The 123,164-nt window shown below is 42.7% G+C and overlaps 1 protein-coding gene and 1 non-coding gene across 3 annotated transcripts; both read right to left on the reverse strand.

Annotated features, from left to right (window-relative positions):
* Nucleotides 1-3,047: 3,047 nt before the first annotated feature.
* EDARADD (EDAR associated via death domain) lies at nucleotides 3,048-71,276 on the reverse strand. Of its 2 annotated transcripts, XM_070471041.1 has the most exons (6): nucleotides 71,106-71,276; nucleotides 55,699-55,757; nucleotides 51,003-51,042; nucleotides 44,220-44,278; nucleotides 17,074-17,119; nucleotides 3,048-3,529 (listed from the first exon to the last, which is right to left on the reverse strand). In XM_070471041.1, exons 1-6 carry the CDS (start codon nucleotides 71,167-71,169, stop codon nucleotides 3,147-3,149), a joined length of 651 nt encoding a protein of 216 aa, XP_070327142.1. In that variant the 5' UTR covers nucleotides 71,170-71,276; the 3' UTR covers nucleotides 3,048-3,146. The 2 variants fall into 2 exon arrangements, with proteins under 2 accessions (XP_070327142.1, XP_070327143.1); XM_070471042.1 differs by lacking the exons at nucleotides 44,220-44,278; nucleotides 51,003-51,042; nucleotides 55,699-55,757; nucleotides 71,106-71,276 and adding an exon at nucleotides 22,317-22,427.
* On the reverse strand, nucleotides 32,263-32,335 carry TRNAW-CCA (transfer RNA tryptophan (anticodon CCA)). Its single transcript has one exon. It is a non-coding gene; the product is annotated as a tRNA-Trp (tRNA).
* Nucleotides 71,277-123,164: the final 51,888 nt, after the last annotated feature.

The raw sequence follows: 123,164 nt of genomic DNA on the forward strand, positions 1-123,164 counted from the left end.
TTAAAAGAAAATTATTTGGGGTTACTACAGAATTGTGTTATAGTTCTACTTCAGTTGAGATTTACTTTTGATATTTCTGTATGTAACACAGATGAAAGTCATCCTCCATTTGGTCAAAGTCTAGAATCTAAATGAACTTTAATTAAAAACAATTTTTGGTTAAATCTCTCTGCTAATATACTGTTAATAATTAAAACTTTTCCTTAGGTAAATGCCAATGAATGTAGATGTCGATATGTGCAAATGATAGAGTGAAATGAAAACAACATACTTATATCAACTCCTATTTTTTTTTAAATCCCTTCTATCCTGGCACTTCCGCTATGCAATTATAATAGAAACTTAAGCTTTTATGGCCAGTGATGAAAATTATTAGCCATCAGGCTTTGGAACTAATGCTGCAAAATGGAGAGCTGAGTGGGTGGTGCTCTGTGGTCTCGTGGTTTCTCTGTAATTCCTGAACATAAAGATAAAGGAGCGTTCTTAGCTCTGCCCATAGCTGAACCATCTGCCTTCTTGTGTCTTAATATTTCTGATCCAACTCAAAGGTAATTTCAGCCAACATTTATGAACCATAGCCACGTTCAGGTATCTATGAGGGTAAGTTCTGTCTAAGCTTGGGGGGAATTCCCTGGTGGTCCAGTGGTTGAGACTTTGCCTTCCAATGCAGGGGGTACGGGTTCAACCCCTGATCAGGGAACTAAGATCCCACATACTTCTTGGCCAAGAAACCAAAACATAAAATAGAACAATATCATAACAAATTCAATAAAAACAAATTTTAAATTCAAAATGCTTTAAAGACGGTCCACATTTAAAAAGAAAAAAAAAACTTGAAAAAAAAGTCAGCTTTGAGCTTGAAATCTGCAGTTTGGAAATCTGGAAACATGTCCCACAGGACATTTGTCATGCTGGGACCCCCCCTCCCCGCTTCTGTCACAAGGGGGTGTTATGATCCAAGGAGCGATGACCCTCTGACTTGAGGGTCTGGAACCACAAAACACTAAATAAGCACACCCTTTTGGTTCCATTTCCCTAAATGTCCATAAGAAATGTGAAAGGCTCATCTGTACTTTCCCACAGTACATTTTGGGCTAACACATGAGCACATGTCACACGCAGCCTAACGAGAACCCCGCGTGTACGTGCCTGTGCATGCTCAGTCATGTCCGGCTCTCTGCGGCCCCGTGGACTGTAGCCCACCAGGCTCCTCTGTCCATGGGATTCTCCAAACAAGAATACTGGAGAGGGTTTTCATTTCCTACTCCAGGAGATCTTCCCGACAGGGATCGAACGCGAGTTCTCGCATCTCCTGCACTGGCAGGCAGATTCTTTACCATTGCTCCACCTGGGATCCCGAACACGGTGCAAAATCAAATGTTCTGTACAGTGCCAAGAATACAGCAGACAATCAACACCTAACAACCACCCCACTGGACATCAAGTTGCAAAAGAACCCAGTTTTTAAAACTTATATTTTATTTCTGACTGCTGCTTTGGGTACATAAACGTGGCATTTATCTGCTAAATCTGACAAAACAAGCTAGGTGTGACTAACACTAAGTCGGAAGTGATCAGTAGGTCTCTACAGTACTTTTGCAAGTTTAGAGATAACATTTGATGACTACATACCAGCAACCTCTGTAACAAACTGCTGTAAACAGTGGGAAAAAAAAATGTCAGTGGTTGAGAAAATAACTTTGAGTAAATCCTAATCTTTCTTGTACTCCTATCAATGTTAGTCATCATTTTTGCTTCTTTTGGTCAGGGATTTATACAGAATCCTCTCACACTGGATGAAGTACCTTAATTTTCTAAGCCTACGGCCAAAATCAAATAGCACTTTTATGAAATTGTCAAGTAAACCAAGGCTTCCCTTCCATCCTCCACACCTTCCACAGTAAACCATCAAACAAGACTACTGGATATTCTTTGGATCTAATCTTTTCATTTGGCTTAAAATCCTCTAAAATTTGGATTTTAAAGCACAGCTCCCCTTCCAATATCATCATTAAAGATTTCTCTTTCTTGGCTAATGTGTTGGGTAATACTGAGGCTCTGTCTTAAGCTGAGATAGTAGGTTTTAGAGGGGGTTGCCTTTCACCCATGGGCTGAATTGTGATGTACAGTACCTGAACTGTACAATATTGTGATGGTCTTTGCCATATATCAGTATGAATCAGCCACAGGCATACATGTGTCCCCTCTATCCTGAATCCCTCCTCCCTCCCCAGATTTTTATTTATTTCTCAACTGAGCTTTCTCTCTTGGGCAAAACACTTGACATGATAGAAAAGACGTAGAAATAAATACTAAATTAACTTTTGAAAAGTCAAGGATACTGGAAGGGCCAACTCTTTGTCAATACCTTTCCCGTGGTCCTTATTACCCTGCTAATTCCTGACTTTGTCTTCCCAATAACTAGTTGTTTTGATAAATATTTTCTTTTGAAAATACTCGAGCAAAGACCTCTTTGACAGCACCCAGAGTTTGAATAAGAAAGGCGGCACCTGTATCCTGGAGTGTATCACTACATAATGCCAGCAACCTGTAAGTTCACTTTGTAACAAAAAGCATAACAGGGTAAAGGGTGACTGCTCTCTGTGTGTAGGAGTGTCGTTACTCATCAGGGATCTTGTGGATGATGACTTTTGGGGGCCATCAACCATCTTAGTTCCAATCTCAATCTTCTGTATTTAAAGGAGGGGAACTTTTATTTTCATCATGGCATGACTCCATTCTGATTATAGCTTTGGCCTTGGTCCCCGTAGGAGCTTACAACACATTTCCCCCAATTCCAGATTCAAATATTAAATTAAAACAGATGTGCAAAACTAAAGGAAACTCCACCACCAAAAACATACCCGACCCCTCCACAAAACTGCCAGCTCTGGGGAAAACCAGTGTCCATGGTTCCAGGTCCTTCTCCTAAACTTGAAAAGGAACAGAGTCAGGACTTTCCCAGCGGTCCAGTGGTTAAGACTCCACGCTCCCAATGCAGGCAGCATGGGTTTGATCCCTGGTTAGGGAACTAAGATCCTACATGCAGCACAATGTGGGAAAAGAGAAAAACAGAAGAGATTCACATTGCTCCTTAACCTGCGCTTGTTTCAACGTCCGAGAGGCCAGTGAGAAGGAGCCGAGGTCTAGAAGTTCCTGGGGTGCTCTCCACGCCGCCGCTTGGGCCACTCCTCGTCCACCCACCTGCGCAGCACCTTCTCCACGTCGGCCCGGTGGTACAGCCGGCAGAGCTCCATCAGCTGGCCCACCGTCCTCTGACTGTTCCGGAGCAAGAACTCCAGGGTGGGGCTCTGGGGTCGCTGCTCCAGGAAGCAGAGCTCGTCGTAGGGCATGCCCCACTTGCTCGCAAAATTCCTCCAGTTTTTGACTGTTGGGTGACAGGGATCCAGCTTTATCCTGATCACATCTAGTAAGTCCTGGTCGTTGAGCAAGTCGCTGATGGTGGGGACTCGGAGCGCACAGGAGGGACAGGAACAGGTCTCCGCGCAGGACGCATCCTTGCTCACACCTGCAGGGTAAACCACAGGGTGCGCGTGTCAGCAAGAGGCCCCAGACACGTGCTTATCTCTCCGGTCCTCTATTTTCCTACTGAATTGCTCATAGCATCAGGGTAAGTACAGAACCTATTTCAGGATACTCGCTTCTACATATTCACCAATAACGTCTTATTCTTTGCAGTCAAGAACAGCTGCTCTGTTGGAAGCAGTGGCAAGACTTTATAAAGCCAGTGTTCCTTTCTTTCTGAGACTCTGTCCCCGAGGCTGCCCATTTGTGAGCCTGCCGGCCAGATGAGGGCTCCAAAGAGCAGAGCTCTCTCCGTGGGCAGATAGCCAGTCTAGGAGGGGTGGACTCTGCCATCCCAGGAGAAACCAGCCCATTCTCACCTCCTTAACCCTCTCGCCCCTTCCAAATTACAAGTCAGCCTTGTCAGCTTTTTAAGGTCAAGCACAGCATGTCAGGGTGTATTGCACAATTCTTCAAAAGGTCTTCATTAAAAAAAAATAATAACAACAGGCACAACCTCAAACTGGAATATCCACTCCAAACGCATATTTGAAAATGAGTGATAACTGATAATGACAGACTTTTCAGATTTATGGCCACCTTATCACGGCTTTGCCTTTATTTATTTTTAACACATAGGGCTGCCTTTGAAGTGGAGCCAATACCCTGAGGTGTGTGCAGTGGGCTGGGTGAGTGGGTGGCTTTGAGCTCAGCCTCCCCAAGAAGGGGGCTTCCTTGGTGGCTCAAATGATAAAGAATCTGCCTGCAATCCCGGAGACCCAGGTTCAATCCCTGGGTTGGGAAGATCCCCTGGAGAAGGGAATGGCTACCCACTCTAGTATTCTTGCCTAGAGAATTCCACGGACAGAGGAGCCTGGCGGGTCTCAAAGGGTCAGACATGACTGAGCAACTAACACTTTTGCTTTCACCAAGAAGAGCAGCCCCAGCAGAGAGGAAGGGCCACCTTCCCATGCATCATCTCTGGCCTCCCTGCTGTATCTGGCAGTATCTGCTAAGAGGATGAAGCTAGTAGGTAAGCAGTAAATAGGTTAGGGGTAAGAGGTTAGTAGGTAAGAGACAACTCAGAGTACGGGTGTAAGCGGGGTCTGCACAGCAACCCAAGTGAATTAAAACTGCAGCTGCACTGAATCTCCTAGCTCCTCTCACTGGGGATATTTAACCACCAAAGACGGCACTAAAGATGACTGGCTTGGAAAATCCTGGGAGGTTATGATGCCTTTTTCTACAGTGAACTGTGTGGACAGTCCAACTTAGGAAAGTAAAAAATCTGGAGAAAAAAAAAAAGGAGTCACTCTGGTTATTATAAAATTGAGAACTAGAAATTTTGAGGCGAATACAAAGTAAAAGATAACAAGAGCCATGAAAATTATGCTCATACTCTGACCTACTAATATAACTGCTGAGAATCCAGTCAAAGGAGATCATCTAAAACATGTGTGTACTTGAACATTTATTATTATAGTCTTACTCTTACTGTACATTAAAAAAAACTTCAAATCAAAGTTAGGGGACTAGTGAAATTATTGTTACTATTTTAAGGAATATTATCTAAGAAATTATGAAGACTATAGCAACCTAGAAAATGTGTGTGCTATGATGTTAAGTGGAAAATGCAAGATGTAAGGAATTTATGTACTCTGATTAAAACTATGGGAAAAGTCTCTGTTAATATTACCATGGAAGGAAATGGACAAAAATAATCGTAGCTTCTGTGGTTAATGTAGGATTATGTTTTTACTTTCCAGACTTTCTCAGTGTGTATGCGGCGTGTGCGCAGGCGTGCGCTGTGTGCTCAGTCGTGTCCGGCTCTCTGCGACCCCATGGACTGTAGCCCACCAGGCTCCTCTGTCCATGGGATTCTCCAGGGAGGAACACTGGAGTGCATTACCAGGCCCTCCTCCAGGGGATCTTCCTGATCCAGGGATTGAACTTGTGTCTCCTGCATTGGCAGGCAGAGTCTTTACCACTGCACCACCTGGGATTATGTTTCTATTCTCCAAACTTTCTCTAGTGGTGGTTATATTTCGACGATAATGAAAACCATGTATTACATTAACAAACATATTGTTCAGCACTGAGCAAATGTATCAATGCAGCATCCCTCCTTTTTGCCAAGCTTCACTTATCTCTTTGAGGTCACCTCTTCCTACCTTCCCCATGATTTATTTCATCAAATACCTCCTTTCTTTCCCCTCACCTCCAGACACCCATCTCTACTGATTCTCTTTCCTTTATCCACAGATAGGTATATGCTCCTCTATCATAAAAAATAAGAACCTCAAACTGCCACTCTCTGGTTTATAATTCACTGAAGGACTTTCTCTTACTCTTCATTTCTTTACTGTTTTAAAAATACTTATTATTATTTTGAGGGCTACACCACATGGCATGTGGGATCTTAGTTCCCCAATTAGGACGAAACCCACGCAACCTGCAGTAAAAAGCTCAGAGTCTTAACCACTGGACTGCTGGGCAAGTCCCAATTTACTGTTAAACTTCTAAAAGGAGAAATCAAAACCTGTTGCCTACAATGCCTCACCATGTTATTAATCTTCACTTTCTTTGGCTTTGAGCAGCGTCTGACCAGCCCCATTCTTGCCAACCCTGTAGAGAAGAGACCCAGTTCCCCATGCCCCGCCTGTGGACCAGAGTCCAGTTCTGATGGGGTAGATAAATCCAGGGATGCAGATCCCCACCTGGCTTGGAGGATCTGCTGCTGCTAACGCCCCCATCACATCACTCCCCTTGGGTCTGCCTGCCTCTAGAACTGAGCCCAAGATTTTGTGCCCCTTTGAACACTGTCTATTGCACTGAAGACGGTGTTTTCCCAGAACTCAGGCCCCTTATCCCCAAGCACATCCTACATTGTCCCGGCCACATCCCTTTTCCTGTCTGCCTGACTCACTGCGGTCCCAGCCTGTCTCACTGCCAAGTCCCTGGGAGTTAAAAGGAGGTGCTCTGGTCCTGTTCTTAGCCCAAGGCTTTCCTCTTCTGCATTGTGTCCCTTTGGTCTTCTCCGCCCCCAACAACCTCCACAAAGATCTCCCACTAGAATGGAAGACCCTTTCTTTTTGCATCTGCAGGATCCAATACAGCCCTTGACACACTGCAGCAAACACTTAACCAACGTGGACTGAGTGAATAAATGAATGGCCAACCCTGCCAGCTCACCTGGGCTCCAGAACTGGCTACTAGAAAGCGTCTCTTGATGTTCAGATGACATCTCCAACTCAGAGGACCCAATACAGTACTTATATTTCTCCTGCTATGCACCCAAAGCCCCTCAAGTCCCCTAATGACATCTGCAACTCCTCAGCATCCTTACAGACTTTTTTTTTCTATCTAACCAGTTACCAGGGTCCCACTCTCCCCCGGAAGCTCTCCATACCTCTCTTCAATCTCATTTCCCATGGTTTCCTTGAATATAATCTGGGCTGCAGAGAAAAGGGGCTACTCACTTCCTGAATAGACAACCTCTATTTTCTTTGCTTCAAAGTTTAATAAAATGAAAAGGAAAAAATATAAGCTCAGTGTAGAACATTAAAAATTATACTCAGTTATGAATTTTGTGTAAACTTGAACATTTAGGGTTTCCCCATAGTTGCATGACTATGAGTAACAATTTGATGCAGACCCTTACATCTAAATTTTTGACCACCTCTTTAATGATCTCACCAGTAACTATTAGGCTGAAAAATATAACCATTTTAAGGCTATCAGCACCTATATCCTAAATTGCTTTCCAGAAATAAATGCTGTATCAATTTACACTCTGTAAACTCTGAGAATAGTGATGGTGCATATCTCAGTTGACCTTTGTTAGCATCAAGTAACACTTTTATTAAAAGAGATCTTTGTCAAAAAAAAAAAAAAAAGAGATCTTTGTCAATTGCATAGGTGGAAAATAAAGATTTCCTGCAGGACTTTTCTGATGTTTTCTCTCTTATCAGTTCTTTCTCTTCTTTCTCTTTCGCTCTCACTGAACTTACTCTCATTGAACTTCCCCTCAGCTACTAAACTTATCTATCCTATGAAACCCACCTCAGAAACACCCCTTCATTAACTCCCCTGGCTCTGCCTGCAATGCCGTCTCATCCACAGTCTCTTCATTGTGTCTGCATCTCCTGACTCTGCCTTGCAGTGAGATATTCCATCTGGCCTTTGTTGTTGCACCTTCAGGGCCCTGAGAAAAGACCCACATCCTTCTGCAATGTGTTACACATCTAGAGTTCTAGATTGTTGAATTACACTTCTGTGTAATATAGTAAGAGTTGTTCTTCTGCTCCATTAATAATGGTGTATCTGGAAGTGAGACTTTAGCTCCCTGATGGGATAGAAATTTATTTATAAAGAGTTTTCTAACACTGAATGTGGTTTTTGAAGTACAAGGGGGAAACTGTGCGATTTTCTTTGCCCTTATTTAAAAGTAGAGTCAGAATCCAGGGAACTCAAACTGGGGCTCTGTAACAACCTAGAGAGGTGGGATGGGGTGGGAAGTGGGAGGGAGGTTCAATGGGAAAACATATGTACACCTATGGCTGATTCATGTTGATGCATGGCAGAAACCAACATAATATTGTAAAGCAATTATCCTTCAATTAAAAATAAGTTTTTAAAAAAGGTGGGAATACAGAAAAAAAGTAGAGTCAAAATAATACTTTGTCAACTAGAAAAGAAAGCAGTTTACCAAAGGGTATGGATAATTCAGTTTTCGTAAAAACAAAATAATACAGTAATTTTTATCCACATAAAGCTTATATTATACACACATTCATGGGCATAGGAAAAATCTAGAAGTATGGATAAAAACATTAACAATGAGTGTTCCTAATTTTCTATAGTTACTATGTTTATTTAGATACCTAAAATATATTTTTTTAAATGTCACAAAAAAATAAACGATTTATATCTCTACGTCCAGAATGAAATGTATTGCTTTCTGAAGGTCTGCTCTGTATTACCTCCGTAAGACTCGGGGTTTTAGCCATGTTTTCTCCTTTAGTGTCAAGAAGAATGAAAATCGTTAAGGTTTCTGTGAAGCTCCTCTAAGCCTTCTAGTGTATGAGAAGCTTCTATTTATTTGAACACCACCACCATCCATTTATCAGTTTGTTTTAAAATGCATGATGTGTCAAAAATCTATTGTTTCCTTTTTTATTTTCAATGACACACATGCTAAGCCACTTACCCAACTGGAATCTACATAAACTGCCAACAGTCATGAATTTAAAGTTGCCTTTCGAATCATAAACTATAATTAGTTCTCTGAGGACTTAAGCAGACAAACTTTTTTTCCCCTATGAAATATATTTTGTCCTGCCCTGCTGTAAACACCTATCATGTATTCATGTGCATGCAAGGAAAGAATGGCTGATGCTTTGGAGTAAGAAAAATCATGGGAAGAGAAACACTTAGAACCAAAGAAGTTTTCCTCAGAAATGGGGGGGGAAATGGGATTATTATTGGGTGCTACTCAGTGGCAAGCTCAGGATATCTGTACAGGAGAAACTCAAAAACTGTTTACTAAATGAATGAATGAGAATTGTTCTTTCTCCTCTGGAGACAAGGTAGGTTTCTTATTACTGTGTGATGCATTTTTGGACATGAAGAGAGAATTACTAGCAAAGGAAAGAGAATTTACTGGTGTCTGTTGGCTGTTAAAAATACAAAAGACAGATTGATTCTAGATTTGGGGGAAGGAAAGAAGAGTGTTATTGAGGAGAGAGAAGTCAGTTATGTATAATAATTCACTTAGATTCTCTAACAACTAGGGTCCTTGCTTGTCATATTTTGACACTTGACTTGCATATTTTCCACTGATGCAAAACAAGAACGGGTTGCACCATTAGTTCATAATAACTTCTTAGAGGCCAAAACCCTGGAAGGACTTTCCTTCTGTAGATTTAGTCTGAGTCCTGGCTTGAACTAAGAAAGAGTTTATCAGTGGAGGAAGGGCCAGATTTCTCAGTGGTTTTTATCATTACAGTAACTGTCATTTATTAAATGCTTAACATATAACTGGCCCTGCACTGTGCCCTTTTATATCAGGAGTCCCAAATTCTGGGATCTAATGCCTGATGATCAGAGGTGGAGCTGATGGAATAATAATAGAAATAAAGTGCACAATAAATGTAATGCACTTGAATCATCCTGGTACCATCCCCCAACTCCCACCCTCAGATGGTGGAAAAACTCTTTCACAAAACCAGTCCCTGGTGCCAAAAACATTGGGGACTGCTGCTTCACATGCATAATCCTGAATCAGCTGCATCAGATGGGGCTTATCAAACCCTGGTGCCCCAGCTTCCCAGGGCTTGACTGCTCAAGGCATTTAACACCCCTGAACTTCAGATTCCTCATCTATCAAATGGAGATGATAATATAATAATTCCTACATCTCATGAATTAAATGAGATAAATGATGTGAAAACGTTTTTGTCAAGTCTTATGTAAATGTTATTTAAGGTTGTTAGGTTTTACAATTTTTTTAAAGTAGAATGGGGGGGGAAAAGTGTGTCATTGTGCCATCTGGACTCTGCTGACACCTCCCAGCTCATTCCCTTTTCAAGTGCTCTTTGCTGCCCACACTTGTCTCTAGAACATATACTCAACCCTGCCTCAGGACCTTTGCACCAGCTGGGCCTTCCCTCTGAAGTCCTCCTTCCTCAGATCTCCACATGGCTGGCTCCTTTGCATTGTTTAGATTTTGGTGCACCTTCTTAGCTAACACAGCATCCTTTCCTTGCGGGCAAACCCCACTGTACACTCATTTATTTTCCTCAAGGCACCTACCACCATATGCAATTATTTGTGTTTATTGTCTGTCACTCCCAACTAGTATAGAAGGTTCAAGAGGAAAGGGCCTTAGATGTCTAATGTCTCCACTTCATTCCAGGCACATAGGAGACACTCAATAATGTCTGTTGAGTAAATCTATTTAATGAAGAACATGACACAGAGAAAAAATCAAATCAGAAACTTCTGAGCAGCATATGAAGTGTTATCTAGAAAGTTTCAGACAAACGGAAAGGTTTCTCGTGCTGAGTATACACAAGGCAGAAGAAGGGCGACTGGTTGCTATGGAGAAGGAGTACGCCATGCACCACAGAGACACCCACGTGAGCTTTAGAAGCATGCGGACCAACTATTAATACCAGCTGACATTGTGCAGGCATGCAGCGTGGACAGGTTACTCAGCTTGCTAAGGCCATGTCCCCCCTCTCTGAACAATTGAGAGGACTGAATTTCATAAAGTTGTGGAGAGGATTAAATGAGACCATCCCTTAAAGCCTTATCCTAGTGCATGGTAGGTGGAAAAGGAAATGGCAACCCACTCCAATACTCTTGCTTGGAAGATCCCATGGACGGAGGAGCCTGGTAGGCTGCGGTCCATGGGGTCATGAAGAGTCAGACAGAATTGAGCGACTTCACTTTCACTTTTCACTTTCCTGCATTGGAGAAGGAAATGGCAGCCCACTCCAGTGTTCTTGCCTGGAGAATCCCAGGGACAGGTGAGCCTGGTGGGCTGCCGTCTCTGGGGTCGTACAGAGTCGGACAGGACTGAAGCGACTCAGCAGCAGCAGCAGTGCATGGTAAGTATGCAACAAAGAATTAGTAGCTGTGGGTAAGGAACCATAACAGCAGTAGCTCTCAGGACTTTCCTGGTGGTTCAGTGGTTAAGATTCTGCGTTTTCAATGCAGGGGTGGGGGGGTTGATCTCTGGTTGGAGAACTAAGATCCCATGCATGAATGAATAAATAAAGCACTAGTTCTCAAACCTTGGCTAAAAATGGAACTCTCTGCCCCCTCCCAACCCCACTCTCCCCTGGGGATATTACAAAATCCTGATGTCTGGTTCCAACACCAAGATCCTTATTTAACTGGTCTGGGGTACAGGCAGGACACGGGAAGTTTTCCAAGCTCTCTTGGAAATTCTCGTGTGCAGCAGGGTTGAAAACCATTGCCTTAAACCATATCTACTGAAGAAGTTATCAATCAGATGGGCCAGCAAAAGTAGATGTTGGGGTACCAGCTACTTCTCTTTGAAGAAAACAGTGTGTTCTTGATGATTGGTAATTTGTGAATAATATTTCTGCACACTCACAAGCAGAAGAATGGATTTTCCTAGGGGGCTTTTTTTCCCTTCTTCCACCATTCTTCATCTCACACACTTTTTACATCGTACCTTAAAGAAGACTTCAGAAATCAAGCGTGCTCATTGACAAGGTATGTCCATGTCATTTCAAACAAAGTAAGAAACAGTTCACATCCAAAGATTCAGTGCCTAACTCTCAAGTTGGCGGCTGGCAGATCATAAAATGCTGGTCAATTAACAGTTAATTGTGAACTGGAACAAGATGCAGAGCTCACAAGGGCCATGATTGGCTGAGCCTGGAAAATGGCTCCAGTCAGGATGCTGGCAGTGGATCACAGATTGACTTAATGTGTCTCCCTGCAGGGGAGGTACTGTTTTATCTTGTACACCCTGGTTTTTCAAGAGCTATTACCACACAGGCATTTCCCTCCACAGTGCTCAATGCCACTGCGGGCTCTCAAATAATTTATAATAATGTTCCCCGTGATAACCAGGTCTTCAGTTGGCGCAAACAATTAAATAGTAAAATTTTATATTTGCAGCTTCACAAATAGCAAAACATGTTCTATTCTAAAATAACTAAAATAACTCCTAGGTGTCTATAAATTATGAGATTTGGAAAATACCAGCAAGTGTCAAAGTACTGTCAAATACTTCCACAGTTATGTTTGTTAACGGTGTAAATTCATGCTTTTTTCTGCGTGTGGTTTCTAACATGGCTGGAAATAAATATATTTAAAATGCCAATTTACGGCTTTGAGCGATCACTGGGGTGCGTGCATACCACATGACTCATCAGAGGTAGTTATTTGCTCTGAGCTCGAAAATGGTGAAGAATTATTTTTATCTACTAAGAAACTGACCCCAGGGCTTTTGGTGGGTGTTTGATCTCTTAACCAAAGGGAAAAACAATGTGATTTCATTTTCCCTCTCTGAAACACCCTTTTAAGAAGACATCAAGTTGGCAGCAGCTCTAGGAAATCTAACTGACAAATTGGATCTTGGCAAGTAAATCACACTGGGCCACTCTGTCATCACACAAAACTGAGGCATAGAAGGTATGTTTAAAAACAAAAACAAAACACACATGTAAGAAAGGACCCAGGTTAAAATTCAGCAGAGAATTTTATGTGAGCTTGCATTCTGAAATTACGTGACACAACGTATTTACTGTCAGTTTATAGACCTCAGTTGAAAAAAAAGAAAATCTTTTTGCATGTTCACTTCTACAGGTAAATTAGGTTTGGAAGAGGCAAGTGCTGAATTATGCAAGGTGGTCAGAAAGTCAAGTCTTGAAAAGCTGGCAACTGTGAAGAGGGAGTAAGGAAGTCATGGTCCAAGTGATAAACAGCGCCACAAGAGGGGAGAACAAGAATAGGTTACTATTTAGTTTTTTAAATTATTTATTTTTTCTGTAATTTACAAAATTGACATATCTTTTTTACATCATCCTCCCCTTGTGGCATGTGGGATCTTAGTTCTCCAACCAGGAATCGAACCTGTGCCCCCTGCATTAGGAGTGCAGAGTCTTAACCATTAGATTGCTAGGTAAGTCCCTAGAAAAGGTTTTTACCTTTCCAATTTGTGAGGAGTTTTTTGTTTGTCTGTTTTTTTTAACTGAGTCTTACTCTTTTAATGCCCAAATGTTTTCATTTTGAAAAACTGCATGAAAACATGGTATAACTTCTATGACTCCTGGGGGCTGCTTTCTGTATTCAATGGTTCCACGAGGGGGCTTTGATTTTTTGGTAGTAGCTGATTCTGAATTGTACTCTTATTCTCCCCTTGATTATAAACTGTCAGCTGTCATTTCTCACTCTGGTTGAATCCCTCCTTTTATCTTAGAGCCCTCCACCCTCTGCACATTGCTTACTTTAACTAGATATAAACTGGATGCAGATAACTAGGGTTTTCAGATTTTAAGAATTAAATAAAAGCCAGGGTCTGAGTTGAGTAAGGCTAGACCAAGGGCCTGATTAGGGGAGAGTAGCAAGCCTCTGCAGAAAGTGTTTCAGTGGCTCAAAGACTGACTCTGGGGGGAGGATGGACTTCGGCTCTGCTCCAGCCTGAGACTCTGAGCTGGAAGTCCGACCTTCACCCCCAGTGTCACACTGAAGCGCCTGACATGTGCGCTGCACAGGCGAGACGTCTGGCCAGCAGGGAGACAGCATGGTGTGGTGCTGGTGGTGGCGGTGGGGTGGGCGGTCAGGCCGGGCCTGGGGCTTGAATCCCACTCAGGACCTGTGCGAGGGAGCACCAGTCACATGACCAGTGCCAGTCACGTGACCCCGTGCTCCTTCTGTTGCGTCCACCTGGTGAATAACTGAACCCACAGAGTTGTCACTAACACTTTTCTCTAAGGGCATCTCTAAAAAGAGCAGGCTCATTGCAAAAGAGCAGACTCATTGGAAAAGACCTTGATGCTGGAAAAGACTGAAGGCAAGAGTAGGAGCGTCAACAGAGGATGAGACGGTTGGATGGCACCACCAACTCAATGGACATGAGTTTGCGCAAACTCCAGGAGATGGTGAAGGACAGGGAAGCCTGGCTGCTGAAGTCCATGGGGTCACAAAGAGTCAGACACGAATTAGCGACTGAACAACAACAAAAGTACTTGAAGGAGGCCTGGTTCATGGCAAATGCTAAATTTGTGCAAGTACAACGGTAAGTAAACCTTACTTAGGTGGCTGTTCTCATTCAAAGGGGAAATACGACAGGACTTATCTGGTAGTCCAGTGGCTAAGACTCCCAACGCTGGGGTCCTGGGTTCAATCAAGGAACTAGATTCCATATGCCACAACAAAGAGTTTGCATGCCACAACTAAGTATCCCTGTGTGCTGCAACTAAGACCCAGTGGGGCCAAATAGATATTTAGAAAAAAAAACAAAAAGAGGAAATAATGGGGATCCGCTTTTGCCTCATCTTCCAAAGTCAATGCCCTGAAGTCAATGTCTCTCATTTGCTTGTTTATGAAAAAAAAAAAAAAACAAAACAAACCACCCAACCAAACACCTGAGCATTCCTCTGGGCAAAGCATCATGCTGGGTGGCAAAGATGTTGACTTCGGCAGCACGGGTTCTGCTCCAGGTAATGCTACCTGCTATCACCGTGAAAAATTTGTTCTCTCTGAAAATCTTTCATTTCATTTTGACACGGGTAAAGATATTTAGAGACAAACTGAAATTTGATTAATCTAGTACTGACCTGATCTCATGAGTCTTGGAAAGGTTTATAGATATTACTAACCAACTTACTTGATTCATTCTCATTTTAGGTGACATTTCACATTGGTAGGCAGGATGTTAGTCTTTAAAAAGTTTAACTATAGATTTTTTTTTTAATTAGAAAAGAAATATGTGCTTGTCACAGAAAATCTAAAAACTCAGATGAGCATAGGGAAAAAAATTTCACATTCTCACCACTCAGGCTCATCACAGTTCACCCTTTAGGTTATTTTACTACTCATTATATGTATTTGCCTACACCAGATCATTGGTTATCTATATATTTGAATATACCGATTAAAGTTTTGGGGGTAGGTTTTTCTGATACCCACTCATGCTAGAAATTTTTTAAATACAGGGGAGTGAAAAGGAAATTAAAACTGCCTCTGCTTGTATGGTAAGATACTTTCCATTCCTCCACCTCATTCAGCGAGGTGCTTCTAATATGAGCCTGTGTCCACTGGAGCATTTGTGGAAGAGGATAATTATTAGCCATGCCTTAGCCTCCAGCAGGGGCGGACTGTGGTCCAAGGAAGACGAGTTCCGTGGGTTCCTGTTTGGGACCCCAGATGTCGGGCCTGTCCCATAAAAGCTGGTGGGTAGGTGCCACTGGACGTTCTCTGGCCTGATTTCTCCCTGATTTCTCTAATCACAGCAGGACAGTGGCTGAACTGGAACCAGCATCCCAACTTCTGTCTTTCAGGACTGTACCTTTGCCACTTGGCCTCCTCAGAAAGCCTGGCACACAGTGGGTCTTTAAGAAATGAAAATCAGTTGAATGAAAAAACAAACAAACAAAAAAACACCTGGAATCTCACCACCCAGAGACAAAACTGGTCCTAACATCATGTATCAAAAGTTGATTATGTATCGCAAGTTCTGATTTTCAGCATGGTTACCTGGGCACAGCCTGGGATTGATGATAGAATATCCTAAGACTTTTATGAGTACTCCCATCCTTCTTTAAAAAAGAAATGAATAAACCCCTGATGATTTGGGTCATTCAATACATGCTTTAAAAGATATTTTCAAATGTTGGTGAGGTTTTTTTCCCCCTAATTATTATTTTGGTCGCTTATTTTAATGCTCACTCCATATTTTCCCCACGATTAATTAATGAGAAATCTAAGTATTGCCTAACTTTTTTTTCATTTTTTTGGCCATGCCACATGGCACATGGGGATCTTAGTTCTCTGACCAGGGATCAAACCAGCAACCCTGCACGAGAAGTGTGAAGTGCCAACCCCTGGACCACCAGGGAAGGCCCTTAATATTGCCCAAGTTTCTTTCTTACAATGAAGAAACGAAAAAAGGCGGTGGGGGACGAGGCAGTGGAGACAAATTAAATGTTTCTTGTATATGAATACATATATGCAGAATCTAGAAAAATGGTATAGATGATCTTACTTGCAAGGCAGAAATAGAGACACAGACATAGAGAACACATGTACGGACATCAACGAGGGAAAGGGGTGAGGTGGGAGGAATTGGGAGACTGGGGTTGATTTATATACATTATTGATACCACACATAAAACAGATAACTAATGAGAACCTATTGCATAGCTCAGGGAACTCTACTGAGTACTCTGGGGTGACCTAAATGGTAAGGAAATGTAAAAATGAAGAGATATATATACATGTATAACTGGTTCACTTTGCTGTACAGTAGAAACTAATATAACATTGTAAAGCAACTACACTCCAATAAAAGTTAATTTAAAAGTGTTTTTTGGTGAAGCTCATTAGAAGTAGAAAACAGTGGGGACCAGCACATAGCCTGGCTCCCTAAGGTGTGGAGATGGAAGGGAGGCAGTGGGTGGCTGAGCGGCCCTCCCTACCCTGACTGGGTTTGCCCACGTCCCATCATTTGCTTCCTCCTGGCAAAGTTCTCTGCCAACACTGTGGCTCCTGGAACTTGGAGGGAGGGTCACTTCTGACCCTCATCTGATCCTAAAGCCATCCAGTTAAGAACCCTGCTGTGCCCTGCACAAGCAACGGAGGGTTAACACGAGAACATACTCCTTGTAGGCTTTTGTGAAATCCTGCAAGATTTCTTTGCAGTTCACCATGGCATGTGGTTGGAAAGTTTCTCTAGTCAGTAATACAGATTTTGAAAGTTAATGATAAACACCTTCTCAAATGATCTTGAATTTAGCCATGCTAGCTAGCACTGATGCCCAGATACCTTTAAAGTCAATCATTTACCTGAAAGGGGGTCTCCAGTACTGTCTCGAAAGCCATTTTCTTCTCCCTTAAAAAACAAAAATGCAATCTTCATTAAAACCATACCCATATGTGATTAGAGATGTTATCAATTTTCCAATTTAGTTAAATTTCCACCAGAACCTGGGAGGGGGGTATGGATCTTAAGAATGGTACTTTACTGAGTAATAAGTCAGACAGAGAAATACAAATATCATATGATATTGCTTGTATGTGGCATTAAAAAAATGGTACAAATGAACTTATTTACAAAACAGAAATAGAGTCAGAGACATAGAAAACAAAGTTACAGTTACTGGGGGGAAAAGAGAGAAGGGATAAATCAGGAGGTTGGAATTGACATGTTTACACCACTAAATATAAAATGGATAACTGGTAAGGACATACTGTATAGCAGAGGGAACGCTGCCCAATACCTGGTAATGATGTATATGGGAAAACAATTTTTAAAACAGTGGATATGTGTATATGTGTAACAGTTCACTTTGCTGTACATATGTTAGTAGAAACTAACATAACTATCCTCCAATTAAATCAACTATCCTCCAATTAAAAAAAACAATATGGGTAGTGAATGATGTGTCTCTCCCTAGAATACAAACGCCCAGAGAGCAGGAGCCCTCGTCTATTTCTTCTCTGTGCTGGGCCCTCAGTGGTCAGAACAATGCCCAGCACACAACAGACACTCAACAAATGTTTGTTAAATTACTGTCATTTTTTAAAAGTATAAATGCATACCAGATGCTGTTTCTTTTTTTTAAATTTTACATTATGGACTATTTCCCGTGTTTTATTCTCTATCTGCTTTTTGTCGGGCTTGCTGTCCGTCAGTCCAAGTTATAATTCTTGCCTGTATCTGTTATACTTTTTGTTGTTGTTGTTCAGTTGCTAAGTCACAGAAGCAAAGAAAAACTGTTAGAAACAGTGACTAATTCCCTAGAGAAGCAATGAGTTTCTGCCCGCCTAGCTGAGGTTCTATTTTTACCAAGGCGGTGCTGCCTGGAGGGAGTTACCTGATCTCCTCTCAGGGTGTATGTGGCTCTTTTCAGTGGAGTCAGCAGAGGAGAATGACCCCAGTATATATCTGTTCATGTTAACTCTATGTTATTTTTTAAATTTTTATTTATTTATTTTGGCTGTGCTATGCGGCATGTGGGATCTTAGTTCCCTGATCAGGGATCGAACCTGCATCCCCTGCAGGGGAAGTGCAGAGTCTTAACTACTGAACCCCCAGGGAAAGACCACATTAACTCTATCTACCTACAACTAAATCTCCCTCAGCAGCTAACGGTACCCCTTCCATCCACAGTACTGCAGAAGAAGCACTAAGAGTTGGCCCAAGGCCCCGGGTGTGGGTCCACCTGCATTCACAACCACAGGCACGTCACTCACCTGGAGTCAGAGCACTGGCCTCTGATTTCTCACTTGCATACTGAGGGGGCTGATAGATGACCTTATCCCTAAGAGGCTCTACACTCTCAGGTCTCTGAGAGTTTCACTTAAAGATGTGCTATCTCCCTAGTGTCAAACATTTTAAACAGTCTTTTTCTCTTAATCCCCTAGGAAGCCTTTCTCCTTGCTCTTGAGTTCATAAATTCCCAGGTTTCAGGGTTTCCCTAGTGGTCGAGCAGTTAAGACTCCTAGCTTCCACTGCAAGGGTCATGGGTTCAATCCCTGGTCTGGGAACTAAGATCCCAAATGCCACAGGGTGTGGCCACAAACAAACAAATTTTATCCAAAACTAAATGTCCATGTTTCTGCAGAATACAGACAGTGGTCTAATTACAAGCCTAATTTTTTTCTTTTGAACAAGAAGCATCTCTGTGTCTTATCAGCTAGATTTTGTACCCTAACTCATCTATTTCTTGCTTTTGTTTGAATCCTGTTCCTTCTCACTGTCCTCACTAGAACAAAAAGCAACCTGTTCACCAAACTGTATATACAGTTTATAAGAGTTATGGGCAGTCTCTAAAAGAACAAAAATTCCTCTCTCTACAACTTTTTATTTTTGCAAGACAAAACCCAGGAGCTCCACAACATTAAGGCCACTATTCACTGTTCACCGGGTCGTGTGGGGACCTGCCTCTTCCCATCTGTGAGCTCCAGCAGGACTGGGCAGGCTCGCCCTCCCACCAGCACAGTCACGGTTATGCTCACTGAGTTGGAAACTTTCACGGAGGGAGCAGAAACCGGACCTTCAGCTAGTGTCAAGAGACACAAACATTAGCACTGGACAGATTTTTGTGGTACTGACGAGGTCCTGCTAAAGCATGGGCTGTTCTTTAAGTAAAGATGATGTTACATGGCCTGGCTGATTTGATTTCTCATCATCTGGAGAAAACATTACCAAACTCAGTGTCTGGCTAGACTCACCCCGCTGATGTAGATGAGGGACAAGAGTCAGAATTACTTGTGACAGTCGATGGGGACACGATTTAGATTTTTGTTCTTTCACCCTGATTAGTATGTTGTGCTACTTTTAAAGTTGGGTTCCTAAGAGTGAAGTCAGAAGAGACTTATATTTTGTGGTTTCCAGGGTCTTACTGAAACCTCATTCGGCACCTCTTTTCTGAGTAGCTAGTAGGTACCAGCTCCTGTGGGGGAACCCATCTACAAAGGTAAAGGGACCTGAACCCTGACTGCAAGGCTCAGAGATGCTGGGGAAATAGAGACACACCAGACCAGCTAAAACATAAGGCAGAAGATGGTGCATTCTGATGGGGAGGAAAAGATCAAGTCAGAGGGGGGAGGTTTCTTCCAACCAAAACACATTCTGATTCTTCAAATCAGAGATGTCTGAGATGAGCCTTTTAGAAGGCCTGGAGAGTGGGGCATCAGGAGGAAAGCGTATTGAGCTAGAGGCCCATGGGAGCCCAAAAGGAAGTGAAAACACACAGGGCCCCTGCAGGGCATTTTGTCTGAAGCAAAGGCGTTGGGGGGGGGTGATGGAGGGAGATGAAATGGGAAGACGGGCTGAGGTCTGAGACCTGGTTTCAGGCAATGGGAGTCACAAAGAGGCTATCATCAGAACCTGGGAATCCTTGGAGCTGTCGAGGGTCAGAGTAGGAACACCTACCCAACTGTAGGAGGCAGGGACACGTGGGCAGCCAGGAGATCTGATGAGGGGAAGCATGACTGGCTCAGAGGCAAGGATTAGGAGGTCTCCATACCACTACTTTGGGAGAGGAAGGGATAAAGCTAGAGCCACGGCAAGGATACGGCCAGCGTGGGGGCGGGTGAGTGGAAGTGAGACATATGACGGATGAGACCACAAGAGCTTGGGGGCAACTGAAGACAGTGCTGGTCCTCGGGAGAGGCTGGGCCAGGAGACTAAGACGTGGATGCTGGGAGAAAAGTCAGGCAGTGGAGGGCACGTGGTGAAGTCTCAACTCTGAGGAACACCCAGTAGCAAGGGAGGGAATGAGAAAGGAGGGAAGTCGGGGGAGGAGAGAAGCGGTCCAGGGCCACAGGAAGACATGGTCTGGCAAGGAGAGGAGTAGGTCCTGAGAGCAGCGCTAGCAGCTTCTGCCAGGCGGGCAGTGAGGATGTGGGGAATCCTCTCCCCCACCCCTCCTTGCTGCTTCACTTCCTCTGGCCTTCAAGGCCTCAGCTTAGGCATCACCAACTCTAGGAAGCTGTCCAAGCTCACCATCAGGGTGATGTGCCCTGGGTACTCCTAGAGCCTTCTGGACCTGAATGACCTTGGTGCCACACAGGGTCAGTACCAATAATCCTCAGGGGAGAGCCTGGTGGTGGGAACCTAAGCAAAGTGCAGCTCTAGGGACAGGAGTCCAGGGCCGAGGAGCTGTGACTCGGGCACGGAGGCCAGCCCTGCAGCATCCTGGGGGCGCTGAGTCCAGGTCGGAGGGTATGAGTGCAGCTGAGCACGCGCTGGTCCGGGAACAGAGGACAGAGTCGCGGGTCAGAGCAGCAGTGGGCTTAGCTGTGAGCATCAAAGAATGGCAGGGGACAGGAAACAAGGGCTTAATCCTCTTTTTTTCATGTCTGTCCCTTACCCTCCAAGGGATCCTAGCCCTGGGTCTTTTCTGAGCCAACTCCTGAGACCAGTTCCTCCATTCTGCTCCTTCCTCCTTCTGAACTTCTCGATGGCTGACTTCGGCTGAGTGCATACTATGTCCCAGGCAGATGACACTTTTTTTTGGGGGGGCGGGCATGAGGCATGCGGGACTGTAGTTCCCTGACCAGGGATCGAACTCATGCCGCCTGCATTCAGAGTGTGGAGTCAACCACTGGACCGCCAGGGAAGTCATCCCCAGGCCGATAATCTTCATTGGGTTAGCTCATTTCCTCCTCCCGATGCTGAGGAGCTGAGAACCACCACATGCAAATGATGAAACACTGCAGATTTCTGTTTGGAGGATTTGTTTTAATTCTGAGTGAAGTTCAAGTGCAATGCATTGGTTTTGCGGAAGAGAATAGTTTCTGGATACCATAGGGTCTGTGTGGCAAAGGGAAATGGTCTAGATAAGAAAAAAGGTAGAAATGACCTAAATGTTCATAGACAGATAACTGGATTAACAAAATGTGGAATATTATTCAGCCTTAAAAAGGAAGGGAATTCTGACATGCTAGAATAAGGATGAACCTTTATTCCATGCTAAGTGAAATAAGCCAGTCACAGGTGGACAATACTATATGATTCCATTTATATGGGTCACCTAGAGGAGTTAAATTCAGAGACAGAAAGTAAAATAACGATTACCAGAGGGTGGGGCAAGGGTGAATGGAGAGTTGGTGTTTAACGGGTATAGAGTTTCAGTTTGGGAAGATGAAAAAGCTCTTCAGATGGATGGTGGTGATGGCTGCACAACAGCGTCATTGTACTTAACGCCTTTGAACTGTACACCTAAAAATGGTCAAGATGGTAAACACCGTATGTGTATTTTACCACTTAAAAATTTTAAAATATCTCCTTAGGAAATCTGAAGGTAACCACAAAACTGAACACCAGTGTTGTATAAATTCAAGCCGGCTAAAGAAAACACCCATTTTGCAAAACCTTTCCATTGTGAATATGTGGAAATTACCTTATATTTGGGCAAATGTATTAACTGCTGCCAAGAATTCTTTGAATATAAAGAAAGTTGGCTAGGTGACATCAATTTTGCACTTGGGTGAGTTTATAACCTAGTCGTTGGGTCCCATGTCTGCTTAGGGAGCTGCATGAATCAGGTGATGGACAAGAGTCCGCCCTGGGGACTTACACGTGGTGACTTCACACCAGGCTCCAAGCAGCAGCAACCGCAGGGCCAAGAAGACACTGGGGGGAAGGAGAGATGAACACACGATCGATGTGCCATCCACACATGGGGATGGACTGATGGGCTGAAGATGCTGACAGATAGATGAAGAAGATATAAACCAGCACCGAGGAGCTAGCTACCAGTTTTCAGGGAAATACGATCTGCTGGGCTCTTTCGTCCATCTTTTTTCCTTTCCTTTTCTTCCTTATTTCCTTCCAGAGCACTGCACAGCATGTGGAATCTTAGTTCCCCGACAAGGGATTGAACCCAAGCCCCCTGCACTGGAAGCACCTGACTGTCTTCCAAACTGGGAAGTCCCAGTTTGGTCTATTTTTATGTGTCTATGCTTAGCTCACTAGTAAGGAGTCCCATCTTTATGACTTGGAAAACTAAGGAGAAGATAACTGAGTGGGGAAGCACTCAACAGGTTGGTTAATCTAGTTGTAGCCTAAGTCTGAGTGGAAACCATCATAAAGACCAAAGTTGTCATTGTCCACCTATTGGCAGCAACCTGCATGACAGGCAACGAGCCAGAGAAGAAATGCCTCGTTTGAAATAACTAGCTTCTTTGGCAGAACAACCAGTGCTAAAGCTTGATGTCTCTGCTTCATGAAAATATTTTAGTAAATGGCTTTGAAAGTGTGATTTTAAATGCCTGAGTGTGCCAGGGAAACAGGGCTTATATAGCATGGGTTTCAGTTCAGTTCAGTCGCTCAATCGTGTCCAACTCTTTGCGACCCCATGAACTGCAGCACACCAGGCCTCCCTGTCATCACCAACTCCCGGAGTTTACCCAAACTCATGTCCATCGGGCCAGTGATGCCATCCAGCCATCTCATCCTCTGTTGTCCCCTTCTCCTCCTGCCCCCAATCCCTCCCAGCATCAGGGTCTTTTCCAATGAGTCAACTCTTCTCATGAGGTGGCTAAAACATTGGAGTTTCAGCTTCAGCATCAGCCCTTCCAATGAACACCTAGGACTGATCTCCTTTAGGATGGACTGGTTGGATCTCCTTGCAGTCCAAGGGACACTCAAGAGTCTTCTCCTACACCACAGTTCAAAAGCATCAATTCTTTGGTGCTCAGCTTTCTTCACAGTCCAACTCCCACATCCATACGTGACCAGACTGTTCTCAACTTTCTCCCATCGCTTGCCACTGCAAGCAAGCACCTTTTGGTGCTATGAATTCCCAAGACAGACCTGTGTTCTGTGTAACTCTTCTGAATGCATTTACTGATTATCCACTTATAAACATTAGGACTAGACTATCAGTCTCCTGTTGGGTTTTTCTAAAGCAGTTTATACTCAATTCTTTTCCTGCAAATTAGTTACAATTTAATAACTGTTTACATTTATTTTTATTTCTTACTGAAGTATAATATACATAGGGAAAACTGGACATATCTATTTGAAAGTATACAAGCACAGTCTGAAGATATTGCAGGTTTAGTTCTAGGCCACCACAATAAATTGAATAACTCAATAAAGTGGTGGTTGTTGTTTAGTCACTAAGTCCTGTCTGACTCTTTGCAACCCCATGGACTGTAGCCCACCAAGCTCCTCTGTTCATAGGATTTCCCAGGCAAGAATACTGGAGTGGGTTGCCATTTCCTTCTCCAGAGGATCTTCCCAACCCAGGGATCAAACCCACATCGCCTGCATTGGTAGGTGGACTCTTTACAACTAAAAGCCACCAAGGACACCCCCTCAATAAGGTAAGTCACATGAATTTTTTGGTTTCTCAGTGCATATAAAAGTTATGTCTATACCATTCTGTAGTCTACTAAACATGCAACTGCATTCTGTCTAAAAAACAATCTACATACCTTAATTCAAAAATACTTTATTGCTAGGGAATTCCCTGGTCCAGTGGTTAAGACTCTGCACTTCCAGTGCAGGAGGTATGGGTTTGATTGGGGAACAAGATCCCACATGCCTCATGGTGTGCCAGAATGTTAAAAAAAATTTTTGTAAATACTTTATTGCTAAAAATACTAAACATTATCGGAGCCTTCAGCAAGTCATATTCTTTTTGCACCAGTAGCATCAAAGATCACTGCTCCCAGATCATCATAATACATATAATAAAAATGAAAAAGTTTGAAATGTTGCAAGAATTACAAAACATAACACAGAACCATGAAGTGAGTAAACGCAGTAGGGAAAATGGTGGCAACAGACTTCCTGGACACAGGGTTGCCCCAATTTGTAAAAAATGCAATCTCTGCAAAGGCAAAGAACAATAAAAGGAGGTGCGCCTGTATTTCAGAACTGGCTTTTGGAAATGGGTTTCAGTCGATACGTTCTTCAAGCACCTACACAGTGCTGGAAACAAATCCCTGATGCTGCGGGCTCCGATTCAGTAAAGTGACCAAGACACACACATAAACATCCAGACCACAAGGAAAAACATGTGAAAAAGGTACATTCGGAGTGAGTGCCAAGGGAGCAGAAAGGTGTGCAGGTGCTCAAGTGAGACCTCCAAGAACAGGGCAGTTTCGCTAAGGATGAAAGAACTAAATCTGGAAGAAAGGCATTTTGAAATGAACGCTACAGTGCTTCACTAGGATGAGAGCAAATCTGCGGGTTTGTGTACCTTTAGTTCTTTCTTCTCTTCAAGGAGGTCTCTATCGAATGACAAGGAAGACCTGCTACTTGTGGAGGTGAAGTGAAGGTCAAAGACTGCAGCGGCTCTTTCCATGACTTGAAGGCGGGGACACTCAGGTGTAATTTCATACCTCGGCTACGGTTTCAGAGATGAAAGAGGGAGGGGGTTTCCCTTTGTGTATAAAGCATTAGATGATTATCGTTGAGAAATATCATCACGAAGTATTTTACAGGAGATTATGGCTTGCATGTGCAAATGCCAGCAGACAACGAAGGTATGGATATTGCTGCGAGGCAGGGAGGTTCTGCCTGTATTTCTTTCACTCACAAATCCTGGGTTGGAGGATACAAGGGATGCTAGAGCACAGACCCGTTGAAGGTTCCAGATGAGGAAGTGCATTTGAGAACTCATTTCAGTCTCCGATTTTCCTCTCCTGCATAATTAAGATGCTAGCTGAAGAAAGACTGCTTGGCTTCATATGGAGGGCCAAAATATGAAAAGGTTCCTGAGCCAAAATACCATCTAAAATGCGTATATGATTTAACCCACCACTTTTCTTTGAAGAAAATACCAAAAAACACGAATAACAAGTATTCAAAACTATACTATTTTTCAAACCAGCAACAAGTGATAGGAAAAATTTTTCCCCCCTAATCTCTCATCCCACTTCCTTCCCCAGATATCATTAGTTACCATCTGGAGTGCCTCCTTCCTCATTCCTTATTGACAGCCACACTCAAAACTACCTAGAGATGTTTAGCCCAAAACCATAATAGTCTACAATTTCGTTTATTTAACATTATATTGTGAATATCTTTTAAGGTCAGTAGTCTCTCCTCTTTTCAATGGCTTAATATTATTACACTGTGTCAAAGTATCAACATTCATCAACCACCTCCTACCCATGTGCATGTAAGCTACCAGCAACACTTCTCTGCTTCAAACACACTCTGCAAAGATGTCTCCAGTATCAAGTCCTTACAGGGGGATCGCTGGATCAATAATAACAGATGCTGTCAAATAATTTCCTGAAAGTTCTATCAGTTTACACTCTCAACTGTGTATGAGGGCAGCTTCCACACCAACCGAGAGTTTAAGTGAAATTTAGCACACTTGTGAAATTTAAAGTCATTATAGTTCACAGAGCACTGAATGATAATGAGAATAGAAGCCACTAAGTCAATTAGAACAGATAAAGTAAAGAACTAGGGACTTCCCTGGTGGTTGAGCGGTTAAGATGCCATGCTCCCAATGCAGGGGGCACAAGTTTGATCCCTGGTCAGGGAACTAAGATCCCACATGCTGCATGGCATGGCCAAAAGATAAAAATAAATAAAAAATAAATTAAGAAAAGTAAAGAGTTGTACAATTTTAATGGTTAATAAACTCTTTATGCTGCTCTCAGGATAATAACGATGAAGTGCGAGGAAGCAGGCATGTTTGCCCTTCAGTGTGTACCTGTCTTATCACAAATATTTTCTTTTGACTTGGTACCGAAGTATAAATAAATCAAAGACACAGAAATTAATAGATTCTATCAAATTAGAGTATTATGATTTTTCTTTTAAAATTTCATATCTGGAATATTCACTAGAGACAAAAGGACTCAAGGTTCTGAGATGATGACTGTGGTTGGGTGGCATGAATTTGTGGTGGGAGGAATAGTTCACATATCATCATTTTCCAGGAATCAAAGTCAGAGAGAGGAGGTGGTCCTGGTTCAGCCAACCTAGGACTGGGTCAGACAGGTTCCACCCCAAATTAGCAAGAGCATCACCAAAACGCCTGACGAGTTGAGACTGTTGCCAGCTAAGCTGATGGCTTAAGGAGCAAGGGGGAGGAAGAAAGAAAAGAGACCAGGCTGGGTCAGGGATGTGGGAGAGATTATCCTCGGGGATAACGCACCACAGACGCGATGGTTTCCATGGATGGAAGAGCGCAGTGAGGAGGCAAGCAGGTCACCATCCAGGATAAATAAATTACTGGTTCAAGAAAGTGCAATCTGTTTGGACTGGGAGGGGGTGAAGCTAAAGGGAGTCCCTCTCATGAGACTTAAAAACACCAAGTGTAGGGGTCCTCCTGGGCAGTCCAGTGGTTGCAACTCCGTGCTTCTACTGCCAGGGCCCAGGTTCAGTGCCTGGTCGGGGAAACAAGACCCTGAAAGCTGAGCAGCACAGCCAAAAATAAAACAAAGGGACTAAAAAAAAAAAAAAAAATCCAGATCAATAACGCAAAATTCACAGTGTTTGCCATCCAATAAAAATTTAGTAAACAAACAGGAGACTTCTCTGGTTAAGTCTGGTTAAGTCAGTGGTTAACTTCCCTTTCAATGCAGGGGGCTGCAGGTTTGATAGCTGGTCTGGGAGTAAGATCTCATATGCCTCCAGGCCAAAAAATCAACACATAAAACAAACAACATTGTAATAAATTCAATAAAGACTTTAAAAACGGTCTACATCAAAAAAATCTTTAAAAGAACTTAAAAATCATACAAAGAAGTAGGAAAATCTGATTAATAACCAGGAGACAATATCGGACAATTTAAAAAAAAAAAAACCTGAAAAATGCCAAATGTAGGTTCTGGGCAAAGTTCTCTAGTTTTATCTGGTTCCATATCTCTAAACTTCACATCAGGGTGAAGTAAGGAACTCCTGAATATTTTCTAAATGCAGAATGATCTGATTTTTCCCTTAGAGAACAAACAAAAGGACTCGCCAATCGATCAAACAGATCTTGTTGGAGCTTGAAAGGATTGCTGCGTATCAAGGAGGGCAGGTAGGGGCCTGCTGGGCTGACTCACAGCAGACACCATCCACGGCAAGAACTGGTGGGCCCATTCCCTGTTATTAAAACATGTAATTGCTTCAGGTTTGCAGATGGTCTGATGGGCTGCTGCCTCTGCCAAGGCAATGAGGCTGCTGGATGGGATTTTGCCAGCCACCTCTCAGCCTAATTTAAAGGAAAGAGCAACCCCTCCATTTACCAATTTTGTTCCCGAAGTTTTTACGCTAGTGGTCTGCCAGACTGACAGCATTGAGAACTGTGGAAAAGCCTAGAATCTCCCCTGGTTTTTGCCAGGAAAGAGGCCCAGCAACAACTGATAACACCAACTGCTACTGATGAGAAATGCTAGGCATAGGGGCGGGGTTGGGAGTGGGAGGAGGGACACTGAATGAGGGAGCCTCCAGGTCCCAATTCTGCCCCTCAGCCACTGGCTCAAGTCCCCTCTGTGAAACAACGTGATTTCTATGCCCCGCTTTAGCTCTAACGATGCCAAGTTGTCAATTTGGGCATCTAAGTCCAAACCCACTATCTAAATGGTCAGGATTAGCAAGGCCAAGCCTTCTCTCTGATTTAGTATTAGGTGGCAAAAGCTCAGGATATAAGGTACAACATAGACAGGACTCCAGCCTCCGTCACGATGGAGGGTGTGTGGAAGGCCTGGGAGGAAGGGGGGAGTCCAGAGGGTCTTACGAAGGGTGGAGGCTATCGGGGGGAAGGGGTCCTGCCTAAGATAACAAAGCATGTGTCCTTAGAAATAGAAGACTTCTGTTTGGTTCGTAAATTAATAAGAAACAAAATCAATCATCATCTCTAGGGGTTGCTACTCTAGCATCAATCATTAACTGAGGGGTTTTAGGCTTCAATGTCTTGGCCATCATATTATGCTTTGTGTAACACTATCAGTGGGCTAGAATGCTAGGAGTTTCTGTGCTTTAAAACTGGGTGGATGTTCCCCGTGACCCCACCCCCTCCACTGACTCTGAGTAACATAATGAGGAACATTAACTTTGAAAAGCTTGTTTAATTTTGAAGAAATCAGTTAGCTGTTGTTAGGCTTTCCATAGAGAAGACAGCATGTTTTTTAAAATTTGGTGATATTTATGACTAGAAACAGACTTTGAGTCCTTATAGCTTGCTTAGTGGAAGAACTGGCAGTGTGGTCTATTGGGTCTAACCTAATAGAGATGTAAATGGAGTCTAAGGAAATACATAGCCTTAAAGGTGGGGACTGACGCAGGGACATTCCCCATAGCAGTACTGAGAAGAGTAACACAACCTCAAAGTACCATAATCAGGAAACTCAAGTAGCTTGATGGCATAGCACATGACAGGATAGAGGATGGGATGCACACTCCCATAGAGAAGTGCCAGGTCAATCCCGAAGGGCTAGCCTTCGGCTGATAGAAGGAGGAGAGATTTCTTTGAAGGAATCAGAAGAGCTGAGAGCTGGGGCTGCTTTCCTTCCCCTGTCTATACAGCTCTCTGTCCCACCCCCAAGCCAAGTAAAGGGGGCCTCAAGATCACCACGTGTCAGGGGTGCTTGCCAAAAGGAGGAAATGGCCTCTCACTCTTAGCCTGATGCGTGTTGATCTGCAGACGCTCACAGTCCCAACCGCTCTGCCACTGGGAGACCTACCCTGCGTGTATAAGGAGATAGAAGAGCCAGTTTGGAGCTGCCCCTGATGGTGGGATGGGGTGGGAAGTTTGCCACGGCCGAGTGGACCAGAGCCATCGCCATTGGTAAGTGACCTTGCCCAAGGTAAGAGGTGCAGAACATACTCCTGAGAGAGAAGGACCTGGGGTTGGCTGTTGGAGGCAAATGTGAACATTCAGCTGGGAGTGGTTTGCCCATATCAGGTAACTGCAGTATTGACTTCCCACTGGGGAAGGGGAGGAGAACCAAGGCCACTTGCCCCTCTTTGGAGCCTCAACGTTTCAACTCAGACTCGAGTTGGAAGTGAAGAGAAAAGGTTTGAATTGGATGAGAGATTTAACTACTGTATGGAGTTCACTTCATTTAAATATACTAACCAGACATTTAAATATACTAACCAGACTACTGGATGCTAGGAGACATACTATTATACTCATTTTTCAGAGGTGGAAAGTAACAGAGAGCTGAACTGTTCAAAGTGATATAGCTAAGTGGCAAAGTTAGGGACCTGGTAGGTCTGTCTAGCTCCAAAGACCATGGTAAGGCTGGTTACAGTTCCAAATATGGATTCTAGAGTCAGACTACCTATGGCTCTACTATGCAATAGCTGTGTGGTCTTAAACAAATGATTTAACCTCTCTGTGCCTCAGTAAAATGGGCAGAATAACAGTATATCCCACATAGGGTCATTTTGAAAATGAAAGTTCACACTGCTGTATTTAACATGGATAACCAGACCCTGATGCTGCGAAGATCGAGGGCAGGAGGAGAAGGGGACGACAGAGGTTGACATGATTGGATGGCATCACTGACACAATGGACATGGGTTTGGGTGGACTCCGGGAGTTGGTGATGGACAGGGAGACCTGGTGTATTGTGGTTCATGGGGTCGCAAAGAGTCGGACACGACTGAGAGACTGAACTGAACCAACAAGGTCCTATGTATAGTGCAGAGAACTCTGCTCAACGTTATGCGGCAGCCTGGACGGGAGGAGCGTTTGGGGGAGAATGGATACATGTATAAGTATGGCTCAGTCGCTTAGTTGTGCACCTGAAACCATCAATGTTGTTAATCGGCTATACTCCAAGATAAAAAGTTAAAAAAAAAGACATTCCCCTCTCCAGCTGTTAGAATTTTTTTTAATTATTAATATAAAAAAAGAAAATTAAAAGAGTTCATGCAGGTGAGTGCTTGGAACAACACTTGACCTTAAAAATGTTAATGGTGATGCTTCTTTAAGGCAAAGAATGCTGAAGATGGCATCATCCACCAGAAACTAAGGGAGAGAGCTGGGACAGATTCTGCCTTTTGGCCTACAAGGAGCCAATCCTGATGACACACGGAGCTTGGACTTCTGCCTCCAGGCTGACAGATCACGAATTTCTGTTTAAGCCACTCAGTCTGTAGGATTTTGTTACAACAGCCCTAGGAAACTAATACACATGTGATACATTCATTGCTTCTGAAACGGAAAAAAACAACTTTTTGGACCTCTGTTTTCCTATCAGTGAAGTGAGAAATGGATCCCAGATACAGCTTCTTCCATCTCTGTTGGGAATATCTGCATAATCTCTCCACCAGAAACACATATATTTAGGTGAAGAATACATCTAAAATACCTAAACTCTTTTTCATAAATATAGCACATCAGCATTTCCAATGTGTATTTCTTGGATTATTGGGCCTAAGAGTTAGAGAATAGGCTTCAGCAGTCAAAGAACCCTCCTCTTCACGCTGTCCACATGCAGTAAGCTGTCCCCTTCCACTGCGCTGACCAACCACTGTGAGGGGACCGACTCAAGGATCGGCACCACCCCCACCCACTCAGGCTGCCCCGCTTCTACCTTAGCCAACCAGTCACACCTGCTGGCAGGAAGGGGCAGTCTGCATCTGTGCCAAATGAAGAGGTGATGCTGAAGACATGCCTGGGTTGTTTTACCCTGTGGACACACGGTCCACCCCAGCCCTTCTCACCCCAGTTACACAAAGTCCTGGAACACTGAGAATTATCAGAGGTTGGAGTCCACTCCAGACCACTTCAGCAAGACTCTGCGAGATAAGAGCCAGCCATCGATATTCTGCAAAAGTTCTCCAAGTGGTTCTGATGTGCAGTCAGGGTCCAGAACCGTTCCTTTGTCTACGCAGATCACAGGCAGGCACTAATAACTTTTGGGCTTCCCAGGTGGTGCTAGTGGTAAAAAACCCACCTGCCAATGCAGGAGACGCAGGAGATGCAGGTTTGACCCCTGGGTCAGGAAGATCGCCTGGAGGAGGCCATGGCAACCCTCTCCAGTATACTTGCCTGGAGAATCCCACACACAGAGGAGCCTGGTAGGCTATAGTCCACTGGGTCAAAAAGTGCCAGACATGACTGAAGCGACAGCATGCATGCTATAGATAGCTTTTAGTGAGAAAAGTAAATTTAAATCTGATTTTTATGGGAGCTTTCTTCTACGTTTTTTGTTTGTTTTAATTTTTTGGCCTTGCAGCATGTGGGATCTTAGTTTCCCAACAAGCAATCAAACCCATGCCCCCTGCATTGGAACCCCCTCAGTGTGAACCACTGGGCCGCCAGGGAAGTCCCTCTTCTAAGTTTTAAAATCTGTCCTCAAGGATTCTCACTGCTGCCTATGGTGCTGGATCAAATAGCAGCCAATGGATGGTACAAGACCCTGCCCCTTTCCAGAGCCAATGTTTGCAGTACTTTCTATGTGCAAAGTGATGTGCCATGTTCATGTAAAGTCGCTCAGTCATGTCCAACTCTTTCTGACCCCATGAACTGTAGCCTACCAGGTTCCTCTGTCCCTGGGATTTTCCAGGCAAGAGCACTGGAGTGGTTGCCATTTCCTTCTCCAGGGGATCTTCCTGACCCAGGGATTGAACCTGGGCCTCCCGCATTGGAGGCAGACGCTTTACCATCTCAGCCACCAGGGAAGCTCCATGCCATGTTCATAGGTTACCCACAAATGGCCAAGAAGGGTAGGGTGGTGAAAGAATACACCACATGAAGGATAAGAGGGTCATTTGAGACTACTCTCATGATAACTTCAACCACAGATTTGTGTTAACATAAATTAAAATTATTCAGACATCAACCTAGCTGTGCAGTAGGTGAACTTGACCCATGGCCAGACACTTTCTCCCTTCCATTCAATGATTTCATTTGGAGGGAGGCAGTTGGCACATCAGAATCACCTATGAGGCTTACAGAAATTACTTCTGGGTTTGGGAAGGTTCCTTGTGCTATTTTGGAAGCTCAGAGCTCCTCCAACATGGCCCAGTTCCCTTCCTTCCCTCACCTGCCTCTCTATTTCATGATGGCTGGCAGGATGGTCTTGCTAATGCCCCCTAAATAACAGGACTAACTTTATACAGAAGAGAGTCCTGGGAACCCCCAACAGCCTAGACGCCCGTGCACATGGCTAGCCCGCGCAGCCCCTATGTGGTTTCTAGATGGAGGAACCCTGCTGCAGAGTCCTCTGTGGACCACATGGATACAGCGTGGCCTCTGGGGCTGTGGAGGAGGGCAGGCCATGAACCTGGACGAGCACGTGCTCTCCGTCCCTGGGACTTCACATCTACAGCCATTCATGCTGCTTCCTGTAACACTTCTCAAAAATCCACCATGTGCTCTGGCACCCTGAACACAACATAGCTTGTTTCTGATTCCCTGGCAACTCCCACCCAATCTGGACACTCCCTTCCAGTGATTTTTTTCCCTGTGTGATTTTTCTCTGCCACACCATTACCAGTAGAAAGATTCTGTATTGTACAGATTCAGTCACAGTAAATCTTATTTATTTGTTACATACCCATAAAGCATTTATGATGTGCTTGATGGCATCTTTTAAATACTTTTTTTAAAGTCTTTATTGAATTTGTTACAACACTGTTTCTGTTTTATGTTTTGGCTTTTTGGCTGCAAAGCCAAAAGGGGGATCTTTGCTCCCCTACCAAGGATATAGAACCCATACCCCCTGCATTGGAAGGCGAAGTCTTCCCTGTCTTCCAGACAAGGAAGTCCCTTGCGGATATCTTAAGAGCTTAAAAAATATGAGTTCACTATTTTTCCGAGTTCCCAGAGAAGCCGTTTTCTTATTTTTCAACAGTGGCCCCACTAGGCACTGCTCACCTGCTGGGACTCTCGGAAGCAGATCTGTAACCCTTTCCTCCTCTGCAGTCTCAAGTCCTATCAGACACTGAACCCTTGACATCTCCAAAATGTATCACTTTGTTCTTTCTTCCCCCAAGCATTCTTAGAGGTTGAATGGTATCCCTTAAAAGATATACACTGGAGTCCAAACTCCAGCACCTCAGAGTGTGACTGTATTTGGAGACAGCTCAGTGGTAGAATTCTCGTCTGCCATGCGGGAGACCGGGGTTCGATTCCCGGCCCATGCAGTCCCAGCGTCCCATTTAGGCCTTCCCTGGTGGCTCAGAGGTTAAAGCATCTGCCTGCAATGCGGGAGACCTGGGTTCAATCCCTGAGTCGGGAAGATCCCCTGGAGAAGGAAATGGCAACCCACTCCAGTATTCTTGGGATTCTGGAGGATCCCATGGACAGAGGAGCCTGGTGGGCTACAGTCCACGGGTTCGCAAAGAGTCGGACACGACTGAGCGAGTTCACTTTATAAAGGTAATCAAGTCAAATGAGGTCATGAAAGTGAGTGCTAAATCAGTATGACTGGTGTCTTTACCAAACGGGGACATGTGAAAAGAGAGAGCCATGCAAGGGGGGAAGACGTCGTGAAAAGACAGAGGGAACAGACAACTGGCTACAAACCCAGGAGACAGACCCGGCACAGATCTTTCCCTCATGGCTCTCAGAAGGAGCCAACGCCGCCCACACCTTGATTTCAGACTCACAGGTTCCGCACAGTGGAACAATACATTTCTGCTGTTACTGCCACCCTCTCTGTGGTGCTTCATGACAGCAGCCCCAGCAAGCGAACACGAACGTCTCAGAATTACACTCCCCACTCTCCATTCTTCCTTCCACAACCACACCCAGGCCCTTGGGCAAATGATCTTCCTGGGTGACTGCAATAGCCCCCTGGTGTCTCCTGGCCTCAATCTTTCTTCCTACCTATCCCTTGGACAAGCCACTTATGAGAGTAACGTTTCTAAGACTCTATTTTCATCCCATCATTTCACAGGAAGACTCTTCCGGGACCTTCCAAGTGCCTGGGAGATCCGGGCCCTCCAGACTTCCTCTAGAGCAGCACCTCCTACGGTAGCAGTTAGAGACAGGTATGCTAACGTGGGAGAAACAAGCCTGTTTCTCTTCAACAAGAAGCCTGCTTACCTACTGAACGAGTCCAATCACTGTCTTCTCTCTTTTCTTTTCCCTCTATATTTCTGTGCTGAGAGTCTCTGAAAATCTAAGGGAGAGGCTCTTAGCTTAAACATTCTGATTCAGCTTTCCATGTGGGAGATTTAAAAATGCTCAATTTCACTGAAAGCTCTAAGTGTGCATCACTGTATGCCCCTAGCATTTAACAGTAGTGATGGTAGTGGTGATACATTCTTGGACTCAAATACTGGATGGGTGGGTGGGTGGATGGATGGCTGGGTGGATGGACGGTGGAAGTGTCATCATTTATCCTCTTGTAATCTATTTCCCACTTATCAAACACTGCCACACCACTACCAACTTCAAGAAGGCCTATGGCCTCAGTGCTGTATGGCTGGAACAAACTCTTTAGTCCCCTGATGTCTTTGCTGGATTTCCTTTCTTCCTGCTCCATCCACATGTCATCATTCAAGGCACAACTCAAATTTGACACTGATTAACTCAACTACTGCCTTTACATCTAAAAAAGAAGTTTCTATCTTTCTCCCATTTTACCCTTCTTTTGGTCCTGCCTCTGAAAAAAGAGTCAAAGTTCTTACTTTTAAAATACAACTCCTAGTCAAATAAATAACCTAACTCTACACCTAAAGCAACTAGAGAAGGAAGAAATGAAGAAGCCCAGGGTTAGTAGAAGGAAAGAAATCTTAAAAATTAGGGCAGAAATAAATGCAAAAGAAACTAAAGAGACCATGGCAAAAATCAACAAAGCTAAAAGCTGGTTTTTTGAAAAAATAAACAAAATTGACAAACCATTAGCAAGACTCATTAAGAAACAAAGGGAGAAGAACCAAATTAACAAAATTAGAAACGAAAATGGAGAGATCACAACAGACAACACTGAAATACAAAGGATCATAAGAGACTACTACCAGCAGCTCTATGCCACTAAAATGGACAACTTGGAAGAAATGGACAAGTTCTTAGAGAAGGATAACTTTCCAAAACTGAACCAGGAAGAAATAGAAGATCTTAACAAACCCATCACAAGCAAGGAAATCGAAACTGTAATCAGAAATCTTCCAGCAAACAAAAGCCCAGGACCAGATGGCTTCACAGCTGAATTCTATCAAAAATTTAGAGAAGAGCTAACACCTATCTTACACAATCTCTTCCAGAAAATTGCAGAAGAAGGTAAACTTCCAAACTCATTCTATGAGGCCACCATCACCCTAATTCCAAAACCAGACAAAGATGCCACAAAAAAAGAAAACTACAGGCCAATATCACTGATGAACATAGATGCAAAAATCCTTAACAAAATTCTAGCAAACAGAATTCAACAACATATTAAAAAAATCATACACCATGACCAAGTGGGCTTTATCCCAGGAATGCAAGGATTCTTTAATATCCGCAAATCAATCAATGTAATACACCACATTAACAAATTGAAAGATAAAAACCATATGATTATCTCAATAGATGCAGAAAAAGCCTTTGACAAAATTCAACATCCATTTATGATTAAAACTCTCCAGAAAGCAGGAATAGGAGGAACATACCTCAACATAATAAAAGCTATATATGACAAACCCACAGCAAGCATCACCCTCAATGGTGAAAAATTGAAAGCATTTCCCCTGAAATCAGGAACAAGACAAGGGTGCCCACTCTCACCACTACTATTCAACATAGTTTTGCAAGTTTTGGCCACAGCAATCAGGGCAGAAAAAGAAGTAAAAGGAATCCAGATAGGAAAAGAAGACGTGAAACTCTCTCTGTTTGCAGATGACATGATCCTCTACATAGAAAACCCTAAAGACTCTACCAGAAAATTACTAGAGCTAATCAACGAATACAGTCAAGTTGCAGGATATAAAATTAACACACAGAAATCTCTTGCATTCCTATACACTAACAATGAGAAAACAGAAAGAGAAATTAAGGAAACAATACCATTCACCATTGCAACAAAAAGAATAAAATACTTAGGAGTATATCTACCTAAAGAAACAAAGGACCTATTAACAGAAAACTATAAAACACTGATGAAAGAAATCAAAGAGGACACAAACAGATGGAGAAATATACCATGTTCATGGATTGGAAGAATCAATATTGTCAAAATGGCTACACTACCCAAAGCAATCTATAGATTCAATGCAATCCCTATCAAACTACCAACGGTATTTTTCACAGAACTAGAACAAATAATTTCACAATTTGTATGGAAATACAAAAAACCTTGAATAGCCAAAGTAACCTTGAGAAAGAAGAATGGAACTGGAGGAATCAACCTGCCTGACTTCAGACTATACTACAAAGCCACAGTCATCAAGACAGTATGGTACTGGCACAAAGACAGAAATATAGATCAATGGAACAGAATAGAAAGCCCAGAGATAAATCCACGAACCTATGGTCACCTTATCTTCGACAAAGGAGGCAAGGATATACAATGGAGAAAAGACAACCTCTTTAACAAGTGGTGCTGGGAAAACTGGTCAACCACCTGTAAAATAATGAAACTAGAACACTTTCTAACACCATACACAAAAATAAACTCAAAATGGATTAAAGATCTAAATGTAAGACCAGAAACTATAAAACTCCTAGAGGAGAACATAGGCAAAACACTCTCCGACATAAATCACAGCAGGATCCTCTATGACCCACATCCCAGAATATTAGAAACAAAAGCAAAAGTAAACAAATGGGACCTAATGAAACTTAAAAGCTTTTGCACAACAAAGGAAACTATAAGCAAGGTGAAAAGACAGCCTTCAGATTGGGAGAAAATAATAGCAAACGAAGCAACAGACAAAGGATTAATCTCAAAAATATACAAGCAACTCCTCCAACTCAACTCCAGAAAAATAAATGACCCAATCAAAAAATGGGCCAAAGAACTAAACAGACATTTCTCCGAGGAAGACATACAGATGGCAAAAAAACACATGAAAAGATGCTCAACATCACTCATTATCAGAGAAATGCAAATCAAAACCACAATGAGGTACCATTATACGCCAGTCAGGACGGCTGCTATCCAAAAGTCTACAAGCAATAAATGCTGGAGAGGGTGTGGAGAAAAGGGAACCCTCTTACACTGTTGGTGGGAATGCAAATTAGTACTATGGAAAACAGTGTGGAGATTTCTTAAAAAGCTGGAAATAGAACTGCCATATGACCCAGCAATCCCACTTCTGGGCATACACACCGAGGAAACCAGATCTGAAAGAGACACGTGCACCCCAGTGTTCATTGCAGCACTGTTTATAATAGCCAGGACATGGAAGCAACCTAGATGCCCATCAGCAGATGAATGGATGAGGAAGCTGTGGTACATATACACCATGGAATATTACTCAGCCATTAAAAAGAATTCATTTGAATCAGTTCTAATGAGATGGATGAAACTGGAGCCCATTATACAGAGCGAAGTAAGCCAGAAAGATAAAGACCATTACAGTATACTAACACATATATATGGAATTTAGAAAGATGGTAACGATAACCCTATATGCAAAACAGAAAAAGAGACTCAGATGTATAGAACAGACTTGTGGACTCTGGGAGAAGGCGAGGGTGGGATGTTTCAAGAGAACAGCATTGAAACATGTATATTATCTAGGGTGAAACAGATCACCAGCCCAGGTTGGGTGCATGAGACAAGTGCTCGGGCCTGGTGCACTGGGAAGACCCAGAGGGATCGGGTGGAGAGGGAGGTGGGAGGGGGGACCGGGATGGGGAATACATGTAAATCCATGGCTAATTCATTTCAATGTATGACAAAAACCACTGCAATGATGTAAAGTAATTAGCCTCCAACTAATAAAAATAAATGGAAAAAAAAAAAAAAAAGAGGGAGGTGGGAGGGGGGACCGGGATGGGGAATACATGTAAATCCATGGCTGATTCATGTCAATGTATGACAAAACCCACTACAATACTGTAAAGTAATTAGCCTCCAACTAATAAAAATAAATCAAAAATAAAATAAAATAAAATACAACTCCTCTCTGTGTGTTTTTGGTGTCTTTATTTATCTAACATAGGTGTGCATATATCTCATTTGCCAGATTACAAATTCCTTGAGGGAAATCAATGTGCTGTGTCTTCTCCAATAGAAATTGCTAAGGACTTACTGGTAAATAGTTGCTAAGAAAATTAATCCTCTCTGCCTTCCCAGGGAAAACAAATCCCATTAATTATTCCACTTCTCTCTCTTTTCCCTCTTAATCTTTAATCTCTATCCCCCTGGTGACACCATATCCTTTAAAATCTGTTGTTTCCCATCCTTAGAAAAAGAACCTTTTGCCATGTTTTCCAACATCTTCAAATAAAAGCTTACTACTTTTCCTTGCTACCTTAGTAAATCTGACAAAACTACATAAACTTTATCACCCACTCCTCAAGCCTTTTGTAATTATCTTTTTGTCCCTATAACTGAGTTCCTTCCTGAAAGGTCCTTCCTGAAATACCATCTGAAAGGAAAAATCCAAAGGTGTCTTTGTAGGGCCTGCCCTTGACTACAAGATGATGCTGACAGTACTTTCCTTGGCACTTGAAGCAATGCCCAACCCTGACCTTCTGCTGTCTTTATTCAACGTACATTTATTGAGACTTACTATGTGCTAGGTATCGAGGATACACTTATGAGCCAAAACACATACTAGTCCCTGCTGGTGAGGAGAGACAATGAGACCATCAGCAAACATTTGAGTATAAACCAGGAAAGTGTTGCAAAGTACAGATGCCTCCACCACAGACAGTATTCTTCTCTGGCCACTCCTCTTTCTGCCTCTCAGCTCCTTGTCTTCCTCTGGACTCCAGATGGAAGTGTTCCTCAAGGCTCCACCCTAGGCACCTCTCTTTGCTTTTCAACAAGGACGCTCTCCTTGACAGTCCCGTCCTCCTCTCGGGCTTCAACTGGAACCTCTTGAAGCAGGCATTTTAAACCAATCACTTCCTGCCACACATCTCACATACCCCAAACTCTACAGACTTCAATCTCCCTTTTCTGCAGTCCATAAACAGACAACTCTCAATCCTGAAAAGTGAAAGTCACTCAGTCATTTCCAGCTCTTTGCGACCCCATGCACTCTAGCCGGCCAGGCTCCTCTGTCCATGGGATTCTCCAGGCAAGAATACTGGAGTGGGTAGCCATTCCCTTCTCCAAGGGATCCCGGTTCTAGGATCAAAGGCAGGTCTCCTGCATTGCAGGCAGATTCTTTACCATCTGAGCCATTAGGGAAACCCACTCTCAATCCTAACAACACACAAATCTTATCTTCCCCCTTAATCCTCTACTGATACTGTTAGTAGCATCCCTCTCCTGCTTACAGGCCGAGTCTCATCTCTCTCCAGTTCCCCAGGGTCCCAGATTTGGTCACAGAACCATCCCTGAAAGCCACCAACATCTTCCATCCGCCTCCTTCTGGCATTTAAGGTTCTAGGGTCCTGGATCCAAATGATCTTCCAGCCTCACTGCCTCAATCTGCCAACACTTCAGCTCCAGGCAAAGTTGGTTGCTCTGACTCTCCTCAGAGCATTCCTTCTATGAGGCTGCTCTCACCCTGCCCCCAGGCACACATCCTCAAGTCTATTTCTGTTATCAATAAACATCAGAGGTGACAGTATCATGCAGCCATGCAGCCAAACTGACAGTATCAGTTTGCCATGCAGCAAACTGGATGAAGTGAGATCCAGTTTTCAAACTGGATAAAAACTTGTGAGATCATATTATACAACAAAAGCAAGATGCAAAATTGTCTGTAAACAGGTTTTTAATAAAATAATTATCCAGATAAAAATATATAAGGAATACATCAAAATGACAAAAATAATATTAGAGTGGTGGAATTTTGGATGAGTTTTTTCATTTTTCTTGATTCTAAATTATATTTAGTGTGGTTTTTAAAATATGTGTATGTTTCAGGACTTCCCTGGAGGTCCAGTGGTTAAGATTCTGTGCTTCCCCGGCAAGGGGTGGGGGTTCTATCCCTCATCAGGGAAATAAGATTCCACATGCTGTGAAGCACAGCCAAGAAAGAAAAGTAAATTAAAAAATATATATATTATACATGTGTGTGTATGTATGTTTCAAAATAGTTTTAGATCTACAGAAAATTTGAGAAGATAATATAGAGCATTCCTATATACTCTACAGTGGTTTCCCTTATTAGCAACATCGCATATTAGTATCATACTAATAATAGCATATCAATATGGTATGGTATCAATATAATAATAACAATACCAATAATTTAATGTGGTTTTTAAAACTTAAAAAAATTATAGTTTGGTAAAACCAAATAACCAGCATAAACAGAGGAAAAAGTTATTTTTCCATAACCTCTAACTCCAACTTGGCATCCTCATCATTGCTGATTTTCTTACTATCGCAGTCTCCTTTGGCACGGATTCTTAACTAAAAACTGAAACAGATTTTGCTCTGCTATCATTTGCCATACATGTGTGCATGTAGTTAAAATTTTATTATTTGATTTAAAGACTCTGGGAAATATTTTCTATAAACATAAAGAACCATGAAAAAATTTTTAAACAGATGAACCAGAGCCACATCCAGAATCTAACGCTGCGTACACTGCTGTTCAACAAGTCTAGAAGCTCTGCTTGGGTCTGGTCTCCTCCCTACTCCCCCCACCGCCTCAACCCCCACCCTGAGTATTGCACGTCTAAGAATACCCAGGCTCAGGACACAGACTCGGTAAGTACCAGCTGTAACAAACTGGACAAGTAGGATGACTCTAATTGATGGGGGGTATTGATTTCAAATTACTAAAAGAAAAGGATTCTTGATGAAATTTTATGAGATGTCAGTTTTCTATTTTTGACAAACAGGACATCACAATGTTTTCCCTTGGCAACATTCAAAAAAAGCTGGTTAAAATTAGATCTTACATAGAAATGGATTTTAGTTTATAAATTAGAAAAATCATCTGTCTCCTTAGTGCAGTAGGCAGTGCGTCAGTCTCATAAATTAGAAAAATCGAAGAAACAGCAAATGATAAATATTCTAAAGAATGTATTTTCAACTTGCTTTTAAAGTCTGAGCTACAGAAAATGAAGTGTTGTTGTGTTTTTTTTAAACATTTCTCCCCTGGTGAGTTTTCTTTGTTCTAACTGCCAAGTTAGTTTCAAAGATTCTTTCTGGATACCTAGCGGTTAGAACAAGTCCTACAGATTATGCAAAGAAATAACCAACTGAAGTAGTAGGTACAGTGCTACTTTTTATAGGAATATATGACGGCCTGTTTTAAAACAGAACTTAAATAAAAATCCAAAGTAGGTCCCCCCCTTTTTTAGGGGTGGGGGACCTTCCCAGGTGGCTCAGTGGGTAAAGAATCTGCCTACAATCCAGGAGACACAGGCAGATACGAGCTTGATCCTCAGGTCGGGAAGACCCACTCCAGTATTCTTGCCTGGAAAATCCCATGGAGAGAGGAGCCTGGTGGGCTACAGTCCATAGGGTCGCAGAGTCGGACTCGACTAAAGTGACCGAGCACGCACCCTGCTTTTTTTAGTTGAAAAATCTTTTTCCATCTTTGAAGATAATCTATGCTTGATCAAACCAGAACTATAATACTAAAATTAGAAAATATACTGAACAGTGTCCTAAAGCATATTCTGTATCTAATCTTATATGATTTTGGAAAATCCCTAAAACTAAACAAACAACATAACATTCTTGTATCTTGTCGCAAAAAAATGTGAGGAGCAAAACTTTAAGTAAATTAAGGATTGCAAGAAAGGAAAAACTTATACTAAGTTTTCAGTGAATCTAAAGTTCACTAAAATAGTTGAAATTCAATCACTGTCAAAGTCCAGCGTCAGGTTATAATTCCAAGGAAAATGCTGAGTATCAGGATTAATAAATAAGAAAATGGTATTCCTAGTTGGCGACTAAAGACTGCCAAGTTAAAGTTAGAAGTAGCACCATTGACAATTTTCAAGAGAACTGTTTATGGTTAAAATTGCTTATCTTACCAACTACTGTATAAATCTGCTTTATGACAAAAGTGACTTGATTATCTAAGAATATCACTATTATTGATTTATTACTGACTGATGCTTTAATAGTAAGACTGAAAAAAAAAAAAACAACGTTAATCACTCAGTCATGTTTGACTCTTTGCAACCCCATGGACCATAGCCTGCCAGGCTCCTCTGTCCATAGGATTCTACGGGCCAGGCAAGGTTCAAATCAGTCTTGTTAAAAATTAACTTGGTATTACAGAGAAAGCAGGACCCAGCCAGTCTGTCTTGAGGCAAGACACCCTTTTTGAGACTTTTAATGTCCTAACTATAGCTAGGCGGATGTGAGGAATTGTGTAGTTTTGCTAATGAGCTTTGAATGAGTAAACAGAGATAGCCTGGAAAGTATCAAGAAGTAACTGAAGCACCCGGTGACCCAAAGAAGCTTCTGGAAGGATGTATAGTAAGTCCCCTACATACAAACCTTCAAGTTGAGAACTTTCAAAGATGTGAATGTGCGTTCACATGTGCAATCACACAAATCAGGTCACGTGTCTGGTGTACATTGTCACGTGTGTGCATCCTCTACAAGCAGCTGTGTGTTTGTGTACTTTACTATACACTACTGTATACAGTCAGTAGTACAGTACCTTTATGTCAAGCCCAGGATGTCTGGGAGCGAACGTAAAAGCAGCAGTGATGTAGCTGGTAGTGCTAAGAAGCACCAGCTGCCGTACTATACACTACAGACCTTTTCAAAGTACTATACTGTAAGGTTAAACATGTTTTATTTTTTGTGTTTGCTTTGTTATATATTATCTGTGTGAAAAGTATTATAAAACTATTACAGTACAGTACTATATAGCCGATTATGTTACTTGGGTACCTAGGCTAACTTTGCTGGATTTATGAACAAATCAGACTTACAAACTGCTCTCAGAACAGATCTCATTCCTATGGAGGGGACTTTCTGTCCCTTGCAAGGTGAACAGTAGAAGGTGCCAAGTGATTTTCAACCTTTTGGTACATTTTGTCAGATCTGAAGTTTAAAATAACAAGCACTCTTTTAAAAGCAGAAAATGACAGCTGTATTTTGTAAAAGGACAATTAAAATAATATGTTAAAACTTGGTATCTGAATGAAGTAAAAGTTTTATAAAACATTACAAAAATGTCTTGAACTACCCAGTTTTGTTGAGGCTTTAAGAAAAAATTCCCATCCAGTGCATACCAACAATGGGCAAAAGAAAGCAACTTTCCTTTCTAACTCAATAACACTGATGGCCTGTTTTTGGCATATGGATAAGTATTTATTTCAAAGACTAGATTAAAGCTACCCAGTTACTAAAAGTAACAGAAGCTATACAGATACACCACATTACTGGGATGCTTAAAGATCATTTCCAAACTTATTATCCAAAAATCCTGTTCTTTATTTTTAAAGCTCTAGAAGATAATTACTAAGTAAATTCTAGTTGGATTAGCATGTGCCTAGGGGTAAAAATATAACTGACATTATTCTTACCTGGTGCTGCACATCGGAATTTGCTGGGCAGTTCAAAGTAATTGGATCACACTCCTCTTCTATGTATTAAAAAAAAAAAAAAAGATGCTAAGCTTGATGAAGAAAGCACATGCTCTGCAATATAAGGCCTAAAATGAAGACTTAATATTATGTTCTGTTTACGTCTGGTAAAACCAGGAGGACCTTGAGTGGCCCAGTTACAAGCTCCCCTCCTCACTCTGCTCCTGTGGACAAAACCCCAACTAAATAGGTCTCCTTCTCGAGGGGATCAGGCACAGTCCTTGCTCATCCCAGGGCGGTGGGGGTTCCCTGCCAGACCACTGACTTATTCAGAGTTACATCCTTCCCCAGGAGCCCTGGGGCACACCCCCGCTCACAGGAGAGCCTCGTCACCCGCAGCCCCTGGCGTTCACTCTGTCCCCAAGCGCAGCCGCGGCATGACCCTGCATGGCGTGCACCATCGTCCTCCCCCAGGCCACGGGGCTCCGTGACTCATAAGCTGCTGTCAGACTCAGCTGCCCGGATGTCCTGTGCGTGGCCATCCTCATAAGCCCACGGCAGGACCCCTCCCTGGCAACGCAGGGAGCAGGAGGTGGTTCAAACTTTCCCCTCTGATAATCTTACATCAGATTCCAGGTGTTGGCTGTCTGACTGACAGTTTACTAAGCCCTTCAGAGAGCAGGGAGTGGGATTATACTTATCTTGATAGCTCAGCCTCCTAAAAGTCAAACCAAAATCATTTCAGTTCTAAAGTGGGGATTGCCAGTGAAAGTCAAAGGAACATGATAGACATGTGAAACGTCTAACACCTCTCAGAATTAACTGTGAGGAAGGAAATTCCATTCTTACGTTGTCTTACATATGTGTTAATGTCACAGCTCCCCAGTTTGTGGTGAAGACAAATACATTAAAAGCTGATCTGGGGGACTTCCCTGGTCGTCCAGTGGTTAAGATTCTGCACTTCCACTGCAGGGGGCACAGACTTCTTCCCTGGTCAGGGAACTAAGACCCCCACATGTCATGTGGTATGGCAAAAAAAAAAAAAAAAAGATGAATTTTTCCATTAGATTTTACTCTTTAACCATAGAATTCAGTATCACACTAACTTTGAAAGCTGACAGAAATATAGTATACTATGAAACAAATATTTAGTGGCATGTAAAATTTTAGAGTTATAAAGCCTTACACAAAGAATCACTTAACTCAGGGTTCAAAAGTTAGGACTGAATGACAGATTGATTGATTCATCCATTATTTATTTTTACATTTTGTAACATGCATTGACCTACTATAGACTGAGCTGATGGATTTGTTCATGTAAGGGGCTATATTTATTGCTGCCTACATGATTCTGACTAAAAGGTCATTTTTCTTTAATATTATTATCTGCGAAATTTAAACTAAAAGCACAGTCTTTTACTAAGATTCCATATGGTATCTTTTTCTCTTTTAAATTTATTTGGCTGCACTGGTTCTTAGCTGCAGTATGCAGGATCTTGAGTTGCAGCCTGAGAGATCTAGTTCCCTAATCAGGGATGGAACTCAGCCCCTGGGCATTCGGAGGGCGGAGTCTTAGCCACCAGGCCAGCAGGGAAATCCCTATGCCATATCTTTCTAAGCTGGAGCAATGGAGATCTCACCTAGGCTTGTGTTCCTCACGATACAGTTCCAGTTCTCTTGCATGAGAATCATTTGACTGCCTGTTAACAATGCAGATTTCTGGGCTCCACCTCTAGACTTTCTGGTTTGGAACTTCAGGGAGTCCAGAAATCTGACACCTAACAAGCAGCCCACAGAATTCAGATGCATACTAAAGTGATTTTTCAGTGACAGGCATTTGATTTCGGTCATAATAATTCTCACAATGGCCATGCATGCTGTGCATGCTCAGATGCTTCAGTTGTGTCCAGCTCTATGTGACCCTTTGCACTGTAGCCTGCCAGCTCCATGGGATTCTCCAGGCAAGAATACCAGAGTGGATGGTATGGTATGGCATGGATACCATGCCCTTCCTTCTCCAGGAGATCTTCCCAACCCAGGGATCGAACCCATGTCTCTTATGTCTCCTGCATTGGCAGGTGGGCTCTCTACCACTAGCACCACCTGGGAAGCCCCTCACAATGACCAGCGTCATCACTGTTACCCGAGCATTTTTGAAAAGGTAGGGCTTTTTATTTCCCAACACAATGTTAACTTGAAATTAAAAAGCAACTTTTCTTACATGGCCTCCCACACACTCCTGTGGTCATATCCTTCTCCCTCTCATCCACCCTCCAGTAAAGAAAAGTTTCGCAGAATGGTCACCTTTGTATTTGTGTTATAATTTGGGGGAGCGGATTTAACTTTTGGTTTGCTGTAACAGGAGACTGCCAAGAGTCTGGGTCAAGGTTGGGTGGGGAGGCAGTGAGCTGGTGGAATGAGTGGGACCAGGTAACATCACATCACGCAGACAAGAGAGGTTTTTAGTTTCATTTTAAAACAAACTTAATAGCAAAATACCATCAATCAATCGGCAAAATGAGAAATCATATAAAATACAATACATTGGCTTGCTATTTTGGGGGCAGACATTTTTATTGGGTTGGCCACAAAATTCGTTTGGGTTTTTCTGTTACAGCCTATGGAAAAACCTTAACAAACTTACTGGCCAGCCCAACACTTCCAAATTATCTTAGTGATTTCCTCAGTACTTTTTTATTTTCTCCTAATTTTTCCAAACTGAACTACTACATTTCGTCAACAAATTTTTCCAAATATCACCCATGTTGAAGTTCAAATTACACAAAGTTATTAACAATAAAATCAGTCTATTTCTCTTTCACTTTACATTTGCTATATAATTTTTTTGAACAATGAAAGTCAGAGAAAATGAAGGTGATAAAATTTTGATTAAATCAATATATTTTTGTGCAATTTCCCCTCACTAGGAATAGCAGCTGTGGAGAAGGAAATGGCAACCCACTCCAGTACTCTTGCCTGGAAAATTCCATGGACTGAGGAACCTGGTAGGCTACAGTCCATGGGGTCGCAAAGAGTTGGACACGACTGAGCGACTTCACTTCAGGAACAGCAGCTGAAATATCAGAATTCTTTTTCAAAAGACATTTTTCTCTCAAAATGTGAAGAGCCACATTCCCTCTAGAATCCTCAAGCCAGTATAGGAATTCATGAAATAAAGTGAACCCCCATCTAAATGAGTCCTGAGTTTAGTGCCTGAAGACTCTCACAGAAAACCTGTAACAGACACTCGACATAACGAACTGCCTGAAATCTCTAAAATCAGGGGAGGCAGAAGCTACACATTTGTTCCCAAGAAAACAAGTATTATGACGTGTTTTACCTCAAAAATATGCTGATCATTGAAATTACACTAGATGCCTACAGTTGATTTATGGTAAAAAGCACAAAATTCAGACCCATTTTTGTTTGGACCATGTTGAGGAACAGTGTTATACTGTCCATGGGGAAACTAGGAATATACTAGAATTAGAATGAAGATTTTGTGAAATATGCTTCTTTTCTTAAGAAAATATATTTCGAGGACTTTTTAATCGTATGAAAATGGCTCAAGCTAATTACAAATGACTCCTCTATTAAATATAGTGAAAGAAAGTAAAGTGAAAGTGAAGTCGCTCAGTCGTGTCCTACTCTTTGCGACCCCGTGGACTGTAGCCCACCAGGCTCCTCTGTCCATGGGATTCTCCAGGCAAGAGTACTGGAGTGGGTTACCATTTCCTTCTCCAGGGGATCTTCCCAACCCAGGGATCGAACCTGGGTCTCCCTCATTGGAGGCAGATGCTTTAACCTCTGAGCACCAGGGAAGCCCCATTAAATATAGTAGCCCCCTAGAATTCACTTACGTATCAGAGTCTGAATCTGTACTTAATATAATTCTGTTACATTTACTTTTAATCTATAAATTAGTCTCTTCATTAATTTATGTGGGCTTTGTGTTCCTAAAAACAATGAGAAAATAACCATAATCATTTAATACTGAAATTGGCTCCATTATGGTCTGTTTAACTAAATACTGCAGACGTTAAATTGTTGTATTATCAAATGCAAATGTTGGAGTAAGTTTTCAAACTTCTGGACATGGTTCATTACATTTAACATCATGTATTTCTTGGAGAAAAATTATGTGTTTAAAAATGCTCTTCCACCCCATGAATAAAGACAGAGGAAGGTCTAGAGTATGGTTTTTAACAGTCATGTCACTTGTCAACTGACCACCATTTTAATTGAGGTTTTGTAAAACTTAAATTATTGAAGAAACAGTTATAGTACAGCTACTGTATTATCAGGCTGCTAAGCAACAATCTTTTTCTCTTAAAACAGGAAATCACATTCAAGATGATTAAAAAAAAAAAAGATTTCAGATGGATCAGACTGTGGCAATGCATTCCCAGAGTCACTGTGGCTCGATCTGTGCTTAAAACAGTGGTTCCACTCTCACCTCTGCTACGAGAGCTTTCCACAGTCCTCAACCCTGACTGATCACGGCTCTCTTGCCACACTTCCCTCCTCCCTGTCTGAAGCTCCTGGGTGCCAGGCGCTATTCTTGTGTTTGATTCTCACGAGCACCCTGGGAGGCGGCATCTACCTTGTCCTAAGCTGCTGAGTCCTCTCAGAGCTGGCAAGGTTTGTCAGCTGGTTCTCTCCCACATGTCCCATTGGAAGGGTACACCACATTCTTGAAGCTTCGTAGGCAGGCTCTCAAAGGGAGGTCTGAGACCCACTCACTCAGGTACGCATTAAAACACAGGTTTCAATCCTAATCTCCCACGTGTCTCACCCTCCCCGACCACACTACCACGTGTAAAATAAACAGCTTAGCGGGGAACCTGCAGTATAGCACAGGGAACTCAGCTCAGCGCTTTGCGATGCCCTAGATGGGTGGGATGGGGTGGTTTGAGAGGGAGATTCAAGGGGGAGAGGATATATGTACACACACGGCTGATTTGATTCGTTGTGCGGCAGGAACTAATCCAACATTGTAAAGAATTATTCTCCAATTAAAAAAACAAGAAACAAGTGAAAAACAAAAAACCCTACAGGTCTCTGGGCCTGATCCTAGACCCACCACATGATGATTTTGGAGAAGCAGGGCCCAGAATCTGCATTTTAAACTAGCTCCCCAGATAATTCTTCACTGTACCCTCCCTGAAGTCCAATGAACTACCCAGGACAGTTTCCTATCTACGCTGGGGTCCTGGCCTGCACCTCCGAGTTTCTTGCTGAACTAGACAGTCACAGGGTGGGGAATTCAGGATGCTGAGAAGTCAGTTAGAGAACGGGAAGGGAAAGGAAACATGCAGGAAGCCAGCCTCCCCTAGAACCACCAGGAATCGGGCTCACAGTTGGCCTTCAGGCTCTTTTCCCTACACTACTGCCACTCCTGGGTGAAACTGTACTGATGCCATTTCCGGAGGCAGGGAGCGGAGTCTGGTGAGCAGAGAATGAGAGAAGGGGACTCAGCAGAACCACAGACTTAACCACAGATGGGTCCTGGCAGGGAGCTCCCTTCCGACCTGCAGTCTGGTAGTCCTGCAGAAGGAGGTTGGGGAAACCCACAGCAGGCTGTGCTGGGAAGTCCTCTCTCTCCAGGAAGCAGGGGAGGCCCTGCCAACTCTGATGCAGGTCAGATCTGCTTGCTCCCCATCCCACCCCTTCACCCTGGGTTGTCAGCAGAACATAAGGTTAAGTGCTCCATTGTGAAGGCCACCAGCTCATTCTTCTTATTGGATACAGCCTTGCAGACTGTAGCCTTGGACAGGCTCAGGCTCCTTTCAGATGCATCTGCACTACATCTGAGATGTTAATCTGTGGATCATGAAAGAAAGCTCTTTTTGCTTTGGGACCTGACAATCATCCCCTTCCCCTTGTCTGGCAATGGAACCTGTGGTTTGAGTAGAACTGTCTCCATGCCCTCCACACCCACCCTCTAACCTCGAGGCTCAGACCTGGTCAGCCCTCCATCCTCCTGATGACCACAGTCAATATGATCGCCACATGACCAAACTGCTCCTGCCACCACTGCCCCTAAAACCGAGCCGTGTGTGCTGGGGGAAAGGCTCCCTCTTGTTCCACCATCGTAAGCAGCACCAAGTGAAGCTGGAGGCGGCAGAGACCATCTTTCCTACCTCATGGGGAAAAATGGCCCGAGAATTGAGTCAACCCAGAAGACTGAGCCACGAGAGTCAGAGAGAGGGGTGGGGAGAGGGAGAAGAAGAAGGAGATGAGGAAAAGAAAAAGAGAGGGAGAGAGAGAGCCTGAGACACCATTTTAAATGTTTGGATTTAACAGACTCAAAGACTCTAAACCACCAAATCCTTCCCCTCCCCTTTTTTGTTTTTATTGGTTTGGGGCCATATCATGCAGCATGCAGGACCTTAGTTCCCCAACCAGGGATCAAACCTGTGCCCCCTGCATTGTAAGTTCAGGGTCTTAACCACTGGACTGCCAGGGAAGTCCCTGCCCAGCCCTCCCCCCCTCACCTTTTAAAACTAATTTGAGTTATATTTCTGTCACTTGCAACCCACAGTCCTGGTTGTCCTCACTTTAACCATGCTAAAAACACCATAGGAACTTGATGTATCATTTGATCTAAAATCATTTCTAGATTTTAATAAGAAAATTCATGCTACAGATGATCAAATCAGGCACTAAATTATCAGTATGTTTCTGTTCTACAATTTTAACAAATGAAAAATTACTGACTAGTGCTTTGTTCAGGATAGGAGAATAATCACAAGCACACGTTATTGCATTAACTGTACATACCTTTAGGGAGTCCTGTGTCTTGAATGGGATACTTGTCTGACTGCAGAAACCAACAAAAGGGGAAAGTTATTTTTTTAAACACTGTAGTCAATTATAAGATCAAAGTGAAAAGAAAGCTTTGTCTTGGGAAAGTCATGATTTTCATTTAAAATCTTGCAAGTTTTTAGCCTTGAATTTATCCATAGGCCTGACCCATGGCTTATTCTCAGTTTTAAAGAGATGAAATCAAATTTGATGAGACGTCAACGCTGGAATATGAAACAGAATAAGCCTTCAGCTCTGACCATAAACCACACTTCCTCTCTTGTCTGCAGTGTTATTTTACTCCCTGCAGCTCAAAACTGAGGGACTGTCATCTCTTTTCTCACCACTTCTGTGACATGCATTTGGGTCAATAAGCATGTATTCTGGGCAGCTCTCGCCTGGGTTGACAGGATTGAAAAGGTAACTATCCCATAAGTTGCATGAAGATCAGTCACCTATTGTTATGCACAGTTCCTCAATGCTTTCCTTGAGGGCAGTACTGTCACAGGGAATTCAAAATAGCAAATGCTCTTGCAATCATGTATTTCTTTGTTGGTCCTGATAAATATGCAGGTATCTAAGCTTCTGGAAACTTCTACTTCAGATTACACAATGTAGTTGTTTTCCAAAGATTTCTATGAGAGAAGCTTGAATGTGCCCAATTTCCCTAGCCTGCCCCTGACCCCGCCTCAGTTCCAGCATCATCTCCTCTGGGCCTTTGGGTCCATGGCCCTCCAGCTTAAACAAAGCTGCACCTCCGAACTCTCCTGTATGTCTCACCGCTGTCTTCCTTGGACAGAGGAGGAAGAGAAACAAATGCAGCACCAGGGATTCTTTTTGTAAGGGAAAAAAAACTGAGTTTATTAACATTATTAAGCTTTGAAATTAACATGACTTCCTTAACATAGTCCAATATTCTATGGAGGTTTGAGTTTACATGGTTGTCATCTATGTATTTAACTTTGCTTATTGATCAGTAGTTAAAGGAAGGCTGATATGCGGTCATCACTCAGTATCCTTGAGGGGCTGATGCTAAGACCTTCCATGGACACCAAACTTTGGATGCCCAAGTGGGATTTTAGTTCCCCAACCAGGGATGGAACCTGTGTCCCTTGCATTGGGATCAGGTAGTCTTAGCCACTGGGCCACCAGCAAAGTCCTATGCCATTTTATGGAAGGGACTTGGGCATCCAGGGATTCTGTTTTAAATGCCTTTCCTTGGAGTTTCTTTGGAGCAAAAGCCTCCAACCTCTTTCTACAAAAGAAATTAATCTTCTTTATGTTATAAATTCAACCTTTGAAGGGCCTGGGGTTTAAGGTCAGACACACTGGGAGTCAAGCATGTCTATACAACTGAGCCCCAAGAACACTTTGGACACCAGAGGCTGGATGAGTCTCCTTGGTTGTCAGTACTCTGTGTGTATCATCACACACCATTACTGACACCAGTAAACACTGTCCACACAGCTGAGAGGGGAACTGAAAACCACCTGCTTACAACTCTCCTGGGCCCTGACCTATACTCCTCCTGCTTTGGCTGACTTTAATCTGAATCCTTTTGCTATAATACACCACAGTCTTGAGTGGGAAAAAAATAAACATCAATCAGAAAGAACCTAAAAGTCAAACACTTTCCCCCCTGACTAAATCCTTCCCCATACTCTGCCCCCTAGAATGTGGAAAACACACCTGTAATAGAGTACTTCTCAGACTCTTTTCAAAGTATTTTTCTCAGACTGTGAGTGTTTCAAGAGAAAGGACCATCCCAAGGTTTTGACTAAGTTCAGTCTACAAGAACGAACAAGTGTGGGTTTCCTGGACAGACTGACAGTTGAGCAGGCCTAGAGGATGCCCAGGACTCAGGACGGCCACTGCAGATGGTGAGCATAGAGGATCAAGGCCAGGTGGTTGGGAGACTGATGGGATCATCACATCATCACAGATGCTCCCATCAGTGGTGGGAGCAGAGACAATGCTGGGGGTGGAAAAGGAAGACACAGCTGGATACGAAATAATGGAGCCGGTTCCATGGGAGACCCTGGAAGTGAGGTGAAGCGACTGAGGTGCCATCCTAGGATCTCAGGAAGCTTGACTCCCCAAACGCTGCTGCCTGCCTGGTGCCCACCTCTGCATACGGGAACATGGTCAGCACAGCCTTGCAGAAAGCCAGCCAAGCAAATCATCCCCACACAATAGCATAAGTAGAGAAGACAACAGCTGAAGGCCCCAGGATACAGCAGAGAAGGCTTTCCAGGTACGGAATGCTTAAGTTGAGTGGCAGGGTGCATAGGCGCTCACTAGGTGAGGAAGCGGGCAAGGCCAGCATTAGGGGTATCCCAGGATGGCGAGAGGGCGTGGGGCATCCAAGGAGCAGCAAGTAGCTACACACGACTGGGATGCTGAGACAAGGGGACCTCATGTGCCATGTCAAGGACTGTAAATTTAATCCTGAAAGCAGCAGGAATGTTATGGTTGAAATCTGTGCACCCCCTGTACACGCCAAAGTCCTAACCCCCAGTCCCTCAGACTGTGACCCTATTGGAAATAGAGTCAGTGTAGACAGAATTAGTTGAGCGGAGGTCACACTGGTGTAGGGCTGGCCCTTCATCTAACGGGATGGACATTCTTGTAAGAAGAGAAGAGACACAGACGCCCAGGGAGAAGACGGCCATGTGCCACTGAAGGAAGAAAGTGGAGGGAGGCAGCTACAAGCCCAGGGACACCACGAACTGCCGACAACCACCAGAAGCCAGAAGGCACAAGGCAGGATTCTTCCCTACAGGTTTCAGAGGGAGCACAGTCCTTGATTTTTAGTCCATTTGCAGGACCTTGTCAGGCAGCCCCAGCAAACGAATACATGGAAGCTACAGTAAAGGCAACTTGTCCCAGAGTCTGAGAAGTACTATAGTACAGTTGTGTTTTCCACATTCTAGGGGACTGAGTATGGGGAAGGATTTAGTCAGGGGGGAAAGTGTTTGACTTTTAGGTTCTTTCTGATTGATGTTTATTTTTTTCCCACTCAAGACTGTGGTGTATTATAGAGGAGTGAGGAGAGGCAGCCAGGACTCAAGGTGAGCCGTAAGGAGGGGGCCCCCGAGGAAGGGAGATGCTGGTGTCAGGGGATCGAGTGGACAGAAGACAATCACAGGTCAGGCAGTGTGAAGGGCGACTTAAGTAACCCTTTTGCAGGGGTCCCCAACCTTGGGATCTGATGCCTGATGATCTGAGGTGGAGCTGATGTAATAATAACAGAAATAAAGTGCACAATTAATATAATGCACTTGAATCATCCCCAAACCGTCCATCCCCTCCTGGTCTGTGGAAAGTTTGTCTGCAATGAAACTGACCCTGGTGCCAAAAAAGTTGGGGAGTGCTGCTCTATAGAACCCACGGCTTTAGTAACAGGCTACACCCGAGAGGATCATAAGACCTGGCCACAGGGCCACTGTGTGCTCTGCTTCTACACGAGTTAGGAGCTGGAAATTTTTCATATTGGCAGTGTCTCAAAGTTTGATTTCCTACCCTGTCCACATTTGCTAAACTGTGCTGTAGTTATAATACGAGGCCATGAAAACAAGCATTTCAGGTCTCTAAGACATTAAGGTGCCTTGTGAATCACGCCCCCCCCCTTTTTTTTTTGGCTGTGCTGGGTCTTAGTAGAGGAGTGCAAGATCTAGTTCCCTGATCAGGGGTTGAACCCAGACCCCTGCATTGGGAGCATGGAGTCTCGTCCACCAGGGAAGTCTCCACCAAAGACTTAAAGACATTGAACTGAAATCCCTTGAGAATACTTATGCCATTCTAACTAAATTAATACAAATTCTTCATGACTCAATAGATCACATCCTCCAGACACTTTGAAAAACAGGACTGTATCTCACACTGCATGCATAGTAACGCACACAATGCTGTCAAAGGCATTTATTTGGTCATAAGTAAGAGGCAGTACCGAGTAGGGAGCAGGGCTTCAGTCTGGCTGACTTTCTACAAACCAGCTAAGTGCCATATCCTCATCTACAGGAGAATAATAAAATCTTTTATCACAGTACACACAGCACAGAGTGGTTATGGGATGGTGGGGCAGGGATCTGAAGCCAGCTGATGGGTTCGACTCCCACCTGGGCTGCTTCCAAGTTTGGCGACTTGCCTCACTCCTTGTGTCTCAGTGTCTCAGCTATGAAGCAGGCAATGCCTACCTTTCAGGACTGTTTCAGGGGCAAAAGTGGTAATTGACAATGTATGCCCACCTACCTATGGGCAGCCGTCCATTACTGTAAGGTGTTCATATTTTTTCTTTCAACCCCAAGCTATATATTTTGATTTCTGAAGAACGGGGTCATTAAAAATAGATAGTATTAAAATTAGACAAGCAGAGACTTCTCTGGTGGTCCAGTGGTTAAGAACTCGCTTTCCAATGCAAGGGACACAGGTTCCATCCCTGGTGGGGGAACTAAGATTCCACATGCCACGTGGTGTGGCCAAAAAAAATAATAAATTTAAAATAAAAATAAATAAAAATACATACTTAAAAAGACAAGTAGATAAAGACCTCACATAATCTAAGAAGAACACTCCTGACATGTGCAAAATGAGAATAGAGCCTAACACCAATAACAAAGGGAGAAAAAAAAACAAACAAAGCCACACCATTAATGTCAAATGAGTAACCTACCGTATTAAGGGATATAGTGCTAGGGTCTGTGTCTTCCACTGGTTCCTTTGCCAAATGATCTGTCAACAAAACACAATAAGAGAATTTTCTTTAACTTAAAAGCACAAATGTATCCTTTGATAACTGTCTTCATATAAATGCAAGCTGCCCCCGTCAGTTTGGAGAAAAACTTTCAATCATTAGTAGAGACAAAAGAAGAAAGAATGGGTTCAGACTGCATCAGGAAAGTGATTAAGACAAACTACATTTAAAAAAATTATATATATATATATTTTTATATATATATTATATATATATATATATTTGGACAAATATATATATATATTTGGACTTCCCTGGTGGTCCAGTGGTGAAGAGTCCATCTGCCTATGCAGAGAACACAGGTTTGATTCCTGGTCCTGGAAGATCTCACATGCCATGGGGCACAACTGCTGAGCCCACATGCCCTAGAGCCTGCGCTCTCCAACAAGAGAAGCCACTGCAATGAGAGGCCTGGGCACTACAGCTAGAGAGTATCCACTGCTTGCCACAGTCCACTGCATCCACTGAAGGCCCACGAGCAGCAATGAAGATCCAGCGCAGCCAAAAATAAATAAATAATGTTAAAAAAAAAACAAAACATGTTTTGTTAACAGTTTACTTATAAATGTCTACAAACACTCAGAGGTACAAATAACTACAAATGATGCAAACATGATATTAATGAATGACTCTTTTACACTTTGGATTTTGAGATAGACTGGGACCTGGGACTCTCTACTGCGGAGCTCACGCCTGACAAATATCTCCTTGAGCAACAGATACAAAGAAACTATAAGGGACTGAAAATATCTGTGTGCATGTGTAGTTGGGGCAAATTATGAACAGCATACAATAAGGAACACAAAAAGGGCACAAACCAACTGCCATTTCTGAGGCGCTGGGAACAAAGGCAGGGAACTGCATACAGCACCACCATGGGGGTGGGCAGATCACTTAAGCCAGCGCTCTGGTCCATCCCCACCCTTGCCCCACTCAAGGAACTAGCCTGTCCTCTGTAGAGAGCAAGGGCACCTGTTTTCTTGTTTTCACTAAGAGTAAAGCTTTGCCTGAATTCCTCATCTGGTCTGTTATCAATCTCTATTGATTAAAAGGCAGGGAAGCCTTGTGTGCTGCAGTCCATGTGGTTGCAGACTCCAGACAAGACTGAGTGACTGAATAACAGCAATTGATTAAAGAGTCCAAGGACCCAGGTTGGCAACGATTTGATTATAACTTTGAGAGAGAAAATTAGAAAAAAGGCTCAGAGGTTAAAGTGTCTGCCAGCAATGCAGGAGTCCCGGGTTCGATCCCTGGGTTGGGAAGATCCCCTGGAGAAGGAAATGGCAACCCACTCCAGTATTCTTGCTTGGAGAATCCCATGGACGGAGGAGCCTGGTGGGCTACAGTCCACGGGGTCGCAAAGAGTTGGACACGACTGAGCGACTTGACTTGACTTTACTAGACACTTTAGGAAACATCTGCTGGAAAACTATCTTGCTCAATAACCACATCTGAGTGGGATCCTCAGTATTTGTGCAGTCAGCACACAATCTGCAAAACCCTAAGTGGCAGCCTTAGACCAGTCAAGATTCAACTTTCATTCTTCTCCCAAATCATCACGAAGTACATAATGTGGCCCAGGTCCGAGGTCCTGGGAATGCCTTGGGGCATCCAAACAAACAGGACAGGACAACCTATGGAGGTCTGTTCCTTCTCCCTACATGTCTTTCATTGAGACTGTGTCTGGACTTTTCACATTCCTCTCCCTGCGGGGTACTGACAATGCCCAAAGGAAAAGTCATGTGAAGGGAACATCTCTTTATCTGTTTTATGATAGGCTACAGTCAATGAAGAGATTAAAGGAGGTGGCCCAGAGGAGTGGATGCAGACAGAGATTTGCCAGTGTCCCCCCATGGAGGAGGGGACAGACACCTGCAACTCCACAAGTAGGGACTGTGCCCTTGTCCCGGGCAGAGCCCACAGGTGGCAAGATCACATCATGGAATGCACAGAGGGGGCTAACCCCTGGGTCCCAGGGTTCCCAGCCCCAGCAAAGAAATCCCATGATTTGGGTCTGGCACAGAAACAGAGGGCTCCTGGATCCCAGAGTCTTCTCAGGCTTGGACCCTGATGCACAAAAAATTCAAGGCCCCTCCTTTTCCAAGTGCCACATCAGCCTCTTAGACTCCTGTATTACACTAAGGAAGGAGCCCAGTTCAGAGTGAAATGGAATTTCCTGCCAGCCCAGCAGATGACAGACTCAGACTTGAGTTTAAATCGATATAAAGACAATAAGAACAAACTGTGTTGCTAACTCCATTCTGAGTCTACAGAACTCCTGCTGCCCAAATAAGAGACCATTATAACACAGAGCACATGGTGTGAAGACAGCAGCAATGCAGAATGCCGTGGAAACGCATGGGAGGAAGAGAAGCCCGCTTGGGGTGCACGGTGGGGAGACCAGAGCCTGCAGAAGAAGAGGTTCCAGAGTCTGGAAGGCCGAGTGGAAGCCAGCCAGGAGAAAGAGTCAGGGAGGGGAAGGCCTTCTGGACAGAGGGACCAGCACAGGCGAAGGCTGAGAGATGAAAAAGAGCATGACACGCTGGTGGGCTTCAGCTAGGTCCAGCCAGACATTTGCATTCGGTTTCCCAGCTCTGCTTTTCCATCCTTCTCACACTCTGGCTCCTGGGTAGGGAGTGGGTAGTAGAAGACACACGGAGGAGCCTCACGGCCCTTCTTCCCTCCTCCAGTCACCGCCTGGTCTCAGCCATGCCGGTTTCCCCAAAGTGAATCTGAATGACAATACCTTTTTTTTTTTTTTGGCTGAGTGGCTTGTGGGATCCTAGTTCCCTGATCAGAGATCAAACCCATGCCCCCTGCACTAGAAGCAAGGGCTCAACCACGGGACGGCCACCTGGGATGACAATACTTCAAACGATGACCTCCACCATGGGTGCGGGATTTTAGCAGGTCCCCTGTGCAGGTATCCTGTGACATGCAGGGCTTCTTTCCTAGAGACATTAACGCGCGAGGAAGTAAAAGGAAAAAAAAATGAAGAAGAAAATGGAGGAGACAGCTGGGAAAAGACAGAAATACCCTCAAAGCAGCAGTGAGGATGCAAGTAGATCAGTTAAAGGGAAGGCGCACAAGGCCTGGGGAGCAGGCTTGGGTCTCACCACCACACCGCTGAGACCTAGCGCTCTGAGTGACACCGTGACCCTGGATGACCCGTATAATTGTTCTCAGCCTCAGGCTCTTCCCCGGTAACACGAGCGTGGTCCAGGCTGGTTTGCACACCCAGCTGATCAGTGTTACTCTGGTCCAGGTTTGGGAATGACCCTCCCTGAGAATCTGTGCCTCGGAGGGTGATGGGGTGAACAGGAAGATATGGGCTGCCAACAACAAGTGTTTGGGGCCCCAAAGGCTCTTGCTTTGCTCTGAAATCTCTGAGAATAAATGAAATATAAGATGAGAAGGGCAAGGAGAACTTAATTTTTGTTGTTGTCGTTTTCGGAAGCACAATAGCAGAGTGAGAGGGCAATCCAGAAAGGCAATGGGTTTCAGTTCACTTCAGTTCAGTCACTCAGTCGTATCTGACTCTTTGCGACCCCATAAACTGCAGCACGCCAGGCCTCCCTGTCCGTCAACAACTCCCAAAGTTTACCCAAACTTATGTCCATTGCGTCGGTGATACCATCCAACCATCTCATCCTCTGTCATCCCCTTCTCCTCCTGCCCACAGTTGTTCCCAGCATCAGGGTCTTTTCCAATGAGTCAGCTCTTCCCATCCATGGCCAAAGTATTGGAGTTTCAGCTTCAACATCAGTCCTTCCAATGAACAGCCAGGACTGATCTCCTTTAGGATGGACTGGTTGGATCTCCCTGCAGTCCAAGGGACTCTCAAGAGTCTTCTCGAACACCACAGTTCAAAAGCATCAATTCTTCAGCACTCACCTTTCTTTACAGTCCAACTCTCACATCCATACATGAACACTGGAAAAAGCATAGCCTTAACCAGACAGACCTTTGTTGGCAAAGTAATGTCTCTGCTTTTAAATATGCTGTCTAGGTTGGTCATAACTTTCCTTTCAAGGAGCAAGCGTCTTTTAATTTCATGGCTGCAATCACCATCTGCAGTGATTTTGGAGCCCCCAAAAATAAAGTCAGCCACTGTTTCCACTATTTTGCCATCTATTTGCCATGAAGTGATGGGACCAGATGTCATGATCTTAGTTTTCTGAATGTTGAACTTTAAGCCAACTTTTTCACTCTCCTCTTTCACTTTCATCAAGAGGCGCTTTAGTTTTTCTTCACTTTCTGCCATAAGGGTGGTGTCATAAGGGTGCGTATCTGAGGTCATTGACATTTCTCCCAGCAATCTTGATTCCAGCTTGTGCTTCATCCAGTCCAGCATTTCTCATGATGTACTCTGCATATGAGTTAAATAATCAGGGTAACAATGTATAGCCTTGATGTACTCCTTTTCCTATTTGGAACCAGTATGTTGTTCCATGTCCAGTTCTAACTGTTGCTTCTTGACCTGCATACAGATTTCTCAAGAGGCAGGTCAGGTGGTCTGGTATTCCTGTCTCTTTCAAAATTCTCACAGTTTGTTGTGATCCACACAGTCAAAGGCTTTGGCATAGTCAATAAAGAAGAAATAGATGTATTTCTGGAACTCTCTTGCTTTTTTGATGATCCATTGGATGTTGGCAATTTGATCTCTGGTTCCTCTGCCTTTCTAAAATCAGCTCAAACATCTGAAAGTTCACGGTTCATGTATTGCTGAAGCCTGGCTTGGAGAATTTTGAGCGTTACTTTGCTAGTGTGTGAGATGAGTGCAATTGTGTGGTAGTTTGAGCATTCTTTGGCACTACCTTTCTTTGGGATTGGAATGAAAACTGACCTTTTCCAGTCCCGTGACAACTGTTGAGTTTTCCAAATTTGCTAGCATACTGAGTGCAGCACTTTCACAGCATCATCTTTTAGGATTTGAAATAGCTCAACTGGAATTCCACTCCATCCACTAGCTTTGTTCATAATGATGCTTCCTAAGGTCCACTTGACTTCACATTCCAGGATGTCTGGCTCTAGGTGAGTGATCACACCGTCGTGATTATCTGGGTCGTGAAGATCTTTTCTGTATAGTTCTTCTGTGTATTCTTGCCACTGCTTCTTAATATCTTCTGCTTCTGTTAGGTCCATACCATTTCTGTCCTATATTGAGCCCATTTTTGCATGAAATGTTCCCTTGGTATCTCTAATTTTCTTGAAGAGATCTCTACTCTTTCCTATTCTATTATTTCCCTCTATTTCTTTGCACTGATCACTGAGGAAGGCTTTCTTATCGCTCCTTGCTATTCTTTGGAACTCTGCATTCAAATGGGAATATCTTTCCTTTTCTCCTTCGCTTTTTGCTTCTCTTTTTCCCCCCAGCTATTTGTAAGGTCTCTTCAGACAACCATTTTGCTTTTTTTCATTTCTTTTTCTTGGGGATGGGCTTGCTCCCTGTCTCCTGTACAATGTCACAAACCTCCATCCATAGTTCATCAAGCACTGTCTATCAAATCTAGTCCCTTAAATCTATTTCTCACTTCCACTGTATAATCTTAAGGGATTTGATTTAGGTCATACCTGAATGGCCTAGTGGTTTTCCTTACTTTCTTCAATTTAAGTCTGAATTTGGCAATAAGGAGTTCATGATCTGAGCCACAATCAGCTCCCGGTCTTGTTTTTTTGTTGACTGTATAGAGCTTCTCCATCTTCGGCTGCAAAGAATATAATCAATCTGATTTTGGTATTGATTGTCTGGTGATGTCCTTGTGTAGTCTTCTCTTGTGTTGTTGAAGCGGGTGTTTGCTATGATCAGTGTGTTCTCTTGGCAAAATCCTGTTAGCCTTTGCCTGCTTCATTTTGTACTCCAAGCCCAAATTTGCCTATTACTCCAGGTATCTCTTGACTTCCTACTTTTGCATTCCAGTCCCCTATAATGAAGAGGACATCTTTTTTGGGTGTTAGTTCTAGAAGGTCTTGTAGGTCTTCATAGAACTGCTCAACTTCAGCTTCTTCAGCATTACGCATAGACTTGGATTACTGTGATATTGAATGGTTTGCCTTGGAAACGAACAGAGATCATTCTGTCATTTTTGAGATTGCATCCAAGTACTGCATTTCAGACTCTTTTGTTGACTATGATGGCTACTCCATTTCTTCTAAGGGATTCTTGCCCACAGTAGTAGAAATAATGGTAATCTGAGTTAAATTCAACCCATTCCAGTCCATTTTATTTCGCTGAATGTCGACATTCACCCTTGCCATCTCCTGTTTGACCACTTCCAATTTGCCTTGATTCATGGACCTAACATTCCACGTGCCTATGCAACATTGCTCTTTACAGCATCAGACTTTGCTTCTATCAGTAGTCACACCCACAACGGGTTTAGAACTAGTCTTTGAAGCACTTTGAGGTCTTTTATTTTTTTAATTTATTTATTTGGCCGCATCAGGTCCTAATTGTGGCACACGGGATCTTTCACTGTGGGGTGGGGGTTCTCCAGTTGCAGTGCACGGGCTCAACAGTTGCAGCAAGCGGGCTTAAGTGCCTCTTGGCATGTGGGATCTTAGTTCCCCAGCCAGGGATCGAACCTGCATCCCCTGCATTGGAAGGCAGACTCTTAACCACTGAACCACCAGGGAAGTTTCATTTTTGTCTCTGTTTTTCATTATTTTCACTGGAATGGTTGCTACTGTATCAGACTCTGACTTGGACCAGGCTGGGGCCGATGTTCCTCCTTACAGGTCAGTGTTAAATCTGCCCACAGACCCAGAACCAGGCCCGAGGTGGCCCCCTTCATGCTTGTTCTCCCAGGCCCATGTTGTGTACCCAAAGATATCTGGAGGTGGGCTGATCCTGGTTATCTGAGATCAATCTCGCAGTAAGCATTTGTCCTAAAGTATTTTCTTAGAGCTCTTGGACCCACATGTTGGCAATATTATTAAGTATAAAATAAAATAGTTTACTTTGAAGCTTTAAAATGTTTATTTTTACAGGCCCCAGGTAACAGCAGGCTGGGCCCCCAGACAAGGCTCTGATACCAGATGAGACAAGGGCACAAAGGAGCTGACCCAAAAAGGAGGGCACGTGAACTCCAAGGCGGCAGGGCCAGCAGTTCAGCGAGGGGCCGGTGGGGACGTTCCTACTGCTCCTGGCTGTCGCTATGCTCCCCAAAGCTGCCCCCACTCTCCTGGATCGATGACTCTACACGAGGCAGAGCATGCCAAGTCGCTTCAGTCATGTCCAATTCTTTGCAACCCTTATGGACCATAGCCCATGAGGCTCCTCTGTCAATGGGATTCTTCAGGCAAGAATACTGGAGTGGGTTTCCACTTCCTCCTCCAGGGGATCTTCCCAACCTAGAGATCGAACCCCATCTCTTACATCTCCTGCACTGGCAGGCAGGTTCTTTATCACTAGCACCCGACACAAAGCAGAGATCACCGCAAATGAGCTGGTAAGTGACCAAAGCGGATTTCACTGCTGGCAGTGAGAAGATGTTTCATTCATATGAGCATCTCCTGGGGAGCTCCTCAAAAGGCATGAGCGAAACTCAGTGGTGAACTGATGTCTCTGGGCAGCTGGAGGGACACCCAGCCTGGCTCCCAGAGCCCCAGGCGAGAGCAAGTGAGGCTGTCACTTACTTCTCTGGGCCTCAAGATCCCAATCTTCACTATTCAGGGGTGAACAGAGAGCCTCCACATGCTCTTCCAGCTTTGTAAGTCCACGAGTGGGGACTTCCCTGGTGGTTCAGGGGTTAAGACTCCACATTCCCAATGCAGGGGGCATGGGTTCGATCTCTAGTTGGGGAACTAGGATCCTGCATGGCACAGACAAAATAAATAAATAAATACTCTATATATATGTATATAATTTTTTTTAAGTCCATGAAGTAAGAAGTACGGGCTCCACAGGGGAAGCAGCATCTTCAGGTGAAGGTCACAGGAAGCCCAACTACAATTACAGCTCCCTCTTACAGGGCCCCCCGGGGCTGCTTGGTTTACACAGAGCCCCAGTTCATCCTCACAGCCACCCTGAGAAAGGACCATGCATCTCCTTTGTCCATACGGAGTGCCCAAAGTCACAGGGCAAAGGAAGAGCCAGAATTTGGATCTGGGGCTTTCTGACTTCAAAATCTGCTTGTTTTCCACTACCTTCAGGGTGCCAGAAGTGCTCCATGCACTGGCCACCTGATGACAGGCTCTCCTGGGGGAAGGGAAGGGGGATCTCTGTGCCCAGGATTTCCCTGCTTATAAGGACCAGTCACATTGCATGAGAGCCCACTCTAATGACTTCATTTTGACTGCTTCGGTAAAGACTCTATTCCCAAATAAAGTCACATTCTGAGTTATTGGGGGTTAGGATCCCAACAAAATTTTGGCGGTGGGGGGAAGAGTTCAACCTGTAACGATTCACTCTCGAGTCCTCAAATTCATGTCCTTCCCATGTGCAAAATACATTCACCCAACATTTCCCAAAGTGGTCATCATTCCAGCATCAACTCTAAATGCAAAATCCCATCTACCCCTCATCCACTCAAAGACCCATCTCTCATCAGCTTCCAGATCAGAATTCCCGGGAGCCCTGGAGCCTGTGGACTGCAGCCGGCAGCCTCTCCACCAGGAATGACGGAGGACTGCCCAACACGGAAACACAGACATGGGTGAGTTGCCCAAGAGCGGCCCGGTCATGTCCAGACACCTCCCTTTATGAATCACATTAGATAAGGGCCAGAATTTCCTCGAGACAGTTTCTCAGAGGAAGTTCAAAGATCTCCTCTAAAGATGTTCTTTCAGGGAAACAAAGAGGAAAGCGTGTCACAGCTTACTGGCTTTCTCAAATCTCAGGAGCCAAGAGAGTGAGGCCTCACGCTTCTTAGTGAAGAATTAAAGGCAATTCTTTGAACTTGTGATAGCAGAGTTAATTTATTTTTCCTTTGTTATTATTTTTTGTACCTAAGCTTTTCTTTTGACCTACAGCTGTTTTCACTCCTGAGTCTACAGAAGCCCTAGAGTCCTAACCGTATTCGGGATTACAGAAGCTCTCAGGGTGGAAGCGCTGTGTAATCTTCTTCCCCGTCTTAGACAGCAGCCCTGCTCTGTCATCCTTGGACCTCAGAGAGGGGGCTGGACCAGCTGAGAAAGAAGCAGGGATCAAGAAGGCGTGCCTCTGGATGGTGGCCAAGATGAGGGGGTCCAATCGAAGAGGGCGAGGGAAGGGGAGAGGAGAGGAAGAGATGAACCAAGGGACCAAAGAGGAGACACAGACGAGAGGAAAATACTTGGGTAGAGAGAAGAAAACTTAGAGGCATGATGAGAAAGGGTAAGAAATGAAGTGGGCATTGGAAAAATCCACTGGGAAGGGAAGAAGGAAGAAAGGAAAAACGCAGCCTGTCACCACTCTCTGGTGGATGCGGAGGAAGAACTGACTGGTCTAGCTTTGATAACAAGGATGCTCCCACTTTAGCCCTGGTTTCTGCACCCAGTGCTACTGGTGTTTGCAAGAAGGCCAGGGTGCCATCTCAGACCCATCTAAGCCAGGAAGGCTCAGAGGGGTGCAAGAGAGGGGAGAGGCCACCTCAGGGGCTGTCCTGAGCCAGTCTCTAGGGCCAGGGCTCCCAGAGAGCAGCCCCACCGTGCAGTGCAAACAAGATCCAGGGAATGAAGAAAGGCAGAACATACACTGATGTGCTCTGTGGCCCAGGGCACTTAACTCATTGCAACAAAGCAATGAACTCTTCTACCTCCCCAGCTCTCTTGACTTTCAAAGCTTCCTTCTTTCTCTCCTTAATATCTGTATGAACGCAAACCAGATTTTATTCACATTCAGCAGGCAATTCTGACTCATTCCATGTTGGATGGTTTATTAGTGGTAGAGATAGAGACTGACTACATTGTAACCAGCATGCCAATTTTCCTTCCAATGTGAATTTTTTTAAAGAGTTGTTTTTTAAATTAAGATCATACAGTATAATAATATTCACCTTTGTTATATGCATATGGATATACAAAGATATTTATTATTTTTCAACTTTACAAGGCAAACCCAGTTAACACATCTAACTTGATGAAGCAGTTTCTAAGATGCCAACACGGGAAGAGCTTTTACTGCCCACAGTTTGAGGCATTGCTGTTCAGTTGCTAAGTTATGCACAACTCTTTGCAACCCTACAGACTGCAGCCCGCCAGGCTTCCCTGTCCTTCAACATCTCCCGGAGTTTGCTCAAACTCATGTCCACTGAGTCGGTGATGCCATCTACCACCTCGTCCTCTGTCATCCCCTTCTCCTCCTGCCCTCAATCTTTCCCAGCATCAGGGTCTTTTCAAATGAGTCAGCTCTTCGCATGAGGTGGCCAAAGTACCGGAGCTTCAGCTTTAGCATCAATCCTTCCAGTGAATATTCATGGTTGATTTTCTTTAGAATCGACTGGTTTGATCTCCTTGCAGTCCAAGGGACTCTCAAGAGTCTTCTCCAACACCACAGTTCAAAAGCATTAATTCTTCAGTGCTCAGCCTTCTTTATGGTCCAACTCTCACATCCATATATGACCACTGGAAAAACCATAACTTTGACTATAGGGACCTTTGTCAGCAAAGTAATATCTCTGCTTTTTAATATGCTCTCTAAGTTTGTCATAGTTTGGGGCATACATGGTTACATTTTATATTTTCCATTCACTTGCCTACAAAGGCCCGTATAGTCAAAGTTATGGTTTTTCCAGCAGTCACGTATGGACGTAAGAGCTGTACAATAAAAAAGGCTGAGCACCAAAGAATTGATGCCTGCAAACTGTGGTTTGGGAGAAGACTCCTGAGAGTCCCTTGGACTGCAGGGAGATCAAACCAGTCAATCCTAAAGAAAATCAACCCTGAATATTCACTGGAAGGACTGATGGTGAAGCTGAAGCTCCAATACTTTCACCACCTGATGGGAAGAGCCGACTCATTGGAAAAGACCCTGACACTGGAAAAGATTGAAGGCAGGAGGAGAAGGGGACGACAGAAGATGAGACTTGGATGGTATCACCAACTCAATAGACATGAGTGTGAGCAAACTCTGGGAGATGTTGAAGGACAAAGAAGCCTGATGTGCTGCAGTTTATGGGGTCACAGAGTCGGACATGACTGAGCAACTGAACAACAATTCATTTACTGAGGTGATAAGTATTTAGCCAAGGCTTACTATGTGCTGGGTACGGGGCCCGGGTGTTGGAGATAAACTGTCGAGCCTTCTGTCTAAGAACTCATAGTTTAATGGGGGAGAAAGACAACGGTGAAATTTCACGGCTAGAAACGGTGACAAGCGCTGGAAGGGTGCACCAAGAGTGTGTAACGTGGAGCCGGATCTATATCCATTTTGATCTGAAATCTGAATGGTGAGCAGGAGATAGCTCGAGTGGGGTGATGAGTGGACAGGAATGTGAAGGGGGTCTTCTATGTGCAAAGGCCAGGAGGCAGGTGGTCCAGGGCTCTCAAGGAAATAGAGGAGGTGGCATGGCTGCAACGCAGAGACAGAGCAGGCTCACCAACTGAAGGGAGACCTACAGGTCTGTGCAGAGTACGCTGTTAAAGGACTGAGATATACGGGAAAGTCAGCACAGGTTTCTAAGTAGAGGAAGGACAGGTCTGCGTTGATATTAAAAGGTCACTCTAGCCACCTTTAGGTGATCAGGTTGGTGGAAAGCGAGTGGGTATGGAAACACAAGTTGAGAGGTCAGTGCAGGAAATTAGGTGAGACAGCATGGTAACGGGGTTTGGGGAAGAGATGGGAAAATTCCATTTAACAAGTTCCACATTATCACCACTTTGTGGCTTCATTACAGAAACGAAAGGGGCAAGTGGGTGTGTCCTGGTGGTTATAGAAACGAAATGAGATGTCAGAATGAAGTCATTTTTAAATCTTTCTTTTTAATGGAAGAACTCTATCTAATTGATAGAATTCCAGAGTGGGAATGGACATGAGGGTATATTCAGATGCCTGAAGATGTTCTTAAGCATCTCTGCAAGTGACAGAGACAGCTCTACTTAGGAGGGCTCCCCACTATTTGCAGGAAGCCAAAAAGAGTCCACTATAAGTTTAGGTTCTACCTTTTAAAAGTCAAGAGACAGGTTCATACCAGATGACATCCTCAGCTCTCTCGACCTACCACATGTGCTGGGATTTCCAAGTCCCTTTGTTTCAGGCTGTGTGCCTCCATCTTGGCTGGGCCACACAGACCAAGTACCATCGCTGGAATTCTAGATCCTGCAATGCTACTACTGCCATCTAAGATCCCACTAGTTGCCCTGGTGGCCTCATCATACTTTTGACTCATTGACGCTTTTATACATGATACTGTGTCCCAGCCCCCACCTTCTCTGGTGCCACTGACGGGGGGAGCGGGGGCGTGGGGCAAGCAGACTTTCTATATATCCCCATTCAATGGGTCCCTATAAAGATATTTTTGAATCTCCCTCACCATCATCATTTAATAAGATCTGAAACCACTGTTCATAAAATCTAGCTTAACACCTCTTGCACCTAGTCAGTTAGGTTTTCAGAAGAGGAAGTGGATGTGGAGGTGAGAGTTGGGGGGCAGGGGCAGAATTTCTCCCTTCATTTCCTCTTCTGTTTTTTCAAACAATGAAAACGAGGGAGGAGAAGGATACCCAAACTATGCATTTATTTTCCATCTCTTATGGATAAAATGTTTACCATTCCCCACTTGAAGAAGAATTTAGATCTTCCTTTAAGATCTCCAGGAAGTCCTCCCAGAGCAGCACATCACAATGCCAATTTAGTGATCTTCTGACTCACCTCCACGTACTTTCTGTCTCCTTCTCCTAACTGCTCAAGCCCTAAGCGAACAATGAAACAGTCAGGCTCCCATGCTGCCCACGAAAGAAAATAGGAAACACCTCTCTAAGCAGTTTCATATACCTGGGATTCTCCCTAACCTTTCCTGCCTCAACGAAACTAGAAACTGCCCCAGTGTGCTCCAGGGGATACATCATTCACTCATTTAAGTGTTCAACAAACATTCACTGAGGATTAGCCAAGGTTATGGGAGAGGAAGGACAGAGAATTTCCGAAGGTGAAGTCTGAGAAAGATTCTAAACTCAAGTGAGATTAACAGCTAGATCCTGACCTCAGTTACAACTCAGTGTTTTACGGTTCTTAAATTCAAGTCAGATGGAAGAAAAGGCTAGAATCTGGCTTCAGATACAAACAGTGTTGAACGATAAGGACAGAACTAGCGGCCTTTCTAATCAAAGGCCTCTCCAGGTGGGATCCCACCAGTGGGATCCACCGCTTGGTTTTGCGGATACGTTTACCAAAGAGCTCCAAGAGCCAATATTTAGAACCCAAAGCATTTAATAAAAGTGAAATGAGGAGACAGGAGGAGAAATGAGAAAGCACGTGAGTGGGGAGAAAGGACGAGATCGGGAGGAAGAAATGCACCCCCAGCCACCCCTTGCACTCGCCCCTGCTGAGAGGTTTGAGAGGCTTGTTTCAACCCGGCACCCTGGGTCCAGAACAAAGCGGCTGGGGCCACGAGTGGGAAGAGGAAAGGGGAGTCTCAGGCATCCGAGGGGCTGACGGGGCTGCGGGGGGCGCAGGAGGCGGGTGCCACCAGCAGGCGCTCCCCGGGGCTGACCGGACCTGAGCGAGCCTGGGTGGGGCGCCGCGGTCCAGGGTGGCCCCAGGTCGCCCCTCAGGGCTCGCGGGGAGCACGGCCCCGACAACCCTGCCGCAGCCGCGGGCGCCTCCAGATCTCGCGACCCGCGGTCCCCGCTCCAGGTGAGGGCGCGGCGCGGTGCCACCTTACCCGCGCGCAGAGGGTCGTCCGGAGAAGCCATGGGAGCGGGGTGGGGCCGACGGGCGCCCGAGGGGCCTGGGCGGCCTCCGGGACTGGGGAGGAGATCCGGGTGCTGAGCCTGGGAGTCTTGCAGCTCCGACGCGCGGGGAGCGAATCTCCGCGGCTCCGCGCGCCCCTCCTCCTCCAGCGCCTCCCCCGTCTCCTCCTCCCTCTCTCCGCAGCCCTTCCCCGCGCTCACTTCCTGCTTGGCAATTAGCAAAGCCCCTGCAGGAGCGTCCCGATCCCCCGCCTCCAGAGGCGCGGGCGGGAACCCGGGCCCCACAGGCCGGGGCGTGGGGAGGAGTCCCCGGCTGCCCGGGACTCCCAGCGCCCGCCGCGGGCGCCCTTGCAGTCCCGCGTCCGGGTCCCCCCGCAGGTCCCGCCGCGGAGCTCACGTGTCTGCTGCCCGGCACCGGCGGCGAAGCAATTATTAATTAGCCTTAAAACCTGGCTGCAGTCACGGCTCGCCCTACGGGCTCCTCATCTCGCCCTGAGTCGGAACGCAACTTTACTCCGCGCACAGGCCTGGGCTGAGATGCCTGGCGGCGATCTGATATTTAAACCATTTCCTGATCTTAGGCAGAGAACGCCGCTGCATGATGGCACACGCTAATAATTTCGATTTTGATTTTTCTTTGGCATTGGTTATTACATGACCTCCAGGTTAAGTGCAACACAAAACGAGTGAAAAGAGGAAGCTTGATACACGGTCGCACAGCCTCGCTAGAAAAATAGCTTAGCACTCCCGTGGAAATGCTGAATCGGTTCTTTAATAAACGTCCATGGCTAATTCAATGTATGACAAAAACCACTGCAATGCTGTAAAGTAATTAGCCTCCAACTAATAAAAATTAAAAAAATTTAAAAAAAAAAAAAAAGAAAAATAGCTTAGCACTCCCGTGGAAATGCTGAATCGGTTCTTTAATAAACCAAAGTCTAAATACAACTTCTGAACTTAAATGCTATTCCCCCCTCCCCCGACCGGCAACTACTTAAATCTACATTTCAGTATATTCACCCTAGAAGAGAACTTCAAGTTTTTGTCTCAAAAGTGGCGGTAGCACCTGGTACCCCAAAGGCGGAGAGTGGCCTTTGCGTTTGGAAGATTGTGTATGGGTATTTTTGTATTAAAAAATATTTAAAAGCAAAAAAAAAAAAAAAGTCTTTTTAAATTTTAATTTTCATTTCATTTTATACCAGTTACATGTGCATGACTGGAATCGTTTACTAAGCATATATATGATGGTTATAGTTTAACTAAATCTAACATCAATCATAAATCTTTTATTATACAGTGGTAACAGGTAATTTAAAAGGAATCTCTTAAGGGTTTAAAATAATCTCTGTCTTTCTTCGCAGGTAAGAATTGAAAGGTATAAATTAACTGGAAAGAGATAACTAATAGCTTTTAGTCAATTTATGAGAAAGGAACAGCCTCTAGCTAAAACCCAGCTCTAAAAATGCAGGAAACCAGAAAGTATCTATCATACCTACCCTCTTGGTGCCCAGGGGCCTGCTTGGTGCTTCTCTCCATCTGTTTAGTCGTCCTGAGGCCCATGGCACTCTCCAGATCGCTGCCTTATTCTCTGGAATATGCCATGGAAGAAACTAGAGGCTCAGAGAAGAGGGTCCTGCTGAGTGTTGACCTTCTGATGGAGAGTTGCTGGGGAATTTGTGGGTGGGAGGACGAACTTCCTTTCGGTCTGCCTTCTGACAGGAAGGGAAATTTTTTAAAAGGGTGTTTTAGCATCCATTCTGAGATTTGGTTTGTGGTTCTTTACTTCTCATGAAGGTGGAATTATTTCTGAGGTTAGTTGTCAAGAACCACATATCAAGTCAGCAACACAACCTCAAGCATTGCTGTAAAGCTGGTTTGCTTTTCAAAACCCACAATTCATTGTTTTATCACTCCCAGTCTTATTATATCAAATAGAAAGCGGGTGGCAGAAACACACGTTAAGGTTAATTTTTTTTACAGAAAATGCACTATATATAATAAAGGTTATTATTCCCTCTCATTCTATTTCCTTGTACCTGATCTTACAAATTGCAACTATAACCCCTCATTACTTTATTTTCCCCATGTGTTTTGTGAACTCTAAAGGGTAATGCAAATGGAGGTATTTTAAAAATTTAGAAAAACCTAATTAAAGAACAACTATCATCCACCAGAGTTCCCAAAGTGCTCCCATACAATCTATTTGTTGTCACACTGTCCTGCTTTCGCTTCTACTAATGCCTGCAGAGTGTTTTAAAACATTCTTTAAAATAGACATTTTTTACTTTTCTCAATAGCACCTAAATTAACTCATGAATCTCAGAATCACAATAAATTACAAGGAGTCAGACATGCTGGGTTTGACTCATGGGTCTCTCACCAAGAGTTTGTGTTACTTTAGCAAGTAATCGAAACTCCAAGTCTGTAAGAATGTGTAGGGTTGTGAAAGTGAAATGAAATCATGTATATATAAAAATCCCCTTCATGGATCACAGCCTTGTCACGGTGAAAGGGCTTTTGTAACTCAGTGAAGTTATAAATCCACCCAAGATGGATGATGAAGAAGGCTGAGTACCAAAGAACTGATGCTTTCAAACTGTGGTGCTGGAGAAGACTCTTGGGAGTCCCTTGGAGTGCAAGGAGATCAAACCAGTCAATTCTAAAGGAAATCAGTCCTGAATATTCATTGGAAGGACTGTTGCTGAAGCTGAAGCTCCAATTCTTTGACCACCTGATGCGAAGAGCCAACTTATTGGAAAAGAACCTGATGCTAGGAAAGATTAAGGGAAAAAGAGAAGGGAGTGGCAGAGTATGAGATGGTTAGACAGCATTACCAACTCAATGGACAGGAGTCTGAGCAAACACTGGGAGATAGTGGAGGACAGAGGAGCCTGGCGTGCTGCAGTTCATGGAGCTGCAAAGAGTCAGACACAACTTAGCAACTGAACGAGAACAACAAACAAATATATAAAAATACCTAAAAGTGCCTTGCTTATAGTAGGTACAAATAAACCAGCTACCTTCCTGCCTTCATTCTTTTCTTGGAAATTAACATTACTGTGAGAAGTTCCTATTCCCTTTGTTATAAGAAATGAACCAATATTTGTTATACTGTTCACACATAGCATGGATCAATGGATTGATTGATAGCTCTGTATGCACCAAAGAAAATGCCAAGCCCTGGGAAACCAAAGTAAGAAAGCCCTGAAATTTTAGGAGTCAGATTTGCAAATACTCATCCACAGTAGAACTGAGATGATGAAAGTTTAAAACAGGAAATGGTATGTGTATTAAAAAAGGGACTGAAGACATATGTAAGCCCAAGTGGCTTGGTGGTAACCACCCTCAGACTGACAGTTTGCCATGGAAGCTTTCAGGCAAATTTTGAGACATTCATTTATAAAGCCTTAAGTGGAAGGACTGATGCTGACGCTGAAACTCCAATACTTTGGCCACTTTGTGCGAAGAGTTGACTCATTGGAAAAGACCCTGATGCTGGGAGGGATTAGGGGCAGGAGGAGAAGAGGATGACAGAGGATGAGATGGCTGGATGGCATCACTGACACGATGGACATGGGTTTGAGTAAACTCCGGGAGTTGGTGATGGACAGGGAGGCCTGGCATGCTGCGATTCATGGGGTTGCAAGAGTCGGACACGCCTGAGCGACTGAACTGAACTGAACTGAAAGTGGAGGGAAAACTGCTGGTCTTGCGTCTTTGCACAATGACAGTGATCAGAAATGTTATCTTCAAAAGGGGAAAACAGCAACTCAAAACATAGCTTATTTGATTCATCACTGAAATATATTGCCTTTGCTCATTTTACATTATTTTGGGTGTTACTTAAATTTATGCAACCTGAAATGAAAAGTTATACTTCCTTATTTCAAAAGGTATACAGTTAGACCTGCAATGACAGCATGTGGATTTAGGATCATAGGAGACTCCTTACATTCCAGAATGGGACAATCCCTCAGTTGAATTGATTTGATAAACCCTTGAGGCCATATGTGTGGTAGAAGAGGCCCAAATGAGGGTTAGTAAGTTCATTTGAACAGGTATTTGCTGATGTTTGACTAGAGTATGTTAAGGCAGTGGTAATGGGTTTCTGTCGTTTTTGCTATATAACTTCTAATAGGAATGTCAGTTTTCTCCTGGAGAACCATCATTCCACAGTCAATTCATGTGATCAGGCAATGGCACCATCACCCCTGCCTCCTGACTCTAAGGGTTGGCACATGACCCAGGAATAGCTTTTCTAAGCATTGCTGAATGAGCCAACAAGCCTGGAAGATGCATGGGGCCCTCAGTGGGACAGCTGGGAGAGGGTCTCTTTTTTTTTTTTTTTAGGCCACACAGCATGTGGAACCCTAGTTCTCAGACTAGGGATCAGACCCCAGCCCCATTCGGTGGAGTACAGAGTCTTAACCACTGGACCTCCATGGAACTCTCGAGATGGGCCTTTACATACCCCCAAGATCACACAGCCTGTGTGCAGCGGAAGAAATGAGCAGGAGTGAAAGTGTGGGAGGGAGAGAGCCTTGAATGCCAGACAAAAGCACCTGAAACTATTTTTCAGCAACAGGAAGCCGGGAAGCTAGTGTTTGAAAAGTTGCATATGAAAATTGGTGTTTTTAGAGGATTAGTCTGGCAGCTGTGTGGAGGATAGGATGGGGGTGAGGAAAGAATCCAGGCCAAGAACCATTTCATCTTTACAATACACTGTAATTTACTACAGAGGTGAATTTACATCCTTGTCCAAATGTGAGTGAAACTCATATTTGAAATTTTAAAATGTCTTTTTATGGCCCTTTAGTTTTGGTGACCTTTTAAAGCATTCATTGTCTCACACCATTTGATTCCCAGTAGGTTTGCATATATGCATAAAAATGATGTATTCCCAAATGTCAACAGAGGGAATGAAAAACTTAAAAAAGGAAAATATTACCATTTTTGCTGATGTGAATACTGTTTGACAGGGACACAATGTCCTGCTGCATATGTTAAAGCATAAACAGTTCTTTTTCATTGGAATAAGGTTGATTTACAATGTTGTGTTAACTTCTGCTGTACAGCGAAGTGATTCATTTATACACATATATATTCTTTTTATATTCTTTTCCATTATGGTTTATCTCAGGATATTAAATATGGTTCCCTGTGCTATACAGTGTAGGTATGTGTTAGTCCTTCAGTTGTGTCTGACTCTTTACGACCCTATGAACCATAGCCTGTCAGGCTCCTCTGTCCATGGAATTCTCCAGGCAAGAACACTGTAGGGGGTAGCCATTCCCTTCTCCAGGGAATCTTCCCAAGCCAGGGATCGAACCTGGGTCTCCTACATTGCAGGCAGATTCTTTGCTGTCTGAACCACCAGGGAAGCCTATGCTATTCAGTAGGACTTTGTTTATCCATTCTGTATGTAATAGTTTGTATCTACCGACGCCAAACTCCTAGTCCATCCCTCCCCTACGCTCTCCCTCTTGGCGACCACAGGTCTCTTCTCTATGTCTGTGAGTCGTTTTCTGTTTCATACTTAGGTTCACTTGTGTCATAGTTTAGATTCCACATATAAGTGGTACCATGTGGTAGTTATCTTTCTCTTTCTGACTTACTTCACTTAGTATAATAATCTCTGGTTGCATCCATGTTTCTGCAAATGGCATTTCCTTCTTTTTATGGCTGAGTAGTATTCTATTTTATATATGTGCCGCCTCTGCTTTATCCCTTCCTCTCTCAATGGACATTTAGGCTGTTTCCATGTCTTGGCTATTGTGAATAGTGGTTATTAACATACAGCTGCACGTATCTTTTTGAATTATGTTGCTGTTGTTGTTCAGTCACTAGTCACTAACTTGTGTCCAACTCATTTCGACTCTATGAACTGCAGCACACCAGGCTCCCCTGTCCTTCACCATCTCCTTGAGTTTGCTCAAATTCATGTCTGTCCATTGACTTAGTGATGCTATCTAACCAGCTCATCCTCTGCCACCCCCTCCTCCTCCTGCCCTCAATCTTTCCCAGCATCAGGGTCTTTTCCATTGAGTTGGCTCTTTGCATCAGGTGCGCCAAAGTATTGAAGCTTCAGCTTCAGCATCCGTACTTCCGATGAATATCCAGGGTTGATTTCCTTTAGGATTGAATGATTTGATCTCCTAACAGTCCCAAGGGACTCTCAAGAGTCTTCTCCAGCACCACAATTCAAAAGCATCTGTTCTTTGGAGTTCAACATTCCTTATGGTCCAGCTCTCACATCCATACATGACTACTGGAAAAACCATAGCTTTGACTCTGTGGACCTTTGTTGGCAGTGATGGCTCTGCTTTTTAATATGCTGTCTAGGTTAGTCATAGTTTTCCTTCCAAGGAGCAAGCGTCTTTGAATTTCGTGGCTGCAGTCACTGTCAGCAATGATTTTGGAGCCCAAGAAAATAAAGTTTGTCATTGCTTCTACTTTTCCCCCTTCTATTTTCCATGCAGTGATGGAACCAGATGCCATGATCTTCATCTTTTGAATGTTGAGTTTTAACCCAGCTTTTTCACTCTCCTCTTTTACCTTCATCAAGAGGCTCTTTAGTTCCTCTGAGCTTCCTGCCATTCATGGTATCATCTGCATATCTGACGTTCTTAATATTTCTCCCAGAAATCTTAATTACAGCTTGTGAGTCATCCAGCCTCGCGTTTCACATGATGTACTCTGCATAGAAGTTAACAAGCAGGGTGAAAATGTACCACTTTATTGTATTCCTTTCCCAATTTTGAAACAGTCCGTTGTTCTATGTCAGGTTCTAACTGTTGCTTCTTGACCTGCATACAGGTTCCTCAGGAGACAGGTGAGGTGGTCTGGTATTCTCATCTCTTTAAGAATTTTCCACAGTTTGTTGTGATCCATGTAATCAAAGGCTTTAGTGTAGTCAATGAAGCAGAAGTAGATGTTTTTCTGGAATTCCCTTTGAATTATAGTTTTGTCCAGATATATGCCCAAGAGTGGGATTGCTGGATCCTGTGATATTTCTATTTTTAGTTTTTTAAGGAAACTATCTACTGTTCTCCATAGTGGCTGAACCAGCTTACATTCCCACCAACAATGTAGGAGGGTTCCATTTTCTCCACACCCTCTCCAGCATTTCTTGTCTGTAGGCCTTTTAATGATGACCATTCTGACCATTGTGAGGTGTTACCTCACTGTAGCTTTGATTTATGCATGAATAGTTTTTAAAGGTTCTTTTACTTTTCACTTAAGCAATGCCTGCCCTTCTACATACACAAGATTAAATCTCTCTTGTCTACACCTATAAGCTTACTTTGAATTATCTACACATCAAGATGATTGAGCTAGAAAACCACAGTTTTTATGCTGTGTTTGGTTTCCCCAAAAGGGAACAACACAGTGTGGGTGATTCTCAATATGGTATTTGGCTAAAACACTTAGAATGCCACGGGTGGGGTATGAGAGATGGGAAGAGAAAAAGAGGGACAAGGAGAAAAGCTGAGACTGGGCGGCGAGCACTAAAATTGGTTCTAGCAATCCTCCTCCAGCCTCAGGGGTCTCACTCACCACACACATGTGTCATGGTGCCTTGACATGTTATGATTTCCAGCTGCTTTCTTAGTGAATATATTTATATATAACAATTTATTTCATGCTCCAGATTTTGAGAGAAAGTCTGTACAAAGAGATGAACAGATATGTTAAAACCTGAAACCCAGCTAACGAAAATCAGCTAGAGGAGATTTTGTTCTGCTTTTGCCGTGAGGAGGGCAAGTGAGTGTTATCAGTGATCGACTAAAAACTGCAGTCAGCACCTGAGAGCATAATTTCCTGTGTTTTGTACCCTGACAATATAGAACACAGGCTCAAATTGGTGACTCTGGAATCTACAAAATCACCAATCATTTAAAAAATTAATTTGATGACTTGTCATTTAGAATTTATTCTAAGCTAAAGCACAAAGGTGGATCCAAGTGAGTCAGTTGAGAACTTTTAGAACTAGTGAATCTGGCTCAGACAAGAGAGAAAGTTCCACAAATGGAACACCAACAGCTTTCTTGTACACCAATGATAACCAGCTGGGCAGGAATGATCTCATTTACAGCAGAAAAGAAAGCTATAGACTAACTAGGAACAAATTCATGGCTGAAGAGATTTAGCATGCATACAATGAATCTAAAGGTTTGATATAAACTGAATCACACTAACAAGACCTTTTCTGGAACATGAACCTGATTGCAAATTCATATGGAAAGGTAATGTCAAGATCACACAGAAAAAGAATAGCAAAGAGAGAGAATGTCCTTCAGAGATGGCAAGATCTTATACATCAATAGTGAGTAACAGTGGATTAATGAAACCTGCTATATGATAGACAGTTAAATAGTGAAAAGATGGACAGGTCAAGAAACAGTATTAGGAGGGTATTTTGCTATTTATAGGAACAGTACAGTTTGTATTCCTGCTTCACTGTATATACAAAAGTAAGATTCAAATAGATCAAATATCTCACTTTAAAATATTTTAAAAATTATTAAGAGAGAATATGTGAGAATCTCTTAATAACTTTTGTAACAGGTAAAGCTTTCTTTAAGGAGAAAAATCATAAGACATAAAATTCTGATAAATCTGAACACATAAAATTCAAATTCTGTGCCATTAAGACAATAGAAAATCATAAAACAGGGTATAAGCTCAGAGAAACTAATTATACAAGTAATGTTCTATTTTAAAATTATAAGATACAAAGTAAAATGTAATTATAAAATATTTTATTTATAATTATAAAATAGAATATTATATAATATGCATTATCTAAATTTTTAAGCATTTATTCAAATAAATTAAAATACAATAAAAATTCAATGTAAGGTTAGGCAAAGACTAAATAGAAAATTCCTAGAAGAAACAAAAATGGTCAGTAAAACTATGAAAAGGGATTCAACTTTCTAAAAATAAGAGAAATACAAAAGAAAACAATAATGAACTAGCAGGTTGGCATAAACTTAAAAGGCTGCTAATATAAATTATTGGTAAGACTGTGGAGAAACAAGTCTTCGTATGTTGTAGGAATGTAAATTCGTATGATCACATTGGAGAGCAATCTGACCTCTGTACATTCCCTAGAGGAACTCTTACACATGATGCAAGGAGACAAGCCTGAGACTGCTGGTTGCAGTGTTGTTTATAATAGGAAAGATCAGAAACAACCTAAATGTCCATCAACAGGAGAATGGATAAGTACGATATAATCATGCAATGGAATATTTTACAGAAGTTACCAAAAATAAGCTTAATTTTTTAAAAAATGAAAACAAGTTGCAGAATGAATAGGGGTAGACACAAACCAATCTCTGTTTTCTATAAGAACAGATAAACATTTTTAAATGGATACATGTCAACTTTGCCTTACAGTCAAGATAGAGCAAGAGGGTGCAGATTTATCTTCTTGTTTGAAGCAATAACAGCAGCAACAAAACAGACGAAATACATGAAATGACAGGTTTTTAAGGCACTGCACATCAGACAAAGAAGGAAAGTGACCCACAAGAGCTGGCATGTAAACAAGGTGATTCCTAAGATTGCCACAGTTTACTGCCTTGAGAGAATTTCCAGATTGCCGTGCAGAGAAAGGGAACCCAGGCAGCGCCCAGTGGACTCCCTGATTTGAAGAGATGCAGCTAGAAGTCTGAGGAGACCCAGGCTGTCCTGTCTAACTCACAGGACAGAGTTCTATGGAGACTGACCAGGAAGATGCTGAGAGGTGATGGCGTGTCCCCCTTGACTCCTTAGCATAACACTCACTGATGGTAGGTGCACTCGTGTTGGAAATGACCCCAAACTCAGGAAGGGAACACTGGGGGGATATGTGAGAGGATTAGAGGGAGCAGTACTTGGTGCTTACTTGGGGCCAGTAATAGTGCTGTTCGTACCAGTGAGACTGGGAAGAAAACCTTATATTTCATGGGCACTTGGTAGAGTGCACAGAAGAGTTTTGCCTCTTCTGGGGCAAAACTTAGTCCCTAGACTAAGCAAGCACTGTCTCAGTTCAGCTAGCAGAGCTTAAAAGCAAGACCCAAAAGGATAAAACTTTTTAAAAATTTTTTAAATTGAAGGATACTTGTTTTACAGAACTTTGTGGATTTCTGTCATGCATTAACAAGAATCAGCCATAGGTACACCCGTGTCCCCTCCCTCCCAAACCTCCCTCCCATCTCCCTCCCCATTCCACCCTTCAGCCTGTTGCAGAGCCCCTGTTTGAGTTTCCTGAGTCACACGGCAGATTCCCATTGGCTGTCTATTTTACATGTGGTATGTAAATTTCCATGTTACTTTCTCCAGTATCTCCCCTTCTCCTTCCTCTCCTCCCACTGTGTCCACAGGTCTGTTCTCTATGTCTGTTTCTCCATTGCTGCCCTGAAAATAAATTCATCAGTGCCCTCTCTTCAGATTCCATACATATGTGTCAGTATACGATATTTATTTTTCTCTTTTAGATTTATTTCACTCTGCAAAATAGGCTCTAGTTTCATCTACCTCATTAGAACAGATTCAAATGTGTTCCTTTTTATGGCTGAGTAAATTCCATTGTGTATATGCACCACAGCTTTTTTATCCATTCATCTGTCAATGGACATCTAGGTTGCTTCCATGTTCTAGCTATTGTAAATAGTGCTGCAGTGACCATTGGGGCATCTGTGTCTTTTTAAGGTTTGATTTCCTCAGGGTGTATGCCTAGCAGTGGGATTGCTGGGTCATACGGTGGTTTTATTCCTAGCTTTTTAAGGAGTCTCCATGCTCCATAGTGGCTGTAACTGTTTACATTTCCACCAGCAATGCTAGAGTGTTCCCTTTAAAAAATTTTTTTTAATTGAAGGATAATTGCTTTACAGAATTTTGTAGATTTCAGGACAAAACATTTTTCAAGTAACTTAGCTGCATCCCAGAGCTAAGTTACATTTCAAGTAACTTAACTGCATGCTTAAGAAATAAAAACTACAGAAACACAGGCACGTCCAGTACCCGTAAAGGTATATGCATGATATTTGGAATACACAGATGGCCAGGTTTGCAAGAAGAAGGAAAATACAGGCTCATACTCAGAAGAAAAATTAGTCAATTGCAACAGACTCAAAATTGACACAGATGTTAGAATTCACAGAAAAGGACATTAGCACTTTTATCATAACTGTATTCTACAGGTTCAATAAGCTAATCAGAGATGTGGTGGTGCATAGAAAATATTAAAAACTCAAAATAGAACTTTCAGAGATTAAAGCTGTAATACCTAAAATGAAATATACACTCACTGGGATTAAGAGCTGATAAGGCATTGCAAAAGAAAAGATTAGTGACTTGTGTCTGTGCTCAGTCAATAATTCATATCTGACTCCTTGCAGTCTCATGGACTGTAGCCTGCCAGGCTTCTCTGTCCATGGGATTTTTCAGGCAACAATACTGGAGTAGGTTGCCATTTCCTCCTCCAAGGTATCTTCCAGACCCAGGTGTCAAACCTCTGTCTCCTGCATTGACAAGTAGGTTTTTCACCACTGAGCTTCCTGGGAAGCCTTTAGTGACTTGAAGACATAGCAACTGAAAATATTGAAAATGAAACTCAGAGAAAAAATAATTTTTTTAAAAAAGTGAAAATTAACTGTGGGACAGCTTCAAGTCACCTAGTAAATATGTAACTGAAATCCCTGAAATGAAAGGAAGAAGGGGGACCAAAAAATGTTTAAAGAAATAATGGCTGAATGTTTCCCAAATTTGATGAAAACCTTAACCTAACAGATGGAAAAATCTCAGGGAATCCCAAGCCCCAGAAATATGAACAGGACTTCACCAAGGCACAACATAATCAACTTATTCAAAGCCATTGATAAAGATAAAAATCTTAAAGAAAACAAAATGCATTACAGAGAGACAAAAATAAGGATGACAGCAGATTCCTCATCCATGCGACCCAGGAGATGGTGGAGCGTCTTTAAATAATTGAAAGAAAACACTGTCAGCAGAGTTGATACCCAGTAGAAGTGTTTTTCAAAAATGAAGACAAAATAAAGTTTTTCAGACATACAGAAGTTAAGTTAGTTTATCTCTGGCAGACCTGCATTACAGAAATTGTCAAAGAAAATCCCGCAGGCAGACAGAATGGCACTAGATGGGAATTTGGATCTATGCAAAGAGTGAAGAGCACCAGAAGTGATGAATATATGGTTAATAAGAAAAGGAGTTTTCTTCTTATTAAGAGTATTTAAAGGCTCATAGATTTTTTTAAAGCAAAAAAGTAACAATGTATGTGGAATTTATACCATGTGTAGAGGTAAAATTAATATCAACAGTGGCTCAAAAACCTGGAAGAGATAAGTAGAAGTATATTCTTCTAAGGTTCTTAGACAGAATTGTTATATCATTTAAAGATATACTGTGACATGTTAAAGATGTATACAATCAACTCTAAAGCAACCACCAAATAACACAATAAGATTTATGGCTAATAAAGCCAATAAAGGAAGTAAAATGAAGTCAGATATAATATAGTTTTGCAGTTTCCTAAAAATTAAATGTACACCTACTATATGATCCACTACTATATGATCCAGTTATTCCACCTTTAGTTATTCACCTGAGGGTAATTAAAGCATATTTAAAACAGGTGTTCATAAATATAAAAACTAACTGTAAAATGTCAAGAAGAAAGCAGAAGAAATTTTTGTGGCTTTGGGTTAAGCAAAGATTTCTTAAGTACAACACCAAAAATACAACATCAATTAAAAAATTGAAATATTGGGTTTCATCCAATTTCAGAACTTTTGCTTTTCTATAGAAACTTAGAATAATGCAAAGACCAGCAACTTCTGGGAGAAAATATTTTCAAGGATGTATTTGACAAAGGGCTTTTATTCAAAAATAAAAAGAACCCTCAATACATAAGGAAACATACAACCCAAAAACAACAAAAGAAACTGGACAAAACCTACAAAGAAATACTTCACCAAAGAAGATGGCAAATAAGTATATGAATAGATGGTCACATCACTAGTCTTTTGAAATATTCTAATTAAAACCAATGGCTAAAATATAAAAGACCGACCATATCATGTGGTGGCAAGCATGTGGAGAAACTGGAACTATCCTACCCTAGGGGCTGCCATGTTAAGGGGTACTATCTCTTCAGAAAACCATCTGGCAGTTTCTTAAAATTTTACATATACATCTACCACATGATCTTGCTGTGGGTCATATGTGGTCCATGTATGATATTTACCCAAGTTTTTAAGAAGCACATGTCTGGACAACAACTTGAACACAAATGTTTACTGTACCTTTATTTGTAATAGCTCTAAACTGAAAACAACTCAAATGTTCATTAACAAGTGGATGAGTAAAAATATTGAGGTTTATCTTTATAATGAAATATGTATGTGCATGCTCAACTCTTTGTGATCCCATGGACTGTAGCCCACTAGATTCCTCTGTCCATTGAATTTTCCAAGCAAGAATACTGGAGTGGGTTGCCATTTCATACTCCAGGGGATCTTCCTGACCCAGGGACTGAACCCAAATCTCTGGCATCTCCTGCATTGGCAGGGGGATTCTTTACCACTAGTGCCACCATAATGAAATACTATTCAGCAATAAAAGGAATGGATTCTTGATACACATAACAACATGGATGCATCTTCAAATGGCCATGCTCAGTGAGAGAGGCCAGGAAAAAAAAGAAAGGAGTACATACTATATGGCTCCATTTATATAAACCTATTGAAATTTAAGCTATCTATAGTGACAGAAAGCTGACCAGTGGGTTCCTGGGCCTGAGGATGGAAAGGAAGAGTAGATTACGAAGGAAAATGAGTCAACTTTGGGCATGATGGATATGCTTGCAACATGGTATTTGTGGTGGTGGTTTCATAGGTATATGCACATATCAAAACTTATAAAATTTTATATTTTAAATTTGTGCACTTGATTATCAGGCAATTATTCCTCAGTAAAGCTGGTTTTTATTTTAAGAATGGATGTGTGTCAAACTCATAACAATGGCTGATAATAACTATATCTGGGCAACAGGAAAATGATCAGGAATGAGAAAAAGTAATACTTAAAAGATTTTAGCTTTGCCTGTAATGTTCTAATTTTCTAGTATAAATATTAATTTATGTATACCTCATTTAATTAAAAATTTTAAATAGAAAATTTGGAAATGATTTTCATAAAGGTGCCTCCTTAACAAAATCAAATTTGATCCAAGAGAATGCTCAGTCACTTCAGTCATATCTGACTCTTTGCGATCTTATGGACTGTAGCCCGCCAGGCTCCTCTGTCCATGGGATTCTCCAGGCAAGAATACTGGAGTGGGTTGCCCTCCTCTAGGGGATCTTCCCAACCCAGGGAAACCTGGGTTTCCTCAAACCCACGTCTCTTACTTCTCCTGCATTGGCAGGTAGGTTCCTTACTACTAGCATCACCTGGAAAGCCCCTTGATACTCTTGCCCCTCCACACATTGTTTCACAGGCTGATCTATTTGCTAAGCTTCAGTCAACTGAAAGGTTTTCATTCTTCTCATTTTCCAGACTATGAAATGTTCAAATAAATAAGTAATAGTTGATTTTTTTTTTCATCTATTTTACAGAATAAGTGGTGGTTAGCCCATTTAACTTGAGACTTTTCCTTCCTGCATTTACACCATTGGCATTTTGTTCCTTTGTGTTATATTATTTTGAACCCTTTTTAAAGGCAAACAGTTTTATGCTATTACTAATTAGTTTTATCCAACCAGGTTTTTCTCTGCGGAACATGGGAACATTGTGAAAGGAAGAGAAACTGGAGGAGTCAGGAGATGGAAGTTCACAGAGAGGGAAGGCAGGGGGCACCAAAGGCAAACACAAGTGCAGAGGACCTATGTGTGAATTACCATATCCAACGCTGGTGACATAGCAGTCTCAGTGGGAAAACCAGTACTTCCTCATCAGTAAATTACACTGGGCACCAGCAGTGTGAAGAGAGGTTTAAAACAGCTAAAACACAGGGGGAAGCTTAGGGTGCACATTACAGAATAGAATTTCTCATAGGTTAATAGAAATGGATGGACCTTACTTGCATCTTGGATATGCCCATCACCAGTAATTCAATAAAAGCTCTCTCAGTTTCACACCTTCTCACTTCTTCTGTAGAGAGAGGGGATTGTACCATTCGTTGTTTCAATAGGCAACTTCTGGTGATGTTCAGAGATTTTTCGTTTTAATTCGTGCAACTGCCAGAAGACACCAGTACCCTTCTCTCTCCACTCCCCACCCCTGCCACAAAAGGATCCAATCGATGATGAATACTTTAGTCATTTAAAAAAAAATAGAGTTTGTGATTGAGGATTATGGATGTGAATTTGGAATCTAAGAAGAAAATTATACAAAAAAGTAATTTTCAGTGCAGGAAGATAATCATTTCAGTTGAAGTATAAAAAAGAGATAAATGAAAATAGTAGCACCTAAATATTCAACGATAAGAGAGTGGTTGAATTATGATCCATCAATGATGACCACAGAAGTAGGTCAACACAACAATAAAATAGTTATTTTGCTTTCAGTTATGTAAAACTTTATAATGGCAAGCATGTAAGGAACTTGGAAGTCACCACTTCTTCCTAACAGAAAGTTCAACAAAGTGGAACATCAACAATTATTCTTTGATTGATCAAAGGAGTGATGTCATGGAGAAACTGGAGAGACCAATGGGTCAATACAGAGAATCACGATTTACCAGAAGAAGCACATAAGCAGACACCTCCATAAGCCAATACCAGGGTACTGAACCTGAACCGCAAATAACAAAAATCCTGAAGGTCTCAGTGTAGACCAGTCTGAGAGAGAAACTCTGGGGGGGTCAGGGGGCACATTTATGAGTTTTACCTCCAAGATTTTTTTTCTTTTTGCTGCACTTCACAGCTTGCAGGAACTTAGTTCCCCAGTCAGGGATTGAAACCAGATCCTCGGCAGTGAGGCTACCGAGTCCTAACCACCGGACCACTGGGGATTTACTCTACCTTCAGAATTTTGGCCAGGTTCTTACAGTGAATATAAGCAGGGGAAGCAGGAAAAGGAATGATTTGAGATACCCAGAGTGAGTGAGTGAAAGTCACTTGGTTGTGTCTGACTCTTTGCAACCTCGTGGACTATACAATCCATGGAATTCTCCAGGCCAGAATACTCTAGTGGGTAGCCGTTCCCTTCTCCAGGGGATCTTTCCAACCCAGGCATCGAACGTAGGTCTCCTGAATTGCAGGCAGATTCTTTACCAGCTGAGCCCCCAGGGAAGACCTGAACATTCTATTTTTAGCAAGACCTGCCCTCCAGAGAAACTATCCTACCAAGGCCTAAACCATTAGGGTTTTATAAGAGCCTTACCAGCCTGGGAGAAGAAAATGCCCAAGTCAGGCTGCCTCTAACCTTCCACATGAGGGAAAGGAAATATCCAACTCCAAACTATCAACAAAATCTACAAGAGCTGCTGCTTGGTATCAAAATCTTAATGATGGAAGGCCATATGAACTAAACATGATGATGATGACAATGCCTAAGAAATTAATTAGCAAATCTTTTTGTTTATAAAATGAGTGGTATTTTTTAATTTAATTATCATTTCATTAAAGAGGCATATCCCTTACCTCAAAAAACTTACATATTCTTGGGAAGATATGTACAGGTAGTGAAATGAAAATATATACAGCTGGATAATGGATTGTCAAATGATATAGACAGCAAGTGCTATAAGAAGTTTAGAGGAAGTAAAAATATGACAGAAAGAGATCCTTTTGAGCTGTAAAATTCACAAAACTAACAGAAGTATAGTTAGCCCTTGAATGAATGGGAGCTGGGGTGAGGCGACGTGGGAGCAAATAGACAGACGAGAATACAGCGTGGGCCATCATATAGTGAGAAGTCAAGCAATGAGGGCAGGTGCCTATTAAAGTACAGGTTCTTGGGACTTCCCTGGTGGTCCAGTGGCTAAGATTCTGTACTCCCAATGTGGGGGGCCGGGCTTTGATGCCTGGGCAAGGAACTAGATTCCACACATCGTCGCAACCAGAGTTTCCATGCCGCACTTAAGAGGTCCCACATGCCACCGTGAAGATCAAAGATCCTGCCTGCTGCAACTAGGACCTAGCACAGCCAAACAAATAAACATTTGTAAAAATTAATAATAAAGTAAAGGTTCTTACAGGAGGCAAGGTTGGAAAGGAGTGGAAGAGTCCGAGAAAGACTTTAAATGTCAGCCAGAGACTTGTTTGTCCTTTTGAAGATGGTAAATATTATGGGTTAAATGATAAAGTTTTAATCAGGTTAAAGTTTTAATAAGTTTTAATGTGACAAATTAATTTTGTTTGGATTATGAATGCTTTATAATCAAAATTCTATGTCTGGGAAAATATCTTTCAAAACTGAAAATGAAATAAAGACATTTTCAGCCATACAAAAAGTTGAAAGAAATCAGTAGCAAGAGACCCATACTCTAAGAAATGTTAAAAGAAATCCTTTAGATAGAAGGAAAGCAATTATGGTTGGAAATTTAGATCTATACAAAGAATGAAAATCAGTGGAAATGACAACTACATGGGTAAATATATAAAATCTTTTCCTTATGATTAAAATCCTTTAAAAATATAACTGGCTGTTAAATAAAATTTATCATAATACATTGTTGTAAATTTTATTTAACAGCCAGTTATATTTTTAAAGGATTTAAATCATAAGGAAAAGGTTTCTGTCACATTAAAACTTTATCATATAACCCATAATATTTTCCCAAATGGATCACATTGTGTACCACAAAATAAATTTTAAAAGAGTCAAGTCACAACAATTAGATTAAGTTACAAATCAAAAACAAAAACATCAGGCTTACCTGGTGGCTCAGTGGTAAAGAATCTGCCTGCCTATGCAGCAGGGAGACTCAGGTTTAATCCCTGGGTCAGGAAGATTCCCTGGAGAAGGAAATGGCAACCCACTCCAGTATTCTCGCCCGGAAAATCCCATGGACAAAGGAGCCTGGCGGGCTACAATCCATAGGGTCGCAAAAGAGTCAGACATGACTGAAAACAACAAAGACATCACTGGAAAGTCGCCAAATACTTAGACATTAAAGAGCACACTCCTAAATAACCTAAGGTACAAAAGAGACATCAAAGGGGGAAAATTAAAACATTTTGAACTAAGTTAATTGAAAATATGACATATCAATATTTATGGGATGCCATTTTAAAGCAGTTTTTAGGGAGAAATTTATATCACTAACACCTAAATCAGAAAAGAAGAATGTCTCAAATCTATGACTTTATTTTAAGAACAAGGAAAAAGGAGCAAATAAAATAAGTAAGCAGAGAAAGGAAATAATAAACATTGGAATGGAAATTAATGAAATAGAAAAGAAAAACAGCAGCAAAAATCAGTGAAACCAAAAGCTGGTTCTTTGAGAAGATCAATAAAATTGATAAACCTGTAGACTGAATAACTAGGAAAAACTATCTTCTCTCTGAAGATATAAATTGCCAGTATTAGGAATGACAGAAGTGACATCATTACAGATTACTCATATAGTAAAAGGAAAATGTGAATAATTTTATGCCAATAAATTCAACAACTTAAATGGCTCAGAGCCATTTATTAGCTCATTTTTAAAAATGAAAAATAAATTTCTGCATGTTAACAAAAATAATATATATTTTGCAGAAAACAACTACTTTTTTCCAAAACAAAAGAAGTCATAAGAAGTGTAGCAATGTTTTAAATGTTTGCAAATCTCCTTGTGCCTGGCTTAAGACAGCAGGATTCTTGTATTTGCCTCTGTATTTAATCTCTTGTGATATGCTTCAATGTAAATATATGAGGAAAACCTAGCCTCACAAAGATGTATGGTAGCAAAATGAAGGGTTATTTTAATTGTATTCTGAAACAGTTTTGAATACTCTTCTTTGATACCAGATCAGAACTTGTAAAAAGAAGCCTATGTTCAGTAATTATTGTTACAGTATCTTATTTTAGTTGGGAATGACCTATATATTTAATAAACTTCTACCATTTAGCTTAATTTAGTAAAGGCTAAAGTTTCAAGTTATCAAATTCTGGAGAGATGATTTTTTAATTTTTATTTTTGGCCATGCTGCTTGTGGGATTGTAGTCCCCCAACTAGGAACTGAACACAGGGCCCTGGCAATGAGAGCACTGAGTGCTAATCTCTGGACCCCACAGAATTCCCTGGAGAGACTATTTTATAGTAGATATTCCTAAAACATAATTATTCCTAACCAGTATACCTAAAAGCTTTTATGTCATTTATATATATATATATATATATATATATGACTCGTTGGAAAAGACCCTGATGCTGGGACGGATTGGGGGCAGGAGGAGAAGGGGACGACAGAGGATGAGATGGCTGGATGGCATCACCGACTCGATGGACATGAGTTTGAGTAACTCCGGGAGCTGGTGATGGACAGGGAGGCCTGGTGTGCTGCGTTCATGGGGTCGCAAAGAGTCGGACACGCCTGAGCGACTGAACTGACTGACTGACTTATAAAAATTTCATTATACCAAGTTTTTTCTTTTTTTTTATGACAAATCACTTTATTCATTGTAGTAAACTACAGGTAACATTAAATTTACCATTATAACCCTTTTTAAGTGTACAATTCAATGGCACATTCATATTGATGTGTAATCACTACTACCATTCATCTACAGAAGCCTTTTCACCTTGCAAAATTGAAGTTCTATGCTTATTAAACAATAACTCTTTATTCTCTCCTCCCTCCAGCCCCTGGCAACCACCATATTGATATTTTATGCCTCATGATCTTGACTGTAAGATCTTGACTCTAAGTGACTCTATAAGTTTCTCACATAAGTAGAATCATACAAGTACTTGCCTTTTTTGTAACTAGCTTATTTCACTTAGTATAATGTCCTCAAGGTTTACCCAAATTGTAATATATGTCATAATTTCATTCCTTTTAAGGGGTGAATAATATTCCATTGTATGTGTACCTACATTTTGTGTTTCCATTCACCTATATAAGTCATTTTTCTTGCTGACAAATTTCACAACAGATATAATAAGATCTTATTTGGCTTCTAGAGCCTAAAAGTATTATGCTAATGTCTGCAATAATTAAAGCAACAAACTTAAACTAACTTTATTACTAAACATGGCCCCACCCAAAAGAACAAGACCCAGTTTCCCCCTCAGTCAGTCTCTCCCATCAGAAAGCTTCCATAAGACTCTTTTCCTTATCCGTCAGAGGGTAGACAGAATGAAAACTACAATCACAGAAAACTAACCAAACTGAATACATGGACCACAGCCGTGTCTAGCTCAACAAAACTACGAGCCATACCATGTAGAGCCACCCAAGGTGGACAGGTCATGGCGGAGACTTCTGACAAAACGTGGTCCATTGGAGAAGGGAATGGCAAACCGCTACAGTATTATTGCCTTGAGACCCCATGAACAGTATGAAAAGGCAAAAAGATATGACACTGAAAGATGAACTTCCCAGGTCGGTAGGTGCCCAATATGCTACTGGAGAAGAGTGGAGAAATAACTACAAAAAATGAAGAGACGGAGCCAAAGCAAAAACAATGCCCAGTTGTGGACGTGACAGGTGATGGAAGTGAAGTCCGAGGTTGTAAAGAGCAATATTGCATAGGAACCTCAAATGTTAGGTCCATGAATCAAAGCAAACTGGAAACGGTCAAACAAGAGATGGCAAGAGTGCATATCAACATTTTAGGAATCAGTGAACTAAGATGGACTGGAATGGGTGAATTTAACTCAGATGACCATTATATCTACTACTGTGGGCAGGAATCCCTTAGAAGAAATGGAGTAGCCATCATGATCAACAAAAGAGTCCAAAATGCAGTACTTGGATGCAGTCTCAAAAACGACAGGAGGATCTCAGTTCATTTCCAAGGCAAACTATTCAATATCACGGTAATCCAAGCCTATGCCCCAACCAGTAACGCTGAAGAAGCTGAAGTTGAACAGTTCTATGAAGACCTACAAGACCTTTTAGAACTAACACCCAAAAAGTGTTATCCACCATTTATTGTGATCCACACAGTCGAAGGCTTTGGCATAATCAATAAAGCAGAAATAGATGCTTTTCTGGAACTCTCTTGCTTTTGCGATGATCCAGCAGATATTGGCAATTTGATCTCTGGTTCCTCTGCCTTTTCTAAAACCAGAGGTTTTAGAACTTGAATGGTTCATGGTTCTTGTATTGCTGAAGCCTGGCTTGGAGAATTTTAGGCATTACTTTACTAGCATGTGAGATGAGTGCAATTATGTGGTAGTTTGAGCATTCTTTGGTATTGGAATGAAAACTGACCTTTTCCAGTCCTGTGGCCACTGCTGAGTTTTCCAAATTTGCTGGCATATTGAGTGCAGCACTTTCACAGCATCATCTTTGAGGATTTGAAATAGCTCAACTGGAATTCCATCACCTCCACTAGCTTAGTTTGTAGTGATGCTTCCTAAGGCCCACTTGACTTCACATTCCAGGATGTCTGGCTCTAGGTGAGTGTGAGTGATCACACCATTGTGATTATCTGGGTCATTCCAGAAAAATATCTACTTCTGCTTTATTGACTACACCAATGCCTTTGACTGTGTGGATCACAACAAACTGGAAAATTCTGAAAGAAATGGGAATACCAGACCACCTGACCTGCCTCCTGAGAAACCTGTATGCAGGTCAAGAAGCAACAGTTAGAACTGGACATGGAACAACAGACTTGTTCCAAATAGGAAAAGGAGTACATCAAGGCTGTATATTGTCACCCTGCTTATTTAACTTAAATGCAGAGTACATCATGAGAAATGCTGGGCTAGAGGAAGCACAAGCTGGAATCAAGATTGCCAGGAGAAATATCAATAACCTCAGATATGCACCCTTATAACACCACCGTTATGGCAGAAAGAGAAGAAGAACTGAAGAGCCTCTGGTTGAAAGTAAACGAGGAGAGTGAAAAAGTTGGCTTAAAACTGAACATTCAGAAAACTAAGATCATGTTATCCAGTCCCATCACTTCATGACAAACAGATGTGGAAACAATGGAAACAGTGACAGACTTTATTTTGGGGGGCTCCAAAATCATTGCTGACGGTGACTGCAGCCATGAAATCAAAAGACACTTGCTCCTTGGAAGAAAAACTATGACCAACCTAGACAGCATATTAAAAAGCAGAGACATTACTTTACCACCAAAGGTCCATCTAGTCAAAACTATGGTTTTTCCAATAGTCATGTGGATGTGACAGTTGGACTATAAAGAAAGGTGAGTGCCAAAGAATTGATGCTTTTGAACTGTGGTGTTGCAGAAAATTCTTGAGAGTCCCTTGGACTGCAAGGAAAGCCAACCAGTCCATCCTAAAGGAGATCAGTCCTGGGTGTTCATTGGAAGGATTGATGCTGAAGCTGAAGCTCCAATACTTTGGCCACCTGATGCAAAGAACTCACTCATTGGAAAAGACCCTGATGCTGGGAAAGATTGAAGTTAGGAGAAGGGGATGACAGAGGATGAGATGGTTGGATGGCATCACCGATTCGATGGACATGAGTTTTAGTAAGCACCAGGAGTTGGTGATGGACAGGGAAGCCTGGCGTGCTGCAGTCCATGCGGTTGCAAAGAGTCAGACACAACTGAGCGAGTGAACTGAACTGAACTTTAATATCAAATATTAATTTAATGTTAAATATTTCCCAGTTTATATGAACCTGAAATGTATTGGGGTTAATTTCTTTTGTATTTCTGATAATTTATATATTCCTTTAATTTAATTAAATCTGTTCATTTATAAATAAATTTTGGTAATACCATTCATAGGTAAATATATATCAGGCCTATAATGTATACACAGACATATAGACAGACACAATCAGAGATCTCATTAGCTTCATTTTTAAAACAGTCATGAATCATGTATTACAATATAAAACTCACTAGTTTATAACAGTTGGAATAAGTTAAGTTTACCCATTTGAGTTCCAAAAGGATTCATTTTCCTTTTTTCTCCCAGTGTCAGGAATTAGAGGTGGTCTAGACAGGATAAGAATTTCTGAGAACCCTAGGAGAACATTTACATTTCAAGGCATAGAAAGAGAAATGCGAGCTCCTCTAAAAGGACTTGTTCTCTTTGGGTCAGAGTTCTGAAAAAATGTTATATCAAGCTGGCTTTCTCTAATTCTAACTGCATATGCAAAAAACTGGTATTGGATTGTCAAAAGATCCCCATTTTAGCCACTTTCAGAGCAAGATTTTCTTTAATTCCTAATTAAGTACTTGTAAGTATAAGTTTCCCTTGTACATAAACCTGGCAGGGGTATTAGTTAGAGACTGGCTTTCTGATGTCCCAAAGCTCAACATTCAGAAAACTAAGATCATGGCATCCAGCCCCATCACTTTATGACAAACAGATGGGGAAACAGTGGAAATGGTGACTGACTTTATTTTGTGGGGCTCCAAAATCACAGCAGATGGTTATTGCAGCCATGAAATTAAAAGACGCTTACTCCTTGGAAGGAAAGTTATGACCAACCTAGACAGCATATTAAAAAGCAGAGACATTACTTTGCCAACAAAGGTCCGTCTGATCAAGGCTATGGTTTTTCCAATAGCCTTGTATGGATGTGAGAGTTGGACTCTTAAGAAAGCTGAGAGCCGAAAAATTGATGCTTTTGAACTGTGGTGTTGGCGAAGACTCTTGAGAGTCCCTTGGATTGCAAGGAGATCCAATCAGTCCATCCTAAAAGAGATCAGTCCTGAATATTCACTGGAAGGGCTGATGTTGAAGCTGAAACTCCAATACTCTGGCCACCTGATGTGAAGAGCTGACTCATTGGAAAAGACGCTGATGCTGGGAAAGACTGAGGGAAGGAGGAGAAGGGGACGACAGAGGATGAGATGGTTGGATGGCATCAATGACTCAATGGACAAGGGTTTGGGTGGACTCCAGGAGTTGGTGATGGACAGGCAGGCCTAGCGTGCTGCGGTTCATGGGGTTGCAAAGAGTCGGACACGACTGATCGACTGAACTGAACTGAACTGTTTATGAAAGACATTAGGCCAGCCTCCCACCTAATCACCCCAGTCCAGACCTCTCATTGTGTTTCAGTTGAGCAAATCCCAGAGTATTCCAACCAGGTTCCCCCAGTATTTTTTTCAACTGGGAGGCATTTTTCCCTAGTGTCTTTCAACTGGGTTCTCCCAGTATCTTTCAAAGAGGGGGGGGGGGGTCAAGTACTTGTGTTTCATCACCAAATAAGATCATGAACAATAGTTGGGAGATTGGCGAACCAGGAAACACTCACCCAAATTCATCTGGACTTGCCAAGGAGTCAGATGGGCAAAAGAGCCTGCTGGCACCAAGGCACCTGATCCTTGTAGAGTTCAGGCAAAGGAGAGAAGTCTGCTCTAGGTCCCTTTAGAGTTGCAAAAACTTGTCAACTGAAATAAAAATGCACAACATGAGAGATGTGAGTTTCAGTTTCATTGAGAAACTTACGAGGAATATAGCCCAGGATCTAAGAAGAGGTGGCAAGAATACACAGAAGAACTGTACAAAAAAGATCTTCACGACCCAGATAATCACAATGGTGTGATCACTCACCTAGAGCCAGACATTCTGGAATGTGAAGTCAAGTGGGCCTTAGAAAGCATCACTATGAACAAAGCTAGTAGAGGTGATGGAATTCCAGTTGAGCTGTTTCAAATCCTGAAAGATGATGCTGTGAAAGTGCTGCACTCAATATGCCAGCAAATTTGGAAAACTCAGCAGTGGCCATAGGACTGGAAAAGGTCAGTTTTCATTCCAATCCCTAAGAAAGGCAATGCCAAAGAATGCTCAAACTACTGCACAATTGCACTCATCTCACACACTAGTAAAGCAATGCTCAAAATTCTCCAAGCCAGGCTTCAGCAATACGTGAACCTAGAACTTCCAGATGTTCAAGCTGGTTTTAGAAAAGGCAGAGGAACCAGAGATCAAATTGCCAATATCTGCTGGATCATCGAAAAAGCAAGAGAGTTCCAGAAAAACATCTATTTCTTCTTTATTGACTATACCAAAGCCTTCGACTGTGTGGATCACAACAAACTGGAAAATTCTGAAAGAGATGGGAATACCAGACCACCTGACCTGCCTCTTGAGAAACCTGTATGCAGGTCAGGAAGCAACAGTTAGAACTGGAAATGGAATAACAGACTGGTTCCAAATAGGAAAAGGAGTACATCAAGGCTGTATATTTCACCCTGCTTATTTAACTTATATGCAGAGTAGATCATGAGAAACACTGGGCTGGAGGAAGCACAAGCTGGAATCAAGATTGCTGGGAGAGATATCAATAACCTCAGATATGCAGATAACACCACACTTATGGCAGAAAGTGAAGAAGAACTAAAGAGCCTCTTGATGAAAGTGAAAGAGGAGAGTAAAAAGTTGGCTTAAAGCTTAACATTCAGAAAACTAAGATCATGGCATCTGGTCCCATCACCTCATGGGAAATAGATGGGGAGACAGTGGAAACAGTGTCAGACTTTATTTTGGGGGGCTCCAAAATCACTGTGGATGGTGACTGCAGCCATGAAATTAAAAGACACTTACTCCTTGGAAGGAAAGTTATGACCAACCTAGATAGCATATTAAAAAGCAGAGACATTACTTTGCTAACAAAGGTCTGTCTGGTCAAGGCTATGGTTTTTCCAGTGGTCATGTATGGATGTGAGAGTTGAACTGTGAAGAAAGCTGAGTGCCAAAAAATTGATGCTTCTGAACTGTGGTGTTGGAGAAGACTCTTGAGAGTCCCTTGGACTGCAAGGAGATCCAACCAGTCCATCCTAGGGGAGATCAGTCCTGGGTGTTCGTTGGAAGGACTGATGCTGAAGCTGAAACTCCAGTACTTTGGCCACCTGATGGAAAGAGCTGACTCGTTGGAAAAGACCCTGATGCTGGGAGGGGTTAGGGGTCTGGAGGAGAAGGGGGTGACAGAGGATGAGATGGCTGGACGACATCACTGACTCGATGGGCATGAGTTTGGGTAAACTCCGGGAGTTTGTGATGGACAGGGAGGCCTGGTGTGCTGCGGTTCTTGGGGTCGCAAAGAGTCGGACACGACTGAGCGACTGAAGTGAACTGAATTTATTTATTTTAATTGGAGGCTAATTACTTTACAATATTGTGGTGGGTTTTCCATACATTGACATGAATCAGCCACAGGTGAACATGGGTACCCCATCCCAAACCCCCCACCCACATCCCTCCCCATCCCATCCCTCTGAACTGAACTGAGCTGATAGCCCAGAATACAGCCTCTCAGATAGGCTTCAGGCACTGAGGTAAGGGGAGAGGCCAGTTTATTCATGATTTTGGAGAAGGGGTATGTGCAATTAAACACATATCTCAGGAGAAGGTTACTGCTAGTCATGGGACACAAAGATCTCAGTTAGTGATTTTAGTGCTTTCTAAGTATGGGAACATACCAAAAAATTGGGTTCGTAACATTTTCTCCTGAAAATATCTGACTACCTGCAGCCCTTTTCTGATAGTTTTCCCAGCGCACAGAATACCTCATTCCTGATCCAGGGGTGTTGAAGGTCAGTGACTGCAGTGGCTAATGACCTAGCCCTTATAGAGCTGAATGGTGAGTGACATTCTCTAATTGGCAATGTATTATACTAAATGTATATTGCATTGTTTTTCACTTGGTCCTTAAAAAAAACTGTATAATTTATTAATATAATTTTTATAGATGAGGAACTTGGGCTTAAAGGGGTTAATTAGTTTGTCCAAGGTCACACACCCAACAAGTGATAATGCTGGGGTTTGGCCCTAAGTGTGGCTTCCAGCATTCTAGCCTTCTCTCGTACTCTGACATTTTCAACTAAAAATCCCTGGGTTTCTCATGGCAGTTTAATGCGTGTGAGTCACTTGTGCACAATCCAGGATGTGTTTCCTGAGCAGGAGATGCAAAACCTACTTGGCATTTGAGGTCAGTACATTATAGGAATAAACTGTGCTTGTGTCTAGGCTTTTAAGTATCTAAATGACTGAGACTTTGTCTTCAAAAGGGAAAAATAACAGCCTTGTAAAACAGGATTACCAGTGCGGAGCTGAGTGTCTTAGAATCTTTAAGCCTCAGAACACAGAGAGCAGAAGAGAAAAAATGTTTCTAGGTTCAAGAGAAGTAATGAGCTCCAAAGGAAAGAGCCTGTCCTTTTGCTTAGCAACACCAAAAGCTGATTATTTAGTGCTTGCTCTCTGGGTAAAAGGCAGAAAAACCAAGTGAAGAAAAGATACCACCTCATTTAACAGGCACTTAAAGCATTATCACACATGCTACTTTACCAAAAACAGTCTCCATTTTAAACACTAACCTTAGTTGAACACCAAGTGTCTTATGCATGCTGGGTGCTCAACAGACCCACAGTCTCAGAATAAATTTTGTCACCACCTAAGATAGCTGTGTGCAAATACAGATTGAGAAAGTAAGGCCAAGAGATGAACAACTGGCCCGAGGTCACACAGTTCTTTTCAGTAGAGCTGAAACAGAGCCTAGATCTGTGGTAGGTAACAACCCTGGACTCTGAAGCCAGACTGCCTCAATCAACTGAGGCAAACTTAAGAGTTGAGGGTTCAGCTCTTACATTTAGTGATAGAGTTACCCAGGTCAGTGTACGTGATCATGCCTGACTCATAGAGTTATGTGAAGGGTCCTGTGATAATACAGAGGAAAGACTAGCCACGTGGTACATGAGCTCTGTAAATTCACTGCCCTTAATGCCATCATTACTGAGCAGTTCCTCTGAGCACTCTCTACCACATAGACTGACAGTTCTTCACAGCTTGACAGCTCTTTCTTTCTTTCTTTTTTTAAAGATTTTGTTGTTGTTGTTTTATGTGGATGATTTTTAAAGTCTTCATTGAATTTGTTACAATATTGCTTCTTTGTTTTTTTTTTCTTATGCTTTGGTTTTTTTTAGCTTTAAGGTGTGTGGGATCTTAGCTCCCCGACTCAGGATTGAACCTCACTCCTTGCATCGGAAGGTGAAGCCTTTACCACTGGACCACCGGGGAAGTCCCATTACAGCTCTTTCAACAATGTCTTGAAGGCTACCAGACTAGCCACGCCAAAGTAGGACTCTTTGGCACATGGATTATTTTCAGCTACAGGGGGCTTCCCTCACAGCTCAGGTTGTAAAGAATCCGCCTGCAATACAGGAGACCCCAGTTCGATTCCTGGGTTGGGAAGATCTGCTGAAGAAGGGACAGGCTGCCCACTCCAGTATTCGTGGGCTTCCCTTGTGGCTCAGCTGGTAAAGAATCCACCTGCAATGCGGGAGACCTGGGTTCAATCCCTGGGTTGAGAAGATGCCCTGGAGAAGGGAACAGCTACCCACTCCAGTATTCTGGCCTAGAGAATTCCATGGACTATACAGTCCATTGGGTCACAAAGTGTCGGACACAACTGAGCGACTTTCACAGGGAATTAAGAGCCAACAGATGCAGGAAAAGTTCCTTACCTCCCCTTAACTGACTATAATAGAGTATACATTTCCTCATAAAGCAAATTTCTGGGACTTCCTTTTTGGTCCAGTGCTTAAGACTCTACAATTCAAATGCAGGGCGAAGTGTTCCATCCCTGGTTAGGGAACTAAGATCCCACATGCCACATGGTGAGGCCAAAAAATACAAATAAAAGAGAAAAATGCATACATATGGAATTTAGAAAGATGGTAATGATGACCCTATACGCAAGACAGCAAAAGAGATACAGATACAAATAATAGACTCCAGTCTTTAACAGACTCCTTTGGACTCTGAGGGAGAAGGTGATGGTGGGATGATTTGAGAGAATAGCACTGAAACATGTATATTACCATATGTGAAATAGATCACCAGTCCAAGTTCAAGGCATGAAACAGGACACTCAAAGCTGGTGCACTGGGACAACCCAGAGGGATGGGGTGGGCAGGGAGATGGGAGGGGGGTTCAGGATGGGGGACACATGTTCACCCGTGGCTGATTCATGTCAATGTATGGAAAACCCACCACAATATTGTAAAGTAATTAGCCTCCAATTAAAATAAATAAATTCAGTTCAGTTCAGTCGCTCAGTCATGTCCAACTCTTTGCGACCCCTGCACGCCAGGCCTCCCTGTCCATCACCAACTCCCGGAGTCCACCCAAACCCATGTCCATTGTGTCAGTGATGCCATCCAACCATCTCATCCTCCATCATCCCCTTCTCCTCCTGCCTTCAATCTTTCCCAGCATTAGGGTCTTTTCAAATCAGCTCTTTCCATCAGGTGGCCAGAGTATTGGAGTTTCAGCTTCAGCATCAGTCCTTCCAATGAAAATTCAGGACTGATCTCCTTTAGGATGGACTGGTTGGATCTCCTTGCAGTCCAAGAGACTCTCAAGAGTCTTCTCCAACACCACAGTTCAAAAGCATCAATTCTTCGGCGCTCAGCTTTCTTTATAGTCCAAATTTCACATCCATACATGACCACTGGAAAAACCATAGCCTTGACCACACAGACCTTTGTTGGCAAAGTAATGTCTCTGCTTTTTAATATGCTATCTAGGTTGGTCATAACTTTCCTTCCAAGGAGTAAGCGTCTTTTAATTTCATGGCTGCAATCACCATCTGCAGTGATTTTGGAGCCTAGAAAAATAAAGTCAGCCACTGTTTCCCCATCTGCCATGAAGTGATGGGACCGGATGCCATGATCTTAGTTTTCTGAATGTTGAGCTTTAAGCCAACTTTTTCACTTTCCTCTTTCACTTTCATCAAGAGGCTCTTTAGTTCTTCACTTTCTGCCATAAGGGTGGTGTCATCTGCATATCTGAGGTTATTGATATTTCTCCCAGCAATCTTGATTCCAGCTTGTGCTTCCTCCAGCCCAGCATTTCTCATGATCTACTCTGCATAAAAGTTAAATAAGCAGGGTGACAAATAAAAGAGGAAATTTCTATTTGTAAAGCTGTTTCAGTGTCAGGAAGAGGACCACCTCCAGAGACAACTCTGATCATCTGAGACCCTTAACTGCACAATATATTTTCTCCCTTCAACTTCTCCTAACTTGCCTCTACTCTCCCAGAAGTGCTGAACTTTTCCCCTATGTTTAGTCTAAAACAGTCTTTAAGCCTCAATCACTTGGTCAAGACTGAAGCGATTTAGCAGCAGCAGCACTTGGCCACAATCTCGAATATATTTTCCTTGTGGAACTGTAACACATCTTAATCCCCACAAGTCTTTTGTCAGTTTAATTCCCAAGGCCCTTCTCAGGTGGCACAGTGGTAAAGAATCCACCTGCCAATAAAGGAGATGCAAAAGTCATGGGTTTGATCCCTGGGCCAGGAAAAATCCCCTGGAGTAGAATATGGCAACCCACTCCAGTATTCTTGCCTGGAGAATCCCGTGGACAGAGGAGCCTGGCAGGCTATAGTCCATGGGGTCACAAAGAGGCGGACATGACTGAGCGACTGCACACACACACACACACACACACACACACACACACACAGAGAGCTGCAGAACCTAGCTGGGTAGAAGAAAAGGGGTTTTGCCTCCTGTACAGTCTGCTTGAAATAAAGTATTTGTTGGGCTCACCTAGTAAGGAGAAATTTCTGGGTTGTTTTGAAATACTCCCGCCAAACTTGTAACCTAGCAGGACTCTATAGGGCCTTCCTGGAAGAGGACCACCCCCACCATGTCCTCTGTCTACTTCTTATCTGTAGAGAAACTTTAGCCTCCTAGGTCTTCCCCAAGTTTCAAAGAGTGAATTTAATCAGAGAAGTGAGAAAATACAGAAAGGAAAACAGTCAAACAAGACAAACTAATAATAGTTTAGCCATTAAACAAAGTCAAGAAACTAAAGATCCCTTTAGTTCCTTCTCAAGGGCTATAGATACTATTCTGAGCCACACACTTTGTTTTGGGGATACTGAAACCCTTACCAGGTAGAAGTTAACCATATGCTGCCAAGCACATAGACCCCAGACTGGTTGGAACCAGAAGGCTGATGACGGTAACTCCTAGTTTCCTCACTATCAACCAATAAGAAGAATGTACAGGAGCTAATAAAAAACCCCACAACCCATCTCCCTCACCCAGTCTTTAAAAACCTTTGGCTAAAAGCCTGCAGGGAGTTTGGTCTTTTAAGAGGTCCCGGACTCCTTCCTAATAAGCACCTTATATAAACCTGCACTTTCCTTCACCACCACTAGGTGTCAGTAGATTGACTTTACTGCTAAGCTCCTGCAGGCTAAGGGGACCCAAGTTTGGTGCCCCAACGAAACCAATAGAAAGTTGTCAGCGACCAGAACTTGGGATTGGAATACTTTGTCACAACCTAAACTTGAACTAGGTTCATTCAGGGATTTTATCAGGAGAAAGACTGCAGAACGAGGCAGACAGCTTCCTTACAGGAGATTCATGTGTGGCAGTTTCATCCGGCAGTCGTGTGAGCAAGACAACTTGTAAGTAGGTCTTGGTCCTTGGGCTTGCAAATATGGGCTACGCAGGTGCCCGGTTTCTGAAAGCAGCCTGTTTACAGTAAGACGAAGGACCAGAGGACAATCCTATTTTCCGAAAGTTCAAGCCAAATCCTGGGCCCTCAGGGCTGTGCAAGTTCAGGGCAGAAGCGCAGTATTTAGAGCTTCTAAAGAAGGAGGCGGGACTGCGAGGACGGCAGGTCGGGTGGCAGGGGTCACCGTTCCCTGCGCCCGCACCTCCTTGTTTCGGATGCCCGCGGGGTCCCGCCTCTTTCGCCGAGCTGGCGCAGGAGGCCGGGGAGCTGAGCAGCCCCCTCAGCTGTGCAGTTTCTAGGTTTGCTCCGCCGCAGGCCCCGCCTTCCTTCCTGGGGCGGACTTAGCGGGCCCAGAACCACAATTCCCACAAGGCGTCGCGCTCGGGGGGCGTGCCCAAGAGGGGGCGTGTCCAGGAGGGAGAGCGTGGCCTCGGCGGCGGGAAGATCAGCGGTGCAAAGAGGGTGTTGGTGCTTACCTTCTCGGCTTCCCTACCGCGCTTCCCAGAGCTGGGGAGCTTTCTCATCCTTGGGGTGATGTCTGAGCCTCTCACCCCTAGAGTCACGCAACATCTGGGAGCGTCGCCTCAGACAGGCGCTCGACGGGCAGCATGTGCCAAAGAGTTGTGTGGGAAGCCCAGGGTGGGGACCGTGTCACATGGAAGCTGCTGGCGGTCCTGGACTTCGTGGGGGAACCTGTCTGAGACCCGGGAACTTACAGGTGCTGGTACGGGAATCCCAGGGAAAACTGGGGCCAAAACCAACACTGCGAGCCGAAGCCAGCAATAAGAGTAAAGAAAGTGAAGGTCGCTCAGTCGTGTCCCACTCTCTGGGACCCCATGGACTATGCAGCCCATGGAATTCTCCAGGCCAGACTACTGGAGTGGGTAGCCGTTCCCTTCTCCAGGGGATCTTCCCAACCTAGGGATTGAACCCGGGTTTCCCACATTGCAGGCAGATTCTCTATCAGCTGAGCCATCAGGAAAGCTGAAGAGCATTGCAGTTGGTAGCCTATCCCTTCTCTAGCAGACCTTCCGAACCCAGGAAACGAACCGGGGTCTCCTGCATTGCAGGCGGATTCTTTACCTGCTGAGTTGCCAGGGAGGCCCAGAAGCCAGCAATAACTGCGGAAAATCCCAGCCTCTAAGATGCTTGAATTTTGGCAATGGAGATAAGCAGGAAAGTTGACAGCAGAATCAATGTGATGTCTGTGGAGCAATGCTGAAACTTTCAGATTTGTCCTCCAGATCTTTCTTAGCTATCATTCTTAGCTTTTATCCTTTCATTCCTTGTGTTGCATTCTGAGAGAATACATTGGCTTGGTATTCCAGCTGTCTGGTTTGATTTTCAGTAGTGACCATTCTGCTATTCAACCCATCCCTTTCAGTAGCTGTTTGTATTCCCAGTATCTCTGGTTAACTTATTTTCATAACTGCCTGCTCTCATTTCGTGATGTGATATTCTTGTTTATCCCTGTGATTATTTAAATAATGCTGATTTTAAGGTCCTGATCACTTAAAAAAAGTTTCCTCAGGTGTAAATTCTCTTAAAAAAAGAAGAAAATATACGTTGAAGTTGTTCTTTTTTGTTTTGATTTTCTTGAAATATTTGAGGTTGTTGGTTTATGTGTCACTTTTTTTTTTTTTGTACCCAAGAACCCTAATTTTTACTCTCTTTGCAGAGGAAAGAGGGATAAGGAGAGGACACTGTGGGGTTTAAATATTTTTTTCTTTTAATGAAAGTGGAAAGAAGCAAGATTTGTAGCCTAGTGACTATCTGGGGAAACCCATCCTTCCTAAACCTGGGATTTTGTGTATTTCTCTTGCTGAAACTCTCATACTCTTTGCTCCTAGCTGGAAGCAGAGATCCCATCTTATGCTCCCTGAGAGCTTGTATTTTGTGAAGCCTCTTGTTCTGTTATCACATCTAGTTACCTTTCTGTTTCCCTTGGCTCCCTCTCTCCAGGTTTTCAACCCCCTTTCCTCGTGTGCGAATGGGGATGGTAAGAAAGAGTGATCCAAGGAGCCTCCCTCAATTATTTCAGCATCTTTTTTCCAGTATTTAAAAGGAAACCAACAATCCTCACTAGGATTCTCAAAAGATGAATGAAAAACAATGCCAGTAATAAATCTGCTATAGACATGAAAAGACATCTGTTCTTTATATTGCATATAAATATTTTTTTAATTAACATTATGTGAAACATAAGAATTAGCTTGAGGTAATCATTTCAAAGGGCTTCCCCGGTGGCTCAGATAGTAGAGACTCTGCCTCCAATGCAGGATACTCAGGATCAGTCTCTGGATTGGGAAGATCCCCTGGAGAAGGAAATGGCTACCCAATCCAGTCTTCTTGCCTGGAAAATTCCATGGACAGAGGAACCTGGTGGGACACAGTCCATGGGGTTACAAAGATTCTGACATGGTTGAGCGACTTTCACTTCCCGTCACTTCAATCATTTGAAAACTGATGTCCATACACATTTATATCTTAGTAAACAAAGATGCTTTAGGGTCGTACTGATCATTCTTACTCTATATAAGAACTCTTGGAGTTCTGTTAAGATAACACCATCCATTTAAAAAAAAAAAAGGTAAAACTGGAACAGTGATCAAGCATTAACTCCTATTTGTGCCCTGAACCCCTGTTGTTGGTGGGCATAATTAAAAATTTGAATATTTACCCTTTAAATTAAGAACTTTGAGGGTCTGTTGTTTCAGCACATAAGCACTTCATTAACAGAGGTGTGATTTTCATTCTTTAAGCGAGTAGAAGAGGACACACAAAAATAAAGATATTGTTTAGTTTTAGGTAAAAAACAAATAAATTATTATGGTATGTAAAACCTTTATAGTACCTAGGTTGGCATACTGCATCCCCATTTTGAATCACAGCAAATTCAGGCTTTACAAATGCTTTTGCTTCCATAACATATTCATCATCCTCACTCTGGATATTTCTACATCTGCTTTCACAGCTGTAGGCAGATACCTAAGTTCCCAAACTCCACTAACAGTAGCAAGTACAGGGTAGAATCAGACTTTATCCACTTCAGAGTTTAATCCTTTTGTGCTTTCTATTTCTCCCTTCTCTTTCAACAGCTAAGAAAACCTTGCTCAGCAAAACTTGTATTTTTGACCAGTTCATGAAAGATACAGTAAAAATACTAAAATCAGTTAATTAGCTATTACTGATTAGTATTAGCTAGTGATAATAGCGGGGGCTTCCCTGGTAACTCAGCTGTAAGGAACCCACCTGCCAATTCAGGAATTGTAGGAGATGCAGTTTCAGTCCTTGGGTTGGAAAGATGCCCTGGAGAAGGAAATGGCAACCCGCTCCAGTATTCCTGCCTGGGAAATCCCATGGACAGAGGAGCCTGGAAGGCTACAGTCCATGGGGTCGCAAAAGAGCTGGACACAACTAAGCAACTAAACAACAATACTGATAGTAATTATAGATAATTTGAAATGTTGGTGGAAACATTGATGATGAAACTCTCTTCACAGCCTGGTAACAGAGCCAGAGCACAAACAGCTCAGCTGTGATGAATTTACACACACACAGATGCACTATAAATGTGATTACCAGCTGGATTCCATTGGTGGTTTCTTCATACCCAACCCCACTCTTGCCTGGGTAGAAGAACTTCAAGCAGCTTCATAACAATCAAATAATTTTATTATTTATTTATTTTTAATTTTTTTGAACTTTTTATTTTGTATTGGGGTTTAGCTGATTAACAATGTTGTCATAGTTTCAGGTGAACAGCAAAGGGACCCAGCCATACAGATACATGTTTCTATTCTCCCTCAAATCTCCCTTCTATCCAGGCTATAGCCTCACACTGAGCAGAGTTACAGCAAAGGAAATCAGCTATAAGAGGTTGGTTGGTGCCTTATTTAACCAACCTCTTGGAAGCATCACTATAAACAAAGCTAGTGGAGGTGATGGAATTCCAGCTGAGCTATTTCAAGTCCTAGAAGATGATGCTGTTAAAGTGCTGCACTCAATATGCCAGCAAATTTGGAAAACTCAGCAGTGGCCACAGGACTGGAAAAGGTCAGTTTTCATCCCAATTTGAAAGAAAGGTGGCAATGCCAAAGAATGTCCAAACTACTGCACAATTGCACTCATCTCACATGCTAGCAAAGTAATGCTCAAAATTCTCCAAGCCAGGCTTCAACAGTATGTGAAGCGAGAACTTCCAGGTGTTCAAGCTGGATTTAGAAAAGGCAGAGGAACCAAAGATCAAATTGCCAACATCCACTGGATCATCGAAAAAGCAAGAGAGTTCCAGAAAAACATCTACATCTGCTTTATTGACTATGGCAAAGCCTTTGACTATGGCAGAGCCTTTGACTGTGTGGGTCACAACAAACTGTGAATAATTCTTCAAGAGACAGGAATACCAGACCACCTGACCTGCCTCCTGAGAAACCTGTATGAAAGTCAAGAAGCAACAGTTAGAACCAGACACAGAACAATGGACTGGTTCCAAATTGGGAAAGGAGTACGTCAAAGCTGTATGGTGTCACCCTGCTTATTTAACTTCTATGCAGAGTATATCATGAAAAATGCTGGGCTGGATGAAGCAGAAGCTAGAATCAAGATTGCTGGGAGAAATATCAATAACCTCAAATATGCAGATGGCACCACCCTTATGGCAGAAAGGGAAGAGGAACTGAAGAGCCTCTTGTTGAAAGTGAAAGAGGAGAGTGAAAAAGTTGGCTTAAGAGCTCAACATTCAAAAAACAAAGATCATGGCATCCGGTCCCATCACTTCATGGCAAACAGAGGGGGAAATGATGGAAACAGTGACAGACTATTTTTTTGAGCTCCAAATCACTGCAGATGGTGACTGCAGCCCTAAAATTAAAAGACGCTTGCTCCTTGGAAGAAAAGCTAAGACCAATGTAGATGGCATATTAAAAAACAGACACATTACTTAACCGACAAAGCTCTGTCTCATCAAAGCTATGATTTTTCCAGTATCATGTATGGATGTGACAGTTGGACCATAAAGAAAGCTGAGCGCCAAAGAATTGATGCTTTTGAACTGTGGTGTTGGAGAAGACTCTTGAGAGTCCCTTGGACTGCAAGGAGATCCAACCAGTCCATCCTAAAGGAAATCAGTCCTGAATATTCATTGGAGGGACTGATGCTGAAGCTGAAGCTCCAGTACTTTGGCCACCTGCTGCGAAGAACTGACTCATTGGAAAAGATCCTGATGCTGGGAAAGATTGAAGGCAGGAGGAGAAGGGGACGACAGAGGATGAGATGGTTGGATGGCATCACCAACTCGATGGACACGAGTTTGAGTAAACTCCAGTAGCTGGCGATGGACAGGGAGTCCTGGCATGCTGCAGTCGGTGGGTCACAAAGAGTCAGACACAGCTGAGCGACTGAACTGAACTGAACTGGACTGATGCAGCTACACGTATATATATATATCCCCTCTTCTTTGGATTTCATTCTTATTCAGGTCACCAGAGAGCACTGAGTAGAGCTCCCTGAGCTATACAGTAGGTTCTCATTAGTTACCTATTGTACCATGTTCATGTTAGTCGCTCAGTCATGTCCAACTCTTTGCAACCCCATGGACTGTAGCCTGCCAGGCTCCTCTGTCCATGGAATTTTCCAGGCAAGAATACTGGAGTGGATTGCCATGCCCTTCTCCAGAGGATCTTCCCAAACCAGGGATTGAACCCATATCTCCTGCATTGTAGGCAGCTTCTCTACCATCTGAATCATGAGGTAAGACCCATCTATTTTATGCATGGTATCATTAGTATCTCCTGGAGCTTGCTCAAACTCATGTCCATCGAGTTGGTGATACCATCCAACCATCTCATCCTCTGTCATCCCCTTCTCATCCTGCCTTCAATCTTTTCCAGCATCAGGGTCTTTTCCAATGAGTCAATTCTTCACATCAGGTGGCCAAAACATTGGAGCCTCAGCTTCAGCATCAGTCCTTCCAGTGAATATTCAGGGTTGATTTCCTTTAGGTTTGACTGGTTTGATCTCCTTGCTGTTTGAAGGCATCAAAACCACAGTTTGAAGGCATCAATTCTTCAGCACTCAGCCTTTCTTATTGTCCAGATCTCACATCTATACACGACTCCTGGAAAACTCATAGCTTTGACTAGATGAACCTTTGTTGGCAAAGTAACATCACTGCTTTTTAATATGCTGTCTAGGTTTGTCATAACTTTTCTTCCAAGGAGCAAACCTCTTTTAATTTCACAGATGCAGTCACTGTCCTCAGTGACTTTGGAGTCCAAGAAAATTAAGTCTGTCACTATTTCCATTGTTACCCCATCTGTTTGTCATGAAGTGGTGGGACTGGATGCCATGATCTTAGTTTTTAAATGTTTTTTAAATGTTAAAAACATGATCTTAGTTTTTTAAATGTTGGGCTTTAAGCCAGATCACTCTCCTCTTTCACCATCATCGAAGTGAAGTTGCTCAGTTGTGTCCGACTCTTTGCGACCCCATGGACTGTAGCCCACCAGGATCCTCAGTCCATGGGATTTTCCAGGCAAGAATACTGAAGTGGGTTGCCATTTCCTTCTCCAGGGGATCTTCCTGACCCAGGGATCGAAGCCGGGTCTCCTGCATTGTAGGCAGACACTTTACCATCTGAGATACCAGGGAAGCCCTCGCCTTCATTGAGGGGCTCTTTAATTCCTCTTCCCTTTTTGCCATTAGGGTGGTGTCATTTGCATATCTGAGGTCATTGATATTTCTCCTGGCAATCTTGATTCCAGCTTGTGCTTCATCCAGTCTGGCATTTTGCATGATGTGCTCTCTTCTGAATATTATTTTAGAAAAGCCTAAATTTAGGATTTCATCCTAGCAATTTGTTAGCACACTTCCTAGTGTAGGGATGAAAGAAAGCACAGATGTGACAAGAACACCTCATTCTTGAACAGATCATATTCTAAGGTGCAGCGTTTGGTAATACAGCCCACCACACATTCCCTCACCTACAAGCTTCCTCATCTCTCTAGCTCACAGATATCAAGCAGAAACACTGATTTTAGATTTTATTGAATTTTTATTTTACAGATTATATGGCCACATTAACAGAAGTCTTAAAAAGGTAAAAGTTACCCTAACATTTTGCAAATAAATTAAACTCTTGTTTGAGGTAATTGGTGTTTTCTTTCTAGATTCCACATGCATATTATATGATTTATATAGTTTTACTTGTAGTTGAATTTGAGAACTGTCCACTAACTTATGCTTTCTTTTCCAAAAATTTTTGTTGTCAATCTAACAGTAGAAAATCAAAAGTATATTGCTTTGCAGGTGAAACTTCTTTTGAAATTATTCTATTTAAACTAATTACTGGGAAATTGTTCATTAATGTAAAATTAATGAACAGTATAAATTAATGAACAGTGAGAGAAGAGAAAGTGCCATCAAATTTCCCATTCAGAAGGAATTTGTTTGAGGTTAGATTATTCTCTTGTGAGAGAGAGAGGAGAGAGAATAAACGACCAACTTAAAATAAGTTCAAACTTACGTTGGAAAATCAAAAGCCCTTTCTAAATGCATCTCTTATAAATAATTGTATTAAAATAGCAAAACCAATAGAGTACAAATTTATTTGTTCCCAAATACATACCCTTAAACTTTTGTCATCATGTAGAAAGCAATGGCACCCCACTCCAGTACTCTTGCCTGGAAAATCCCGTGGACGGAGGAGCCTGGTAGGCTGCAGTCCATGGGGTTGCTAAGAGTCGGACACGACTGAGCGACTTCACTTTCATGCATTGGAGAAGGCAATGGCAACCCACTCCAGTGTTCTTGCCTAGAGAATCCCAGGGACGGGGGGAGCCTGGTGGGCTGCCGTCTATGGGGTCGCACAGAGTCGGACACGACTGAAGCGACTTAGCAGCAGCAGCAGCAGCAGAAAATTCTCCATTTGCCATCGGTTGGAATTTTGAAAGGAAGCTAGGGTATAGAATAGGATGGTTTTCAGCATTGAGTGAGGGAGAGGAAATGGGTCCCTTAATGCTGCCTGCACAGTGCAGCAGCAACTTTCTGAGGTCACGTTCTGATTTCGGATGGCCATCCTTTCCCTCGAGGAGACCCAAGACTCCGGAGTTGAGCCTGTCTCACTCAGCAGTGAACGAGACTTACTGGTGGCTTACTGCTGCGGATACCTGCACGATAGACTACTTAAAATCCGCCACTGGCTATTTACAAATTATCACAGGCACTGGACCTTCAGAGACCTTTGCAACCAGGTACAGTCCTGGCTGTTAGGAACATAGAACAGGGTACTATGTAGCATACATTATGTGAAAAAATGACCTTAGTATTCACTCGGTGGATTCAGTAAGTTGTTGTCCACTAGACTGTAGGGGTGAGAAACATCTGGAAGTTTCTCAGGAAGTCATGGTTTTAGGGGGAAAGAAGATGAGAGTAGGATTACCAGATTTAGGAGGTAATGAATAAAACATGAGAGGTGTCTTGGAATCATGAACTTTTGCTCTTGTCTTGGCAGGAGTTGAGGTATGAGTGTCCTAGGGCTGCATTGCACTGAGTCGACCATGGGGAGGTGGTGAAGTGACTACACAGGGGAATCACCATTTGGGTTTGGTGTCAAGAAGCAATCAAAGAGAAAAAGTTAAAAAAAGAAAGAAACTTCCCTGGGCGGCCCAGTGGTTAACACTCTGAACTTCCAATGCAAGGGGTGCAGGTTTGATCCCTTGTGAGGGAACTGAAATCCCACAGGCCGCAAGGTGTGGCCTAAAAATTTAAAAATAAAAACGAGAAAAGAAAACATCAAAGTAACTTAGCCAGAGAATCTCATTTGCAGGGTGTGTCTGTGTGTTAACTCTTAATAGCTGAGGATACTGTGTTGAATGGTTACAGATACCAGTTGCCATATTCCTTATGTCTGGACTTGGTTCTGCTGTCAACCAGATGTGAGACCTCAGGCAATTCCTCGACCTCTGATTCTATCACAGTGTGATAAGGTCGTGTGTCCCAAGCCCCAGTGTTTGTTTTATCTGTAACCAGTCCTTTGGTCCCTAATCTCTTAACTGGACTGACCATCACAGTGCAGAAGAAGTGCAGGTGAGAAGAAATGGCTCACTTCCCCTTGAGGAGAGTGGACAAGCTCGAAGAGTGGTCAGACCACAAGGGGAAACCAGCTAGCCCTGGGGGCACTGGGAAGGGTGTGCTCTCCCTGGAGGGAGAGCAGGAGATGCCACCTCTGGTTCCTCTGCAGTCCCAGAACTGGGTTGGGGGCAGGACGGGGAGGAGGGAGGTGATGGAGCAGTAGCAGGCATGCAGAATCACTTAGCTGAGTGATTAGAAGGGAAATGTCTTGTTATCATTTTTTATTTTATGAGTATGTATATGTGTGTGTGAGAGAGAGAGAATGTGTTACGTTTTAAACAAGAGAGATAGGTGATATTTACTTTTGTTTCTGGTAAGATCTTCTCTGTGATAGTAAGAAATTCATATGACTGTAAGTGGAGTGCTGGTGCTGGACCTCATTCACAGTTTCAAAGAGTTGAAGAGGGACATCTGGGGAGTCATTCTGTTCTTTGAAAAATTTTGGTTTGTTTTATTTTGATTTTTATTTTTAATGCAGCGTGTGGGATGATAGTTCCCTGACCAGGGATCAAACCCATGCCCCTGCAATCTAAATCAGAGTCCTAACCACTGGACTGCCAGGGAATCCCTCGTTTTGTTGAATTTTATTTTTAATTTTTTAATTGAAATACAGTTGATTTACAATCTTGTGTTAGTTTTAGGGGTACAGCAAAGTGACTCAGTCACATATATATGTGTCTATGTACATGTATATATATGTATGTTCTTTTACACATTCTTTTCCCTCATAGGTTATTACAAAATATTGAGTGGAGTTCCCCGTGCTTTACAGTAGGTCCTTGTTGTTTACCTAATTTATATATATGTCTAGAGATCCATTCTCTTAATAAGAGAGGTAAACGCTAGTCACAGTAAAATCAGAGGTCCTACGTAACTGTTGTCATCTGGACCTTGTTACACAGGTCTGGCTGTTGCAGCACTTTCACAGCATCATCTTTTAGGATCTGAAATAGCTCAACTGGAATTCCATCACCTCCACCAGCTTTGTTTGCAGTGATGCTTCCTGAGGCCCACTTGACTTCACACTCCAGGATCTCTGGCTCTAGGTAAGTGATCACACCATTGTGGTTTCTGGGTCTTTGAGGTCATTTTTGTATAGTTCTTCTGTGTATTCTTGCCACCTTTTCTTAATATCTAATGCTTCTGTTAGGGCCATACCATTTCTGTCCTTTATTGTGCCCATCTTTGCATGAAATGTTCCCTTGGTATCGCTAATTCTCTTGAAGAGATCGCTAGTCTTTCCCATTCTATTTTTTCCTCTATTTCTTTGCATTGTTCACTTAGGAAGGCTTTCTTATCTCTCCTTGTTATTCTTTGGAACTGTACATCCATATGGGTATATCTTTTCTTCTCCTTTGCCTTTCACTTCTCTTCTTTTCTTAGCTATCTGAAAGGGCTCCTCAGACAACCATTTTGCCTTGTTGCATTTCTTCTTCTTGGGGATGATTTTGATCATCGCCTCAGGTACAATGTTACAGTATTACAAACCTCTGTTTATAGTTCTTTAGGCACTCTATCAGATCTAATCCCTTGAATCTATTTGTAACTTCCATTGTATAATGCCTGGTGGCTCAAATGGTAAAGAATCGGACCTGCAGTGGTGGAGACCTGGGTTTGATACCTGGATCGGGAAGATCCCCTGAAGAAGGGCATGGCAACACACTCCAGTATTCTTGCCTGGAGAATCCCATGGACAGGGGAGCCTGGTGGGCTACAGTCCAGGGGGTCTCAAAGTGTCGGACACGACTGAGCAACAAAGCACAGCACTGTATACTCATAAGGGATTTGATTTAAGTCATACCTAAAATGGCATCCGGTCCCATCACTTCATGGCAAATAGATGGGGAAACAGTGGAAAGAGTGGCTGGCTTTATTTTTCTGGGCTCCAAAATCACTGCAGATGGTGATTGCAGCCATGAAATTAAAAGACACTTACTCCTTGGAAGGAAAGTTATGATCAACCTAGATAGCATATTAAAAAGTAGACATTACTTTGCCAACAAAGGTCCGTCTAGTGAAGGCTATGGTTTTTCCAGTGGTCATGTATGGAAGTGAGAGTTGGATTGTGAAGAAGGCTGTGGACTGTGAAGAAGCACCGAAAAATTGATGCTTTTGAACTGTGGTGTTGGAGAAGAATCTTGAGAGTCCCTTGGACTCCAGGGAGATCCAACCAGTCCATTCTAAAGGAGATCAGTCCCAGGTGTTCATTGGAAGGACTGATGCTGAAGCTGAAACTCCAATACTTTGGCCAATGAGCTGACTCATTTGAAAAGACCCTGATGCTGGGAGGGATTGGGGACAGGAGGAGAAGGGGACGACAGAGGATGAGATGGTTGGATGGCATCACCGACTCAATGGACATGGGTTTGGATGAACTCTGGGAGTTGGTGATGGACAGGGAGGCCTGGCGTGCTGCAGTTCATGGGGTCACAAGGAGTCGGACACAACTGAGCAACTGAACTGACTGACTAAATGGTCTAGCAGTTTTCCCTACTTTCTTCTATTGAAGTCTGAATTTTGCAATAAGGAGTTCATGATATGAGCCCAGTCAGCTCCTGATCTTGTTTTTGCTGACTGTATGGAGCTTCTCTATCTTCAGCTGCAAAGAATATAATCAATCTGATTTCAGGATTGACCATCTGGTGATGTCCATGTGGAGTCGTCTCTTGTGTTATTGGAAGAGGGTGTTTTCTATGACCTAAAGGAAATCAACCCTGAATATTCATTGGAGGGACTGATGCTGAAGCTGAAGCTCCAATACTTTGGCCACCTGATGGGAAGAGCCTGACTTATTAGAGAAGACCCTGATGCTGGGAAAGATTGAGGGCAGGAGGAGAAGGGGACGACAGAGGACAAGATAGTTGGATGGCATCATGGACTCAATGGACATGAATTTGAGCAAGCTCCAGGAGATAGTGAAGGACAGGGAAGCCTGGTATGCCGCAGCACATGGTTCACAAAGAGTCGGACACGACTGAGTGACTAAACAATAACAACTCCTCTTTTCCAGGCACTGTGCTGTGACCTGGGTTTATAGAGGTGAAATAAAAGCAGAAATAAAAATAGATGTGGGCTCTGTTCCCAATGAAGCTGAAACCCATCTGTTTTTTTATTTTTATTTTTTTTTACTGTCCATTCTCTTCTGGTCTTCTATGGGCACTGTGTAGCCCCACTAAGCACTGACAGGGGTGAAGTGCCTGATTCTGCGAAAGGATTTCACTGTCCTGTGTTCACAAGGATGGCTGTGCCTTGGTTTTCCACCAATCAGGGATTGAACCTGTGCCTCCTGTATTGGAAGTATGGAATCTTACCCACTGGACCGCCAGGGAAGTCCCAGGATGGCTCTGCCTTTGAACCGTGGGAGAAGATGCAGGGCATTTCTTCCTCATGCTTGTTAGTGATTTTATCATCTGGTGGTGGTTTCTGGTTGCTGCAAGATGGGGATGTTATCTGGCGTGGCCAAGTTTGTAAGTGCAAGATAAGAGTGCTGGAAGATAGATTATTGTGGAAGAAGAGCGGTCCCTGAGGGGTCCTTTGCACTCACGGGAGAGAAGCAGGTTCCAGGAACTTGATCAGTGACCTGAGGATGGCAGGCGTGCTATGTGAAGTGGGTGGGAGATAAGAGACAGCACTAACATCCCGGTTCTGTGACCTGATTTTCTGAGTGCATTTACGGGAAGCGCCTTGTGCTAGAAGAAGACAGTTTGTGGGACAGAGGGGAAGCTTTAGAAAGGAAGTTTTACCAATCATTGAATTTATTGCATCTTTCCATCCTGGGCTCAGCACTCATTAATCTCTAGTCCAGTCAATCTGTTGGTTATAAAAATAAGCTTTCTTCTAACTGGTATTTATCATTTTGTAAACTCTTTAAGCAGTGAATGTTCTAGTTTATCTCCAAATACCTAATCCTGTCTAATAAAGAAAACTCGAGAGTTTTATAACTCCATAAACATTTAAGAAAAACAGTAGATTCATTCTAGTTACTTTTTAATCCTGTTGATGTGCCAAAGAAAGGAGATAGTAAGTATCAAAAATCTTATTACAAAGCACAAATTGCAATTTATACTTGTCAAGATGCCATCAGTAAATAAATATTCTGCCTTCTCCGAAGCCTTTTACCCACCTTCTAGTATCTCTATTATGTGTATAAATAAAAGCAGTTACCAGTATCCAGCTGTCATTAACCACAACTCAGCTTTCACCCAGAAGTATAAATAAACTGTTCATTATGTTTTTATCCCATCACTTTGCACTGTTGTGGAATTGTTCATTAGCTGATTCCTAAAATCAGGAAGCACAAAATTTTAATAGAACAGCAATATCCTTGATGGTATCATGGAGAGATAAGTGCCCAGTGTAATTTTCTTAGTTCGTAAAATTATGTTAAAATTACAGTAGATGGGCCAAGGCCATTGTCAAACCTCCATCAAGAAGGGTCATTAATTTGAGAAATATCCTCTTGTTTTTCACGATGACAGCCTCTGAGTTATTCCATTAGTTGGCACACACATTTGAGATGAGAGCCTTGTGGACTTTTTGACAACTGAACAGCATATCTGTGTTTAAAGCATTGTGATCCTTTTTCTTAATACAAAAATGCCAGTTTTTTCACCCTTCATGTTACTGTCCTCATCAGGAAAGTTCCTGCCTCAGAAGGTTGGACCAGTTTTCCAAGGGAATTTTCAGGAGAACTACCTCCAAAGTGATCACCTGAAATATCTCCAAGATAAAGCTGAAATTCTAAACATCCTTAATAACTTTATTAATATTGATAAGGAAAAGATTTTCCCCTCAATACCATAACACTACATACGTGTATATATATAGAAAGGAAGAAAGAATAAACACAAAATTTCAGAGGAGTGACACCACTGATATATGAACTCCATCAGAGCAGGATTTTTGCCTATTTTTTTTTTTTCACACTACTGTGTCACCAGCACCTAGAACAGTGCCTGACACAGTAGCCACTCAAACTTTGATTGTTTTGAATAAATCACTTTGGCCTTTGATAGTGAAATAGTTCATATCCTCAGGCAAGGGGTGGAATTTGGGGTGGGTCAGAGTAGTTTCAAACATGATTCATAATGACTGTGGTCTGTTCACATGTTGATTATTTTCTTTCTTTTAAGATTTTTTTTTTTTTTGATGTGGGTCATTTTTAAAGCCTTCATTGAATTTGTTACAATATTGCTTCTGTTTTTATGTTTTGTGTTTTTGGCTGCAAAGCATGTGGGTTCTTAGCTCTTTTTCGCTGTAATAAAACTTTTGTCACACAGAAGCTCTGAGTGATCAAGCCTGGTCTCTGGTCCCTGGTCCTGAAGCTAAATCTTCTTCAGAGACCATGAATCTGACATCTTTCACTGTAAGCTGTCACCAGAGATGGAACATTAGAAGGTGAAATCTTAACCACTGTACTTCCAGGGAAGTCCTGATCACTATCGTTTGAAAATGTGAGGCACACAGATGTTGTCCACATTGAATTCTATTTGTTCATGTACAGAATCACAAAACAAGTCATCCTGACTGGCCTCAACCCACACCCTCCAGGATTATACACATCTCTCCCCATGTCTTTCTGGGAAATTGGATCTTGAGGACTCAAACCACAGATGAAAAAGGATTGATGCTCCCTTATTCTGATGGCACATTCATTTTTGCTTTCTTGGTTTTGGGGTCTACCATAGTTCCTGACTTTCTGAAGATAAGGACCACTTGACTGAGAATGATGTTCACAGAGTCCCTCTGCAGATGTTCACAGAGTCCCATGTGGGTCAAGGGCAGGGAACATAATGGATCTCTGGAAGTTTTTAAAAGATTCCTTTGTCCCTGTTGTAAAGGGCCATTCAAAACAAAATGTTCAGGTAGAGTAGAGGATGATTAGAAAAGGTGAAGTTATAGCTGCTCACTGATCCTGTAGCTGATGGAGGGACAGAACTACACCCAGCTACAGGGCCGGGGTGTAGAGGCACAGTGAAGTATGGGAAGGGAGAGACATAAATCATCTTTGTCTTTCACAACAGCCCCTGAGATCGTCCTTACAATGGAAAATGCCGCAGTGAGGTTCTTCTAAATTCTGGCAGAAGCCTTAAATTGAAGGCTGGGAGACCATTTTCCATTTTCCATGGATCTCACTATTTCTGCACATCTTGTGAGCAGAGGCACTAAAAGCCCTTGTTCCAGACTGCTTTTCAAAGTTGTTTCTGTACTGAACATCCTTGAGATATAGAAGCAATGTCTCTTTGAAGAGCAGAAGACAGGTTTGCTTACTGTCCGGTATGACAAAGATAGTGTCTCCATCTAGGGAAAGGTCAGCCGGATTTAAAATCCATTATAAACGATTTGGGGTCCCTATGTTCAAGGCTCCTCAACTGTAATGCAAACCTACTGAGTGCCCAGCATCTGCCTGGCTGCTCCATGTTACCCCCGAGGCACCTAAGGATTGAAGGTTGGAACCAACATGAACATGAATCTCATGCCCCTTGCTGTGCCTGAGTAATAAAATCCTGTTATTTTGACCTAAATATTGAGAAAGCTAATTCTTTGGTCGGTTGATAAGGAGTCCAGGGCCCTCAGGAAGGAGGAAAGGACAAGCATTTTTTTCTACGTTGCTTTGTCTTAGTCACATGAGACGTTTTTTCTTAAACTCTGAGTTGCTATGACAACAGTCTTTAAGCCTGAGTTTCCAAAGACATGCTTTCCAAAAGACATACTCTTTTCCCGATTTTGATCCAGTCTGTTGTTCCATGTCTGGTTCTAACTTGCTTCTTGACCTGCACTTAAAAGTCCAGAGCTAATGATTATACAACAGAAGAACTCATCTTGCTAAAGGGTATGTCTTTCCTTAAGCTCTGTGCTAATTATTGTATAACAACAATGTATATTGCTCAAGGACATGTTTCTCCTTCTTAACAAGAACCTTCTGACTGATCTTGTTAATTTAAGATGTATTTTGTGGGAGTGGGTCTGGTAAAAGTATATAAGGCCTTGATAAGACTAGTGAGTGGGGCACTCTCCATCTCCCTTCTGATGTCTACGTCAGATGCTTTCTCTGCTCTTTTTCGCTGTAATAAAACTTTTGTCACACAGAAGCTCTGAGTGATCAAGCCTGTTCCCTGGTCCCTGGTCCTGAAGCTAAATCTTCTTCAGAGACCATGAATCTGACATCTTTCACTGTAAGCTGTCAATATATTGTATTTTCTGACAACACCCATGAAACTGGCAGGCTAATTTCCAGGTAGGGTAAAATTTCAGATGCTTACAGTTCTTGGTAAAAATCAAGGAAGCAGTTGAATGTATAAGCATGGAGTTCACAGGAATAGTGTGGAAGGTGTAGGTCCTGGAATATCTCTAATTTGTGGATGAAGAGCCTGACCTTAGGATGGATACCTTATCCCTAGTTACGGCAAGATTACAGCGGAGCTGAAACTAGAGTCATGTCTATGTGCTTATTGGTTAAACCTGACTGTAAAGTTCAGCTGTCTCCAGTCTTGGTTCTTTTGCCACTTCTTATTCTCTGACCCTGTTTTGTAATTTAGGAAATAAGGGCAGTAACAGTACCTGCCTTAAAGGGTTATTCTCTCTCTCTCTCTCTCTCTTTTTTTTCCCTTCTTTGGTTGTGGTGCGCAGCATGTGGGATCTTAGTTTCCTGACCAGGGATGGAACCGAGGCCCCCTGCACTGGAAGGACAGAATCTGAACCACTGAAGCAGCAAGCAGGTCCCTAAAGAGTTATTCTAGTTTTTTATGTTTCAGTCCTTGTCAGACATTTGCTGCTGGGTTTAGCACACACATGGAAAGTGCTTGGCCCTCAAATAACTGTTCTCCAATATTGAGATTACTTATCAGTGCACTTTGTACTCACTGCTAATCGGCTCTTTTGCCAAGAACTGATTAAAGCAGAATTGTCATGTGAGAAACTTCTAAGCCAAACAGTGAAGGCTGTGAGAACCCGGCATCTGGGAGGTTTTGTGTTGGCCATGTACCCATGGTTAGAAGGTGACAGAGCAGGCCTCAGAAACAGTTCACCCCTTCAGGAGCCAGTCAGTCAGGGTCTTTGTAAGAGTGTGAAAGCCTCAAATTGCAAAGACCACCAGGAACAAGGCCGTGGTCTGTTAAAATCAGAGGTATTGACTTAATAAAGTGAGAGGAGGGGCTTCCCTGGTGGCCCCGCATGCCGCAGCTAAGAGCTCTCATGCTGAACTAAGACCTAGTGCCGTCAAATAAATTAACTTTAAAAAATACAGTGAGGTGCCGGGGTCCAGCCCCAGGATGCAGGGGTACCCTCAGGATGAACGGCGTCGGCGAGAAAAGGAGAGAGAGAGAGAGAGAGAAGAGAATGACCAGACGGGGGTGTTTGCAGGGTCTGGCAGAGTCTGGCAATGCTTTATTTTTTACCATGGCTTTTATATCCTAAATTAGTACATTTCTAAGGGGAAGATAGTTTGACGTTACATCAGCTTGTTCTTCACGAAACCAGGGTGTTTTCTGCATACTTCTTTGTTTATGAGGGTCTTGTACATTATTTTCTGGCCTTGGGGCCTATTGACATTTTATGGCCTAGGTGAATGCAAAGCTGTTTTCCATAATCTATTCTTTAATGAACACAAAGGTCAGTCCTTTTGCAGAAGTTATCAGTTAAATTTATCTAAAAGGTTTACCACACAAAGACTCTGCAGCTCCAGTGAGGCAGACCCTGTTTGGCATTCCTGGTTAAAATTAACAATTTTAAACTCTTATTTTTCTAAATCTTTAACTATAACCACTTTTAGAATAATATTTTTATGTTCTCTAATAGGGCTTCCTCACCCCCGAAGGGCTCTGTGCCTACTAGGGCCTTTATGTGATCAGGTTCTTTATGCTGTTTTATGATTAGGGTATTATAAGCAGTCATGCATATTAGTACCAAGGGCATAAACGCATTTGCCAAACAAACTAAAATACCAGCAAAGGAGTTTAAATTGAAACACTCCTTTCCCCCTGGATAATCTCATAAAATACCACCACCTGGGAAACTTATTGATTGAAGTTCTAAATTGATTCTTATTTGGGAAGAGATCGGGGAAGGCCTTCTGCCCATGTCACAGAAATTAGGGAGTAGTCTACTGAAGCAAGCATCAGAAAGACAGAGATCATCTTTAAGGTGAGTGCCGGGGGCAGCTTTTCCGAATCCCTGAAAACCTGATCCGCCTTGCCCGTCAGGTTTTCTCCCTCATGACCTTGTCGTGGGTGGGATCTCAAGTGCCGGCTCCCAGAAGTGAGGGGGGCTTCCGTGCTGATGCTGTCGTTGTTCAGTTGCTCAGTCATGGCCAACTCTGAACCCATGGACTGCAGCACACCAGGCTGTCTGTCATTCACTATATCCCAGAGTTTGCTCAAACTCGTCCACTGAGGCAAAGACATACTCTTTTCCCAATTTTGATCCAGTCTGTTGTTCCATGTCTGGTTCTAACTTGCTTCTTGACCTGCATACAAGTCTCTCAACAGGCAGGTAAAGTGGTCTGGTATTCCCATCTCTTTGAGAATTTTCTAGTTTGTTGTGATCCACCTAGTCAAAGGCTTTAGCATAGTCAATGAAGCAGAAATAGACTTTTTTTTTAAAATTCTCTTGCTTTTTCTATGATCCAACAGATGTTGGCAATTTGATCTCTGTTTCCTCCGCCTTTTCTAAATTCAGATTTTACATCTTGAAGTTCTCCATTCACATACTGTTGAAGCATAGCTTGAAGGATTTTGAGCATTATCTTGCTAGCATGTGAAATGAGTGCAATTGTGTGATAGTTTGAACATTCTTTGGCATTGCCTTTCTTTGGGATTGGAATGAAAACTGACCTTTTCCAGTCCTGTGGCCACTGCTGAGTTTTCCAAATTTGCTGGCATATTGAGTGTAGCACTTTCACAGCATCATCTTTTAGGATCTGAAATAACTCAGATGGAATTCCATCACCTCCACTAGCTTTGTTCGTAGTAATAATTCCTAAGGCCCACTTGACTTTGGACTCCAGGATGTCTGGCTCTAGGTAAATGATCACACCATCGTTGTTATCTGGATCATTAAGACCTTTTTTGTACAGTTCTGTGTATTCTTGCCACCTCTTCTTAATCTCTTCTGTTTCTGTTAGGTCCGTACCATTTCTGTCCTTTATTGTGTCCATCTTTGCATGAAATGTTCCCTTGGTGTCTCTAATTTTCTTGACGAGATCTCTAGTCTTTCCCATTCTATTGTTTTCCTCTATTGCTTTTCATTGATCACTTAAGAAGACTTTCTTATCTCACCGTGCTATTCTTTGGAACTCTGCATTCACATGGGTCTATCTTTCCCTTTCTCCTTTGCCTTTCACTTCTCTTCTTTTCTCAGTTATTTTATGGCCTTCCTTAGACAACCATTTTGCTTTGTTGCGTTTCTTTTTCTTGGGGATGGTTTTGGTCTCTAACTATTGTACAACATTACAAATCTCCATCCATATAGTTCTTCAGGCACTCTGTCTATCAGATCTAATCCATTGAGTCTATTTGTCACTTCCACTGTATAATCTTAGGGATTTGATTTAGGTCATACCTGAATGGCCTAGTGGTTTTCCCTACTTTCATCAACTTAAGTCTGAATTTTGCTTCCCTTGTGGCTCACAGGTAAAGAATCTGCCTGCCAATGCAGGATACATGGGTTTGATGCCTGGTCCAGGAAAGTCCCACGTGCCTCATAGTAACTAATCCCATGTGGTACAACTACTCAGTCTGTGTTCTCAGAGCCCAGAAGCCACAATGACTGAAACCCATGTGCCCAAGAGCCCGTGCCCGGCAACAGGAGAAACCACTGCAATGAGACGTCCGTGCACTGCAACTAGAGAATAACCGCCAGTTCACTGAAACTATGGGGGGAAAAGCTCGTGCAGTGATGAAGACCAAGCGCAGTCAAAATACATAAATAAATAAAATGAAACAAAAAACAGTAACACACAGTAAAAGAAGACATTTCTCAGGATGCTGCTGGCCAAGAGGATAGAGGAAAGCATCCTTTGGAAGGGCTGAGCCCCCTCTGAAGGAGTCTGCAGCACACCCATGGGAAGTGGTTCTGTACTGGTTGCTCTTTCTGAGGTGGAATTAGTAGGAGAGGGATTAGTCAGGACTTGGGTGCTGTCTTAATTCAGGCTACTGTCAACCACAGATTGGCACTTGTCATGAGCACTTGTCATCTGCCTGTACAAGGATCAAATCATGTGCTGCTGAAGCTGCTGACCTCCAACAACCCCCTGAAAGAATTCAGGGTGGAGAGCAGAAATGAGGCACTCTGTGCTCTGGGAAAACTGGCAGGACAGGTCTTGAGAGTCAGATATTCTCAGGAGCAGATTTTATGAGCCCAGTTCTTGAATCACCTCTTATCTCGAAACGCACTAAAATCCTTCGTGGTGCCGATTGTTTCTTGTGACTAGCAGAAGCTTCATGAGATCAGAAATTTTCTACAAAAAATATGTGCTTGATTGCATGTACTCCCCCTTTACCAAAATCACATATATGCTATCCTACACCGCTCCTCCCCCCGCCCCCCTCTTCCCCCCAAACCTCTTTGGAGCAGTTTCTCAGAGCTATCTGAGGTGCTCTTCTGGGCTGCAGTCCTCACATTGCCCCAAATACTTAACTTGCAAGTCTCACGTTGTGCACTTTCTCTTTTTCTCAGCTGACACTAGTATAACAAGTAACCTTGCACTGGGTGGCTTTAAACAACAAACCTTCATCACTCGCGGTTCTGGAGACTACAAATTTCAAGATCAAAGTGCTGGCAGATCAGCTCTGATGTCTGGTGAGGACCCAAATCCTGGTTTGCAGACAACCATCTTCTCATGCTGTCCTCACAGTGTGCACAGCAGAGAGAACACGTTTGCAAGTCTTTTCTTACAAGGACAATTATTCCATTCATGAGGGCTCCATCCCCATGACTTAACCACCCCAAAGACCATGCCTGCTACTCCCATTACTTTGGGGGCTAGGGTTTCAACACATGAATTTGGGGGAGCATAACCATTCAGTCTCCTAACAAGTGCTGCCATGAGAACAGGGTGGTTTAGCAATTGGGTATCCCCAGTGATTTGTTAATTTTGTTGGTCTTAAAAAAAAAAAACTCTTGGTTTTGTTAATTTTCCTTATTGTTTTTCTATTCTATATTTACCTCAGCTGTAGTTTAAATTGTTTCCTCCCCTCTGCTAGTATTGGGTGTGTGTGTGTTTGTTTTTTCCCAGTTTTTTAAGATGTAAAGTTAGATTATCGCTTTGAGATCGCTCTTCTTTTTAATACAAGGACCTACAGCTCTAAATGTTTCTCTTAGCACTGCTCTCAGTGCATAACGTAAGTTCTGTCATTAATGTGTTTAATTTTCTTTTGTCTCAAGATATTTTCCAATTTTCTTTATGATTTCTTCTTTGGACTGTTGGTTAAGAGTTGTTTAATTTCCACATATCTGTGAATTTTCCTGTGTCCTTCTGCTATTGACTTCTAGTTTCATTCCATTTTAATCAGAAAAGGTGCTTTGTATGATTTCACTAACTTTTTAACGACTTGTAGCCTACTAGATGGTTTGTCCTGGAGAACATTCCATGCCCCTTGAGAAGAACATGTATTCTGCCTTTGTCAGGTGGATGTTCTATATGTGTCTGTTCAAGTGTTCTATTTTCTTATGGACTTCGTGTCTAGTTGTTCTATTCATTATTGAAAGGGGAGTATTGAAGTCTCTTTCTATGATTGTACAGTTGTCTATTTCTCCCTTCAATTTTGTCAGTATTTGTTTCATATATTGAGGAGCTCTAATTGCTACATATATTTTATATATATTTTACTTTATAATTGGTACAT

Source organism: Odocoileus virginianus, chromosome 7 (genome assembly GCF_023699985.2).
Source record: "Odocoileus virginianus isolate 20LAN1187 ecotype Illinois chromosome 7, Ovbor_1.2, whole genome shotgun sequence".
NCBI lineage: Eukaryota > Metazoa > Chordata > Mammalia > Artiodactyla > Cervidae > Odocoileus > Odocoileus virginianus.

Coding starts and splice junctions, on each gene's coding strand:
- EDARADD (XM_070471041.1), bottom strand. CDS start 71,169: ATGGGCCTCAGGACGACTAAACAGATGGAGAGAAGCACCAAGCAGGCC. Junction 55,758..71,105: donor GGCCCCTGGGCACCAAGAGG/GTAGGTATGATA, acceptor TTTTGTTGACAG/ATCATTTGGCAAAGGAACCA. Junction 44,279..51,002: donor AGACACAGGACTCCCTAAAG/GTATGTACAGTT, acceptor TTTAATACATAG/AAGAGGAGTGTGATCCAATT.